General features: G+C 40.9%; 1 protein-coding gene across 2 annotated transcripts; it reads right to left on the minus strand.

The window, feature by feature from the left end:
- Window positions 1-26,567: 26,567 nt before the first annotated feature.
- On the minus strand, window positions 26,568-105,050 carry LOC147894161 (cytochrome c biogenesis protein family). 2 transcript variants are annotated; one of them, XM_087384772.1, is made up of 8 exons: window positions 104,523-105,050; window positions 104,156-104,375; window positions 98,302-98,413; window positions 67,571-67,843; window positions 50,893-51,155; window positions 50,608-50,764; window positions 27,124-27,207; window positions 26,568-26,994 (listed from the first exon to the last, which is right to left on the minus strand). In XM_087384772.1, exons 1-8 carry the CDS (start codon window positions 104,989-104,991, stop codon window positions 26,770-26,772), a joined length of 1,803 nt encoding a protein of 600 aa, XP_087240898.1. In that variant the 5' UTR covers window positions 104,992-105,050; the 3' UTR covers window positions 26,568-26,769. The 2 variants fall into 2 exon arrangements, with proteins under 2 accessions (XP_087240898.1, XP_087240899.1); XM_087384773.1 differs by lacking the exon at window positions 27,124-27,207.
- Between the last annotated feature and the right edge of the window lie 39,129 nt (window positions 105,051-144,179).

Below are 144,179 nucleotides of genomic sequence, written 5' to 3' on the forward strand. Positions count from 1 at the left end.
AGTTTTGGGATGGCAGTAAATGTAAAAGTGTTAAAGAGTTTTGTGATCCAAAATCAAAGTTTGAGTTGCCATTGGTATGTGAGAAGGGGTATTGCAAACAAGCTTATACAGCATGGCCATCTTCACTTAAATCGGAAGCACTTTTGGAGGGTTGGAAAGAACGTGAGAAAATTTACAAATTTGTTTGCAAGGCTTGTCGAGCTTTGATACAAGGTCCCCAAAGACTCTATAAGGTAAATTTTTTACATATATAATATATGTGGTCTCTAATTAATTTATGTTCGAGGATTCCACATAATGTTGTACTCTAAATGTGTCTTTGTTTACATATATAGGGAGATCCATGCAATTTTTCTCTCCCATTACACAGGGATGGGTTCAAGACATCAAGAACAACCCAAAAGAATTGTGGCGTCATCGAGATAAAGGTTCTCAATTGTGGAAAGAAGTCCATAATTGGAGCAATACTAGTCTTGTTTATTCCATTTAGTTGCAAAAAAATTATAGGAAGCTCAAGCAAACTCTTTCATGTTTTTATGAAACCTTTGATAGATGAATTAGAAAGTTTGTTCATACATGAAATTGATATAGATTTCAATTATCCAATGCCTGTAATTTGTGGGCGTGATAGCTCTTTTTCCCAGACCTTCAAAGCATGTGCTATGCTTATGATGGTGACTGGTGACCATCCAGCTCAATGTAAGATTGGAGCTTTTAAAGATGGTGGCCAAGCTTTTTGTCATAGAGACAAACCTATAGCTACTTTAGAATGTGAAGGATCAAGTTGATACCTTTATGACCAAAATAGATTCCAATTCAGATATGCTCCAGCCAAGAGGTCCACAAAAGATATGTTGAGAGACTTCCTTCTTGTAAAGCGATCAAGCACTCTCAAACTCAACGTGAAGACATTCTCAAAGAGGCTGGTCTTTCAGGTAGATCATGCCTATGGAGATTATATGATCTTTATGGGTTCGACTTATCTCTTGATCTTGTGTACGATTGTATGCACATACTAGCATTGAATATGTTTTCAAAGCACATGAGCTCCAATATGGCCGATGGCCAAGGTTTCCTAGCAAGTATTTTGAGAGTTACAAGGCAGAGGAAACTCAAAAGTTTGTACAATGGTGTCTTCCTTATGTCCTGAGTGAAGTCCAAGGTATTCCTAAGAAATTCTATGATTTGGGCCTTTTGACCATAGATATTGCTCATGCCTTTTATAACTATACTAGAAGTAACGGTTGGTCTCAAGAAGACATAAACACTATGAGGGTATTGCTTGCTTCTTGGAGAGTAAGATTAGAAGAGTGGATTGGAAGAAACTCAGCTCCATTAGAGCATGTTGTAGGTTTTGGAGAAATTCTTGATGATATTTTGTGACATGGCAGCCACGATGGGTTTTAGTGCTACATATATGAGCGTATGGTCTCAACATATGCTAGCATCAAAACAAATAATAAGGACAATGAGATTTCATATGCAAACTATCATCGAAGGAGATTTTTCACATGGGTCTTTCTACATATTCAAGAAGATACTGATAGGTTGTTTCCTCATCAAAGGATGTTGAAAGAGTTTCATGGAGTTGTTTCAGTCCCAGATGGATATTTAGTGGACAAACATGGATGTTATGACTGTCCTCAATGGCATTCATTAGGATTGATACATGTATCATCCATTGAAAAAGCAAATCATTTATGGAGTTTAGCTACACTGCATGCGAAAGACTATCCTTGCCAAAGAGTCATTGGCGAAAAGGGTATTGTAATATTCAGAAAGAAGCCAAAAGTTAGATACGCAACAAGTGAGGAAAGAAGGTATGTCGAGCAAAATCTTCAATTCGGGATTGAGAGAGTAACAAAATACAAGAAAATTATGTTTAAGGGTGAGGTTTATAAGATTGAAGATAAGGTTATCGTAAAGTCTGAAGAGGATGCAACATTAGTCTCTAGTGTGGGACATTGGAAAGCGTGTATAGCATCATTTTTTTCCTTTCAGCATAATGGTGACATGCAACTATTCTTTGGAGCACACTACTATAGGCAACACATTGTTGTTGAAAGAGGTGGTTTTGTGTGTCTATCAACGATGGAAGACAACGAATGGAGGGATTGGTGGTTTTGTGTGTCTGTCAACGAAATATGGAAAGTTATCAAGAAAAAGAACATGGTAGTTCAGGGCAAAGCTAAGATAGCTCCTATCATGTGGCAATCTTAGGCATGTAGCTAGGATACATGAAGTTAACATCATTCAAGGAATTAGAAAATGGATTTGGTACGTATTTGTATTTGATTTCCTTTTACATCTATTTCTCTTTTGTGTGTTTTTGTTGATACTAACAATAACTATACTCTTTTATGCTTATGTTGTGCATGATCAAGATGGCTAGCAACAACATGGACATGGCGGTGCTACTAAAGAAAATGATGAGTGAAGATGCAAGTTTCCTTGGACTCATGGATTCCATGGTTAGTTCAATTAAAGATATGTCATTTTTTGTTGGATTTATGTTATGCATTTGGAGAAAGAAGGGGTCGAACATATAGAGAAGGTGCTACGTGGTTGATGAATGCATGGCATGTATTCACTGCATTTAGAGAAAGAACGGGCTGATTTTGTAAGCACGTATGTTATGCATTTGGAGAAAAAAGGTGGCTAAATTTATAGCATGTATGTTTTTGCCTTTGGATGTAAGGGAGGGGGTTGAATATATGGGAGAATGGGGCTTAATATATGGGCGAAGGGGGCTGAATTTACGGCACGTATGTTTATGCTTTTGGATGTAAGGGAGGGGGCTGAATTTATGCATTTGGATTTAAGGGAGAAGGTTGAATTTACACATTTGGATTTAAGGGAGAAGGCTGAATTTTTGGGTGAAGAGAACTGGTTTATGAATTTATGGCATGTATTCATTGCATTTAGAGAAAGAAGGGGCTGATTTGTAAGCATGTATGTTATGCACTTGGAGAATCTAGGTGGTTGAATTTATATCATGTATGTTTTTGCCTTTGGATGTAAGGGAGGGGGCTGAATTTATGGGAGCAAGAGGTTGAATTTATGGCATGTATGTTTATGCATTTGGATGTAAGGGAGGGTGCTAAATTTATGGGAGAAGGGGGTTTAATTTATGGCATGTGTCTTTCCATTTGGAGAATGCATGTGGCTGACTTTATGGCACGTATGTTATGCACTTAGAGAAAGAAGGTGGCTGAATTTCTGGCATTTATGTTTTTGCATTTGGATGTAAGAGGGGGGGCTGAATTTATGGCATGTATGTTTTTGCATTTGGATATCAGAGAGGGGGCTGAATTTATGGCATGTATGTTTTTTATATCGGGAAAATGCCTATGGGAGATGCATCAAAGGATGTGTCCTTCAAAGCGAACAAGGAGCGTCTCTCTTTGCAAGATAAATCTCAAGTTTCTGTTCCTTCAATCTCAGGGGCAAGTTTTACACCTACATATGATGAGATGTTTAAACCACCCAAAATGAATAGTAGGGATAAGAACAAGCTATATGGGAAAGAGCTCCTAGAAAAGTGTTTTAGAGACTAGCATTCTCTATTGTTAGAAAACTACCATTGTGTACGAAGGTGGTTCGATGAAATAGAGACTGTTATAGATCTACAGCATAAAAAGAAAGAACAACATCATATTAAAGGCGTCATCCATGAGCGTCATCATGAGATAGTGCCTCTAAAGTTTAGTGGAGTTGAATATAGCTAGAGAGAGGAAGATATATACAGGTGGTGGATCTCCTCAAAGCAGTCTAGCAGGAAATACTCGAAGAAGAGGACCCTTGTAAATAATATGAGTTGGACTTTTAATTATGTGATATTTTATAAAACTGTATATTTGTAATATAGATATGATCTAGTCAATGTATTCTATTGTGTTTCAAAGGACGAAATGAGCAAAGTTCAGAGAAATCTGGAGCTTGAAGCAACTAGTCATTGTATTGACAAGTCTCCACATAATTCAATTTCAAAGAAGGTATGTTCAATACATTTAATGGTTCTCTAACATGAAGTAAAAATTTGTATTTATTTGCATAATTTGTGTCACTTCTTACTTGGATTATTTAACTCTTTAGCAGTCTATTGGAGATTCTATTTCTATTAGAGGGGAATTTCATGAACAAGGATATTCAACATCTTAGGTTGTTGACGCATTTGAAAGATATGTTTTTTCAAGAAAAATTAAGAATATCGTAAACCAATTGAACTAAGTTCTCATTCCTTTGGATTTCAAAATGATATATAAGAGTTTAATAAAATTTTGTATGTCTATTTGAAACTTTTTAGAGAAATATGGACCCTCAATTAACTACTCCTTATATTGACGAGTCTCCACGTAATCCAATTTCAGAGAAGGTATGTTTATATTAATACCTTGAATGGTTCTCTACTTTTAGTAAAACATTATACTTATTCGTGTAATTTATGTGACATCTTACTTGGATAATTTAATTCATTGGCAGTCTATGGGAAATTCAGTTTCTATTGGAGGAGAATTTTATGGACAAGGATGTCCAACATCTGAGGTTATTGAAGCATTTCCAATAAAAGATATGTTTTTTATTTTATAAAGAATATAAAATGCTTTCTTTAATAAAATCATATGTTCTTTTTTGTAGATAGATAAGTTCATGGCGAAGAGATTCAAAGGGTTTGAGTATTATCACTCTGATCAGGTGTGTAAGTTTCAATCATGAGTTGTCTTCTATTTTGAAAACATATTATTAATTATTCAGTTATTCACAATTCATCTATCTTGAATATTTTATATCAGGATTTTTATGGTGAAGCGAATGCTGATATGAATGAGATGACATTTTCTAAGATGCTTCATGGTGACATCACTATAAATGAAGATAAGGTATGAATTGCCTTTATCTTTTAGATATGCTTATGATTGAAGCTATTTTCTTTGATTCAATTGTGTATTTATAATATCACATCTATCAGCATCTTCTTTTTAGTCAAGTTTTTTATTTAATTTTGTCATATTTTTAGGATCCAATATCAAATGTGATTGATTCTACGAATGAAATGTCTAGAAAAAGTGAACGAAAGAGAAAGGTAAAAGTTTTCATTTATGCAATACCCTTTAAAAGTAAAGCAAGTACTTTGTATGCTTGTATTCTTTACATAATTCTTTCCGATGGCATTAACACTACTTGTTGTTTATCATTCATAGGTGAGTGAAAAAATGAGAGATCACTTAGAACAGAAGACCGTGCAAAGAAGTGATAAATCCCAAGAAAAGAGATGCAAGATATTCTTATATTTAGAATTTATTTTCTATGATTTAAAGTCTTTATACCTTGATTTTAATCTCGATTTTTTATTTGAATTAGAACTTAAAAGATATTCAAGGTACAGACATGGAGGTGACTATGATTTCAAGCGAGTATAAAAGAGTATGTAACAGCCTTTTACATTAGGCTTGATTATTTAAATTATTTGCTTCGAATTTGTTAATATATTGTCACTTGTTTTGTTATTATGCCCTCAGGTGGATGACATTTCAAAAGAAAATATGGAGATGATACTTTTGAAATACATGGGAGTCCACACAATTCATGATATGTACTTTTCGTTAAAAAGTACATATGTGAAGCTTAAAAAGATAAAGAGTAGCTTCAAACAATACTCTACAGACATCAAGAAACCAGCCAATAACATTATGATAAGGGACATTGTGCATTGGCTTATTGAAAGTCAAAAAGTTAGATTCATGGAAAAATCTGATGTGCTTAGTTTAGAAGATATAGAGATTTTGATATGACATTTAGCTTGATTCAAATAAGTCTTCAAAGATGTTATGTAGAGCTCTTTTAGCTCTCTTTGGTTGTCTTATATTTCTTATAGTAGAAGTTTTTTGCTTTTTCTTTTGAATATTGTAATAACGAATAGACTTTTTACCTTCTTATAATTTGTAGAAATATTAAAGAGAACTCCATAATCTTTTTGATGGTTTTGTTGAATCTTAGTATAGATAATGTGAGTTAAGGTAATTATAGTAACAATTGCTTATTGCTCTAGGTACTTTAAAAGTTCAAATTGCTACATATAAAAATGTGATACATGAGTGCTTCATTTCTTAAATGATAGAACTTAGACAAAATCACTTATTTCGCGTTCTCTCTATATAGGGAAATAGAAGATTCTCAATATTGTTTACTAGTTCATAACCCAGAAGTTTGCAAACTATGAAAAATGGGGCATTTCCTAGTTTGTCTTACAAAGAAAAAGAGGATTCTCTATATCATTTACTAGACTATAACTAGGAAGTGTGCAAACTAGGGAAAATGGAACATTTCCTAGTTAGACTATGTAGGGAATTACTAATGAATTTCACTATCTAAGAAAATTTTTCTATATGGTGAAATTCTCTAATGATTCCCTTCATTGACTTGCATAGGGAATTTTTTGATTGATTCCCTAGATAAGGTAACTAGGAAGTGTTCCATTTTCTCTAGTTTGCACACTTACTACTTATGTTCATTTCAAACTAGTAAATGACATAGAGAATCCTCTTCTTTTCCTATACAAGAACGTCTCAAAGTTCCTTGTGAATTAATTGCATGCAGGCAGTCCCACAACCTATCTTGGTATTGCAACGTACCTCACTTTCGCAAGGGCATTCAATTTTATCGGCTCTGAGAACCTCATGGATCTCGTCTTCACAGCATGGTTTAAGCTCGGGCAGGCGGTTCAAAGCTTTATGCAGAGCTGAGCTGGGTGACGAGAAAGCGAAGGCAGGGACGCCGATTGGGAAGGTTTAGGCACACAAAACTTCAGGCGTCTGCTGGGGGTAGCCAGGTGCTCGTAAACTTCAGGTTCGCAGCTTGAGAAACGTGAAGTATCGACATGACAGTAGTTTCATGACTCGTGAGATAGTCGTGAATTCAGACGGTTCCATGTCTTCAAAGGTCTTCTTGAAGATTTGTAACCGCTGTAGAATAAAAGAAAGGCCCACCAGCCAGGAACGAAGTCCAGAAATATGTTGAGGGCCATCACTTGAAGCAAGAAAGGCGATCCATCTTTCGAAGGCTACGTTGAGAAAGCTCCAGTTGAAGACGGCTGTTCTTGACGTGGAGGCTCGATTTTCTATATAGGTAGCAGAGAGCTTTGTTCCTTTATTTCAGTAGTTGCTGGAGAAAGATTTGAAATTCTGTGTAAGGAGTGGGCATGCTTATCGAAGGGTTGAAAATTGCATAACTGATTGCGTACGTAGTATAATATGGACACAGGCTGGCCAATGTTTGGCGATCAAATTTACTGATTGCTGACGATGTAAGAGTAAATCCACGATTCAGAGTGGTGCTGGAGCACAAGCTACGCCCTTCCCTTTGATGAAAAGAAGAAAGCATTGAGCTGATGTAGCGATCGGACATAGAAAGAAGAACTAATGGAAGTGGGAAGCGAGGAAAGCTTTTGCGGATCGTTCCCTAATTTCTTGAAATGGAGGCGAATCTGTCAGACGTGAGAGTGGGGGGTTGCTTGCCGTCGCACCAATTGACTGGCCAAGCTCTGGAATCGCAATCTGGTAAAGGTATGGAGGAGGAGGGCAACGGGGGTACCAGAGAGGAGCAATCCATGATGCTGATTTTCCTGTCACACAGTATGGGGAGTGTCGCACTGTTGAGGAATGCAGATAAGGTGGGCAAGTAAAGGCAAGCTCGGTAATGCAGGGAGTAATGGCGAGCAGCAGGAAGCTGTTTGTCGTGCTCCTGTTTGTCGTGAGCACGACAAAGCAGCAGGAAGCTGTGGAGAGTTCTGTTAGGGGACGGAGGCGGGGGCGATGGCGATGGAGGTGGGATGGAAGATGGAAGATGGAGATTGCGATGGAGATGGAGATGAGGATTGGAGCGATGGAAGCTTTGTGGCTATGGCAATTGGAGAGAGCTTGGCTATGGTGGCGATGGAACCTTGTGGCTAACAAGAGAGCTATAGTAGCAAAACTATGTGGGGGAGCAGCGAAACTATGTGGGAGGCCAGCGAAAGGTAATAGCGAGCAGCAAAAGGTAACGGCGAAACTATGTGGGCGAGTAGCAAAAGGTAACAACAACGAAACTATAGTTTCGCTCTAGCGAAACTATGTGGGAGAGCAGCAAAAGGTAACAAACGACACTATAGTTTCACCAGCAAAACTACATTGGAGGCCATAAGATAATTAGAATTCAGGTTATCAATTCACTCAAGTAAACGATAAATAAAAGATTCGGATTCGGATCTCGATCTATGTGCTAAGAGATCCCTATAATAGAGATCCCCACGAGTAGAGTTCGTCGCGATGGTTTCGCATGAAATGTAATGCTTTTTGGGTGTTATGGATTTGCAAATGCGTAAAGTTGCCTCCTAATTTGCAGATCCAATGTGTATGGGAGCAGATTCAAGCATCAAGGAGTATTAACAATAGAACACAAGCCTGCTGAAGGAATTCCCCTTTATTGATCCAATGTTCAACTCGCCCAGTTGCTTTATTTTCTACATATTAAGGACTGTACTGAAGACTCCTTGAAAAGGATTAGGATTGTATTACGAAGAAAATGCAAAATTAGACGGTCATCGACAAGAAGGACGTCTCAAATTCGTCCGAGAATCCCATCCACGAAATGCTCCAGGTTGTTGACAAACACCTGCATCTGGCGGTGATGGCTCTCGCTCATGCAATGGCATTTGAATCCATTCTCATCGTGGCACATCTAGCAGTACCATCGGAGTTACTAGAAGTAGTAAAACTATAGTTTCATTCGCGAAACTACACCAGAGGCCATTTGAACTTGAATTTGCAAGGTCCCCAAAAGCAGAGAAACTATAGTTTCGCTAGCGAAACTATATGAGGAGGGCAGTTTGCAAGGTAACAAGAAGCACTGGAACTATAGTTTCACTAGCAAAACTATATGGGGAGGACATTTCACATGCAGTCCTGCAAGATAGCAAATTAGAGAAAAACTCTAGTTTCGTTGGCGAAACTATATCGGGAAGATCACAAATTGAGAAATGAGAAAGCTTTGGAAGATCACAATTGAGAAATGCAACTATTGGGATCGAACAGAAAGCTTCTAAGCTCGTCGTCTCATTTAGCTAATTAAGAGAAATGCAATTGTTGAGTTGGAACAGAGGTCATCATCTCTCAAATTGAAAGATTCCTAGCTCGCCATCTTCGTATAGAGACCGTTGTGTGCATTTACGACCCAGAGAGGTGGACAATGGACTGTGGCAGTTAGAGAGAGAGCTGACACAAAGATTTAAAGGCTAGCAGCACAATAGCCACCCGTATTTAAAGGCTGGCAGCACTGACAAGGAAGCCGAAGGAGGCATGGTTTTTTGGTGTGATCTCGTCCATAGACATGAAACAACATGACTCGTCTTCTTTATAACAAAGCCTGTGCGTGATGATAACTCCCTTGCTCACCACCGTATCGACTTGTCAACTCCATCGGAAGCTTTTGGCATCCAGCAACTCTGTGAGAGAAATGCAAGGCGCAATCTCCGCCACTGCCACGACTTCCATAAGGATCTCTTCAACTATGCCATGTGGTCGGAGATGTGGTCAAGGAGCATCGGAGTTAGTGATTTTACGTGGCAATTTTGGAGGGGCAGTTGAGGGAATGAAATGGCCTCCGATAGTGTTTCACCAGCGAAACTATAATGTTTCTACTTTTTGCTACCACCTTCAATCCTTGATTAAATCCTTCTTGAGCTCGATTAATTATTTAGATCTACTGATGGCATCATATCCATCATTTTTCTCTCCCTACTATTCCATCCTTTGGTATGATTGTTTTTTGGAGTAAAAGTTATACTAAGAATGCACACCCATTTAAGGCCTCTTCAGCATAGGTATCATAATGATTATGTTTTCCATTGTTTAAAGTAAAGTACTCACATTGTGATATTTTTCATTCCTTAAAACATTGGGCATTTCAAAATATTATTTTGTGGAGAGCCCTAATTTGGCCCCTATTCCTTTGGACATTGGATACTAGTCTGTGTATCTAGTACTTGGTGTCAATCTCAAAGTGTCATTAGCCTTAGCATGATTTGGAATTGTTTAAGCTACAACACTAATGATTGTTTTCTACATGATCTATTAACGTAATTGATTACAACACACATAACATACATCCCTTTAGTGCTATTCCAAATGATAACCAAAAATGCCCATAGCGTGCTACTAAAATTTTGTCATCAAAACTGTAAGAAATATAAGCAACAGCTCCCATCTATTCTTGGAACTTGCTAGTGTAGTGAAACTGCCAAACCGTCCATCTGAGCTAGTTGCACCTGCTAATATAGTTTCACCAGCAAAACTAATTTGGAGTGGTACTTTTTTGTGTGCATTAGTCTTGGAAAGTTCAACCTTGAGTAACATGACTCTTTTATGACTCCCCATTCTCTAGGATGAATGAATGATCCATGGGGTGCCAACTTGAGTGCTCAGCAACGAGTGAATGTTGTGAACTTATTATATGAGTAGATTCTTGTGAATTGGCAGTTACAAGGACTTGTGTGCTTGGGATGTGGCGGTTGCAATGAATCTGGTTATATTATGAGTTTGATCTTCTAGTTGATTTAGTATCAAAGAACAATGATGGCCTCTTTCTATGCTTTTGCACTACAAGTGTAGAGTTGGTCAGTATAGAGTTTGAAAAAAGAGAAGTGTGTGAACTATTGTTGCTCACATGCTCGGCAAGTTATTTTGTTATTCTACTCCTACTTACACACAGAATCTTCAAACTCGGCTACTCACTTGTGCCTCCTTTGCTGGTAGTACATCTCAACACTTGTAATGACCAATTTCCCTTTCACTTGAAGAAAGAGAGATTTTGTTTCACAAGTTCCATAGATTTTGCAATTATGTCCAATGACAATCGGTCGAAGACACTACAGGTTGCAACAACTAATGGTGTTGCACGCATTAGTAGGGAATACCTTCACTTAGCATTTGGACTTTCACTGAGCTCAATCTCTTTGCATCAACTACTTGATAGCAAGTGTGATGACTTGTCCTTCGAGGTTCCCTTTGTAGGTGAGTAGTCCTTGTTTGATCTCGACACCCAGTTTGGAACCACCTTCATTGTCAGAGGTGTAAAGATTTTGATAGGAATCAGTAAGGAAGTGTCGAATATAAAACAAGTTGATGAAGAATCTGATAAGATCATGAGTTTGGTTCCTCTCTTGAAAAACCTTCCTTCAAGTAGTGCACTCAAAAAAGCTATGGACATTGTAATAACAATACAAGAAGTTGATGCACTTCCAGTAAAGTATGATGGCAAAATTTTGTTTGAGCTTCCCACTTTGGACTTCCCTAACCGTGCTGAGGGGACAGAAAGAAAATACAATAGCCATGTTTGGACGGATGATATAACAAGTAATATGATAGGATTTGATCGTTTAGTTAGAATTCAAAGATGTGGTGGGCATTTGCAATGCAAAAGCATATTTTTTCCTCACTTGGAGAGAACCAAAGAGGCCAATGAGAAGCATTGACAAGGGAGACTTTCACGCGTGTGTCCTCAAAGATCATATGTTGGCAAAAATAGTACTCTTAAGTGTTTGCATCGTGGATCTCATCCGTTTTGCGAGCAAGAGTGCCCATGTAGGCTATTCTTATGTTACCCACACCCCAAGGGTGATACACAATTTAAGAGGTGTGTTATACACTCATGGTATCATTTGCATCTAATTGGTGAAGGAAGTTCCAGAGGTGCTGTGAAGGAAGTTAAGGCTAGGTTGACTGAGCTCATACAAAGAGATGGAATGGAAAACCTAAAGCCTTGCACCATCAAATTGCATTTAAGGAAAACCACCTGAGGTGCCGAGGGAGTGGCCTATTGAGAAGGGGACAAGCTTGGATGAGGAAGAAATGAGGTTATTAGTGGCTAGAGGATTTAGATTAAAAAAGCAATGCACTAGGGCCAAATCTACTGATTTAATAGGTAGACCAAGCACAAGGGATGGCATGGTTGTGAAATGGGTAAATGAGGTGACATGTGAAATGAGAACAAGGATAGCTAAGTCTATTTCCTTGGAATTTGTTGTTCATAATGTTAATATGGTTGCCCTAGAGAGCATGTGGAGTACCAAGCCCAGAGGATTCACTCTTCGTTAAAGGGGGACATCACCTGCGTGCATGAACTTCAAGAAAACCCCCTATTTAAGATCCACGTAGGATGATTAAACACCCCTATTTAAGATTATAAGATACCACCAAATTCTATTATGTCCCCCCCTTTTCCTTAAATCTATGTTCTTTCTCAAGTATTTAGATTACACAATAAGAAAATTTAGATCAGTTTCCCTATGACTATTTAAAACCATACACAAAATCAAACTTGTTTGGACTAGTTACCCAAGGTAGCCTATACTATGTTCCCCCCTCTTAAATATGGCATGTTCCACCTAACTTAAATTCAATATCGGGAAAAAATAAAAAGGGCCCTAATATATAAGCTTATATCTCATTTCAAAAAACCCCCCTATTATATACTCACATGATATCATAAGTTTCCCCCTTTGAATCCCCCAAGGTACCTAGTTTCCACTTTAGGATCATGTAGAAAAGGGAAAAAGTACAATGTTGTGGTTTCATTGTTTCGTTCATGCACATGTCTAGACTTTGTGGGCCATTCTCAAGGGAAAAAAGGATATATCCCATGCAAACATCTGTATTACATTTATATGCAATACTTGGGTCTAGATGAGAAGATACACAATCATGTTCATTCACCAATCTGTGCTAAGTAGGCAAGAACTCTACCAAGCTCTACCTGCTTGCTGAGAAGGGCGTTTATCTCTACATGTGGTTATATCAAAGGAACTTGCATAGGTGCAAACAAATATTGTATGACCACAGTAGCTTGTGTTGACTTTTTGGGTGCATTTTGATAGTCATTTGCTTGACTCAATATAGCTATATGTATGTAAATAATATTTTGTTGGCCACAACTTCTTTGTGAGTTGTATATGAACAATGTATTACTCACCACAATAAAGGTTTTGGTGACCTTTTGGTGTGTTTGAATGGTCCTTTTATAGAAATATACCAATCTAAGAAATGTATATTGGTGGCAGCTACTACTACAAGATCTTTTCATAGTTTTGGAAAATTTTTATAGATTTATAGTGGTATTTTTTTGGTTTTGTTTTCTTACTGAAATGATGATTAAAATATGCAAGAATTCTGACTACAACTACTCCATACATGCACCATCCATGTCTCTCAATTCAATCTTCCTTAGATTCCAGACCATTTGACTATGAATTGTTTGGAAGAAATATTAATTTTGCTTTATTTTTTTGCACATGATGTTTATTAAAAATATATATATACTGAAGGTATCAAATTAGACTTGACTAAAGGTCCACTCCTCAGATCGCTCGTACGTTTTTGCTCAGAAAATGCTCGTCCCCCATGAGCTTAAACCAAGCATACATACTTCGGCAAGCCATTCAGTCTCATCAGTAGATGTCGACTCAACCCTCTCTAATGAGTCATGTGATTAGTCCCCATGGCAAGACACCTCATGGTGGCCAAGAGATGCTAGCTTAGAGTTAGCCATCATCAGTATCTCATGAGAGTTAATGACATTGTCATCATCCTAGATCAAGGTCATGTTATGAAAGTGGTGCGGACAATCTAGTAGAGTCCACACATACAATCCCATCTCAGCAACCTACCTCCATGCCACCTAGTACCATGAGTCATGCTATTAGATATAGGAGCTATGTAGACACCATCTGGTACTATATCCCCACCCACACGCTTATTACATCCATTAGCCGAACTATTAAAATATGATGATGAGGATGAATGATCTAGGTGATGAGATCATGTCTCGCATGAGGAAAATAATGAGCATAGTCTTTGATCAAGATATCATGCTATTAGATATAGAAGCTATGTAGACACCATCTGGTGCCACAACCCCACCCACACCCTTATAACATCCATTAGGAAAACTATTAAAATATGATGATGAGGATGCATAAAAAGAGCTCATTATGGATGAGCTAGGTGACAAGATCATGTCTCACATGAGGAAAATGAGCGGTCTTTGATCAATATATCATGGATCCTTGGCAAAAGCAACCTACCCATAAGAAATAATATGTCATAGAAATGCTTGAGAGGGAGTACCTTGTGTGTCCTCATTCATGAGTTCTATAGCATTGGTGGATGAAACATCACATGGACAAAGCTTTAAAACATCGTTGATTAGATGTACATTGTGCATTGAGTAAAGGAAAGCCAGATCCCAACATGTATAGCCAAATGATTGGGAGCAAGCTATCCATCAGATGGAAGATGAATTTTAAAAAGTGGAAAATTTAGGAAAAAGCAGCACCAGCAAAAGAGAGGTGAAATAAATATTGTGTCATATTTTCTAAATTATTGCATGCAACATTCTTAGGGCATGAGTGGACCAAGCAACAACATAGCTGAGGGAATAAGATTTAAGTTGCAGGTGAGGGTTTCATCAAGGGAGGTGGTGATGGTGGTAGAGATCCAAAGAACGATGAGGATGATTGGTAGATTTTTTGACTTATTATATCTATGATCTTGTACATAGCCATAGTTTGGACATTTTGCCATTTTGTACATAGCCATCATTTGGCCACCTTGTATTCATTTTTTTACTACATGACATGAGACTTATGTAGTACTTTTGCCATTGTGTGGCTCTTTTTTGACATTACGTATTCATTTTTGTAATACCCTCTTTAGAAAGAAACTATGATGTGATAATTTTCAATTGTAGTAGCACAAAAGCCCTATTTTGCTCCATGAAAATATATATATATAAAAAGATAGTGTTGGCATTTATCGACTGACATACTAATGATGATACCAATGATCAACCCTATTCTCCTCCACACAAAAAATATTAAAAAAGAAACCATCGATATTTACCAGTAGGCGAACATACCGACGATCAACAATTATAGGATATCATGAGATGGATATATCAATGCACATATTGATGAGCAAACCGACACACATATTGATGTACATACCAATGTGCTTGTTGTGTTAGACATTCTAACTAATGTATCGATCTTTTCAATGTTAGGAAAAAAAATCTAATTTATTTTATGTTGGTATGTATGATGGAAAGCAGCCATATCCTTATACTGAGTGCAATTGTTTTTTTAATAACCTCTTATGTTGAACCCACATTCTTGCATTCCACCCCCTCCCACTCCCCTCCTTCGCCCCATGATCATTACAATAGTGAACACACACAAAACATATCATGTCTAAAAGTTTATTATTATAAAGCTTAAATTGACTAGTGGCCACTTCTCCTTCCAGATTTATACATGTCGCAATGATTGGATTGAGATCATTATTTGTTATTATTGTATTATGTACATGCTATTGGCATGCTCATATAAGTGTAAAAATTCAACTTTGTATTCAAAAAATACAAACAACTCAATTGAAAATTTCAATGGGGGAAAAAAAGGGGCAAAAGGTCTTTATCTGCATCACTTTCTTTTAGAAATCACCATGTTAATAGTTATTATGTGTACTAATATACTTTTTATTAGTATGAATATATTAGTATTGATATTTTTATTAGTACATGAAATAATCTTTATAAGTATGGATAACCTTTCCTAAGCATTCCTAAAGTCCATGGTGGTGGCTAGCTTATCTCATGCTTGGCTCTCTAGTTGAGCAAATAACATTAAAGAAGAAAAATCAAAGAAGGAAGAGCTTTTAGATTGCCTCAGCAATCTTGAAGGTCTAAAATAATATGGAATTTTGTGTATTTGTTTTTTTGGGTTCTTAGGGGCTCTTATGTCCCGGGGGATTCACTCTTCATGAAAGGGGGACGTCATGTGCATGCATGAACTTCAAGAAAACCCCCTATTTAAGATCCATGTAGGATGATAAAACACCCCTATTTAAGCTTATAAGATACCACCAAAATTCTATTATGTCCCCCCTTTCCTTAAATCTACGTTCTTTCTCAAGCATTTAGATCACACAATAAGCAAATTTAGATTACTTTCCCTATGACGATTTAAAACCATACACAAAACCAAACTTGTTTGGACTAGTCACCCAAGGTAGCCTACACTATGTCCCCCCCTCTTAAATATGGCATGGCCCCCCTAACTTAAATTCAATATTGGGAAAAAATAAAAGGCCCCCCACCCCTAATGTATAAGCTTATGCCTCATTAAAAAAAAACCCCCTATTGTACACTCACGTGATATCATAAGTTTTCTCTTGTGAATCCCTCGGGTCTTATGTGTTCTAAAATCTAAGTGCTTTTTTGCTATTATTTTAAAATTCAAACAATCTTCTTTTATGAGGGAATACAATGTGAAATGTATTACGATTTTCTTGAGAAATATTTATTCTTACACTATACATGTAGATAAATGAAACTTATATTATTCACATGTGCATATGCATGAATATTTTAAATAATATCATTCCTACAATTATGCTTGTGAATTAAGGAACCTTATGCTCTCAATTGTGCATGTGAAACAAAATTATTCTTATACTTGTGCTTGTGAAAGAATGTGATTGTGCCAAGTTTTATGTGGTATTTCCATTTCTTTTCACTTGAGCTCAAGAGCTAGATTTCAAGATTGAGTGTAATGGGTGTATTTGAATTATGTCTTTTGGTGTATTTCTAAGCCCTTGTGTGTGACAAGGTAAGTTGTAGTTTGTTTGCATGTATCATCATGTGCATGAATAAGTGTTTTATGGTATTTGGAAAGTCACTTGAAGCAATTATGGCTACTTCTATTGAAAAGGATGTAGCTCAAGTTCAGAAGCATGTGACTCAAGCTCTAGAGGTAGTACCACTACTACAATATAGAACCTTTTTTTATACTTTGTATTGATGAATTTTTAACAAAATGGATGGGCAACATCAACAAAGGCATCAAAATACCCCTTGGTATCTCATAAGAATCAAAATAAGTTTCGATAGTGATTAATACATAAACTATAAAATTGCAACCTGGCAAAATTTTCCATCTCACTTTAATAGGATACATTATGATTTTTCATTGTCTATTGGATACCCATTGCATAAAATTGTATGTGAACCTTTAGAATACAAGAACCTAGACTTAAACCATAATATAATCCATGAATACTATATAAGACAAGTATTGCATAATAAATTTGTGTTGTATAACCAATTTTCTACATCATACAATCAATCTTCTGTAGTTTCTCTAATAACACATTGGCACCATCATGTTCATCATATATGCTAAATCTTTTATAGTTCCCACATCAAAAGAATAGATCCCCACATCTAGGTATAAGTAATCATTCAAAGGGCTTGAATTATAATTATCTTTTAAAGATTGTACAGCCATTAGATCATGGTCATTGGAAATGCTTGCATCCATGTCATCCACTTTGATAGAAGGCATGTCTTTATCAACATCAACATGTTTCAAAGACACAAAGCTTGCTACAACTTGATTCAAATACCACCATCTGTGTACAAGTGATCCGATTCAAAAATCTTGAGAAAATCTATTATGTGCATCAAAATTCAAAATACCTATGGTCCAAACTATTAGAATTGCATAGAAATATACATGTTCACATTAATGAGGTAGCACAAATGTATTTGCATTGCCATCCCATATTTTGGTTCAGTCAATGGTAAGAAGACCATTCAAATAATTTCTCATAGTTGCTTGAGTCTGCCTACACATAACTTTGAGGCATTTCACATCCAATATAAGCATGTTGATGTTGTGTTGTAACAAGCTCACTTCCATGATAGCTTGTATTGTTCCAATATAATCTAGCACACTTTCCATTGTTTCGGTATCCCTTGTACAACTTGACTCTCTTGGGAGAAGTCTTCTATGACTACATGATCAAATGTGTTATGCTTCACACCAACCTTCTCTACATGAAAGTGATGCCCATGTGATCACATTGCATTTTAAACAAACTATAATGAACATAAAATCAAAAGAAAATTTATTTGAAAGAAATCAATAAATCAAAATAAAAATTAATATTTCAAATAAATCACCAATGCTACTTCTTGCGTCTCATCATGATAATCAACTACTTACTTGAAGATCACATCCCTTTGTAATTTCTTGTTCCCTACTTCCCACAAGCTCTCTCCTCTGATAGACCTCTACCATTGCATCTTGATTACATTTATTTTTACATTTGCTTAGTGGTAGACATAAATCATTAGATACCTATGAGCCCCTCTACTTCTTCTTTTAAAAACTCTTCTATATTCCTGTCATTTTATCTTTGCCTCTTGAAATCTTTCAGTCCATTTCTCTATTGACTTGCAGTAACATGTGCTTTCAATGCTCATCTTTCTTTTCCTACCTTTCCTTTTTTCTATGTTTCCATCAACTCTTGGGTCATCTCTACCATCCCAAAGTCAAGAAATTGAGGGATTCTAGTGCACAAGAAACTTTGTGACATAAGACATTGATTCTTGTACCAAGAAACCCTCTATCATGTTGTGTCTTGGCCATGACATTTGCCTCACAAACCCTTTGAACATTTCATGAAAACTTTGAAGAGGAACATCCATTGACTATCCAATTGATCCACTAGATTGACAACTAGATGTAATCTTTCAATATGTAGAATGCTTGTTGGAAATGGTTTTGAAATCAAACATACAACTTTGATGACCTGAATTCTCATTGGCTCAATTGATGACTTTGCAATCTCCTTTGAGGATATCCAGTGAAAATATCCCTGAGATATTAAGGATTATGTATATGAAAGAAAATGGATATCCTTGAATTGTGGGTCATGATTTGAGATGCACACCTCACAAAAGAGCATAGCATGTTGATGGCACCCCTAGCCTCCTTTGTTAAGAAACCTCTATTGCTATTGAAAGCACATACTATTGCAAAGAGATTGTATTGATATATGTATAATGCATATTGTTTAGATGTACTTGTGGCATGAAAATATGAAATGCACCAAATAGATTTTAATTACTGTAACATATTGTGCCAATTGTGTGACTTGAGACCATTTAAAATAATCCTTAAAAGAGTGCATGTATAGGGCATGTACCTTCTCATTTTCAAACTTGCAATCTCACTTTTCACATACCTTTCTTCTATTGGAGTAAGAGTCCATGATGGGTTTGGCCACTTCACCTCCACATGCTTCCCTTTATCCCCCATTCCCTCAAGTCCTCTAGGTGATTTCAATTTTCTTTATCTCCTATTATATGCTTCCAAGGCCTCTTAGAAACATTTTTTAATATGTTTATTAGATCCAAAAGATAGGTGACTTTAATTGTTTCCAATAAGGTTGTTAAAAATAGAAATTATTTCCCTACCATGTGGAGGTGTTGGCTTCTTTGGATCATGCCATTCCACCAATGAATCCCTTACCTTTGTCATTGGAGGTGATTCTCTCATATTAGGCTCACCAAAAGAAGCATGGATGCAATAGGGATGATCCATATGAAGATATTGTGGTGGCTTTCCAAGATGCACAGAGTGGAAACTTGCCATAGGCTAGGAGCATGTTAGCATGCACTAAACATGTGGTCAAGGATGGTGCTAACTAGTAATGCTTGTTAGCTATCTTCTATTCATAATTCAAACTTCCCACCCTTTCAAAGTTTAATATATTAGCTTCCAGTTACGTAAGAACATGGGCACATGAGTGACCTCTCTCTCTCTCTCTCTCTCTCTCTCTCTCTCTCTCTCTCTCTCTCTCACACACACACACACACACACATAGAGAGGTCTCCATGACCCCCTCGTACTTGTAGGAAATTAAGTTTTCTTCTTCTAAGGAGCCTCGTAAAGCAACTCTTTAAGTCTCCTCCTCCTCCTTCTCTTATGCCCCCCATCTTGCCCTCTCTATCTCTCTCTCAGCATTGATTGACCCTCCTTTTCTTCCTTTGAAATCCTCTCCCTAATCTCCCACTTTCTCCTTCTCCGTAGATTTTTGGAGAGCCGTGCATTGGTATTATATCATGAAAATGTCATTGTGACATAAGGAATGTGTCCAATGGAGGTGAATACCTATAATCACTATTTGCATGAAGTTATTCTTTATATCTTGGCTATTTTCATGACTAATTATAGAGTATGTACATTTGTTGATAGTGAGATTGAATATTGTATAAGGGATCCATTACATGTGATAGATCCCAACTCACAAGACCCCATATGATCTTACTATCATTAGGCAATATGAGAGAGACATGAATAGGAAGCATTGTGAGAAGCATATGCAGTAAGATGGTGGAGTTTGGGCAGCTCTAATGACAAAGAAAATATGAAAATCTTTGCTACTGCAGTTGTCAAAGTTTTCAAGGAGAGGAATAATGATACTATTTGAAGAAGAGCAACGTGAAATCTAGAATCAAATTAATCAACACCATGTTGTGGAAGCAATCTAGGAACAATCTACACTAAAGGAGGTGACTATTCAAACTGCTATTGTTTCCAATGTGCACAACACATTAGCTCTTGTTAAGCAGCTAGATTGTAAGGAGGCATTGTCCTTTAAGAATATAGCATGTCCATGATGCTCAAATCGAAGGAAAATGTGCCTATTGTAAAAATCTCAAGGGTCCTTGGAATCCACCATCGCTACTTGAACAAGGCCAAAAAATGGGTGGAAATTGATGCCGATAAACTATTCTCATTGGTTGCATGTCAAAAGCAAAAAAAGACACCAAGAAATCACAAAAAAAATAAAAGAATTGGTATTCACATTTTGGAAATATGAGATGCATGTATCCCCTAGCAAGGAGGATGTTTATCAAAATTGAATGGGGAAAAAAGTTCTCATAAAACACCCAATGCAACTTCTTGATGAGCCTCAAGTAATTAATCTTGCTAAACTAACTTAACTTGCATGTGATGTGATTAGCTAATACCCATTGTTGCATGTGATGTGATTAGCTAATACCCATTGATGTGAGTTAGCACATGTTATGTTATGCACATATGATTCTGTCACTATATACATGTATGCCTCTACATGTTCAACTACTCTGAACTCTATGCTATTTAGTAGGAGTAACTCATGCTACTTAGTCCTTCATGTTGTAAAATTATAGCTTTTTATGATAAATAGAAAAATATATTGTGATATCTAGTATCACAATTGAGAACTAGCATAATCCAATAGCTTGATAATGCCAAGTTGCATGGCCTACTAACAGGCATTTCTTAGTGGAAGGTTGCATAATTCCCACGCATTGTTTTTGTACAAAGTTTCCATTTCTTCATTCATAGTAGTTTTCCATTCTATTTTGTCATTCTCTTTTGTCAACTATGTCTTAGAAGTACATTGGATCTTTTGTAGCCATGATGATGTTCTGATCGTAATTGGTAGTCTCAATCTAAATTGTTTTGCCTTTTGGATCATATGTCAACTTTGTTGGGGGTCTGCTTTCCATAGTAAACCGTTAGAGGTGCTGCTCTTCTTGGGGTGTCTCTGGCAATTCTTGCTCTTCTTTCTCAACCTTTTCTGTAGGTGACTGAGTAATCAGTGTATCCATGTCTTGTGTATTTTATGTTTTCCATTTTATCTCCTCATCAAATATTACATCTCTCAATATTATTACCTTTCAGCTGATGAGATTATATCTTTATCAACCTTTTTTGTAGGTGACTGAGTAATCGATATATCTATCTTTTGTGTATTTGATGTTTTCCATTTTGATTCCTCATCAAATATTATATCTTCAAAGATTATTACCTTTCAGCTGATGGGATCATACAACTTGTATTCTTTGCTTTCTTCACTGTAGCCAACCATGATGCATATATGTGACTTCACATCCAAATTTTATGTGATGATCATCATGTATATGGGCATATGCTATGCAACCAAATATGCAAAGATTCCCAATGCATGGCCTATAACCAGTGAATTCTTCATAAGGAGTCATACCCTAAATCGGTTTAGTGGGAAGCCAATTAAGCAAGTAGTTTGCAGTGGCAATTGCTTCTTCCCAATATTGATTCGGAAAATGCTTCTCACTGAGCATTGCTCTAGCATTATCTACTAAAGTATCATTCTTCATCTTAGCTCTTGCATTCTGCTAAGTAGTATCTTCACAATTGGACTGTCTTTGAATGCCATTACTACTACAAAAGTTCATGAATGCTGAAGACATTTATTCACCTCCTCTATCTGATCTCATGACCTTGATCTTTTTGCCTATCCGATTCTAGACCATCACTTTGAATTCTTGAAATCTAGAGAAAACTTCAGATTTCTCTTTCAAAAAGTAGACCCAACAATATCTACTATAGTCATTGACAATGAAAGTCAAGTATTAAAGTGAACCATTGATGTTGTGAGTTTATACATAACCCCATACATCTGTATGAATGAAATCAGGAATACCTCTTGCTCAGGAGATGCTTCTACCAAAATTGGCTCTCTTTTGTTTACTAAAGCAACATGCTTTGCAAACTTTTCCAAGAAACTGAATTTTAGAAATTCCAATTGCCATATTTTGGTTTCTTAGCTACATCAAGCTTTTAAAATTGACATGTCCATATCTCTTGTGCCATACTACAGAAAGTGGCATTGGTTGCTGTTGAGCTAACATGGCATGCTAATTTGGTACTGAAGCTAGCATCTTGAATCAAAATCTTTCCTTGACTACTTTTCGTAATAGCTGATATCCTTTTGATTTGTCTCTGATCATGCATTCATCTCCATCAAAGATGACTCTATAATTGTGTTTTGTCATTTTCCCGACTAACTTGAGCTTTGGAACATAGAGTACATCTTTCACCAATCTTTTTGTACCAATGAAATGATCATAGAACACATATTTCATTAATTTTGGACTTGTCAATGTACAAATTCATTTTTATAGGTACTTTTGGACTAGTTTTTGGATAAAATTCAAGAAAAAACTTCACTATTCAAAACACGGATAAAAACATTAGAACAAGTAGTTTTTCAAAGCTTTTTTAAGGAAATGAAATCAAAATTACAAAATTCAACATGACACAGTTAAGTTACACAAAAAGATCAGAAGTATTTGTAAACTCTCATAATATTTACAATGGTGCTAGTAAACAATAAGCATCCAGATTATTGTCACTGGAAGGCATTAGCATTCACTATTTCTATCCAAGATTCAACCCATTCCTGTGCTGCCACCATCTCATCCATGGTGAATGTAATTATAACTATAGAAGAGAAATAAGAAATTATTAATTTTTTCCTCGATAGCACTTTCTCGGTTCCGTATGGCTTGCACTTCATGTGGTAGAAATCTCCCATAACGAGTGCTACGAGTAGTAACCTCACTTAGAAAGTTCGAGCTTGATGTTTGTTAGACCCAAAAACCCTTGTGAGCTAGGGGTAATTGGACCTTATCTTTGCGATACACATATTTAGTGCTTATGTTCGAGAGAACTCAGCGTGATACTTGCAAGATTACATGGAAATTATGCAAGTTGGCCGGTAGTGACTGTTATGGTAGCATAGATGAAGCTATTCATGTCACCCCCCAAGGCATTCTATCTAGGGTCACAAAAGCATGGTATAACTGAAATTCCATCTGTCTGGATTTCATTTCAGTTGCAGCAGACATAAAGAGCCTTTTCTAAGCAAGTGGATGGTTTGATACTGAATATGCATGTACACTGTATGGATGTTTTCAAAAGCTGCAATTTATATTTCTTCTTTTGGGGACAAGAGCTGAAATTGCATGACAGAACAGCACATAGAAAGCTAGCTCCTTAATAATGAGCAGCTTGCATAATTCCTTATTCAAAGCTGGATTTAGATTGCAAAAAACAAGCATACAATACACCATTCTTAAAAAATGGGGCATTACATAGGCGGCAGATGCTTGCTAAATAGTAAATGATTTTGAAAGATCAATAAAAAATCTTGACAAAGATGAATAGAGACCAATCTAAAGGTTAAAAAGCTTAGAGCAAAGCTATTAACACTGTTTTTACACGTCCATTTCAGAAAGAGACCTGCATGCAACAGCTCAATGATATGAATTGCTTGCTCATTTGGATCTAACCTTCCATCATGATACATATAACAAACTATCTATGCATTACATATCAAAAGATACCTCAAGCAAGAGCTTGCCAGCTAGCAAGGCAGAGAGTGGTGTCTGCTCGGCTGTCTTCAAGACAACCGTGTTACCACAAGCGAGAGCAGGACCTACTTTCCATGCAAACATTAGCAATGGAAAGTTCCAAGGAATTATTTGTCCAGCCACTCCAATGGGTTCATGCAAAGTGTGAACAGCATAGGGTCCATCCGCAGGGACAGTCAGCCCATGTATCTTATCCGCCCATCCTACATGGCAAAATACCAACTGAAAAGACATCAGAAACAGACGGATCTAAAGAGCAAACTCCTCTCTTTCATCCTAGGTTAGTGGAGCTCATTGTCTCTTTCTTTGCTCTCTATTTTCCTCATTCTCAGCGATCCAATCTTTATTACTGCTAATGGGGGCAACCTCCATGGAGGAGATGACTTCGAAAAGATCCCAGAAGTTTTGAGCTAAGAGAAGATGGAATGTCATAATGTGAGATGAAAGACTTAGAATAAAGAATAGGGAGAGGCTGAGATGTCACTATGATGATGGTTGGAGAATGCTAGAGTACCAGATTGTGTGAAATAATAGATGCAAAATCATGTTGTGAGACATATGAGATGATAGATTTTGAATACATTGAAATCTATAAAATAAAGTGATCAAAGATAAGAATGATATAATTATCAGATTCTTATCATGAGATATTTATTTTATATAATAAATTAGACTTTGAATAAAGTGAAACCAATTAAATAAATTGAGAGAGGATGAGTTGTCGATGGGTTGGAGAATGAGACATATAAGATGATAGATTTTAAATACATTGAAATCTATGAAATAAAGTGATCGAAGAAAAGAATGATATAATTATCAGATTCTTATCATGAGATATTTATCATATGTAATAAATTAGACTTTGAATAAAGTGAAACCAATTAAATAAATTGAGAGAGTATGAGTTGTCGATGGGTTGGAGAATGCTAGAGTACTAGATTGTGTGAATGCATTGAAATATATAAAATAAAGTGATCAATTTATTACATTCTTATCATGAGAGATCATTTAATGTATATAATAGATTGGACTAAAATATGCTTTTATTTCCATCATCACACATTTACTATGTATCCAGCATTTAATATGTATCCAGGATAAATTTCCCTTATGTATCCATGAGTAAATGGCCCTTAAGTATTCACACATTCAATAAAATCAACCAAAATAACATTATGATCTAATGAAAACAAGCCACACATCTAATGTGTATCCATGATAAATGTCCATTATGTATCTATGAGTAAATGCCCCTTATGTATTCACACATTTAATAAAATCAGCCAAAATAACATCATGCCCCGCAACTCGAGAGTGAGCTACCTCGAGAAATGCTCCATCTACCCTCAGTGCAGTCAATCATGGAATGCCTTCCCGCACTTGCATGTAGCCTAGTTAGCAGTGTGCCAACTCTATTTGAAACCATCCAGCCATCAGGCCACACATGGCTCCCATCTTGTATCCAAACCAGGACCTACCGGATAACCGAGCTACTCAAAATGCCTTCTCCTCATATGGGGGGCTTACAAGTAGAGTTAGCTGATTCCCGCGTAGTTACACGAGAGTGGAGCATTGATATCTAACACTTTTGAGGCAGCCTACTTGCCTCTGCACTCAAAAATTTACTCCATTCATCCATGAGATCCTCTAATGGAGCTCGTAATTCTGTAAAGTTTGATGGTGGAGGAGATGGCATTGCAAACTTGTTTAGAGCTCTTGATAAAATAGAATGATAGCCCCCAAAATGAGGTTGTGGACACTTCACAAAAATATCTAAGTATACTTTTTGTGGCTCCATTGTGATTCCCACAACCATGCTAGAAGTTATATCTTTCTTAAAGAAGCTTGCATTCCATGGCTCCTCATTTTTCTCAATATCTTTCAATACAATTGACATTGTTGATAGATTCGATGTCCTTGATTATGCAATTACGAAGGGTTGCTTAAATGCTCCTTCCAAATGCTAGCATTAAGCATGCTTACAATACTAAATAGATGTAAAAATAAGGCTTGAGTTCTTTGCTACCACAGTAGCTAACAAATGAGTTCGCATACTCTCTATAAATAATTGGTCTATGCATGCCCCTGCCCCCGGACACCTGCCTCCAATATTGCATCTGAAATATGCACCGAGAATCCAAATGGCACTTTGAAATGCATCCCCATGACAATGCAAATTGCATTCATTACAAATCTCAGACTACAAAAGCTATTCACATTCTTGAAAACTTAACATTACTCACGTAGTTATAAATTAAATATGATTAGAGAACAGAATCCAGTATTTTCAGACACAAAAATTGTAGAGCCTAGATGCTATAATATCTGGATCATTTGCTTCTAGGAGATTTGTAAATTATATGCATCTCACTTACCTTCAAGCGAATGAAGAGAAGCATCCACATCATTGGTATGAATTCGTTTCTTCTTTGAAAGATTTTTCAAAATTTGAATTAAAAATATGAATGGTGATGTTGTTTTGGTAACTGATACAGCTATACAGCTTAGCACTAATCTTCTTCTTTGTTATACAATGACCTTGGCCCCTTCATCTTCAAGCACATTTTAAGCAGAAAAGTAAAGCTTTGAAGAAAACCATCTCCTACCTTTCAATCGGCAAGTTAGAAACTGAGCTCAAGGTAATGTTCAAGATATCAATATCTCTTCTTTGTTGCTCAGAATTTCTTTTGTTACAGAGACTTCTGATTTTACAGTAGACATAGAGATGGGGATATTCTCCTCCAGATTGTTGCGCTTTACTATCTCAGGAACCAGATCCAGTACCTCGTCAAGTTCTCTTTCAAACTCAAGTTTACGCCTGTTAGTTTTTCCTCCCACAATAATTGAAGTTCCTTCTTGCAAAGCCCACACCTAACAAAGACATCAATATAAAATAAGCCAGTCAAGCCAAAATTCAAGGATGAAATTAATGAGGATAAATTAACATCTTGTTGAAAAGATAAGTTTATATGCTGCAATCTCTTGGAGTCTGAATTTTGCCTGTGAATGGGAAAGATAACTTATGACTGTGGTGAGCATCAGCGCACCGAATCCTGCATAGACCACTGGTACACCTGGATCCAACTGGAGATGCTACATACAGTGAGGAAACCAACAGCGAGAACCACCCACTTCCTAAACTCTCTCTCTCTCTCTCTCTCTCTCTCTCTCACACACACACACACACACAAGGAGATGGCTTAGCCTATCATGTACAAGTGTGTCCAAAACAAAGGAGAGCGATCAAAACTGTCTCACACCAGCTGAGATGTGAAACATGAATATGGCAGAACATTTCCGAGAAAAAGGACTGTACTAGCAATCAGAATAGGAAGGCCAGCCGGGCTGCATCTAGGTATTTTATTATTGCAAGCTGTGATGTACTAAATAATGATAGTCTTTAGAAATTGGAGGTGATGAAGAGGACATAGATGTAAGATGACCAAATCATGTAACTAATCATGTAACTAAATCTTACAAGTTTGTAAACTTGCAAGCTGGTGTAGTAATCCAGTGTAAACCTGCAAGCTGGTGTAGTCAGGGGGAGGAAAACAGTTTTTGCAGAGGGGCCTGCCCACTTATTGGTCCCTCTACATACATGAAGCAGAGACCATATTTTCCTAGAATATTATGCTCGGTTGGGTATTCTTCCAAAGCTTGTGCTACTCAAGCGCAAGAGTATACTGGTTGTACACATTTTTTTAGCGCTGCTTTTATCTATGTATGTATGTATGTATGATTGTAAATCTTTACACAGCAAGCACCTTCAAGAGAAGGTTCAAGGGCTTCTCTTTACCAAACAAACTAGGTTAGCCTACACAAGGCTGGTCCACTACAAAAAGGGGATCTTAATTGCCAAGAACTACCAAGAACTGATTCACTTCAATTGAGCAACAACTTCAAATTCTGGCTGAAAATTCTTAGAGAAAGAGCCATCTTCACCCTTCTCTGGTTTCCCTCTACTTTCGACAAATTCCATCAAAAACATCCTCAAGGGGAGGGACACATGGATCGAGAAGAGAAAACTGCCACATGAGCATGATGTCCAAGATGCACAACACAGTACTCGAGTGTATTTTCACTCTCAAAGCAATTATAGAGGAGCAGAAGGCAAAACATAAAGCAGCATATTGTTGCTTTTTGGATTTCATGAACGCACAATACTCATCGCGCTCCCTTGAGCGAGACATCACCAAAGCTACAGATTAAGCTGTGGTGGCACTCCATAGGAGAGAGTCAAGCTGGATTGGTACAGCAAGATTATAGACGATAGACAACTAGCGATTTGGGGTCAAGAGTTTTCCTTTATCACCAACCTTGTTTGGCATACTCTTGGTGGAGAATTGTCACGTTTAGCCCAGACAGTGGTGCCAATTTTGCTTAACATGGGTGACGAAGTCCTCACAATATCTTCTACTTATGGCCTTAGATAGCACCTACATGCCTTACATGATTTCAATAACCAAAAAGATTTAAAGACTAAACTTGGTAAAACCAAGGTCATGGTTTTCAATATCTCTAGGCCAGCCGAGCATAGGGATATCTTCCTACACCACAAAAAGCTAGTCAAGACAGTCTTGTCGTACACATATCTAGGTACCAACTTTTCAAGCCCTACCTTATTCATGAAGAGAGCACCTAGCACTCAAGGATATACTTGCCAATGGATACGTCTCCCTTGGAAGACTAGAGCATCACCACTTCTAGAAATACTTCCACGGATGAAATCACACCCACTGATTTAACCACTATATTGAAAGCCCAATTATTTATCTATGTACTGCACGTGCTTCATGCTGGGATGAAAGCAAGGGTGAAGAAGGAAGAGCAAGCAATTTTCAAAAGCTGCATATCTGTACATCCAAAAAAAAACTGTACATAAGCACCACCACGTCCAGCCTCCTTGATCAACCTGCTCTCTCTAGAGAAATCTCTCACCAACACTCATCGTCCAGAATCCAGATACTTCTCAAGGTCCTATTTACGCTGAGTCTCACACTCCTCAATTAGACCACTCTACCCCCCTCCCCCCATGCGTGCATGACCCCTAGACTAACTTATTTGATTGTACATCTCAGGTTATGGTGACCCGATTGACTTGAAACAGACCCCATCTGAAAACCCTTTCGACACCCCACCTTCCTCTAGACTCCATTGCGGAGGTGGATTTACGATACACACCCAACACAGCCTTTTATACAATAACACTAGAACCTGCTAAGCACCTCTAATACCAGCAAACCCCCCCCCCCCCCCGCCCCCCCCCCCCCGGCTGCCAAGAATGTGGACATGCTTGGCAGACAGGAAAGAAACAAACTGACACAAGCTGTTTGTTTTTTTTTTTGAAACCTGGCTGTACATAACTCAACATCCTTGCACACATCCTGTTTTGCTTTGAACCATTGGAAGCGAAATCCATTCACTCTTTCAATGGGCATGTGCTGTCCACGCTCTTGCAGATCATATGTCCCGTTTGTATAAGCCTTCAAAATGATAAACAGAACTTCCCTCCATACCAAAAGTTTCTTATCCAAACGGTGATCAAGTCTATTATCATATTTCAGAACTAGATCTCCTTCCTTGAAAACTCCTGATTTTATCTGATCATCCATTCTGGCCTTCATAATTCTCTGTTGTAACTCATCGGTAAGCATTGCTTCCTGTCGTTGCTCATCTAACCTCTCCAAAGAAAATAACCTAGCAGCACATGTCTCTGTTTCATCCAAATTATGTTCCACTACTATTCTCAAGGTTGGCAACTCTAGTTCGATTGGTAAGATTGCCTCTGTTCCGTACACCAAATGAAAGGGGGTGAAACCTGTAGCTACTTTGTGAGTAACCCGATATGCCCATAAGGCTGTGGGCAACCACTTCTCCCATTCCCTCTGCTCTTTTCGATTAGTTTAGCAATGATATCACACAATAAACCATTAGTTTTCTCCACACATGATCTGTTACTATTTCCAGAGGGCAAACAAAGCGTGTACAAATATTCTCGATCAAAAAGTTGGCCATTGTCTTAGCACTGGCATTTGTTACAGCTTTTGCTTCAGGACGTGTAACATAATCTGTAGCTACTATTGTATAATACTTTCCATGGCGGGAGCATGGCAATGGCCCTATAAAATCCAACCCACATTTTTCAAAAGGCCCTAACACCTGGATGGGGTGAAGGGGCCCCTCTTCAGCTCCCTTCTCCCAAATGCTTGACAACTATGACAAGAGGCACACCACTCCTGGATGTCTTTATGCATAGTGGGCCACCAATACCCTGCTGTCAAAACTTTTCTGGCAGTACTTTCGTGCGCAAAGTGACCCCCGCATACATCCTCGTGGCAAGCTTCCAGCACACGCTGTGCTTCTGCAGTCACAATCACCCCCCGCAAAATCATATCCTTGCCCGTCCTATATAAAGTATTCCCCAACAGTATGTAGGGCCTAGATTTCACCAACCACCTCTTTTGCTCCTGTTTTGACATATCTTCAGGGAACACCCCTTGCTGCAAATAGTTATACACATCCTGTAAATTCTCCAGCCCTGTTTCCAAGAATGAGGCACCCACCATATGCTTAAGTGCTTCTTGAGCCAATGCATCAGCCCGTGCATTTTGCTGCCTAGTTATATGCAGGAATGACTTAATAAGTCCCTCCAAAGTTCATGGACACTAGGCAACATGGCTTTGAAGCAGTAGCTTAGCCATTTAGAGACATCGGTCAAAGTAGTCTCATAAGCAGCTGCAATAAATCTTGTCTTCTTTGGAGTTTTGTGGAGCTTCCAAGCAGCACAAAGAAAAGGGATACTTGGATTGCAAACAAACCCAGAAGACTTGCAAAAACTCTGGTGTTTTGAGATAAATCCTTTTGAAAAACTAAGGCAGGGGCGTAAGTTTTGGCAGGCGAGTTCACTTCTCTCAAAAGACATTCTAAGTAAAACTTTTTGCAAATAAAAACAAAGTTATTGGAATATTTGTCCATATAAAGACAAAGAATTACTTCCTTTGCATCCCAATTCCTCTCCTCAATTTTTCCTATAGCCTTCTTGCAAGACTCAAAATGACCTTGCATTTTGATTATTTCAGCTTGATACTCACATCTCAAATCCCTCAGGTGGTATTCAGGGTCAATGTATCCTTCATTTTCATGCTAATCCTCAGCATTGGACTATTCTGTGGATCACCAGGGGAGATTGGACAGTGGAGTCCCTCTAGGAATCCAACCTAAAAGAGAGTCTATTACTTTGGTGGAGAATGTGACTCTCTCTCTTCTCGAGCTGGAGGGGACGATGGGGCTTCTAGCTATTCAACTATAAGAGTGGAGGATGTGCTCCTATGGGATGTCCTCCTTTAATTGAGACGTGTGCATTGCTTTTGGAGGGCCTCCTCCATGTACTCTAGATAAATTATCTTCTCCTCCTTTTCTTTTACTGTCCTTAATGACTCCTATTGTCATTCTCCAATCTGTTGGACTATGAAACTCTGTGGCCTTTGCATCCACCAGTGCTCATGAAAGAATTCCTTAGTTTGCTCCAAGAATTTGAGTATCATTACCAAATCAATCATATGAAGATACCTAACACTGCATCGAGATAAGATCATGTTAAGATATGATTGGCCTTCGCCATCCTAATCAGATGCAACTCTACACACCACCTTTTTGCTATGGCAGTGTGCACTTTTCTGACTTGTTGCTGCACCTCAACCAAGAAGGCCACCTATATTATCTCAGCACTGACATATGCCACCTTGCTGGCTGAACATCTTATAGTAGCTGACGAAGCAAGGTCACAATGAAACACATCCAAGACTGTGGACTAATTCAACTACCGCATCCTATTGGCTACACCATACCTCCTCGACTATCAATGTCTTCAACAAGCCGCAGATACTTGAAAATAGCTCGTTGAGGCCTTGTTGAGGAAGGACATTATTATTCTTGCTTGTCAATCCCAAGAATGCATGTTACAAAGATGCTTGAGATTGAATATTGTGATCCTCTCCACATCATTTTCTCCAGCCACATATACAGGTCGGCCGAGTGACCTATCCACACATTTGCTCACGATGTGATCGAGGTTCAAACCCTGCAAACATCCTTCAATTTCCTTAGTGAGGTGAGGAAAACTTTCCCACCATCTTGATGCAAGTAAGAGCTAAGGAGAAATGAAGAAGGCTTCAAAAAAGCTCAAGAGGGTAGTGAGAGCTAAAGAAATTATGGCAAAGTTTGGATAGCTTCAAGTGAAGCAAGTGCAAAGTTTATGAAACCCAAAATTCTTATATTATCTCTCAACTTAGATTTAAGTGCAGTGATTAGCAGTGGCCTAGCCACTATCTCTTGCATTCATCCACTCTCAATACTCATTTTTGGCTCAACATTCCCCTGGGGCTAGGAGCGCTTAAATGAGGCCACATTGTCCTCGTGAATCTCCCATAGCTAGCATTCTCATTGATCGATCACATGGGTTCTACCGCCTGTTTACCAATGTTTGGAGGCTAGGTGTGGCATTCTTCATGTTTGAAGGACACTTCCATGAAAAAGGTGTTTGAAGCATAGTTTTGAGATGTCAAAACATTTTCAATATCAAGTCCTATGATGCTTGTCAAAGGGTTATAGTTTAGAAGACAAAAAGATTTGACTACTAATTCCTATACTAAATCTACGTCCTTTGAGAAAAGAGTATTGACTTTGTCGGACCCATTTCACCTCCCTCTTCATCAAGAAGAGATATACATAATGGTAGCTAATTACTACTTTACGAAATGGTAAAAAGCAGTAGCTACAACCAAAAATGATATTGCATGTGTGGCAAAGCTCTTTGTCCATCAGTCGTTTGCTAATCTAGGCAACAAAAAATGGAAACATGATGCTCCTTATTCCAAAATATGTAAGGCAGCTAATAAAAGATATTCAATAGATCAAGAAGGTTTTTAAGGAGTCATGTGGACATGGTGACACACGAAAGCTCAATGAAGGAATTAAAATATAAACACTGAAGATGATCATCTACTCGATGATAGTGGATTATGTATACTAGATTAAAATGACACAAGGTGCCAATTTCCTTATGAGATCATGAATCTTAAAGAGCAAGAAGATACCCGTGAATTCAAAGACACTTCTGAAAATATACTTTTTATGGCTTGGGATAAATAGGGCATCCAAGGGAACATATTTTGAAGTGCCTAGTATTCTAGGATAATAAGGTTAAATGTATCAAGATGGATTTTTACATTCTTCAAAGATCCCATCAGGCAAATGGGTGAATGTCAGTAAGGGATTTATTGTAGGATCTTTAGAACGCACACAACTTAGTGTCAACAATTATGGATTAAATGTCAACATGAAAAAAGCAAAGGTCAAACATCGAAGTCAGCTAGTCTATTTGTGAAGCATATTTATGAACCATATAGATTAACTTCTAGTATTGTTGGTGACTAGGAGAAGTAAATTCAACAATCATTTTGAAGCTTTTCTTTTAAGAGATTCGTACCTCCTCTACATAGGAGTACTAGGACCATCCACGCAGTGATGGTTAAACTGAAAGGATCAATCAAGCCATAGAAAATATGCTGCAAGCATTTGTAAGTAAAAATCAAATTACTTGGGATGTGTATCCACCCACATTGGATTTAGCACATAAGAGTGCCAAACATTCTACAATAGATTTTAAGTCCATTCATTGTAAGTGTGTATTTCAACAAGAACACCAATCGCAATGGGGCTTGAAAAGGAGGTTTGATAGAGCATTTTGTCGATTTTGTAAAAGTCCATTGATGGTAAGCATGGATTTCAACTAGAACACCAATTGCAATGGGGCTCAAAAAGGAGGTTTGCACAACTAAAGACTTTCTCAACAATATGAACCAAATGTTTTTTTTTGGAAACTCGATGCTTGAGTTAGAAAAGATACCATTGAAGGAATCAAGACCTCAAGCAAGAAGTTATGATCATCCTCACCATAGAAAGTGAACATAGCAAAAGTTAAGAAAGTTTAGCTTAAAGAGTCAAATTTGCAAAACTAATTTAGAATCTTTCAAAAAACCTTCACAAGTTTTAGTTGAACGCATAGAACCATCTACTTCACCACATGAATCAAAGAGGCCCTTAAATAATAATAAAAACGAACATAGCATCAAAAACATCTTCTCGAGTAAAAAGATAGATAATCAAAACTTTAACTTGGAAAAAGGTGAAAGAGATTTATTGATTCCCCCCAAAAAAAAGCAAGAGAGGGGCCGGGGGGATCTTAAAAAGAAGGCAATGTTATGTATACCTTTGTAAGACTAGAATAAGTCCAATCATACAAATTTAGAATTTTTTGTTGTTCTAAAGATCAAAAATCTACAAAGAAAATAAAAGAGAAAATGAAAGAGAAGAAAAAAGAGGTAAACAAAAACTTTTATGAAAAGCAAAAGGAAGACATACTTAGCAAGCAAAGCAACACTTATGTCGTCATCAGTGCCCAAGCATAAGCAGCTATACTGGGTTTCTAAAGACCCGCGGAGTCTCTTGGGCAAACCCAGTGCTTGCTAAAATACGTCAAATAAACAAAAGAGAATGAAAACAAGAAATAAAGAAGAAACGAAGCAGGTGACTTAAGCAAAAATAAACAAGCAAGTCAAGAAACAAAAACTTCCAAAAAACTAGAATCTCTCTCTCTCTCTCTCTCTCTCTCTCTCTCTCTCTCTTATTTAAAACATAAAAAGTTAAAAGGCACTTTACACTTATGTCTCGTTTCTGCAAAGAGGCAAAAATACATTTCTAACTTAGAAAGCACAAGTACTCAAACAAACTCTCTTTTGAAACTAAAAGAAACACGGGCTATTCAGCTCCCCGCTTTTTGTTTTCAGCTTAAGTTCAATCATTCTAAACAAACCTAAGGCCGAAACACCATAGATAAAAGACTTCATATCTAAGAATGTGCGAACTTTTTTCATTATTTTCCTTGGATTATACCTCTTGTGTAATAGTAAAGTGATCAAATTACTACAATGAGTGATAAAAGACTCCTTAGAGGCGGGAAAATCTATGGAATTGGGAAGAAATGACTCCATATTTTGCCAAATCAGAAATGTTTGAGTCAATGTGAGGCATTTTTATAATGTGTAAACCACTATATTCAGGTTGTTCACGTTTATCGTATATATCAACCTCTAATCCTATGGTAGATTGAGAAAGTCTAAGATCTAAGAAAACACAAGAATCCCCTTTTGAAGTGCAGTTCAGTTCACAAGAGTCACGAGGATAGATTCCTTCTCCAAAAGCTCTAGCGTCTTTGTACATAAAGTCTTGAAAGTTAGGAACATCTGGTACAAATAAATCATCTATAAAACGCCTAACTTGACTAAGCTTATGTAAAATGATAGGGCAGGTATTGATAGAAATAAGACGTTGCATAAACTCAAATTCATAAGTGAAAAGATAAAAGTTTGCTAAAAAGACGGCACAATTAGTGCCCATGGGGATTCCTATAACTTGTTGAAACAAAGAATCACCTATTGTGATGTAAAGATTATCTAAAAGAAAATCTATCCAAGAGCAAACATCTTCTACACTTACTACCTTTGTGTATCTTTTCTTTTTAGAACCTATTGTTGGGGTAAAGGCACATTGCCAACCCTTCATTAAAAGATAGGACACCTATGACTGTCTTAAGACAGTCATAGGGTAAACCTAATCCTAATAAAACATAAGTGAGTTTGTGGTGTGGCTCATCATTCTTCACACCCGCACTAGAGTGTCACTCTCTCTCACTCTCACTCTCTTGCTCTCTTCCACTACTCTCCCCCTCTCAACTGGTATCAAAGCCTACCTAGCTCCCCCTTTTCCCTACCCAGCCTTCTCCCTTGCCTACCCTCTCTTCCGTACGGACAGATCCGTACGGCCGTACGTCGTCCGTACGACCGTACGGACGGGCTCGACCTGCGCAGGAAGCGGCGGCGCATTTTCGCAGGACGACGGTATAGGGCGGCGCATTTGCGCGGGCTGCAGGGTGAAGGCGCGGGCGCGGGCTGCAGGGTTTTGCGCGGGCTGCAGGGCGTCGTCGGATTTTTTTGTTGCAGCTGTACAGCAGCTGCTGTACGCAGCATTTTCGACGCTGCATCAGGCAGCTGCATAGCTGCTGTGCGCAGCAAGTTATACGGCAGCCGTACGGACTTTCCGTACAGTCGTATGGACTGCCGTACAACTGTGTACGGGCGTCTTCTTCTGGTATCTCACCTGCAGGTACAATTTTTGCTGCAAGACTCGATTTTTGGGGGAAGCGTGCCTGCTACAGGCACCGATAGTACACAGGTACTCTGCAAGGACAGAAGTACAGCAGGTACTTTGCAGGTACTGAAAAGTACAGCAGACTTTTTTGTTGGAAGAGGAATAGTGCTGAAGCACTCTTTTTTGTGCATGTGCGCGCAGTACATGAAGCATTTCTGATACATTCCTGACGCATTTCAGCTGTATACTGTGCATTTGTTGAGGTACAGTAGGTACTCTCGTGTCACTCACGCTTGAGGTGACTTGTGCCACAGTGGTGGTGTTTGCGCAGTTACTTGTCTTTCAGGAAGGTCAGATGCTTGTTTTGCAAAAGCTTCTATGCATTTACTGAGTGCAATTCTCAGTTTTGGGTGACCATTTCAAAGGGCTTTTGCCTGGATGTGTTTGCAGTATATGCCTTGAGGCAGTGTGTAGCCAGGGAGCACACATTTGCTTTATTTGCGCAGTGCATTTGGTGACATTTGTTGCAGGTCACATTCTTTGTACGCACTTTGAAAATCTCAGTTGAGCCACGCTTGGTCAGGGCGCATCGAGTTTACTCGGTCCCTAACTGCCCATCGTTGACAGTGCTCAAAAGATTTTCTTCTTGGTGTTTGTACTTTGTGATTTGTGTTGTTACTGAGTACACAGGGGCAGTCTATGCATTGCACATTGTCAGGTACAAGTGTCAGAGAGATTTCATATTGCATGCTACCTCAGTGTTGAGGTGTTCTCCACTTGATTCAGGTGTCAGATCAAGGGGCTTTTGCCCAGACCTTGTTTGATAGCACTTGGGTTACCGACAAAGATCTTCAAATGCATTTTCTCCCCTTGGTATAAGGGTGATTGCTTGGGATTTATCCCATTTACTGTTGCAGGTTTTGTGACAGGCTGAAGGATCATTTACTGTTTTTGGGGTGTTTGTCAAGTGGTTTCTGCAATTTAACTCAGTGCAATACCTCATCTGAGGTGGGAGAAGTGATCAGTACATTCAGTACAGCAGTGTTTACAGCAGTGTTGGTGGTTTTGTCAGATGATTATGCACTGTTAAGCACTTGTTGAGCAGCAGCAGCAGTCTGAAATTCCTGTTTTTATGCCTCTTTGAGCTCAGAACAGTTTGTCAGAAGGTACAGTATTTGCAGGGTCATTTACTGTTTTCCTGCAGATTTTACTGACAGTAAAAACAGCACCATTGAAAGTGCTTCTGGCTCTTGAATAGAGCAGGTTTTTTCTGAGAAATCAGAATTTTTATTCAGTCTTTTTACTTCCAGGGAGTCAAGTACTTTCCTCATCTGATATGGCATCAGGGGGAGGTGATTCTTCAATTCTGAACATAAAGAAACTGGAAGGAGCACACAACTATGCTTTATGGGCAGAACAGTGCTTGAATGTACTTCTGTTAAAGAAGATTGCTAAGCCCATAAGGGTGAAGGGTGTCAAGCCATCTGATATGGCAGCTGATGACTGGGAAGAGCTTGATTTGTCCGCGAGGGCAGCTATCATGCTCACTATTTCAGACACTCTTGTGTTCAATGTACAGGCTGAAAAGACCTCTTATGGTCTATGGCAAAGACTAGAAGAATTGTATGCCCAAAAGAGCTCAGCCAGTAAGGTTTATTGGCTGAAGAAGCTGGTCGATCTTCGCATGAAGGAAGGTACAGCTATGACCTCACACTTGAGTGAGTTCAATGCTATCTTTACACAGCTGATTGCACAGGGGTTGAACCTTGATGAGGAGTTCAAGGCTACTTTCTTGCTGTGTACCCTCCCCGAGAGTTGGGACACTTTCAAGACCACCCTGTCAAACTCGAATGCCACTCTTATTTATGCTGATGTAGAGAGCTCTCTTCTTATGGAGGAGATGAGCAGGAAGAATAATGCGGGCAGCAAGTCTTCAAATGCTTTGCAGGTACAGGACAGAGGCAGGACTCAGCAGAAGGGGAGATCTGCTAGTAAGTCCAAATCCCGCAGTCAGTCCCGTGGCAAAAAGGACATTGAATGCTTTTATTGTGGCAAGAAGGGACATGTGAAGTCGAAGTGCTTCAAGTTCATACGGGATCAGAAAGCCAAGAAGGCTGAAACAAAGGATGCAGGAAATGCAAGCAAAGGCAAAGGCAAGGCCAAGGCAGATGACTTGGATGCAGTGAATGTTGCAGCAGAGGACAGTGACAGTGACATACATGATGTTTTATGCTCTTCTGCTGTAATAGCACATGCTTTGGTTATTGATGGCCATGACATGCACACCTGGCTCTTGGATTCAGGTGCCTCTTTTCATGTTACTCCTCATAGGGAGTGGTTTACTTCCTACACAGGTACTCATGGAGTTGTTCATCTTGGGAACAACTATGCATGTCAGATTGCAGGGATTGGCAGTATACAGATAGTATTTCCTGATGGACAGTCATTTATGCTTGATGGTGTTCGCCATGTGCCGCAAATCAAGAAAAATCTGATTAGCACTGGCTTATTGGATGACAGTGGTTACCACACCACATTTGGGGATTCCAAATGGGTGATTACTGATGGCCAGACTGTAGTGGCTGAGGGTTTTAAGAGTGATACCTTGTACCCTCTTTACGTTTCCAGTGTGGGTAATCATGTTATTGCCATAACCGAGCTGCCAAAGGTTTCATTGTGGCATAGCCGGTTGGGACACATGTCTGTTAAAGGAATGCAAGAACTGTCACGTTTGGGTTATCTGCCGCTTCTCTCTTTTTCAGATTTGCCTACTTGTGATCATTGTATTTTTGGCAAGCATTCTGTAACTCCTCATAAGAGGAGAACTCCCCAGAATAGAGCACCACTTGATCTAGTGCACACTGATTTGTGTGAGATGCCACAGTTATCACTAGGGGGTGCAAAATATTTTATTACTTTCATTGATGATGCCACACGTAAGGTGTGGGTCTATTTCTTGAAGCATAAGGGAGATGCCTTAGATGCTTTCAAGAAGTTTGTCGCTCAGGTTGAGAATCGGACAGGTCGTAGGCTGAAATGCCTCAAATCCGATAATGGGGGTGAGTATGTGTCACATGCTTTTGTGCAGTTTTGCCAAGCTAAGGGCATCAAACAGGAACTCACAGCCCCTCATAATGCATCTCAAAATGGTGCAAGTGAGCGGATGAATCGAACTGTTCAGGAGAAGGTTCGATGTATGTTGTCTTATGCTGCATTACCTCATGGCTTTTGGGCAGAAGCCGTGCAAACAGCAGTTCACATTATTAACAGGTCACCAAATAAGGCTTTGGAGTTGAAAGTGCCAGAGGAGGTGTGGTCTGGCAAGCCACCCTCATATAAGCACTTACGTGTATTTGGCTGCGAGTGCTTTGCTCATGTACGCAAAGATCTACGCACCAAACTGGATCCAAAGTCTATCAGATGCATCTTTATGGGTTATGGTGACGAAGGTGAAATGGGGTACAGGTTATGGGATCCCGTTAAACGGAAGATTATACGCAGCAATGATGTCATCTTTAAAGAAGATAGTGTACACAAGGAACCCGTGCAACCTGTGGAATACAGGAGGGTTATTTATGATGATGTTGGACAGCAAAGAATGCCCATTTATATGCAGCAGCAGGCTGCTGCAGATCACCCTGTTCAAGAGGGTATACAGGCTGAAAATCAGCCAGATAATTTTGCCAATGATGCACCACTGGATGTGCCAACAGATGGGGCTGTAGTACAGCCAGATATGGTGGTACAGCCACCCGTCATGCATGAAGAACAGGCTGGACAGCAGCCTAATCCGGAACATTTTGTTAGGAGGAGCACCCGTGCACAACGGCCTCCTGCCAGGTTTGTTCCGGGAGCCAATAATGTGGCTGATTTTATCATGCTGACAGATTGTGGTGAGCCCTCCAGCTTCAAGGAAGCTATGGGAAGAACAGAGAAAAAGAAGTGGGAGAAAGCCATGCAGTCAGAAATGGACTCCCTACTTCAGAATGATACATGGGACTTGGTGCAGTTACCTGCAGGCAGAAAGGTTTTGCCATGCAAGTGGGTTTACAAAGTCAAAGTGGATTCAAATGCTTTACCTCGGTATAAGGCCAGATTGGTTGCCAAGGGATTTAAGCAGGAAAAGGGCATTGACTTTGATGAGATTTTTTCCCCTGTAGTCAAGATGACTACTTTGAGAGCAGTGTTAGCTCTTGTTGCTCATGATGACATGGATTTATGTCAGATGGATGTGAAGACAGCTTTTCTTCACGGAGATCTTCATGATGAGATCTATATGAGTCAGCCAGAGGGATATGCTGTTAAAGGGAAAGAACAGCTTGTGTGTAAGCTCAAGAGGAGCTTGTATGGGCTCAAGCAGGCGCCAAGGGAATGGTACAGGAAGTTTGATGCCTTCATGCAGTCCCAAGGGTATCATCGGTGTGAGACCGATCATTGCTTATACACCAAACGGGCAAAGGATGGCAGTTTGATGCTACTCATTCTATATGTGGATGACATGCTTATTGCCAGTAAATCTCAGCATGAGATTAGTGCTTTGAAGAAACAACTGCATAAGTCTTTTGACATGAAAGACTTGGGTGATGCAAATCATATTCTTGGCATGCGTATTACCCGTGACAGGTCCAAGGGACTTTTGTTTCTGTCACAGAAAGAGTACATTGACAAAGTACTGCAGAGGTTTAAAATGGAGGGGGGGAAGTCCATTAGTACCCCGTTGCCTCCACATTTAAAACTCAGCAGTAAGGACAGCCCCAGATCAGATGATGATAAGGCTGAAATGGCCAAGGTTCCGTATGCATCTGCAGTTGGATCTTTGATGTATGCCATGGTTGCCACTCGTCCGGATATTGCTTTTGCGGTGGGAGTCATCAGCAGGTATATGGCAAATCCAGGCAAGCGGCATTGGGAAGCAGTGAAAGGTGTCTTAAGGTATCTCAAGGGTACCAAAGACTTGTGCATATGCTATGGTAGGCAGGATGCATTGGTGCATGGTTTTACAGATTCAGACTATGCAGGGAATGCGGATAATCGGAAGTCTACTACCGGTTATATTTTCACATTTGCAGGAGGTGCTATATCATGGGTGTCTCGGTTGCAGAAATGCGTTGCACTGTCAACCACAGAAGCTGAATATGTTGCAGCCACTGAGGCTTGCAAGGAAGCAATATGGCTTACTCGGCTGGTGGGAGATTTGGGCATTACAGGAGATATGCCAGTTTTGCATTGTGATAGTCAGAGTGCTATCATGTTGGCAAAGAATCCGGTCTTTCATCAGAAGACCAAGCACATAGAAGTGAAATATCATTTCATCAGGGAGGTACTGGAAGACAAGCGACTTGAGCTTGTGAAAGTACATACTGATGATAATCCTGCAGATTTGCTCACTAAGAGCTTGCCTACAGAGCGGTTTGCACATTGCCGCCACATCATGGGATTAGGATGAGACCATTCTTATTTTATGGTCTTGTATACAGTAAGTGTATATTGCTGTAATTTTTATTCTTTTCTCCCCTTTAGGCACATTGGCCTTTAGGTGGGAGGTTGTTGGGGTAAAGACACATTGCCAACCCTTCATTAAAAGATAGGACACCTATGACTGTCTTAAGACAGTCATAGGGTAAACCTAATCCTAATAAAACATAAGTGAGTTTGTGGTGTGGCTCATCATTCTTCACACCCGCACTAGAGTGTCACTCTCTCTCACTCTCACTCTCTTGCTCTCTTCCACTACTCTCCCCCTCTCACCTATGTCATGATCTTTATTTTTTAGCCACAAAAAGTCAAAGCATAAGGCTGTTTTCTCAACTTTTAGCACTTTGCATCTATCTTTGTCAAATCTCAGCTTGAAAACTTCAGCCACTAGCTTTTTAATTCTAAACTTCAGGTCTTCCAGCTCAATCTTTGTGTAAAGCGTCGTAAAATCATAGGTTTGAAGGAGAATAGGAGACTCTTTTTCCTGAATGCTTCGAGAGGAATTAAAAAATTTTACAACAGGAATCACTCCTACAGAGTCATTTAAAATCCAGCTTGAGTTCGAGGGGACATCTGCCTCTTTTAATAAGTCCCTCCAAAGTTCATGGACACTAGGCAACATGGCTTTGAAGCAGTAGCTTAGCCATTTAGAGATATTCGTCAAAGTAGTCTCACAATGTTATGTAAACTACAATGACACAACCTAAGTTATGGCATAGAAGAACGAAGCCACGAGGGCTTGGCAATGTCTAAGAAGTGGAATGGTAAAGGGCAAGACCATAAGGAAGGATAGTAAGGCAATAATCTCTTGTCAAACCCAAAAGCACTACATCCTAGGATATACCTAGGCCAAAGCATTAATTGGGGGTTTCAAACGTTGGGATACAAAAGAGTGACATCCTCTAAACCTAATCATCAATTAGAGGTTTTAAAGGTTGGGACCAAAAGAGTGACATCCTCTGTGGGATACACGGCATCCAACAACCATTCCACATGTAGGCACTAGGCATGGGGTGGATTCCACACCCAAGGCAAGAAGAGGATCCAAGCAACAATGTAAAGATGGTCCAAGGACACTAGGGTCCATGGATTACTTTGGTAGGGTAGTACATGCAAGAAAAGCCCTCAATGGTCGTGGCATTTACAATGACCTTCTCCAAACCAAAATTTTAACGCTATCAATATACTAGGCATAGCATAACTACAGAAACTAGGACCACGGCCATGCTTCGGAGGCATAAACATGAAAAAGGCCCTCACTTATTCTGGAAATGCTACACACTCTGATCATCGACATACACACAAAGATGCAACAAGGGACCGATCACTTAGATGCCCTATGCTAGCCCACTAAAGTTGCATGGCATACACTGGCCCACTAGAGAGACCGATCACTTAGATGGCGCACACAAAGCCCACATAAGTTATATTGCACCAATGTGGTGACTTTCCTCCTCAAGGCCAAGCGACATAGAGACTGAATCCTATGAGCACAAAGGAGAGACCAAGAGGGCCTGTCGCAGTCCAACCAGAGGGCAATCACAGACTTCTTTCTATTGACTCGAGCCAGGGGCAGCAAGCGATGGAATGTAGCTCGGACACAAAGAGCATGACACGACAAGCACGCCTTGGGAAGTTGTAGACATCTAGTCTTTACAATTTGATTTGGGAAGACATACCAGTAGAGTGACAGTAGCGCTTGTCAGACTATGAGCTACCTCTTGGAGGATACTAGACGAGCAGATAGGGGCCCAAACCATATGATCAAGCTGAGTACCAGAAACGCTCTATTTTTTATTTCCTTCCTTGATTGCACCACCCCTCACTAGATCAAAATCCACTGTCAGCCGAGATCATTTCTCTATCCTAAACCAACTGGCATAGTTGGTCCCATAGACGCCATACATGGTCCCATCACTCAGATATTCAGCTGATCGAACTGCCGATTGACTGAGATCTCTCTTCTGTTATTTGCATTTGTGTACTCTCCGAAAACGACAAAGCGGGGTATCCTTCCATTTATTCTCTCGTCTCAGACATCATCCTTGAGTGTGCATGCGGCTTTAGTGGCCCACCCCTTAGCTTGTATTGTATCTGATTTTTTTCAGTCTCATAGACCCTTGTTAGTCTTTTGAAGACGTTGATAAACTCTTTCTTTCTTTCTTTCTCTCTCAGTTACACAAACATATGAGGAAGGTGAAGCGGCAGCAAGAGGGAAGTGGGAACGCTAAAGAATGGGAAGATGATCATCTAGCAGAAAGAGCCAGCAGAGAAAGCCACCCCTCAACACATAGGGATGCATGCAATGCATGGGATGTTATGGTCCAGCCATGTACCTTTACTGAGACCTTCCGAAGGAAGTTTTATATTCAGAAGACAATCCAAAAGTACATGGGTAAACATTCAAATCTACATATCAAGAGGAGACTCAATGATACATACGGGTTTGCATTAGGCAAGCTTTGACCACCAATTTTCACCTTGCAGTGTCTTACACCTGACCTATGAGAGATTCACTCATGCAACACTAAAAAAGTAATGAAAACACCCTTTATGGTACTATGCCCAATCATAGAATGGTTCTCAAGAAAAGTTTTTGTAGTTGAGGACTTTAATGCCCAAATATTGGTTGTACAAGAGATAATTGATATTCAAATTATATTATGCTGCTACATGTAGATCCCACATGTGTGAAAGCAAATATGTAATAGGAGCTATTGATCAATGAGTATGGCACCATGAGAAAGAAAGAAAGAAAGATGTATTAACGTCTTCAGGAGACCTCGCAGGTCTATGAGACAAAATACAAAATATATGTAACCCATACAAGCCATTGTGGGCTGAAGCAAAAGGCTCACTAAGGCCCTTGCTAAGTGTTAACTGCTAAAAATGCAAAAAGCTAGTGCAAAATATAGTAGGAAAAAGAGCAATCAAGTACTGCTCAAAACCAAAGCTCCAAGTACATGTGCAAGCTCTATATAACCCGGCTCCCTGATGGCCCTCTGATGTGATGCAAAGAGCTCACGTATTTGTGTTTGCGGGTTGTCTCTCGCGGTGGCGGGGGGCGCGCTCTCCTCGATCTCTGTATCCAATAGGCTACATCGAGGGTAATGCCTCAGCTCTACTGGTCCCTATAAAGAAAGTTCTTGGAGACAAATAAAACAATACTGAAGACTAATGATAGCTGAAGAAGAAATATATATATCACCAACGGAACTCAATACAAGAGAAGTTATGAGAGAGAAGCTTTGGAGGGAGCAAACATCAATCCTCCAGGGAAGGCAACTGTAGTGGACTTCTGCACTAGCTCCACAAGTGGGAACTGAACCAGATCTGAGACAGCAAACTGATGCAAGGGTTGCTGCTGATCCGGAATAAAAAGAACAGTATCTGGAGCAGAAGTTGGGGGCAGATCTGGAGCAGAAGTTGGGGGCAGATCTGGAGCTGGAAGGAGGGACAGATCTGGAGCTGGAAGGAGGCAGATCTGGAGCTGGAAGGAGGGACAGATCTGGTGCAGGAAGAAGGCAGATCTGGAGCTGGAAGAGGAGGCAGCCAGGAGGCAGAAGAGGAGGCAGAAGAGGAGGCAGCCTCAGGAGCACAAGATGTAATGGAGCACCTAGGCCCCCCCCTTTAAATAGGGAAGGGCCAGTCGGTCAACCAGCTGGTCGGCCCAGATCTGGCCGACCTGGCCAGTCTGGTCGGCCAGATTTTGACCGACCAGGTCAGTCTGGTCAGCCAGTTTTTGGTCGGCCAGAATGTGGCCAGTTGTGGCCTCCGATCCTGGGCTCTTCAGGGGCCTGTTTTTGACAGGGTTTTGGTTTTGATTTTTGTCCTGACGGAGATTCACCTGTGGTGTTTTTTTACCTGTAATTTATCGGACCTTTGCGCCAGTTTGGCCTTTGATTATCCTGTCCTCTAGAGTTGGAGATTGCCTGGCTTAACACCCCCTCTCAATGTCCAATGTAGAAGGGAGAAGCAAAGAGTTGTTCCAGGAGTGATCTATCTTCTTCATCAGCCTCTTTTTTTTTTTTTTTTTTGGTGGTCTATCTCCTTAATCGTTGCCCTACTCAGCCCATCCCGAACATGACACCTTTTGAGGCCTCGCAACCCTTGCATCAGTTTTCTGTCTCAGAGCTGGTTCAGTTCCAACTTGTGGAGCTAGTGCAGAAGTCCACTACAGTTGCCTTCCCTAGAGGATTGATGTTTGCTCCCTCCAAAGCTTCTCTCTCATATCTTCTCTTGTATTGAGTTCCGTTGGTGATATATATTTCTTCTTCAGCTATCATTAGTCTTCAGTATTGTTTTATTTGTCTCCAAGAACTTTCTTTATATGGTATCAGAGCTGGAAGGAGGGACAGATCTGGTGCAGGAAGAAGGCAGATCTGGAGCTGGAAGAGGAGGCAGCCAGGAGGCAGAAGAGGAGGCAGAAGAGGAGGCAGCTAGGAGGCAGAAGAGGAGGCAGCAGCTCAGGGTGTGCAGGGACCTCAGGAGCACAAGATGTAATGGAGCACCTAGGCCCCCCCCCCTTTAAATAGGGAAGGGCCAATCGGTCAACCAGCTGGTCGGCCCAGATCTGGCCGACCTGGCCAGTCTGGTTGGCTAGATTTTGACCGACCAGGTCAGTCTGGTCGGCCAATTTTTGGTTGGCCAGAATGTGGCCAGTTGTGGCCTCCGATCCTGGGCTCTTCAGGGGCCTGTTTTTTATAGGGTTTTGGTTTTGATTTTTGTCCTGACGGAGATTCACCTGTGGCGTTTTTTTACCTGTAATTTATCGGACCTTTGCGCCAGTTTGGCCTTTGATTATCCTGTCCTCTAGAGTTGGAGATTGCCTGGCGTAACAATCCCCTCTGAGGAGGGCTAAGATAGGTCAGACCTCAATCGTGCGTGCTCTGGTCGCCCCACGTGTCGTGTGTGGTCTCCGCGTCTCTTGTCCAACCACATTCTGGTGACGGGTCTCACTGCTGATCCATTGTGCTCTCGTCTCCTCGAGCTCCTCCCCCTCAATCTCATCTGGTGCTAGCTCAGATGCGTAAAAACTAGTGACGCGTGTCTGTGCTCGGTCTAGCTCGGTGTCCTGAGAAATCAACTATAGCTGATCTCTCGCCTGCTACACAAGGGAATCTCTGCGTCTCCACATCTCAATCAAGTAGAGCCTAATGCAAACCTGGTCGAGGAAATGTATCAGTCGTGTGAGTGGTCCGAAGCTGAGCCCCTCCTGAAAGAGACAGTGGTATCGCCCTCAGATCTCATAGTAGGCCGGACAGACACAGAGAAAATGCTCCTCTGTCTGGACCTCCCCCATCGTGCATAGTCTACAGACCTGCTACTCTCTAGGTATGCCGGCCGCTCTCCCACAACCTCAATCCGCAACTGGTGGAACGAGACTCGTATCTGTTCGATAGCAATCCGCAAGGCATGTGAGACTCTCCTATCCTCGAGGTACTGAGGCCTAATGATGAAACCATGCTCCGATATCCTCAGAAAGTGGTCATGACATAACTAAGTCTTCGTGGGGAACTCCTGATCCCCCCCAAGCTCGAGATGTGTGAGGCTGGAGCAGGTCTAAGCGTATGATACGGTTAATCTCATCATGTCGAATGAGCTCCGGCAATGCATCAATGTTGTACTAAAAGGGAGGGAGCCTATCCATCTGGATACCATGGCTATCAAACCATGTGGACACCCATGCTGTATCAAAACCTCTCTCTGCCAGTCGTCAGGATGACTCCAATGCCAGTCTCGGTAATCTCCAATGAGGTAAGGCCTAAACTCTATGGAGAAAAGTCACGGTCTGGAAGAGAGCGTCCACCTGGAGAGGTGTCATGGCAAACTCTACTTGTATGATCTGATGGGGAACTGAAGGCTTAATCCGAATCATCCTAGATCCCATGATCACCTGTAGCCTCTCAAATCCCTTCCAGTCGGTAGCTGAAAGGTCACTACCCCAAAAAGGTGCTGCATACATGACAGTCAGTCTCACAAGTGTCAAAAAGCCAGCCCTTCGTCGGTGGATACTGGAAATGCGCTTGGAAGCATTGTCTCACTAGTCGGGGAGGTGTCATGGCAAACTCTACCTGTATGATCTGATGGGGAACTGAAGGCTTAATCCGAATCATCCTAGATCCCATGATCACCTGTAGCCTCTCAAATCCCTTCCAGTCGGTAGCTGAAAGGTCACTACCCCAAAAAGGTGCTGCATACATGACAGTCGGTCTCACGAGTGTCAAAAAGCCAACCCTTCGTCGGTGGATATTGGAAATGCGCTTGGAAGCATTGTGTCACTAGTCGGGCTAGAGCACCCTTCCTTGGTGTGAGTCGTGCTCTGACGGCATGGGTCATCGTAAGCCTAGGTCGTGTAGGACTGCACTATCTCCATTGGCTCCCCTCGGTAAGTGGAACTATGTCGACGTCGATGATGTCAATGAAGCACTGCTTGGGATGTGTTGAAGATCATAACCTTGGTTTTCCCAAGGTTGACTGTCAGGTTCCTCTCTCTACATAACATCTCCAAGGCCTCCAAGTGTTTCTGCAATTTCTTGGCTAAGGATAAAATGAGGACTATGTCATCTGCATATAGTAGTATTTGTACCATCAAATCAGCCAATAGGGAGCCCTCTTCTCCAAGGCGATCAACAAAGGATGTGATCTCATCAATGTATAGCCTAAAGAGAGTCAGTGAGAGAGGGCAACCCTGCTTCACCCCTATGGTGCTCTCAACCCAATCTGATAGCCCCCCAGGAGCGTGGACTCGCCCTCTGACGGACTCGTATAGACTCATCACTCCCCAGATCATGCCCTTTGGGAGATGGAGCTCCTGTAGTCGCCTGATCAGGCAAGAGTGAGGGATTGTGTCAAAAGCCTTCCAAAAGTCCACGAAGCAAGTGTAGACCTTTTGGCGCCTCGACTACGCCTCCTCGATGATGGCTCTCAAGGTAAAAATATAGTCCAGTGTGGAGTGTTGTCTCCGGAAGCCTGCCTGCCCAAGAGCCCGCTGTCCATGGTCCTCTGTATAACTACTGATCGCCCTCTCCAGTACCGATCCATAAATCTTAGCCAAAGTGTGGCCAATCATGAGAGTGCGGTAGTTCCCACTATTCATGGCGTCCCTCGCCTTATGTATAGGTACAATGGTGGTAGTGCTCCAAGTAGGTGGGAAATCGTGGCATACTGCATGGTTGATCAATTGCGCTAGAAAACGGGAAAAGACCTCCTGTCCATGTGCAAAGTGCTCTGCACGTAGCCCCTCATGGTCTGGTGCTCTCTGGTTATGCAGACGAAGGAGGGCATTCCTCACATTCTACGCAGTGAACAATTGACAAGTAGTGGGTCTAGGCATAAAGGACATATCTGGTGGCATCTGACCTAGGATGCGGTATAAGGAGCATGCATATCTATGCCAAATCTCTGGGTCCGTGATGGGAATGGGCCGTTTCCCCCCTAATAGGAGTCCCCAGCCGATAGTCGGGTCTCCCCCTCGAAAAGATCCAACTACCTCATCAATCCTAGGAGTGAGAAAAATCCGCTTCTTACGTCGTGTCATCCGACATGAGATGTGATGAGCCTCAAATGAGGTCAGGTGTCCCACCGCCTGCCCACGTGTGAGGTGAGCTCTCATCTCCTTACATTCACCATCGTGCCAAGGGTTCTGAGGCATCTTTCCAGCCGGGGCATGTGTGGGTCGAGTCGTAGGGAAAGATATGATGGCAACCTTGTGTACCACTGAAGCCAAAGTGGCTGAAACCTGAGCAAGATCTTACCTCTACTCCATGTAGGATCAGAAGCTCTCGAGCTAAGTGACTCACATAAACTGGATCGAGAGTCCGGACAGAGTGAACATGGGTCCGAGTGCAAAGAGCCAAACAGTCTCGTCTCTCCTTTCAACTAACCCTACCATAGCCTATGCAAGCCAATCACACCATTGCTTCCACTTACTACCACTTAGTCTAGTAGTATTGACCATACTTTCTACACCATAAATGGCACCACTCACAACATTGCTTCCACTTAATACCACCTAGTCTAGAAGTACTGACCATACCTTGTATACCATAAATGGTACTTACCTTCAGAAACACTTCAAGAATATGGACAGCCAACCTTCCTTTGATGTGAACCCTGGTGCAGTCTCCCTTGGTGATTCACTCCTTAATTCTGTAGGTGTTTTTCAGATATCCAAGCAAATTCATATGCGTGCAGTATACTATATAGGTACATTTTATATAGGGGAGCCTCTTATTACAAGGGAGGTTTTTTTTAAGGTTCCAACATGCACGTGAGAGGGGTCCCTATAGTACGAGTGAATCCCCCAAGATTTTTTTAATGGTGTCATCCAAGTGCTCAATCTCTTACATCATCATATCCACAAAAAAGTAACCCAGAGCCTCCATTACTCAAAAAAGTTGGTACAGCGACAACAGTAAGGCCACACTCCAAGGTTATCATGGGCACCAAACAAGGAGCGTTGTGCAAGACAGTACCAAAGCTTAGTATAATGCAAGAAACAATAGAACCTTGCACATCATGAGCAGAAACTCTTATGCATCCTTTACACTTGCCCGCATGCGTAGACAGACACATGAATATTAGGTGTGAATGCTCCTCCCAATCAAAACAAAAAAATAGATCAATAAAATAAAGTGCATGGATATATCCATACGTAACATACACAATCATGTACTTGTGCACTTAAAAGACACACATCAGCATACATAAGCATTCACAGGACACACACGCGGGATGCCATTTGGTCCCTCTCCACATGAACCTATGACTTAATGTAAATGAAGTGAAAAAGGATCCTACCTTCAAATCAAGCCCAGTGCTTCCAATGACATCATCAACCACAATTTGGACACCATCCACCATGATTGGATGATCCGACCCAGGCCTTCGCACTCCCACGAAAGCCCCACTTGAGTCATATATTACTACAGACTGCAGGTCACGAGCAAGCATAGAGCTGGTATCACACAAAAGGGACAATAAGACTCTTATTTAAGATTTTGAGAAGAACAGGCTGAAGAGGAGCAATTTAGACAACACAAAGATATGCATCATGAAGAGAGATCACGGCATTTTTCTACTCACATTCCTTTTGCATCAGTCAATCCTTTGTCTCCCAATGGCAAGAACGTCCCAAAAAGCTTATTATCACCACCTTGAAGGGTTGCAGTAACTAAGTTGAAAGGACCATCTCCATCAACATGTACTTGAATAACTGAGATGCCCCAGTCTGTTTGGTACATGGTAAACCCTCCATACCTTAATGGATCGTTGACACTTATTATCTTTCTGCATACTTCATTCCCTCGTGTATCAAAAAGGGATAGATCTGAGCGAAATTGGGACACCTGAAAACAACTATTTTCCCATGCCGTTTGTCTCTCTCTCTCTTTCTTTCTCTCTCTCTCATACACAGACACACACCCAAGAAAAAAAGACAAGAACAATTGATAAAGGCGTACCAACTCACATTGGAAAAACGGAAAGAATCAGTGAAACCTCATGAGGGTGTAAATTACTACACATAGTATAGACTGGTAGCTCAACGATGCAAATGAGAGAAAAGATGTATTGGATAAAAAGATACAGGCTGTCAACTAAGCACTATTTGTTTTCCCATAGTTAAACCGTCCAAAGTTGCTAGTCTAGTTTCCAAATTCATTTTGTGAAATTATTAACCAAAACAAATGTCCGCAGAAGTGAGATAAAACATAGAATAGCAAGATTTTGTCCGCAGAAGTGAAAACAACTATTTTCCCATGCCGTTTGTCTCTCTCTCTCTTTCTTTCTCTCTCTCTCATACACAGACACACACCCAAGAAAAAAAGACAAGAACAATTGATAAAGGCATACCAACTCACATTGGAAAAACGGAAAGAATCAGTGAAACCTCATGAGGGTGTAAATTACTACACATAGTATAGACTGGTAGCTCAACGATGCAAATGAGAGAAAAGATGTATTGGATAAAAAGATACAGGCTGTCAATTCATTTTGTGAAATTATTAACCAAAAGAATTGTCCGCAGAAGTGAAAACAACTATTTTCCCATGCCGTTTGTCTCTCTCTCTCTTTCTTTCTCTCTCTCTCATACACAGACACACACCCAAGAAAAAAAGACAAGAACAATTGATAAAGGCGTACCAACTCACATTGGAAAAACGGAAAGAATCAGTGAAACCTCATGAGGGTGTAAATTACTACACATAGTATAGACTGGTAGCTCAACGATGCAAATGAGAGAAAAGATGTATTGGATAAAAAGATACATATATACCTTTGTAAGACTAGAATAAGTCCAATCATACAAATTTAGAATTTAGAATTGGATAAAAAGATACAGGCTGTCAACTAAGCACTATTTGTTTTCCCATAGTTAAACCGTCCAAAGTTGCTAGTCTAGTTTCCAAATTCATTTTGTGAAATTATTAACCAAAAGAATTGTCCGCAGATGTGAGATAAAACATAGAATAGCAAGATTTTGAGAGTTCATCTGTGGGGACCTTTCTGTTTAAGAGGAGTAGAATGTTACATGCCCCATGAATGAAACCTAGGTCTAGCCAAAGCATAGATTGATACCCTAGATTTGAGACCTGAGCTACCATACCCTAGCGTGCGGCCACATCCAATGTGGCTATCATAGCAATGGCAATAAGGCACTATGGAATGCAGGGCAGATGGGACAGCCATAAGCTCACACTATCTTAGTGTGAACCCTTTTCCCACACCATTAAATACACCTAGAAACCTCACAAAGCTCCTTCGAGACAGCGCTCGACGCAAAAGCGCGTTTGAGACAATGCTCAAGGCTTCCTTTCTACTCGACAAACAAGAATAGCTTACCAACATGAAAGAGAAAAGTCATCCTTCCTCCGTAAGAGACCCAAATACACAGATTGAGCATGCTTGCATATCATATGATGTCTCTAATTAGCTAGCTTCAGACCTACTAGACCCACTTCAGCCCATACTCCTAACACGGTGAATGTTCATGATGCCATACTAAATTTTCATAATATGAAAGCCACACACCATGAAGGATTCCAAATAGATTATGTGAAAGAGAATGTAGGTGAAGGCTCACTAGAGTATGTTGCCCTCCACACAACACATACATAGGTAGAATCAAATGTTGAATTACTAAAGTATGAAAGTGCCAATCACTAGCTACAATGCTCTCTTGGGAGATGGAGAAATGCACACATTGAAAATCCAGCAACTAACTTGAACTCATGCATCCACACCCTGACCACAAACCCTAGCTCGAGGAGTGAAAAGGTGTGAGGGAGAAGCCACTACATGGTTTTCACACAGAATTTAGGGGCCAACCCCTTACGAAGTGTTGGCTTTATCTGTGTCACCTCCCCACCTGTGGGCCCCCAAATGAGAAGGATATGGGAGAGGTGTACGGGAGCAGACCTGAAGGCATATGTGGGGCTGCCACATGGGCAGCATGCAAGCTGCCATGTGGACAGCATGGACAGCATAGAAATCCATTAGACGACTGCGACTGAGTCAGCACCAGCCTGATCAGAGGATCCACTGCAAGGACAGGAAGGAGGGGCTGTCAGGGCCACCTCAGATGGCTGGAGAATGCCTGCAAGCAGTAGATATTAGCACAAGAGAATATGCAGAACTTGTGTATTTTGGAACCTGGCAGGTCAGAAAAGTGCAGCGGACAGGGACAGCATGGAGCACTAACACATTGTATCAAGGCGAGCATCTGACAAGGTTATGTCTGCAAGACTGGTCGGACCAGTCTACAGATTGATCAGCCAGTCTACAGACTGGGTCGGGCATGTTTCCAGCCCTATATAAAGGGCCCCAGGGGGGCACATTCCACATTCACTCTACAGGGACTTTGGTGCCTCACATTGGGCTGCCTAAACAGCAGCAGGGAGGTCCAGAACACCTAGAAGGTCCTCAGATGGGGCTACCTACACAGCAACAATGGGGACAGGAATCATGGGAGACTTGTTCCTCACCATTGGCTGCAGACGGAAGCAGCAAGGAGTTCAAGGATCAAGCAGCAAACAGCGCATCACCAGTTGGTGCTCCATTGGAGCTGCAAGGAGACATGTTTGCAGGGATCACTATGCAGCCCACTGAGGCTAGCCCACTGAGGCTCTAGGGGCACGCGCAGGCTTAGTGTTTTGGAGGTGCCACGAGGAGGTAGGAGAACAGTCTTGGAGTGATAGGGGTCCATATCTAGGCAGCACCCTACTACTATCTGGTGGCACACTGTGCACTCTTTTTGTACATGTTTTTGGTCCATCTTTGGGACAATACATATTTATTTTTTCTACTCTCTTGAGCATTATTCAATTACAGTCTACATCTCCCCTCTATGCACCTGTACAAATCAAGGAAGGAACTGTGATTTGAATTAGCACTATGTGGTTCCTGGGCATATTCTTTGATTATCTTCCGCTGAGGGGAGCATTGACTGTAGCAAGCAGCCTCCACCTCTGTTTTCTAAAACAAAGCACTAATGCAATGTACCCCATTAGAACACATCTAATCACATCAAAAGGTGAAAAGATTTCACCTACCTGGATGCCCTAAAGTGAGTCAAGTGATGGTATGTGTGATATGTGGCAGAGCCAATTGGTACAAACTAGTAGAATGCTGTGGCCACCCATCCAATTCATCCATGGTGGGGTTGCACTACCTTAGGTGGCCCCTGAAAAATCTCAAAACTTGTCAATGGCAAAGTCATGGCTTGCTCTATTTTTTGGGGACAAAGCATAGAGTTGAAGCAAATTCGTTGAAAACTCAATTTGATTGACAGTGTATTTGGTTTTTCCCCTGTTTCTTTCTTTTAGTTTTGTATGAATAAAATCATGTCTTTGTGTGATCAATGATTGTGGCAATGTGGAAATGCTGAAGGATCCACACGATTACACAATTCTTTTAGTATTGATGCAATATGATGATGTCCTCTCTTTCCATGGAGCATCTTGGGTATCAAGGAGCGAAGGAGCCATAGAGGTAGTCCTCTTAACTGGTCAAGGGAACACAATAGCAGGAGTATATCTAGGTTTCCACTACACAAACAACATGAGTGAATGGCAAGCGGAACTTATGTCAGCGATAAAGGTTGGCATGACTCAAATTAAGATTGTCGGAGACTCTATGCTAGCGAGTCGGCAATTCAAGGGCGAGTACCAGGTACTACGTTGCAATATGTGATGTTACTAGTGGCAAGCTTCTAAGCTTATAATGAAATTCCATTATGAAGAGATCACTTAACGTCAGCAATGAAGGTTGGCATGACTCAAATTAAGATTGTCGGAGACTCTATGCTAGTGATTCGGCAACTCAAGGGCGAGTACCATGTACGACATTGCCACATGTGATGTTACTAGCAACAAGCTTTTATGAAATTCCATTAGACGAGATCACTTAATGTCAATAGAGATAGAAATGCTATGGCGGATCTTTTGCCCTCCCAGGCTTTCATTGATCTTGTTGCCCCAGGGAAGGCTCTCTTAAGTTGTCGGATGTGGCGATCAGGGAGTACATGCATCCCATTCATGACATTGATAGTCAAGGGGGATACAGCAGCCAGTGGGTGGATGGAAGCTCAACGAAATGACAATCATTGACCCGTTCGGCATCAAGTGTTCAAGCATCAAAGCCTACAATATTTAAGTTCGAAGATAGTTCGATCTCTTTCTTGGTTGAAGAACACCATTTAGCTATCAATATCCATACCCCTACAGCAGAGAATTGTTGCCTAAAGCTTCACCATCTGAAGATGGTTAAGCTGAAGAATATTCCCACTAGATCGTGCCTCCCAACTACTGTGAGGTTTGGAAAAGTCATTAATCCACTTATGTATCATACCCTCTGAGAGGAGACAATTCATTCGTTGGAAAAGTCTGAGAGGCTCCTTAGTTAGTAGATCTCCAAGAAAAATACTAGGTCCCGGACCCCTAGTCACAATAGGAGCCCTAGACCAGGCCAACGAAAGAGCCCAAAAGGAAGGTAGACGAAATGTTCATTAATATACCTTCATAAGACTAGAATATATCAAATCTAACAAATTAATTTTTTTATAAAACAAGCAAAAGAACCAAGGAAAGAAGGGAGTTTGTAAGCAACTTTAAGCAAAATTACGAGTAAATAAGGAAAACAAATATAAATATAAATTAGTAAGCAAAGCTATGCTTATGCCCAAGCATAAGCTGGAACCTAGGTTTCGAAACATTTTGGAATCCCTTGCCACTGATTTTATGAGGGGCCCTCTCTATTGAAGTAGAAAGGCTCAGAAAAGGAAGCCATTGAGGCCAATCCGACAGCTCCACCCCTTCCCAAAATACCAATTTACGAATCCACGTAGAAACTTGAGGTGCCTTTGAGCAGGAGGTGCACTTCTATTAAATATGAAAGAAACCCCAAAAGTGAAGCTCATGCTAGAAATACATCATTCAAGCCATGAGAAACCAAACACCCTAAAAGGGCTAAAAGTGTGCTTATCAAAAAGAGCTAGAAAAGCACCAAGCTTGAGGCTGAAAGTGACACCTCAACCTTATAGTGGACTCCAGGAAAAAGGGAGAGCCACTCCACTCCATGAGGAAAATTGTCCTCCTGGCAGAAGCCAATTGGGAAGACCCCTCCATGCTCACCCAAATGGACATGAAATTGTGTATAGTCTGTCCGAATACTATCCAATGTGTGGGAAGGGTGGACATGGGAGCCATCCAAAGCCTCCGTGTATTTGGATCTCCACATATGCCACACTGAAATGCTCGCCAGAATCTCCCAAAAAGTATCTACCGTGACATGTGCAGGTCTAGGAAAGCTATCCACAGAGCATAACTCAACTAACTATTGTCAAACCAAAAGAGCCCAACAAGAGTCAAGCCTCTCATAAAAGACCTGAGGCCCCGAAAGAGAGAGCCAAGCCACCGAACCCCAGGTCATGAAGAAGGAAGAAAAAACAAAAGTGCTCAAAAGGCTAGCAATCCTCTTCTAGAGGATCCTCATCTATCTGCAATCCCATACACAATGCTACATAGACTCCTCAGCAAAAGGGCCACGAGGGCAAGTAGAGGCTGCCCTAAACATGGACCTCAATTGGTTCGCAGCAATCTCAGTGAATAGAAAACCAAAAGAAAAGAGTGATTTTTACATTCTTAAGGGATTTCTCGAGTTCCAAAAGGCTTTCTGCACAGTAGTAGAAGATCTCAAAATTCTCTGAATGAGGAGCTTTGGTGGGCTTCTATCCTCTAAGTCTAAGCTGAAATTTCTTAGGGGTTATTGACTGTGTAGAGAAAGAAGGGAAGGCACTCATTCACTCCCACTCCTCCATAGAGCCAAATCCTTATGAATCGAAGGGAATCTTATCTTGATTAGGGTCTACATACTATCCTCAAGCCAAGAAACACTACTCACGTGACCTAAAATCCTGACAAACTCAAAAGCAACATCCATAAGGATATCATCTCTAGAACTGGCCAGCCTACCCCCAAAGTGAACATGAAAAACCAAAGGCATCTCCCTCTAAAACTGTCGTACTTCTATGACCTGAAGTGGGACACCTAACTTGGTAAAAGGCTCAAGCCAAGTAGAGCAAATGTGAGACCTATCATCAATATCAACCCAATCCAAGGGTATGGCTTCATCAATCTATTGAATCCTCTGAGTGACTTACTAATTAGAATTTACAATCATCTGGAAGGTTTTTGAAATGCTTCCAAGAGCCACAAAGGAAGCAAGACCTCTCTCCCATCTGCTTGGTCTCAGGAATATATTTTCCAAACCATTCTATTTAGGTTTCGATCTTGTAGAGGAGGACAGGTAGGTTACTTCCCTTTTAATCAGATTCCCAGATCTGCCTCAGGCTTACCATTGACTCCTAGCCTTGATTGGAGCTTCTTTTGGGCTGGCCACAAAAGAGATCCCACCCCCCTCTTCTGTATTAGAGGCGATTAGAATGGATGGGGCTCTGAGAGTTAGGATCATTATGTTGGACCCTAATATCTCCGATGAACACATCATGCTCCAACTTTTTGATGCCGTTTTTGTTAGAGTTGAGATGCGGGCACGTAGGATCAGTGTTGGATATGCAGGTAGAATCAGTGTTGGATACGCAGGACCTTTGGGCATTTCGCTTGGGATTGCCAGAAACAAGAGTAAGGCCCAAGAAGTCTTATCCTGCAGCCCCTTCTTGTCCTCACTAGGGTGCTCCTTCGGCACCTCCATGTCTAACACCAGTTGTGCGTCCCACACCGGTTTGGGGCTCTTTCACCACTGCTTGGACCTTGCCTAGTTGGGGCTGGTGATATTCTAGTTTTGGTCATGGCTAGTGACGCTCTTGACCTAGTCGAGGTCATGGTTGGTGATGTTCCAGATCTTGCCTTAGACAAGGCTAGTGATGATGCTCCTTCAAATTTTTGCCAGACCGTGGCCTCTCATCCCTTCTGTGTTAGTTCTCTAGACACGCTTCGTTGACCTGGATCTAGGAGAGTTAAAAGCCTCTAAAAGAAATCTCATCCTAGTAATTGAATATCAGAAAGGTGGGGAATGAGGTCTGAAAGAAAGGCAGCAAGCATCCAATCCCTAGCATGTGACCTGGAAGGGTGGGACCCATGGACACGTGCAAAGTGGGTAGTGGAGCTCTTGAACTCCACATCGTTTGAATTTAAGAACTCATCTTTTGAGAAAGTGCACGTTCTCGTTGCTAGTGAAGTGGACGAGGATTGACTAAATGGGTGACCACTCATCAATGCAGAGTGGAAGGCCGATTCACAATTTGAAGATTTGTTGATCACTTGGAGAAGGTTTAAGGGTGAGGCTGACAGAGCGAGAGGGAGGGAGAGGCTCAAGGGGCACGCTAAGGGAGGGGCACGCTGAGAGCGAGAAAGAGAGAAGAGGATCGGCTGAGAGAGGGGAGGGCTGAGAGGAGGAGGGACTGACAAAGGGAAGAGGCAGATGGGGGAAAATAGGGGCGGAAGAGGAAGGGGTTGGGGGGCGGGTTAGCAGTCAGTCAGTACGCAATGGGGGAGAGAGAGTCACGCAGAGCACAGTGGGGAGCAGAGAGGCGGATTAGCATGCAATGGGGAAAGGAGAGTGAAGCCGAAGAGAGAGAGAGAGAGAGAGAGAGAGAGAGAGAAACATATATTAACGTCCGCGGGAGGCCTCGCAGGCCTATGGGACAAAGTGCGAAAAACACCAAAAAGGAAAAAAACTCATACAAGCCACAAAACGCTGGAGCAAAGGGCGCGCTAAGGCCCTTGCTGAGTACTATACTATGCTGAAATAAAAGAGCTCAATAGCTCAAGCAAAATCGAAAACAAAACATGTCATATCATATCATGTCATGTCATGTCATATCATGTGCTATCTAAAGTGGGAAGAAGAGAGCTGGAATTAGAACTGGAACTCGGAATCCAAAACCCGACACTGTGGTGGCTCGTCTATGAGCGGCGAAGATATCTCGAATTTGCGTCTGTCTGACCGTCTCACACTCTGGTATCAAATAAGGGCGTGGTCTCCTCGATCTCTGAACCTTCTGAGCTATGTTCAGAGTGACCCCTCGTCTCGGGAGATCTCCTCTGAGGAAAGCTGTGATTGGTCGGACCTCAATCAAGTGTGCTCTCGTCGCTCTCCGTGTACGGCACCCCTTGTTGAGGGCCGGATCTCTCAAACACAGAGTGGGCTCGAGTAGAGCAACTACAGATCCTCTTGCTATCACGGATGATTCGAGGCAAGCCATCAGTGCCACATCATATCATTCGGCGCGTCTCCACTGTAGCTAGATGCGGCATTCCAAACCATTACCTATCTCCACCGCGTAAGACAGTACGGGTCCAGTACAACGAAGCGACGTAGGTTGCCATGGCTGGCTCTGTCTTCGTCCATGGACCTCGCAGACAGTGGGGATGAGAGAGGTTGGTATGCCGTGACACTTAGCTAGTTCGAGAGATTCGGGCTTCACATAGATAGACTGCCTCCACTCCAATACAGCTTAGACGATCCATCTATCCCGCTAGGATACCATGAGGTCAACCAGGTCATTCGAGAGACTCTACTATAGTTGCACACATTCAAGACTAGGTTGGAGCCGAGGGAGCTTCCAATGAAGCTCAATTTCTACAGAGACCACTGCCTTCACATCTTTGAGGAGGGCTTCACTGTCCCACCAGAGTACACTCGGATCCACTTGCCACACTCACTGGGGATCTCTATCGGACAGTTTTGAGTCTCATCACAACGACTCTACATCGAGAGCGGATGAGCTGAGGGGAAACCCAAGGAGAGAAGCCTATCTACATTATGTGATCATGAGGTGGAGTCAGAGCAGCACTTCGCGTTCAGATGCCCTGTATACTATGAGATCCGCGGTCAATACCATTGCCTTTTTAGGGCCGGTTTTGGGCCACTATCTAGACTTCTCTCATACCCAGACCAGGAATGCCTTGCTGCCTTCATCCATGAGGCGGTCCACCACAAGGAGCACTTACTCAAGACATGTAGGATCGATAGGCAAAAGAGAGAATACAAAGAGTCGATGATAATCAACCGTCACGTCAACCAGAATAATGAAAATAGAGAGTACAAGGTACTTGTACCTAGACCTAGGACTAAGTGTCCTAGGTGTCACATAGGACTAAGCATCCTATGTGGCCTAAAAGGCACTAACACTACAAGTGCCTATATTTATGCCTACAAGGCACATACCATGGCTTATAGGGCATCACTAGAACCACCAAGAGATGGCCTACAAACCCCCCTCCATGGGATGGGCTGAAGTACTTTGGAAACGTCTCAGAATACCTCGTATTTTATAGTCATGGTGGCACATGTTCATCCAAAAGGATATAGCCACCTATGAATGTACAAGGGATGTCAGATCATGTAACAAAGGGAACCAAGTGTAAAGCCTGTCGGAAGACTTCGAACTTGGGACAAGGAAGTGCCTTTGTAAACATATCTGCTATGTTGTCCTCTGTGGGAAGATAGGACAACTCTATGTCTCCTGTTGACAACCGCTCCCAAACATAGTGATAGTGAACTTCAATATGCTTGGTACGCGCATGAAACACTGGGTTACGCACAATGGCCAAAGCACTCTGGCTATCAATGTAGACAATAGTGGAGGATGTCTGGCGAATACCAAGATCTGTAAGTAACTGTCGAAGCCAAACACACTCTACCATAGCAGTGAAAGCTGCCCTGTACTCAGCCTCACAGCTAGATGTGGCAACTGTTGGTTGCTTCTTGCTGAGCCAAGAGATACATGAATTGCCAAGCAAAAAACAATTGCCAATATGTGACACTCTGGTGTCAGAACATCCTGCCCGGTCACTATCTATGTAAGCATGCATGATAAGTGAACCCTGATCAACATAGAAGAGAGCTAAATCTTGAGTGCCTCTGAGATATCTGAAGACTCTCTTCACTGCTTGCCAATGCTATGAACTGGGCATGTGCATGAATCTGCTGAGCTGAGATACTGCATACTGTAAGTCAGGTCTGGTGTGACATAAATAAATAAGGCATCCAACAGCCTGCTGATAAAGAGTGAGATCACATGGTGGGCTCCCATCATGAGCTGAAAATTTGAAGCCAGGGTCCACTGGAGTAGAGATTGGCTTGCAATCCTCAAACTGAAAACGATCAAGGAGCTATCGAATATACTTGGACTGAGGCATCATGATACCCCCCTCAACATGAGCAAACTGAATGCCCAAATAATAATGGAGCTGTCCCATGTCTGACATGTCAAAAATCTGCTGCAAATCGGCCTTGAAAGCTGCAATTCGCTGAGTATCTGGGCCCGTGATGAGCATATCATCCACATATAAAATCAGCACTAAAAAATCAGATCCACTCCCACGGACATAAAGAGTGGGTTCTGTGGGACTATTCTGAAAACCAAGGGATAGTAAGTGTGCATGAATTTTGGCATACCATGCCCTGGGTGCCTGCTTCAAACCATAAAGGGCTTTTCTACGCCGGCATACCTTATTTTCAGAATTAACAACCTCAAAGCTAGGAGGTTGTGTGACATAGACTTCTTCCTGCAGATCCCCATGAAGAAAAGCAGTCTTGATGTCAAGTTGGTGCACTTGCCAATGATGATGGGCTGCAATGGCAATGACACATCTAATGGTAGTAATCCTGGATGTGGGAGCAAATGTTTCTTCAAAGTCAATGCCTTGTTGTTGGGCATACCCTTTTGCAACAAGACGGGCTTTGTGTTGATCTATACTGCCATCAGATTTCCTTTTTAATTTGTAGACCCACCAGGTACCAATGGCATGCTTGCCAAGAGGGAGATCTACCAATTTCCATGTGTCAATGGATTGTAACTGCAAAGGCTGTACTAAATCCTGGAGCAAATATAATGCAAGTCCAACGCACGGTGAGCTGTATAATTGTACGGATGTAGAGTATGCTAGCTGTACGAAATGTACGACGAAGGTACGAAAAAGCAATACGGAGCACTGTACGGTGACGTATGGAACATGTATGTTGTACGGACATCTACTGTGTACGGTTGTACGGATCATATCCAATGTACGGTGCACATCGTATGTACGATGTACGGAATAGTACGAAAGATATACGCGCAATTATGACGTACTGAACTCAGGTACGAAAGTACTGAAGCAGTTACAATACCTTCTGTACGGCTGTATAGAAGGTGTATGGCACAGTACTTCTATTGTACGGACGCCTGGTGTACGGAATCACTGGCATGGAGAAGAGCGTACGGCTGTAGCAGGCTTGTTTGTACGTGGGTCCATAAGTCGTACCGACTGTATGGATGGAGTAGGTAGGCTGTAGGGAGCTTGTGCAAGTCAAGGAGCAGGAAACGAGTCAAAACATGACTCTGATACCACTGTAGGATCGATAGGCAAAAGAGAGAATACAAAGAGTCGATGATAATCAGCCGTCACATCAACTAGGATAATGAAAATAGAGAGTACAAGGTACTTATACCTAGACCTAGGACTAAGTGTCCTAGGTGTCACATAGGACTAAGTGTCCTATGTGGCCTAAAAGGCAGTAACACTACAAGTGCATATATTTATGCCTACAAGGCACATACCATGGCTTATAGGGCATCACTAGAACCACCAGGAGATGGCCTACAAGACACAAAGACAGTCTTCAGGGACATGGCCCGACCCTTCTCAAAGCAAGATCACGGAGTTCTTCCAGTCAAATCACACGAGCCTCGCGGCCACTGATAGCAGGCGCAAGAGAGATCCAGATCCTGAGGCACACCGCACTCGACAGTGGAGGATATGCAGATCACATTGAGTGACCTCCCATCCATGTTCAGGCCTGGGACACAACCCACAGGGGTTACGATAGCCTTGGTCAAGAGCAGAGTCATTGCCAGGAGACCGAGACGGGCAGCACCCACAAACAGTTGCCAGCGCTCCATCACTGGCTACACATCAGTGCCTCTCTGACACACATATACCCTTGTGGGGGCGCATTGCATTGAAGAGAGCCAACCAACCTTGATGGTGATTGATGGTGATTGACTCGATGATGATGATGATGATGATGATGATGACGACGATGACGATGATGCCATTACTGATGATATGACTATGTACTACTTAGCACTTAGCATTCAGCATGAGTGATGATGCTCGTTTAGTAGCTCCACCCTTTCTGCTTGTTGTATCAGCTTTCTATCAATCTCATAGACCCATCGGTCTTCCGAAGACTTTAATAAACTTTCTTTCTTTCTTTCTTTCTCACAGATGCAAATCCACACCCCCACAAATACTTGCATTATACAAAGGTCTTCATACGAAGTTTCTATCAGCAATGCGGAGGTGAAGGGCTGACTAAGCCGTGACAAAAGGCTAGCACTAAAGGAGAAGCCTAATCAAAAAGTACTCCACATTCTCTTCATTCAAGCTACAACTACTTGTGAAGACTATACACATGTAGTCTCTCCCAAACGAGCATCTAAGCAAAAAAATGCTTAGATAATCTAGCTAATAGGGCAACCCACCACTTCAAATGGAAAGAATTTATCACAAGATCGACAAGCCGCAACATGGACAAAAACTTCAAAAGGTGATATTTGCATGTCCTCTAATACAACGAGAACATATATCTAGATGAATCCGAGATCATGCCCAAACTCATCCTCTAAAGACACAACATATAGTGCGATTTCAATCATGATAACCACTCACCGTAGCCCTAGTCCAACACAGAGCCTCTTCCAGGAGATCACACCGAGCAACACCCACAAATAGTCAACAGCACTCTATCTCTATTTTCTACTAGCATGTAGCATGTAGCATGGATGTTGATGCTCGTTAGTAGCTTCACCCTTTCATCTTGTTTGTATCAAGTTTTTCATAGTCTCATACACCCATCGGTCTTCCGAAGACTTTAATAAACTTTCTTTCAGTCTTTCTTTCTTTCTTTCACAAGATTAAAACCACAAACTCCATCACGCCTCACAGGGATTAGCTACTATGACATCCCCACCGACATCAGCAGCGCCCAACGATGGGTGTAGACCATAGTATGAATATATACAAATCCACACACGCACACAGACTTGAGCATCCGTTTATTCAAAGGTCTTCATATTGCGTTTCTAACAGCACTCAAGAAGTGAAGGCCAAACTCAGCCGTGACAAAGGCTAGCACTAAAGGAGAAGGCTAATCAAAAAGTACTCCACATTCTCCTCATTCAAACTACAACTTGTGAAGACTACGAACATGTGGCAAGGCCAGTCACGGCACAGGGCACCACTTGTCATCCCTTGGACCCAGTCTGCATGCAGCGCACCAAGATTTAGGGGAAACCTCCGCCACCTTCGAGATGGGAAAGTAAAGTAGCCCACCAAAAACTAAATCTACCTTCTCTCTGGAGGATTCCCATTCCCTACATTCCCCTTGGGAAGATCTCTCCCAGCTTCTGGGAAAGACTTGGCTTATCCTTGGGGCTATAAAAGGAGGGCCCCGCTCATTGGCAGTAGTTCCCTCCTATGTGTTGAAGATAAGTGCACACTAAGTGTACTATTTCCTAGTCTAAGTCTAAGTCTAGTCTTTATGTCTTGAGTGTGTGCCATGTGGCACTTCTACAATTATCCCATAAACACTCTTGCATTATGTCTTGTACTTTGGCCCATATATTCAATGGGTCACATCATTCTAATCTATCAGTCTAGCTTATGTCTTGTCTACACTCTTCTCAAGGTATTTCTTGTCTTTTAGTCTTGTCATTTCATTTCCATTTCCAGTTTCTAGTTCTAGTTCTTTTTCCATATTCCAACATGGTATCAGAGCAAGATTGACTCCTCTTCTCCCTCTTCTCTCTTCTCAAATCTGCCTCCCCCCCCTCAGATCTGCCTCTTCTCTCTCCTCTCTCCCCTGCTGCAGATCTGCCCTGCCACGCTCCAGATCTGCGTGACTCTGCTGCATTTTTTTTCTTTTCCTGCTCTAAATTTCTGCGCCCACTCCAAAGATCTGCGCCAGATCTGCACTTCAGACCTGCGCAGCTCAGCCAGATCTGAGCGCCAGATCTGCTGTCACCGACAAATCTGCGCAGCATCCATCTCTGCTCTTCCGTACGACCGCCGTACGCCGCCGTACGCCGTCGTACTTCGTCCGTCCGTACGTCGTCGTACCTCGTCCGTACTCCGCCGTCAGTACTCTGCGCCATCGTCCGTACATCCGTACAGTCCGTACGACTGTACGGAATCCGTACCTGCACAGGCTGAAGACTTCTTCGACTTCATCTGCACGAAGATCTGCTTTCCTTTTTCATCTCTATCTCTGCCCGGGATTGAGGTACTAAGCTTTGCCTCTTTCAGTTTGCTGAACAGTCTCCTTTTTTGCTGGTTCCTCCTACTTCGATGGGCTGTCATATGCTATGGCCCTGACCAAGTGGTGAGAGAACCGGCTTCTGGGATTTCTTCCTCTCATTTATTTTCTGCAATATTGTAAGGGAATAGACACTGCCCTTGCATCCTAGCAAGAGGTAAGACCTTCCCACATGGCATCTTCCTCTCATTCTCTCATATCTATCGACAAATTCAATGGGTCCAACTTTCATACTTGGCAGATCAAAATCAAGTGCCATCTTATGAAAGAAGGCCTTTGGGACATTGTTCACCGTGATGCTCCCGAAGGTCCATCTGAGCAAGTTGTTGCTGCCAAGAACGACAAAGCCTATGCTATCATATTGCTCGGCCTTGGAGATGATTACATTCATCACATCTCCGACATACAGTCTGCTCCTCAAGCATGGATCACTTTGGACACTCTTTTTGGAGCCCGATCTAAAAACTCTAAGATTGCACTTATGATCTCATTCTTTGATCTACATATGCAGGAAGGAGCTACTATAGCCTCTCATGTCAATTATCTTCGCAGTCTTATGGTTCAGCTTGCGTCAGTCAAGTCTCCCATCTCCAAAGATATTGCTATTGTTGTGCTTCTCAAAAGCTTACCTGACTCCTATGCTACTCTTGTCACTACCTTCAAGTATCATAATAATCCTTCTCTTGAGGGTATCATCAATGCTCTCCAAGAGGAAGAAAGAACTCAACAACGCAAGGTAACTGACACTGCATTTTTAGCAAAGAAAGGCAGTTCTAAGGTAAGAAAGCCTTGCACCCATTGTGGCAAGACTAATCATGTGGAGAAGGACTGTTTCAAGGCTCATCCATGCACCATTTGTGGCCGTGATAATCACCGGGAGAGGGACTGCTACTCCAAAACCTCTACATCAGCTCCTGCATCTACCTCAGCCCATGTTGCTGCAACATCTCCATCAGCTGATCCTGCTATTCCTTCCTTACATGATGAAAAGTGGGCTTTCTGATTACTTCTATGTTTTGTCTACCACCTTGACCACCGATGATGTAGGTCAAGGGGTTCTAGTGTCTTGGTCTTTCTATTTGTCTACAGTCAGTCTTCTGTCTATCTAGTCTTGTCTGTCTGTCTATTTGTCTATCAATCTGACTATGTTTTAGATCCATCTTGTCCCTACCCTTGTAGACCCATATGAGGATATCACTTGAGGAGGGGTGTCTCAGGATCTTTTGTCTGTCATGTCTTCTATCTTGTCTCTCAGTCTATCAGTCTTTATGTCTGTCCTCTAGTCTTGTCTTTCTGTCTTACTCCTAGTGTCCACTTAAGGAGGGTGTTGGAGATAAGTGCACACTAAGTGTACTATTTCCTAGTCTAAGTCTAAGTCTAGTCTTTATGTCTTGAGTGTGTGCCATGTGGCACTTCTACAATTATCCCATAAACACTCTTGCATTATGTCTTGTACTTTGGCCCATATATTCAATGGGTCACATCATTCTAATCTATCAGTCTAGCTTATGTCTTGTCTACACTCTTCTCAAGGTATTTCTTGTCTTTTAGTCTTGTCATTTCATTTCCATTTCCAGTTTCTAGTTCTAGTTCTTTTTCCATATTCCAACACTATGCTTTTTGGAGCAGTTCCTCCTCCTTGGAGCCCATGCATGCCCCCTCTCTTCTTCATGGAGCTACCTAGTGCTCTCCGTTCTCTCACATCTCCTGGAGCTGCATGCTGTCATGTTTTCCTGAATTAGATAAGATTATGTACACAACGCAAATCCATAAGCCAAATGACATTGAAGGTTATGAGAATCCTTAAGGCCATTGATAATATCCATCCAGATTCCCATCCTTACTCATTTACTATCAAACCACCCAGAAATGCCAAGTTTGCATGTTAGCTGGGGCCCCAGTTAGGATCTCTGGAATTATAATGAAGACAAGATCACACCTGTCCATTTGGATACGTGTCAATGGAGAAATTGTTGACATGAACCTCCGTGCTGAATGCAGGAGTAGGTCGAGATAGAATTCCATTAGGATACAATACATCTCCAACAGTGAAGCTTAGACCCTGTGGTACTGTTATAGACCTATGATAGCCTCCCATGGCACTACATGTTGCTCCTCCCATGATCAATAAAAGAGCAGCATGAACACCAATCGGAGCAAACCGACCAGCAAGGCCTTTGAAAGCGTAAAGTACAGGTCCTTGAACAAATACCTGCACCAAAAATAATGTCAACCTTTTGGATGACAAGAACATGTGTGTCTGTAAAAAACCAATGACAAATAATTATGTGATACATAACAATCACGTGAATATCCTCTAGAATTCTTTCATGGCCGAATCCACTAAGATATTTCTAAAAGTAGTATATTAATTACTTTAGAACAATGGCAAGATATTCTCCTCATGCAAGTATGCAACTTCATGAATTATGCCACAATTGACTAATGTCCATCGAGTCAACATATACCAACCAACACAAATTCATTTTCCTGTAGTTATGATTTGGTATTCAAGACAACACCTCATCTGCTCTCAAAAAGCCTCAGGCTCTTCACGTCGAGGATAGCATCTAGACACAATACAATGTTTTGAACACAGATCTTGGTCATCTGAGGACAAGCTGAAAATCATTGTGTAAGTTTTAATTCCTGAAAGAATTAAAGACAATCACTGTCATAATTTAGAGAACTGGTTACTATAACATCCACACCAATAACTACCAATGGTGGGTGCACAGCATTACATAGACATTCTCTCACACACTCACTCACAAATGCACGTCCTAGCAAGCTTGGGATAAACTGCCGTTCTAGGCCTAATGTTTAATAAAATGTGTGCAAAGGTAGATGTTTTTAATAAATATGACTTACTAATTAACTAAATTCCTATTATTTATTTCTCATTTATTCAATCCTATATAGGTAAATCAAGTCCAGGTTTCTATCATGGTCCCAGTCCAGGTTGCCTATCCCCACCAGCTTCATTGAGAAGTCTGGATCCAGCCTATTCTATCACCTTTCTCTTCGTCCGCCTCATATGGGGGGCTCAATGTGAGGTAGTGATCAACAACAATATGATCCCATCTATATTAGACACATTCAAAATAGCTTGAATATTATCAGTCATTTTTACCAATAATAGCAACTCCAGCAGCAAAAGCTATGTCCACCCTTCCAAAGGCTGGCCTTGAGATGTGCCATGTACTAACTAGCACAAAGCAAGCCGTATGCAATGAGCATCGCACGTACGGTATGAGGGGGTTCACGTCTATACATAGAGTGTGGATGGGGGGCCCACACCGCACTGGCAGCATAAGAAATATCTTGCACGGTGGTCATCAAATAAATTAGGCTGCCCACAAGCTGCCTATAAAGCGTGGCATCCACATCTAGCTAGTTCAAACGCACATCCAACTTCAGTCCTGTGTAGCAATTGGCTTGCTGTCCTGCATATAAAACTTTTCCAGAAAGCCCTTATACCATCCTTCTGGTGCCATACTTCTATGGTCAACAAATAGTGCAAATGCCTAAAATCTGTCCTCTCAGACTGCCTACAGAGTGCAGCCTTGAGCTGCTTGATCAGAATGTCAACATTGCCTGAAATGATAAGATCATACAGTATGACAACGATCAAGCTATCATTTTCTATAATGCATAAAGATTGCAGTCTGATATAGCATTTTGCATGTTATTGTCTGGAAGAAGGCATCAATCTTTGTGTACCATGACCTGGGTGCTATACATGGGTGGCACTTTTGTATGAAGCACATTAATTAAAAGAGGACCATATTTGATTGCGGCTAACTTCATATATCAAAGTCAAGCGAGTATTTTAGATGTCAACCTTCTTACCTCGTAGTGAGATTATTCTGGGCCCATATAAGAAGTCGGATTTAGAAATTTTAGTATTTTTGTTTTACTGTATAAGTTTTTAGTTATCTATGATGGTCCCGATGAATAGATGATATTTGTGTTCTTCAAACCAGAGAGCAGATATGATAAAATGAATTAAGCTAATCATGACCTTGATTTGAAGCATTTCTTGCATGTTTATTAATAATGGCATTTTCATAATTGATCTTTCATTTGGCTTGTTCTGGTGGTATGTGGTCCAAGTTGCTCTGAGCTAAATTATCTTTTGAAGATAGAGATGTTGATATAGAGATGTTAATGTTTCCAATTGATTCATCTATTTTTAGAGAAGAAGTCCTAGAAGACAATTCATTGTCTTTTAAGGTATCCATGGAAATTACATCTTCTACTACTTCTATCACATCATCATCACCATTAGAGGATCCAATTTTAGCTACTATAGCTCCCAATGATATTATAGGTGACTTAGGGATAGAACTAGAAATTGATTTATTTGGAATGCAAGACTTGGTTGATGTTAATGTAAATACTACTTCTTGAGGTGAGCCAAGCTGTCCCACACAGCCTTTGATGTTTTGCAAGACCGAATGTGAGGAATGATATGTCTCTTGACTGAAAAAGCAATGATCGAATGTGCTTGGGCATCTCTACCATCCCATCTGGCATGTTCCAGTGTAGGAGGTGTGGTTGGAGTAGTAGTAGATCTAGAGGTGGCTATAACGGCTGCACCAGTGGTGGTAGTAGATCCAGAAGTGGCTGTAGCAGCTGCACCAGCTGTAGCTGTAGCAAAAGTGGATGCCACAGAGGAAGGTCGAAGATCCAATCCTAAGACAATACCCCTAAATTTTTTTAGCAACCAGCAAATGTTTCACCATGTATGACCACATGGGATAATTGGGTCCATTGAGCTTGTCCTCAACTGAGAACATACCCATCCAATCGTTGCATCCCATGGCAAAAATAAATCCTAAAGAAAAAAATGTGCGCTCAAGAGTGGCCTTAAGGCTTTCACTGCAAAATGAGCTGGCTGTCCAAAACTGACAGCAAATGTTAGGCAGTGACAAACCAAAAATTGGCTGCTTAAACAATGAGCTAAATGCACGTGCTATCCCCCAAAATATGACCTGAAAAACAATCTCTCTCCGGTCAAAGGACCCCCCTGCCAAAGATAGCTGTCTTGCAAAAATATCAGCCCAAAACAAGGGGCAAATGTCTGCAAATGTATCCAATGATCAATTGAGCTGTAAATGTCCCAGATGGAGGCTGCGCCTCTCAAATCTGACAAGACAACAAGCCCAAATCAAGGGGCAAATGCATAATATACCCAAATTGAGGTGAATAAAGCAAATGTCACTGCAATGGGCAGCAAATATGGCAAAAGTGATTCAATGTGCTGTAATTCCAAGACAATGTCAATGTTCCTGCATGCCAATGTCTACCAAATGCCCAAAATTGGCTGTACCAAGCCAATGTCACTGCAAATTTCAACAAAATTGACAAAATCCCCAATTTTTGGAAGGGCAAAACGGTCAAATTTGGGGCAAATGACCAAAAGCCCCAAATTTTGCTGAAATAAAGCAAATGTGACAAAATAACCTGCAAATCTAAAAATATCCCGCAATCTGTCAGCAATAGATCCACAATCCCCAGTGTTGGAGTGGAAATGAAGTCAAAATAGGGTAAATAGTTGCCAAAAAAGAGAGCCTGAGAGCTAATGTAATACTGCAAGTTTTTTATTTTTGTAACACACGGCTTCCACACTGAACTCTCTGTGTATTCAAATCCTTCAAGTAATAAAAAAACCTTCGGAGGGGTCCAACCCGATGATTGTCCTAGGCCCTAGTGTGTTTGCAAAGAGAGAGAGAGAGAGAGAGAGAGAGAGAGAGAGAGAGCATAGAAGAGAAAGTGTCCGTTGTTAGGTGATGGTTCCAAAGAAAAGATGAAGAGAGTTGTCGTACTGACGAAGCGGGCTGATTTCATTGCTCACAATGAGTGGGCTTTTACGGTGACATGCCAGTACCATCCAGAGAAGCATGCTACAGCCGTGTCTGTGGTGCTTCTAAGCACATCACTTCTTGCTGATCACTCTTTCAGACATTGGGGCCTGCTCCACATGGTGGCACAGTGACATGTGCCAACAATGCATCATATCCTGTGAAAGGGATTGGCCAAGTCAAGGTCACTTCAGTTTCACGTGATCGTATCACGCTCATGGACGTTTTGTTTGTCCCAAGCATCAAAAAGGACCTCATCTCCATTGCAACCATATCCTTGAATGGCTTTTGGGTTCTCTTTGATGGTTATCGATGTGCCGTGTATGACAACCAGTACGATGACATCATAGTACTTATTGGGTCATTTTCTTTTGGGCTATATCATCTTGATGTTTATGACAAACAGCTTGCTATAGAGGCAAATTTGGTGGCTGAATCTGTAATTTCAGATTCCCACTTATGGCATGCGAGGTTGGGTCACATCAACTACACAAGCTTGGTTAAAATGCATTCACAAAACATGGTGGTTGCTCTCCCACCCATGCATGCACCAGTTAAACATGTTTGTGAGGGATGCTTGTTGGGCAAAATGCACCGTTTCTCATTTCCAAAGGATGGGATAGTTGGTGCATCCAAGAAGCTTCACCATGTGCATAGTGATGTGTGGGCCGATGCAGACAGCATCTCTTGGGGGCTACATTTACTTTTCTACCTTTGTGGATGACTACACCAGATTTGCTTGGATATATGGCATGAAGGCCAAATCTGATGTGTTCCCATGCTTCAGACATTGGCTTGCCATGGCTGAAAATGAATCAGGGAACAAGCTCCTTACTCTACACACTGACAAGGGGGGGGGGGGGGGGGGGGGGGGGAGTACATGTCCCGTGAATTCTCTGATTCTTTGGCAGCTCGGGGTATTATTCATCAATGTACAGTGTCTTATACTCCGCAACAAAACAGGCAGGCAGAGAGGAAAAATCGGTCACAGATGGAAATGGGCACATGCATGCTCAAAGGAAAGTCTTTGCCAAAAAAGTTTTGGTTGGATTCTGTCATGTTCTCCAACTATGTGCTCAATCAGGCACCCACAAAGGCATTGAAGACTATCACACCTTATGAGGCATGGCACGGTTGCAAACCTGAAATTTCTCATGTGCCATCTCAGCTGAGGCACAAGCTTGAAGACAAAGCTGTAAAATGCATATTCATTGGTTATAGCACAGAGCGCAAGGGATACAGGTTGTATCAAACCAGCACGGGCAAGGTCATTGTCAATAGGGATGTTGTATTCACTGAAAATGTGCCTTCACCTTGGCTGGAATGCAAAAAAAAAATTTGTTGATTCCTCAGATGTCCTTGATACATTGTTGCCTCTCTTTCACTGGCCTGCAGATCCAGAGCAGCCAGTGCACAGTGTTGTGCCATACACTTCTACCAGTGCAGTTCCTGCTCAGCCTAATATGCCTTTAATTGATGATCATGCTATTGAGCAAGCAGTTGCACATGAGAGTGGTGTCATTAAACAGCAAAAATCAGTCCCTAGATGGCTTTTGGACACACTCAGGGACAGCAAACAAGCTGAGCCTTTGCCAGCTCACACTAGAGGAGCTTATAAACAGATGCATGGCAACTATTTGGCTGTAGCTTTGGTTAAATCTGCTTGCAATGAGGAACCTTTATGTCACAAGGATGCCTTTGAGAGCAAGGAATGGATGGATGCCATGAAGGCTGAGCTTGAATCCATTCATGCCAACAACACTTGGGAGTTCTGTTATGTGCCAACAAGCAAGCGTGCGATTGGTACAAAGTGGGTCTACAAGGTGAAAAGGAAAGCTGATGGCAGTGTTGACCGCCTCAAAGCCTGCTTGGTTGCAAAGGGATATGCACAGCAGCACGGCATTGACTTTGAGGAGACCTTTGCTCCCACCTCACGCATTACTACTATCAGGTGTGTTATTGCTATGGCACCTCATCGGCATTGGGAGGTTCATCAGCTGGACATCAAGACTGCCTCCCTTCATGGTGATCTTCAAGAAGAAGTCTATGTCACTCAGCCACCTGGTTTTGAACAATTAGGTTCTTAAAATATGGTTTGCCGGCTCAAAAAAGCCCTCTATGGCTTGAAGCAGGCACCCCGGGCATGGTATGCGAAGATACATGCATTTTTGACAGCCCGTGGCTTTCAAAATAGCCCAACCGAGGCCACTCTTTATGTTATGCTCTAGCCGGGATAGCATGACCTCGGATAGATTGGTGGGCATTTTCTCTTAGATGACCAACTTTTGTAATAGTTAAAGTGGGTAATTGAAATGGTCAAGAGAAGTAACTGCCAAGGTCCTAGGTGAGGGCGGAATGGCATTGAATAGATAGTTCTGAGTGCTAAGGCCTAGGTGCACCTAAATGTGCAATAATGCCAAGGGGCAAGTGGTTTTTAATGTGCCCCAAGAAAGGGGTAAAAAGGTGCACCAAGTGGAGAGGCTAGATTGATGACATTTGGCAAGGAGAACTATCTAGGGAATTGAGGGTCTCATGGATAGGTATGAATGAAATAACGTATGGATCTGATGATTAACTATCCTTTGAGAAAAGGCTGGGTGGAATTACTGAAAAGCCATCGCCCGTGATTATTTCAACGACGAATGAGAGATTTAGGCTAAGGAAAGGACGAGGATAGATGAAGTCTCTTACATTTTGGTATCAGAGCGAGGCTAGAGGATGGAAGGGGGATTCGTGAAGAGATGAAGCGATGGAGCGCAAGGTTCCCGAAAGGTGACGGGAGGCTACGAGGAGATCGACGGAAAGTTGACGTTCTGAATGAGAGAATGGCCACCGTGGCCTACGAAGGCTGTTTGCGTGAGAAGAAAACCAGTCGCAGGTGACGGGTAAACGAAGCTGTCGAATTCGAGCGGTCGTCGATACCTTTTGGAAGAGGGTCGTTGACGTGGATATTCGTCGGTGAAGGCGTAGGTGCATAATTTGACGTTTGCTTGGAAATCGACGTAAGGCAGCGCAGAGATTTAGGAGGTGGACGAGACTAGCGCAAAGTGGCCGTTGACGAAACTAGGCTATGCAGCTGGAAAAAAAAACTGATTTTTGGAGCACGATGGTAGTTCACGTAACGTGAAGGCGTCACGTCGATCAACAGCAGCATATTTGGTTTCATCTTGCTTGCTGTTCTACAGAAGCATCGGCTGCGAGGCATTCTAAGACCTTTGCACAGTCTAATTGGAAGGGAAATTGTACGTCTGGGAAAGAGTAGCTGGCATCGTCGCAAAGATCAGGGAGCTCTTTCTTTCCGTGCAGTTTTTTTTTTTGTTTTCATATGGTCCTGTGATTTCTGCACTGTAGAAGAGAAAAAAAAAAAAAAGGAAAACGGAACAGAAGTGAAGGGTGTATATATTGGTTATTTGGGTTAATTATTTTTTTTTATTTTTTTTTTAAAGAAAAAAAAAAAAAAACCCATCTTCCACTGTGAACCTATGGAAGCAGTAGGGCAGAATTCAAGAGTGAATCCTAGTGAGTCTAGAGTACAGTCTACACAACAGATGTCACATCAGGCAGCACCTACTTTGATTGGTAGGATTTCGATATTAGAGGATGCTTTACAACAGATTATGAACCAGCAGCTTCAAGTGAATGCTGGTCAAAATGAGATCAAGGAGATGGTGCAAGCCTTGTCGGCTAGGCCGTCTAGAATTGATAAGGGCAAAGCTCCAGCAGAGCCAGAGCCCAGTGTACATTCCCTAGAGCGCGCAAGGGTCAAAGTGCCTAATATCGCTAATTATAGACCAGAAAAGTACGCTGGTCGGATGACCGAGCGCAGCTCTGATGTGATCGAGGTTTGGTTACACAAGTGGGAAGAAGCCTTCGCCATTTGTGAGATTAGATCCGATCTAAAGAAAATCCGCGAGGCCACACACCTGTTTATCGAGGCAGCGGACAGATGGTGGATAAAGCAACAGAAGGATCAAGTTGCTCCAACCACCTGGGAAGGGTTTAAAGCTGAATTCAAGAAACACTTTCTCCCACCTGATGAAGAATCCCGAGCTTGGGATGCTTATAGAAATCTTCGTCAGAGGAGTCTGTCAGTGGCAGAGTACACTGACAAATTCAGGGAATGTGTCATGAAATTAACAGACCCTCTCCCTATGTCGGTTCAGTTAAAGCACTATATCTATGGACTGAACGACAAGATCAAAATGGAAGTTCGGGCTAAATATGTGACTACACTAGATGAATCTATTGCAGTAGCCTTGAACTATGAGGATGCCAGAGGCAGATCTGGTGGATTTGTGCAGGCAGGGACTCAGTATGAGTACCCGAAAAAAGGAGGATTTCCGAGGAAATGGGTTTCAAAGACAAGTGTCTCGCAGCCAAGTGGCCAAACCAAGCAGGTGAAGCCGGTTGAGGGACCAGTAAAAACAAGTACCACCATTGGGGTGAAAAGGAAAATAACTCCAATGGCAGCCCAGGCTTGGTCAAAGTCCTCGTTGACCCCGGAACAAAAAGAGAAAGCTAGAAAAGAAGGATTGTGCTTCGGCTGCCTTCAGCGACATCAGTGGAAGGATTGTCCACTGAATAAAGACCGTCGCACGGCTAATATGATAATATCTGAATGCGACATAGAAATGCAGGAGAGTCCCAATGCGGAACACATGCAGATGCAACTGGCGGGACCTTCTCAGAGGTTAGTACCTTGTTTGTTATGTGTGTCTGTTGCTAAGTTAGTGACGAGTGCTGTCATCCTGCTTCAACATGCATCCACTTGCTTGGTACTATTTCTTTTTGTTTTTCAATAGTATGCTTATTAAGAAATGAAATGTTTTCCTTCTGTTCAGTTACGGACAATGGGGACTAGGTCTAGCATTTGAGGGTGGACCCCCTTGCTTGGGGTTATGGGCATTAGTGACCCACAAGAGTGATGGCCTCTCTTTGAGAGGGACATCTAGAAACCACACCCCACCTGAGTACCCAAACATGGGACCAATCAAATGCACAGATTGCATACCGACCTAGGAACCATTCAAGAGAATGTTCCCTGAGCTTTGGGTGTGGGCCTGGCAGCATGCCAAGAGTAATGGAGATACAAGATAAGACGACAAACAAATGAGCTCAGTATGGCTCAATTATGACCTTAGAGTACGTCAATAGATAGTCTACGCTGTTAGGAACCCGTGTGTGCGATCAGAATTAAATTCTGACAACTTTGAAATTTTAGGGTTTTTGGGAGTGACGTGGCAGCTGACACGTGGCAGACTGCCACTTGGAATCTGAGCTGGCAGGTCAGTCCACCTGTCCCACACATGTGGCAGCATGCATGGCAAGTGGCAGGGCATGCAGGCCAAGTGTTTGGCCCCAAATCTGGTAGATTTAGGGCAAGTGGTGGGCTGTCCTCTTTGGGACTGCAGCCCACCAAAAATCTGGGACAAGTGTCCACCTTCCACTCTAGGCCTAGGAGGGGGGCTGAGCCTATAAAAGAAGACCTCTCCCCTTCATTCCACACATGAAAATTTCGTCACTTTTCTTCTCCCTCCTTTTAGATGATGCAGCAGAACCTCTCCAGCTCCTTGGGTGCAGCCAGCTTCTCCCCAGGCCATTCTCTCACCTCAGCAGCACTTTCTCTCTCTACAACAGCACATTCTCTCTCTACAGTTCCAGCCCCTACTCTCCAGAAATCTGCCCCCTCTCAGCTCTTCTGGAACAGCAGCAGCATCCTCTCTCCTTCACCTAGCCTGGAGCAGCCACAGCCCCTTTCTCTCTCCTGCTGCAGTCTTTCTCTCTCTACTGCAGAATTTCTCTCTCTACTGTTCCAGCCCATTTCCCTTGCAGAAATCTGCCTTTCTGTGCACCTCTGGAACAGCAGCAGCTCCTCTCTTACATCTCCTCCCTTGGGATCAGCATAGGCACTCTCTCTCTACAGCTATCACTCCATAAAAGCTTTCTCTCTCTAGCCTACAGGCTGTTTTTCTAAGCTGTTCTCATTCCAACCCCATTTCCACACTCTCCTCACCCAAGGTAGCTTCAGAGGCATCAAGGACTTCATCTACAAAAGGGCCAAGTCACGAAGGGAGCCTGTACTGTCAAGTTTATCTCATTTACAGCACTATTTCATGTTGTTTCTACTATCTTTCTAGAAACTAGTGTTTGTCTCTAATGTTGGATGTAAGTGGTGATTGTTGCAGGCTTCTTCCTTGTGGATTGGGCAAGCCAAGAGCTGAAACCTGAGCTTGGAGTCCTCCTTTTTGTTGTCTACCTTGTACATATGCTCTTGAGTCTTGTATCTAGGTCCTAGGTTTTCACTGAGTTCATCAGTTTGGAAGGTGCATTGCACCTTGGTCTTGTATCTCCATTTTCAAGAATAAAGTGAGCCTGGAGAAGGGGGGGGGGCCGTCTTGGCCCCTCAATCATATTGCATTCTCCAATGATGTCACTTTGTGTTTAAGCTGTATAAGTCTTAATTCCAGCTTAATTGCAAACTCTTAAGTTCAAGTATATGTGTTTGGCAACTCGCAATCAACTCATTCAAATGCCTCTGCAAAATCCGTTGTTTGAATTGATAGAAAGCACCGAGTAGTTTACATTGGTATCAGAGCTTAGGCAGTGGTCCTGTACTCTGTGCTTTCTCTTGTTGAGTCTCTCCTTCATTGAGTTATCTTGTCATCATGGCAGCCAATGGACCTGACCCTCCTCCTAACCTGCATGAGTTGAGTGCTCTCTTGGCAAACATTGCTCAACAGGTTCAAGTGCTGGAAAGCAGCCAAGCAGGAACTCATGACATAGGGCCCCAATCCCAAGGAAGAGGCCGTGCGGACAACACCAACTCCAACAAGGAGGGAAGATCATCCTCTTCGTCCCCTCCTCGAGGTAGACGGCGTCATCGGAGTCCATCTCCTTCGAGACGTCCACGGAGACATATGAAATGGTCTACCTTTCTGCAATCATTTCATTTTCAGATACAATATACTCCTGGAAAAGAGAATGTAGTGGCTGATGCCCTTTCTCGTAGACCACGGCTTCACCATATTTCAGTTCCCTATCATGATGAGCTAACAGCCCTCAAAGAATTCTATGAGGGAGATGCTGATTTTGCTCAGCCATGGGCACATTTGAAAGATGGAGGCACCCATCATGCCTACCACATCAGGGATGGCTATTTATTCATGGAGAACAAACTATGTATCACAAAGCAGCTTAGATCTAAAGTGATGGAGGAAAGCCATAACCCACCCTATGCTGGTCATAGGGGTATTGTGGCCACCTTTTCAGCCATGGATAAATTTTTCTACTGGCCTAACATGAAAAAGGACACTGCTGCCTACATTTTAGCTTGTCTCGCATGTCAAAAAGCTAAGTATGAGAGAGGAAAACCCAAGGGTTTACTTCAGCCCCTACCCATTCCTGAGAGACCATGGGAACACATCACCATGGACTTCATTACAGGAATTCCCAGGACCAATCAAAATCATGACATGATTTGGGTGATAGTAGATCGATTCAGCAAGCAAGCCCACTTCATTCCTTGCAGAAAGAATCTCAAGGCACCTGAAGCTGCCAATTTATTTATTAGACACATCTTTAGACACCACGGCATGCCCAAGTCTATAGTATCAGATAGAGACTCAAAGTTCACTAGTAACTTTTGGCAGGCTTTGTTTGAGAACCTTGGAACTCTTCTAAGTTTCTCCTCAGCTTTTCATCCTCAAACGGATGGCCAAACTGAAGTTACGAATAGTACACTCTTGGATTTGCTGAAATTTTATGTGCATGACCAGCAAACCTTTTGGGAGAAATTCCTTCCTCTTGTGGAGTTTGCTTATAACAACACAATTCATTCCTCCACTGGAAAAGCTCCTTTCGAAATTGTATATGGTAGATCTTTACCAACTCCACTCATGCAAACAAAAGAGAAAATATTTGCCGCTGATCAATTCATGGAGGATTATGACTCTGCTTATGCCACGGTTCGAGCAGCCATTCAAAAGGCACAGGAGAAACAAAGAGCAGCTGCAAATAAAAGACGGAGGGCGTTTGCAGTGAAAGAAGGCCAATGGGTCTTATTGAAATTTGAGAAAGCCCGGTTAAAAAACAAAGTGGGCAAAAAGCGCATCTACTTCAAGCTATCCTTTCGATATTATGGTCCTTTTCAGGTGTTGCAGGTAATAAATGATGTCTCGGTCCGATTGAGACTTCCAGAGCATTGGAAGATCCACAATGTCTTCCATGTAAGCTTGGTGAAACCCTTCATTGGGGAACCACCTCAAGAGCCCACACTGGACGATGCACCTGAAGTAGAGGACACTGAGATCTTGTTGATCCCAGAGCAAATTATTTTGCATAACTTCACTACGGGACGTCGAGGCACGACTCGCAAAATGTACCTTTTGAAGTTCAGAGGGCTCCCATCCACCGATGCCCAATGGGTGGACAGAGCTACATTTCAGGAGTGTCCTGAAATCCTAGATGCTTATGAGGAAGCATTTCAGTTGCGGACAACCGAATGAAAGACGGAGGGAATGTCATCCTGCTTCAACATGTATCCACTTGCTTGGTACTATTTCTTTTTGTTTTTCAATAGTATGCTTATTAAGAAATGAAATGTTTTCCTTCTGTTCAGTTACGGACAATGGGGACTAGGTCTAGCATTTGAGGGTGGACCCCCTTGCTTGGGGTTATGGGCATTAGTGACCCACAAGAGTGATGGCCTCTCTTTGAGAGGGACATCTAGAAACCACACCCCACCTGAGTACCCAAACATGGGACCAATCAAATGCACAGATTGCATACCGACCTAGGAACCATTCAAGAGAATGTTCCCTGAGCTTTGGGTGTGGGCCTGGCAGCATGCCAAGAGTAATGGAGATACAAGATAAGACGACAAACAAATGAGCTCAGTATGGCTCAATTATGACCTTAGAGTACGTCAATAGATAGTCTAAGCTGTTAGGAACCCGTGTGTGCGATCAGAATTAAATTCTGACAACTTTGAAATTTTAGGGTTTTTGGGAGTGACGTGGCAGCTGACACGTGGCAGACTGCCACTTGGAATCTGAGCTGGCAGGTCAGTCCACCTGTCCCACACATGTGGCAGCATGCATGGCAAGTGGCAGGGCATGCAGGCCAAGTGTTTGGCCCCAAATCTGGTAGATTTAGGGCAAGTGGTGGGCTGTCCTCTTTGGGACTGCAGCCCACCAAAAATCTGGGACAAGTGTCCACCTTCCACTCTAGGCCTAGGAGGGGGGCTGAGCCTATAAAAGAAGACCTCTCCCCTTCATTCCACACATGAAAATTTCGTCACTTTTCTTCTCCCTCCTTTTAGATGATGCAGCAGAACCTCTCCAGCTCCTTGGGTGCAGCCAGCTTCTCCCCAGGCCATTCTCTCACCTCAGCAGCACTTTCTCTCTCTACAACAGCACATTCTCTCTCTACAGTTCCAGCCCCTACTCTCCAGAAAATCTGCCCCCTCTCAGCTCTTCTGGAACAGCAGCAGCATCCTCTCTCCTTCACCTAGCCTGGAGCAGCCACAGCCCCTTTCTCTCTCCTGCTGCAGTCTTTCTCTCTCTACTGCAGAATTTCTCTCTCTACTGTTCCAGCCCATTTCCCTTGCAGAAATCTGCCTTTCTGTGCACCTCTGGAACAGCAGCAGCTCCTCTCTTACATCTCCTCCCTTGGGATCAGCATAGGCACTCTCTCTCTACAGCTATCACTCCATAAAAGCTTTCTCTCTCTAGCCTACAGGCTGTTTTTCTAAGCTGTTCTCATTCCAGCCCCATTTCCACACTCTCCTCACCCAAGGTAGCTTCAGAGGCATCAAGGACTTCATCTACAAAAGGGCCAAGTCACGAAGGGAGCCTGTACTGTCAAGTTTATCTCATTTACAGCACTATTTCATGTTGTTTCTACTATCTTTCTAGAAACTAGTGTTTGTCTCTAATGTTGGATGTAAGTGGTGATTGTTGCAGGCTTCTTCCTTGTGGATTGGGCAAGCCAAGAGCTGAAACCTGAGCTTGGAGTCCTCCTTTTTGTTGTCTACCTTGTACATATGCTCTTGAGTCTTGTATCTAGGTCCTAGGTTTTCACTGAGTTCATCAGTTTGGAAGGTGCATTGCACCTTGGTCTTGTATCTCCATTTTCAAGAATAAAGTGAGCCTGGAGAAAGGGGGGGCCCCGTCTTGGCCCCTCAATCATATTGCATTCTCCAATGATGTCACTTTGTGTTTAAGCTGTATAAGTCTTAATTCCAGCTTAATTGCAAACTCTTAAGTTCAAGTATATGTGTTTGGCAACTCGCAATCAACTCATTCAAATGCCTCTGCAAAATCCGTTGTTTGAATTGATAGAAAGCACCGAGTAGTTTACAAGTGCACCTGATAACATCCTATCTAAGCCCGCAGCAACGGGGTATACGGCCTTTAATGATACGGAGTTAATTAAAATGAAAGGGCAAGTGGCCAGTCATGATGTCATTGTGTTGTTTGACTCGGCGTCAACTCACAATGTGATTAACTCCAAGCTCGTGGAGAGGCTGAAATTAAAGACAAGTCCATCTGACTATGCGTATACAGTCAGGATGGCAGATGGAAGTTCAACTGAAGTATGGGACCAAAGGGTTACCCAGTTGGAGCTTCGGATTCAAGACTATGCTGAGAAGCTTGATTTTGAAATGACCAAGCTTGCTCATGCAGATATAGCCCTGGGTATGGCGTGGCATTCTAGGAAGAATCCAGCCATTGATTGGAAAAGGCACGTATATCAATTCAAGATGAATGATGTGCTTTATGTCTTGCGAGGTGTAAAAGATATACCTCAGGGACCGTTGGTTTCCGTGATGGAAATCAGAAAGGCTCAAGTAGAGTTTTTATTCCTTTGCACAGCATCGGTAGAGCCAGTGGATAATTCTTTGGCTAGCACTGATGTCACGCAAAGTGGTGAGATGGCCAAGCTGGCTAATCTTATAACAGAGGAGTTCTCTGAATGTTTTAGGGATGAACTACCTTATGGGTTACCTCCAGAGCGGAAAGTTCAACATAAGATTGAACTGATCCCGGGGGCAGAACCCGTGAATAGACCTCCCTATAGAATGAGTTTTGCTGAAGAAGCGGAGGTGCGTAGACAACTGGAAGAATACCTCAAGTTGGGGCAGATTCAACCAAGTTTCTCACCTTTTGCTTCGCCAGTGATATTAAAGAGGAAAAAGGATGATACGTTTCGCCTCTGTATAGATTATAGAGCATTGAATAATATCACTGTTAAGCACAGGTATCCGATGGCTCGGATTGATGATTTGCTAGATGCATTACATGGAGCCGTGATTTTCAGTAAGATAGATCTTAAGTATGGCTACCATCAGATCCGGATTAGAGCCAAGGATGTGCATAAAACCGCTTTTAGAAGCAGGTTTGGTCATTATGAGTTTTTGGTAATGCCCTTCGGACTTACCAATGCTCCAGCGACCTTCGTCATGCTTATGAACGATTTACTACGTCCATATATCGGAAAGTTCGTAGTACATTTTATTGACGATATCTTGATATTCAGTAAAAGTGTTACTGAGCATCGTGAACACTTAAGAATAGTGTTCAGTACGTTGAGGAAAGCCAGTCTTTACGTGAATAAAAAGAAAACTATACTGTGTATGGTTAGGCTTGAGTACTTAGGGTTCATAATTACTCCACAGGGGGTAGAGATGGATCCGAAGAAAGTGGATGCGATACTAACTTGGCCAATCCCTCAGAGTCTGACCACGTTGCGATCATTCTTGGGATTTGTCCAGTTTTATAGAAGGCATATCAAAGGATATTCCGGAATAGTATCGCCATTGACTGATCTGACCTCAGATAAAGTACCTTTTATTTGGGGACAGAATCAACAGGAAAGTTTTAACACCATAAAACAAGCTGTGGTCTCAGGACCGGTGTTAAAAATAGCTGATCCCCAGAAACCGTTGTTCCTAGAAACCGATGCAAGTGGCATTGCGGTAGGAGCAGTTCTCCTTCAAAAGGGAAGGCCAGTAGCCTTTGAAAGCAAGAAGCTTTCTCCCTCTCAGAGGAATTGGCCAACTCATGAATTGGAGTTGTATGCTGTTATCCATGCTTTGAAAACATGGAGGCATTATCTGTATGGTTCAGAGTTTTATGTGGATGTAGATCATGATACTCTGAAACATTTTTGTAAACAGCTTGACTTGAGGGGCCGCCAAGCTAGGTGGGCAGAGCTCATGCAGGAGTTTAATCTGACGATTCGGTACCGAAGAGGAAAAGACAATAAGGTGGCTGATGCGTTGTCTCGCATTATGCATAACCTGAGTTTCACGGTATTAGAGAGTGCTCTAATGACCGAGATCAGAGAAACTCAAAAGGTGGACGAGTTTGTCCAGAGCTTATGGCCTAAAGCTCATGTGTTAACACCCGGGGAAAGTGAAAAGGATGACCTAGCATCCAGAAAAGGCCAAACTTATGCAAGATATACCATAAGGGATGGTATGCTAGTTAGAAATGGCAAGGTTGTAGTACCTGGTCAGAATGATCTCAGGCAGAGAGTCATTCGACAATGCCGTGATAGCCCGTGTGCGGGACATCCAGGTGTCGAGAAGACATATGATCTCGTGAAGCGACATTTCTTTTGGCCAAAGATGAAAAAGCATATTCATGAATATGTGACACGGTGTTTCTCGTGTCAGGTAAGTAAGGCCGAGCGGGTGAAGCCACCCGGACTTTTACAACCCTTGGAGATACCACTAAGTAAGTGGGAGAGTATTTCCATGGACTTTATTGTAGGACTACCTGCAACACAAGGAGGATATAATTCTATCCTTGTGGTGGTTAATCGTCTAACCAAGATGGCTCACTTCATTCCAACTAGAGAGTCTGTTAGTGCCCCGCAAGTGGCGGATTTGTTCATTAGACATATATTTCGTCTGCATGGATTGCCTAGATCCATAGTGTCAGACAAAGATGTCAGATTTACCGGTCACTTTTGGACAGCGGTATTTGACACACTGAGGACTGAGTTAGGAATGAGTAGTGGGGATCACATCCTGAGACGGATGGTCAGACGGAGAGAGTCAACCAAACTTTAGAAGATATGCTGAGGGCATATGTGTCATTGAGGCAACATACATGGGACAAGTGGTTGCCATTGTTGGAGTTTGCCTACAATGATAGAAAACATTCATCTACCGGGTTCAGTCCGTTTGAGCTAAACTATGGTTATAGACCAGCCAATCCGACTATAGTTGGAGTGTGCCGCGAACTTTGTAGTTCAGATGCGAGAGATGCTAGCACTTGCGAGAGCTAATATCCGCCAGGCTATGGATAGAGCCAAGGTGTATGCGGATGAAAATCGGTCTATAAGAGTATTTGAAGAAGGAGAAAAAGTTTTTCTCAGAATTCCTTCGCACTCGAAGTCGTTGACTTCAGGAGAGTGTAAGTCGTTGACTTCAGGAGAGTGTGCTAAGTTATCACCTCGATACTGTGGGCCGTGGTTAATTCTAAAGAGAATAGGCAGTATAGCCTATAAATTAGAATTGCCACAGGGGTGTAAGGTGCACCCGGTTTTTCATGTTTCGCGCTTAAAGAAATTTTTGCATACAGGTGACTCACTAATCGAAGGTGTGGTTTTGTTTCAGGAGATAGAGGATATTGCAAGGCGCAAGCCAACAAGAATCCTGGACCGAGGAACAATGCAAATACGAAATCGGAAGATACCCACGGTGTTGGTTGCATGGCATGGTCAGCCTCTATCGGAAGCTACCTGGGAATCCGTATACCAGTTACGGAGAGCTTTCCCAGATTTCATCATCGAGGACGCTGATGCTTGAAGAGGGAAGGAATGTTATGCTCTAGCCGGGATAGCATGACCTCGGATAGATCGGTGGGCATTTTCTCTTAGATGACCAACTTTTGTAATAGTTAAAGTGCGTAATTGAAATGGTCAAGAGAAGTAACTGCCAAGGTCCTAGGTGAGGGTGGAATGGCATTGACTAGATAGTTCTGAGTGCTAAGGCCTAGGTGCACCTAAATGTGCAATAATGCCAAGGGGCAAGTGGATTTTAATGTGCCCCAAGAAAGGGGTAAAAAGGTGCACCAAGTGGAGAGGCTAGATTGATGACATTTGGCAAGGAGAACTATCTAGGGAATTGAGGGTCTCATGGATAGGTATGAATGAAATAACGTATGGATCTGATGATTAACTATCCTTTGAGAAAAGGCTGGGTGGAATTACTGAAAAGCCATCGCCCGTGATTATTTCAACGATGAATGAGAGATTTAGGCTAAGGAAAGGACGAGGATAGATGAAGTCTCTTACACTTTATGTCCGAAAGAGTGCATCAGAATTTTTAATTCTGATTTTATATGTGGATGACATGCTTATCACTGGGCCAAATATGGAACAAATTGCAGATCTCAAGGCTGATTTACTCGAGTCTTTTGCCATGACACATATGGGCCGGTTGCACTATTATTTGGGCATACAGATTGCATATGTTGAGGGGGGTATAATGATGAGTCAGTCCAAGTATATTGAACAGCTCCTTGCTCGCTTCCAGTTCAAGGATTGCAAGCCAGTTTCTACTCCATTGGAGCCTGGCTTTCGTTACTCCTTCGAGGATGGAAGTCCACCATTTGATGCATCCCTTTATCAGCAGGCTGTTGGTTACCTCATATACCTTTGTCATACCCGGCCTGATCTTCATTATGCCATTTCCCAGCTCAGCACGTACATGCACAAGCCTAGTACGCAGCATTGGCAAGCAATGAAGCGGGTCTTTTGATACTTGAAGGCCACGCAGCATTTGGGTTTACTCTATGGTTCAGAGGCCCCACTTGTTTTGCATGCATTCACAGACAGCAACTGGGAGGATGTTACAACACTAGGGTGTCACACAGCGGCAACTGTTTTATGCTTGGAGCTTCATGCATCTCTCGGTTCAACAAGAAGCAGCCTGCAGTTGCCACATCCAGTTGTGAGGCTTAGTACAGAGCAGCTTTCACAACTAGAATAGAGTGTGTTTGGCTTCGCAAGTTACTTGCAGATCTTGATATCATTCAGCCCAACTCTACTACGATCTACACCGACAGCCAGACTGCTTTGGCGGTTGCTAGAAACCCACTGTTTCATGCGCACACAAAGCATATTGAAGTCCACTATCACTATGTTTGAGAGCGACTGTCTAGTGGAGACATCCACTTGTCCTATGGTCCCACCGAGGACAACTTGGCAGATCTTTTCACGAAAGCTTTACCGCGTCCCAAGTTTGAGGCATTTCAACATGCTTTACACTTGGCTCCTTTTGTTACGTGAGGGATCACTTTGTACATATCATAGGTTGATATATCCCTCTGGGACAAATATGTGCAACCATGTCCCAAGTTTGAGGCATTTCAACATGCTTTATGCTTGGCTTCTTTTGTTACGTGAGGGATCACTCTGTACATATCATAAGTTGATATATCCCTCTTGGACGAATATGTGCAACCATGATGTAGTTTCTAGGTATTCCTGAAATATTTCCAGGATACTTCAACTATACCATGGAGCGGGGTTTGTAAGCACTTAGCCCTTGTAGGTCAGGTCAACTCTATGAGTTGACTTCTCTGGTCAACCATATCATTAACTTGGGGGCCATATAGGCCACCCTTTGTATTTTTCTCTTATCCATTTGAGCAGTACTACGTCTTCCTCCAGCTTATTGTTTGCTTTCCCGCACTCCACTCCCGTTCCATTGCTTCCTACACCCAACAGCTGTCAAGGGCGCCTAGAGCTTCAAAAGATCGCGAATGGAGGCGGCTATGAAGGCAGGCTGTGGAGAGGCTCTAAGCTGATGCAAATGGCTATAGGAAGGAGGTGGCTAGAGGCGAAATGAACCGGCTGAGAAGAGGAGACAGCATAAGCGGAATTAGGATTAGGGCTAGAAGAGGTGATGACATGGCAAGGTAGATTAAGGCAGGGCTGACCTGCTTTGATACCATGAAGGAAATATGGTGAGTGTGAGAGAGAGAGAAAGATAGGATAGGGTGAGAGGAAATGATACTCAAATGAAGACATGATAGAAAGGCTTTAATTTTTTCATGGAGTATTAAGTGACAAGTGAAGTACAAGATTTTATAGGCTAGACACACACACACTCTAGTACCAAGTGCATATGGGGATAACTCCCAAGGTGACACATGGCACTCACACATGAACCACTAATAGAACTCTAGTACAACATATCCTACACACACTCTTTGGCTATGATTTCTCCAATAGCCTTGTACTTATCAATAGGCCTATTAACAATATTTCCAAAAGTATCCCTTCCGGCAACCAACCTTGCCTTGTATTTATCATTAGATCCATCTGCTTTAGCTTTCATTTAGTAAACCCATTCGCATCCAACCACACTCTTCTTAGATGAAAGATAACTAGATTCCAAGTGTGCTTCTTGATGATAGAATCCCCCATTGAGCCAGCATTTTTTTTTCATGGTATTCTTCCAATGCACATGCAAATGTTTGAGCTTCATCCATGTGTTTTCCATGGGATTATTGCAAGGACCCTGGCTGGTCAAATATGCATCTATTTTAGCATGCCAAGCTCGAGGAGCCTGCTTTAAGCGATACAAGGATTTCTCTAGCATGCATATCTTGTGCTCATGACCACGGCATCACAAAGCCTATGGGTCATATAGACCTCTTTTGTCACATGCACCCTTGCACTTGGGTGCAAATTGACACACTAGCTACATCGACAAGTACATAATACTTCCCTAAAAGGAGATTTTGTCGTATGCTATGACCCCTTCGTGAGCCCTTGTCCAGGGACAGTCACGCACAAGCAACATAAGTCAGTCTCTCAGCCTTACGTCAAGTCAGCCAAATCAGTCCTTGTTCACTGGCACCCTACTAAAGAACAGTAGGGTAGTGTTTCCATCTTAGGTTTAGAGATAGGTTTTGGTCAAGCCTAGGATAGGAGCCCTTTTGGGCCCCCTTAGGGCTGGAACAAGTGAAGGGAAATGGTAGGGGAAGAGCTGCCTTTATAGGCTACCCTACACCCCTCCCTATGCCACCTTTTATGGGGCCAAGGGCTGCCTTTATGGGGCCAAGGGACCAGCCAACCAGCCCCAAACAGCTGACTGAAAAGTCGGCCAGTTTGGGCAGGTTGGCTCAGCCCTTCAGCCCTATAAATAGGGGGCCTCCAGGCCCTCATTTCCCACCCAGCCTTCAGCAGTCCAAAACAGCTCCCCTCCAGCCCTTCTTGTGCAGCCTTGAACACCTCCAGACTTGGCCTCTGATCAGCCTCAACTTTTGCCCTCAGTTCAGCCCTCCTGGAAGGTGTCTACGCAGCACAAAAGTCGGGGATTCGGACCAGCAAACGGAGTAAGGTTAGGGTACTGATTCAGCAGCTCTTTACAGTTTTCTTTACATTTTTGCACAGCTCACTTTTCAGCTCTATTTTTCAGTTATCTCTCGGCTCTCTTTAGAATCTATTACTCCTAGGTTTCACTCTCTCACTCACACAGTCACCCTGCATCCCGGTGGACAGAAAAAGCCTCTTCCTTGCCTTGGAAAAGTGTCCTATATTGTCAGTGTGGACAGCATCAAGGTCTCAGTATTGGTCCGTGTTGCCTCTTAGATCTTTTGGTTTGCAATGCGTGTGCACAGTGTACTCTTTAGAAGCACGTTTCCATGCTCTCTCGAAGAGTGTTATTTGTATCTTTCAGTTCTCCAAGTATAAAGCAAATTCTCCCCTGATTGGGGGAGGGGGCCCTAAGTAGATAGAGGTAGAGGGACCCAATCAGTTGTCGGCTCTCTTCTCTCTACCCTCATCTCCTTTCTCTCTCTATGGTGCACAACACTAATTCATCGCTAAAGGTTTAAAGAAGGTCTAACTGTGATTACACGATCAGATTACCGTTGCATGTTACATTGGTATCAGAGCTTCGGTCTATATCCAGCTTGACTACCGCGAGTCTATGGTTGTGTTGAGACCCAGAAAGGACACACAATCAAGCGCCATGGAAGGGTCGGGAAAAGAGGTCAACTTTGAAGACTATGAAGAGGAGAAAGACTACCAAAAAAGATACACTTCCGTCAAGTGCTCAAGAAATGATGGCGAATCTTATGGAGCAAAATCGGGTCCTCCTACAGCAATTCGAAGAACATTCATCCCAGCTAGAAGAAAGCAGAAGACCGCTGGACCAAACAAACTTCTAGAACAGAGTTGGGTCCTCCTACAACAATTCGAAGAACATTCATCCCAGCTAGAAGAAAGCAGAAGACAACTGGAGCAGAAAAACCAACTTTTGGAAGAAAAAGAAGCAAACAAGCAACAAAAGCTAGATCGAGAGACAATGCTTCTCCAACACATACAGATATTAGCCACTATGTAGGCAAGTTTGAGCGCGACAGCAGTCACCGCCATAGCTTCGTCATCGCCAAAGGTAACACCATTCACCCAGTCCACACCAAATTTTGTTGAGTATGATGGTAAGTGTTACCATTCAGCTATTCTTTAATACATTCAGTTCGTAGCTCATTTTCCGTTAGTGCAGATTCAAGATGAGCAAGACAAAGTCCACCTAGCAACCCCTCATCTTACCGGTAAGGCGGTTACCTGCGGCAACATTAGGCTAGTAAGCATACAAACCCAACAACTTTTAAGACAAATTTCGTTTATCCACCTAGCAACCCCTCATCTTTACCGGTAAGGCGGTTACCTGCGGCAACATTAGGCTAGTAAGCATACCCAACAACTTTTAAGATAAATTTCATTTAGGCAACGTTTGTTACCGATCTCAAAGTCCGTTTTCTACCGCCGCAGTATATGCTTGACCTAGAGGATGAGTTTTCTCGTCTCTCCCAAAATGGTTTTCCTGTGTTGACTTATAGTAACAGGGTCATCACTCTGGCACAGCAGTTGGACGTGTCTAAGAGCGATAAGATGAAGCAACTCACTCAAGGATACTAACATCTGCTTTACCATCCAAAACTTTGACCTGCCTGATTAAGAGCGGGCGCTCAAGAAATGATGCTGAATAGGGGAAAGCCCAAGCAGGTCCAGAAGGATTCCAAAGCCCTGCAGCAGTCAAACAACACAGCAGGTCAGGATCAGAAGAAAGACAACCAGTACCAAAAGGAGGAGTCCAAATAGCCAAAGATGACTCCATATGAGAAGGCTAAAGCCGGCATTACAGGAGGCTATCTACAGCCCGACGAACAGAAGCAGTACCACCAAGAACATCATTGCTTTCATTGCCATCACATCGCTAGGCACGGCAAGACGGAAACGGCAAATTCAAATCAAGAAAAAGCAGCAGAAGTAATCCTACCAACAAATGCAATACTGAAAAGACAAAGAAGGACAAGGGAAGAGTTATCATCATGCTTTAAGTTCACCCGGGACAGCAAATATGTGATAAATCTCTTCATTTCTGCTCTCTTGTGCTTCCCATTAGTCTCAGCTACAAATGGTGTCTTCCCTGGTTTGAACGATGTTCTCACGGTGGCCTTTCAAGGTAAGAAGGAGGGCGACCTCTCAAACCAAAAGAAGGCGCTCATTCGAGCGTATGGCACAACTAATGGGCAGCGGTTCATATTCTTATTTGATATGGGGAGTTCAGAAGATGCCATCTCCCCTTAGCTTGCTAAGACAGTGGGGTGCACTTTGGTGCCTCACGAGCTTGCAGTGGACAGGTTCATACCCAACTTGCACACACACATCACGCATAAGGCCATCCATTTTACTTTTTCAATTCAAAAGATCATTTTTAGATGGGATTTTATATTGACACCTTTCATGGGCTGCGACAATGATCCTTGGGATTCAGTGGTTCCATGCTTGTATTGACGCCTGATTGGCATCAAGACACCTTCACTATTGTGGAAGGTTTACCTAAGCCCGCCATGATATGCAGTGATTGGAGCATACCAACGATTCCGTTAATATCTCATATCCAAGCAGGTCGTGTCGACCGCAAGGGTGCAATGTGTGCACCAATTGTTTATGTCCCGTGCCAAATCATGTTAGTTCAAGCCGCTCCTCCAACAAGCAATGATGGATCTACTCCAAGATTTCCAAGACATTATGCTTCGGAATGATCTGCCACCCTAGCTACCTCCACACAGACCGGAAGACAATCACATCAATTTGACTCCGGACTCCACACCTCCAAGTTTCCTTACTGACTTTCCAAGTCTACGGAGGGGGAGTTAGAGCAGCAGTTGTCTTAGTTACTGCGTGCAGAGTTTATTAGACCGTCATCTTTGCCATTTGCTGCACCCATCCGATTTGTGACAGAGAAGGATAAGTCCACAATTATGTGTAGACTACAGAGCACTCAGCAAGCGTACAGTTAGTAACAAGTTCCCTATGCCCTGCATCGAGTATATCTTGGAAAGACTCAATGGTGCAAAATTTTTCTCAAAAATCGATCTCAAGAGTGGCTACCACTAAGTCCGAATTTTTGAAGCTAACATCCCAAAGACAGCTTTCCGGACAGAGCGAGTTCGACGTCATGCCATTTGGTCTGAAGAATGCACTGCCCACGTTCAACAAGATGATGTCTCGGCTATTTGCAAATTATCCTTATCTTTTCTGCTACAGCAGAGCAACATATTAAGGATATGCGATTTGCCCTGCAGTTATTGTGTGATAACCAGCTATACCTCAACGCAAAGAAAAGTGAGTTTGGGTTGCTGGAAATCTAGTATCTGGGATACATCATTAGTGCTCAAGGGATTCGATTAGATCCAGAGAAGATTCAAGCTATCACCAGGAAGTACCAACGACGGCTCAAGAGATCCGATCCTTTGTGGATTTTGTCAAGCCTACAACTCGCATACGGATGGATTCTCAACATACATAGCCCCTCTTACAGATTTACTCAAGGGGGTAAAGACTGCAGACAAAAGATTCAAGTTACAGGCAAAGCTTTGCAAGCCTTCCATGATTTGCAAAGGCTGGCCACAACTACACCAATCATGAAGATCACCTCTTGGGATGATACATTTTGTATAATCACAGAACCAAGCAATGTCGCCATTGGGACAATTTTACAGCAAGAGGATAGGCCCGTGGCATATTACAACAGAAAGCTCGACAATACCAAAAAAAACTATTCAGTTTACAATAGAGAGCTACTCAGTGCCATCCAAGTGTTAAAACATTGGAAGCCTTTACTCTACAGAGGGACTTTCACAGTCACTTTCTTGAGCTTGCACTCCTTGCTACAGCTTGCAATGAAGAGCCTTTGTGCCATAAAGATGCTTTTGACAGCAAAGAGTGGATGGATGCAATGAGAGCTGAGCTACAATCTATTGCCAAAAATGACATGGGAATTAGTAGATCTCCCTCCCGGCAAGCATCCAGTGGGTCTACAGCTTAAAAAGGAAATCTGATGGCAGCATAGATCGACACAAAGCCCATCTTGTTGCAAAAGGGTATGCCCAACAACAAGGCATTGACTTTGAGGAGACCTTTGCTCCCACTTCCAGGCTTACTACTATTAGATGTGTCATTGCCATTGCAGCCCATCACCATTGGCAAGTGCACCAGCTTGACATCAAGACTGCCTTTCTTCATGGGGATTTGCAAGACGAAGTTTATGTGACACAACCTCCTGGCTTTGAGGTTGTTGGCTCTGAAAACAAGATATGCCGCATGAGAAAAGCCCTTCATGGTTTGAGAATGAGGGACTTTCACAGTCAAGATAGATCACCAAGCCCTTAAGTGGCTTCAAACAATGCCTAGTTCACAGAGAGTTTTTGGGTCTCTTGCATATGTCCATCTACCATCTCAGCCGAGACATAGGCTTGATGATAAGGCAATCAAATGCATATTTATTGGTTACAGCCAGGAGAGCAAAGGGTATCGGTTGCATCAACCAAATACTGGGAAGATTATTGTCAGTAGAGATGTAATCTTTGCTATACATTCGGCCTCTCCTCTTGTGGACTGCAAAGCTAAGCCAGAAGTTGACATGTTTGATGCCTTTGACTCTTGGTTACCTCTGCTTCCCTCACAGGGGGACTTTGACCAACAACATGAGCCTCCTGCAGGCCCTCCAACAAGCAATGATCAGCCAGCGCCCCATGCTGATTTGCAGGTTCCTCTTCCAGCACAAAATGATCCCACTATTCATGATGCAGTGATTGAAGAAAGAGCTGTCAATAGAGAGCAAAGGCAAGTTCCCAGATGGCTTCTTGACACATTGAGGGACAGCAAACAAGATCAACCTCTTGCTGCCCGGACAAGATCAGGAAATAGACAAATGCATGGTCACTTTCTTGAGTTTGCACTCCTTGCTACAGCTTGCAATGAAGAGCCTTTGTGCCATAAAGATGCTTTTGACAGCAAAGAGTGGATGGATGCAATGAGAGCTGAGCTACAATCTATTGCCAAAAATGACACATGGGAATTGGTAGATCTTCCTCCTGGCAAGAATGCCATTGGTACACGGTGGGTCTACAAATTGAAAAGGAAATCTAACGGCAGCATAGATCGGTTCAAAGCCTGTCTTGTTGCAAAAGGATATGCTCAAAAACAAGGCATTGATTTTGAGGAGACCTTTGCTCCCACTTCCAGGATTACCACCATCAGATGTGTCATTGCCATCACAACCCACAGACATTGGCAGGTGCATCCTGACATCAAAACTGCCTTTCTTTATGGGGATTTGCAGGAAGAGGTATGTCACAACCTCCTGGCTTTGAGGTTGTTGGATATGAAAACAAGGTATGCTGGCTGCGTAAAGCCCTTTTATGGATTGAAGCAGGCACCCAGGGCATGGTATGCCAAAATTCATGCACACTTACTGTCCCTTGGTTTTCAGAACACTTCTTCAGAGCCCACTCTTTATGCCCGTGGGAGTGGCCCGTGGGAGTGGTTCTGATTTTTTGATGCTGATTGTGTATGTGGATGACATGCTGATTACTGGCCCCGATACTCAGCATATTTCACATTTTAAGGCTGATTTGCAGCAGTCATTTTGAATGCCACATTTGGGACCGCTGCACTATTACTTGGGCATTCAGTTTGCTCATGTTGAGGGGGGTATTATGATGTCACAGTCCAAGTATATTGGACAGCTCCTTGATCGTTTTCAGTTTGAGGATTGCAAGCCAATCTCTACTCCAGTGGACCCTGGCTTCAAATTTTCAGCTCATGATGGGAGCCCACCATGTGATATCACTCTTTACCAACAGGCTGTTGGATGTCTCATTTACTTATGCCACACCAGACCTGATTTACAGTATGCTGTATCCCAGCTCAGCCAGTTCATGCACATGCCTAGTTCACAGCATTGGCAGGCAGTGAAAAGAGTCTTCAGATATCTCAGAGGTACTCAGGATTTAGCTCTCTTCTATGGTGATCAGGGTTCACTTGTCATGCATGCCCACACGGACAGTGACTGGGCAGGTTGTTCTGACACTAGAGTGTCCCACACTGGTAACTGTTTTTTTCTTGGCAACTCATGCATCTCTTGGCTCAGCAAAAAGCAACCTACAGTTGCCACTTCCAGCTATGAGGCTGAGTAAAGGGCAGCCTTCACTGCTACAATTGAATGTGTCTGGCTTCAACAGTTACTTGCAGATCTTGATATATGTCAGCCATCCTCCACTACTCTCTACACTGACAGCCAAAGTGCTTTGGCTATCACGCGTAATCCAGTCTTTCATGCGCATACCAAGCACATTGAGGTTCATTATCATTATGTTCGAGAGCGCTTGTTAATGGGAGATATAGAGTTGTCCTACATTCCGACTAAGAACAACTTAGCAGATCTGTTTACAAAGTCACTTCCTCATCCCAAGTTTGAAGCTTTTCATCAGGCTTTACACTTGGTTCCCTTTGTTACATGAGCTGCCTTGCCTTGTACATCCATAGGTGGCTATATCCCTTGGGATGAATATGTGCCACCATGACCAGAAAATACCAGGTATTCTGCAACCTTTCCAGGATACTTCAGCTCATACCATGGAGGGGGGTTTGTAAGCCATCTTCTTCCAGTCGTATCGATGCCTTATGGGCCCTGGTATGTGCCTTGTAGGCATAGTTATAGGCACTTCAGTGTTCTAGTGCCTTTTATGCCACATAGGACACTTAGTCCTATGTGACACCTAGGACACTTAGTCCTAGGGTCTCTTTCATGTACTTTGTACTTGCTTTCTTTTCATCATTCTAGTGAGACAGCTTTTGCTTGCAGTGTCCTTGTACTTTGTTTCTCTCCGCACTTTGAATCTACATGTACAGTCCTAAAGTTTTGATTGACCCATATACCTAGATGAATCCAAGAACATTCCCAAACTCATCCTCTAAAAACACAACATTGTGCAGTTTCAATCTCACGATAGTCACTCATAAGATTGAAAACCATAAACTCCATCACGCATAGCAGGGACTAGCTACTAAGGAATCCCCTCTGACGTCATCAGCACCCAACAGTGGGTGTAGACCATAGTATAAAAATGTGCTCTCACACATACAAATCCACACACCCACACATACTTGAGCATCCATTTATACAAAGTCTCCGTACTAAGTTTCTGTCCGCACTCCGGAGGTGAAGGACAGACTCAGCAATGACGAAGGCTAGCACTAAATAAGCTAGAGGACCCTAGATACCTCATCTTAACTAACATCACATTCTAAATCACACACCTCGACCTAGAGCTACAAAAGCCTAAACACCGATTACACAAGTCTCGGGCCTTGTGACTAAAGTAACCTATGTTTGACATTCAAATATAATTAAAACAATTACAGCCAACAAGGATATTATCCCAATAGTTATTAGCATCATTCGTACTCTTTTTTACGCTGCCTCCAATAGCCTATACAAGTTGGCATACTTAATAGTTTGAGAATCCTCCACTCTCACATTTGCTAGACACATGCTCATGCCATTGTTGGCTCATCACCAATACACGTAAACTCATCTCCTGACCTCTCAGTCCCCTTTAGTGGCATGATGTCTCACCAAGAACAAAGTAAAGTCAAGAGAAGGACCCGTTGGATAAGTCCCCAATTAAGACAACATAGCTGCCCCCCAATTGAGGTGCCAATGCAAACAATAGATGCATATTGGATGGTAAATCAAAGTACAAAGATCAATCATCTACATGCTCCTAGTACTTTTGTGTGATTAAATCCCTAGATGGTTAAAGAAGCAGCTCAATGGCCCCCAAAAAAGTTATATCAATAAGAGCTCTCAAGCAAATAAAAATAATGATAGAGACGACGTAGGTTGGTGCCACAATGGCTGTAAGACTCTTGCAAACTGCTGAATATTTAATGCTTTTATGGCAGGTAGGGCAAAAAGATGCATAAGACACGTATTTCAAACAGGACACCAAGGATACTTAAGGCACCTAGAATACTGGGATAGGACTAGTTAATTGAACCAAAATCTACAAAGGTTACCTTGGCAAACCAAAGATAATCAAGGCAAAAGGATAATTAGGATTTAAAAGGTTAGTTAGGGCACCCAGGACACGAAAGGCACCTACTAGACTTAGGATAGGACTAGTTAATTGAACCCAGATCTACAATGACAGCCTTAGCAAACCAAAGGAAAAATTTAAGATAATAATGGAATGGGCAGTGTAAGGAAGAGAAGACACATTGATGAGCAGAAGAACTCACTGCCTGATAAGCAAAAAGATGGGCTGAGCGGCATACCACTGATCACAATGTATGAATGGCCACACATGGTGTATGACAGCATAATCCCCCAAGCAGATAGCTGGATGTATAGTTGACATACATGTATAAAAGAATCACGTGTATCAAAAACATGCTAGGGGAAATGAGATAACTCTTTTGCCTTCCCAGTAAATGCAAAAATATCTCACATCTAGAGTTAGGAGACGGGGAAAAACCCCATACACTAAGCCAGTACAGACAGTGATTCTTTTGGGTGCCAAGCTTGGCTCAAAGACTCACCACAAAATATAGTACCTGTGGAAGTGCAAAAAAACGTTGTCACTATTGTAATGGAAACAGATAAAACTCCTTTGTTGAGCAATGGGAGCAATCAAACATAAGGTTTGGAGCAGGGCACAGATTGAATGGATGTTTATCAAGGGCTAGATGCATTAAACCTTCTTGAAAAAGATATTGCGATCCAAGAGCTCATAATGCCTGGAAATTTGGAATGGATTAAAGGATAGCATGGTTATGCAATCTGAGTGCTCATAATGCAGAAATTCCTGGAAATTGGGAATGGATTAAAGGAGAACATTACGATTTTCTTGACAAGATATTGCAATCCGACTCCCAAGAACTCAAAATTCCTGGAAATTTCGAATGGATTCATGGAGAACATGGCCTTCTATTCAAAAGGTTAGCCCAATCCTGATTTATGTAAGACATGAATATCTTGATGAGAACCTCTCTCTCTTCAATAAAAAAGTGATACGCTAACGAAGTATTAAAGGAACACATTGGAAGATGTACAAAGCAAGCATAGAGCTTGCAAGATATGCCTAATTAGGAGACTTTGAAAATCAGCACAATACAATTCTAGTACACTGTACATATCAGTGTACATATTGTACGGATTGTCTCAACAGAGCCTCTTTAGGCAGCCAAGAGGAATGGCCCATAGCTTATGAATCAAGAACTTTGAGAGGAGGGAGGAATTATCCCACTCACGATCTTGAATTGCTTGCATTTGTGCATGCCCTAATGCTCATGTCAATCTAAAAGTCTAGAGACACTATGTTTGCTTTTTTTTTTTAGATTTGAAACTAGATAGCCTGTTTTCAGCGATCAATTTTGGCCTGCTTATCTGAATGAGCGTTTTTAATAGCATTCTTACTTGGTATCTCTCAGCCATCAAAAGAGTGCCCAGATCATCCAAAGAGGCCCTTGGTAAAGTTTCGCAAACATCCAGCTTGGATAGGGCAACCTTTGACTTATTAAATGACCACCTGCCACATACCAAAACCTGTTAGAAGTAGAATTCGGGCTGCTTTCCGTATAGAATCTTTGGTGAATAAAGATAGGCTTTCACATTAGGATATTCATATGGTACTGAACTCTTAAAATAAAGAAAACAACTTTATAAATGCAGCAAAGTTTATGAGATACCATTTTTACATGAAAATTCAATTTCATAATTCCTCCAAACTCAAAATCCCTTCAAAAAACCTTACTCCTCTTTATCCCTTCCTTGTCACACACAATTTCAGTAGCACTTGAATACTGAGAGTCTTCAATCATGTTTTAGTACAAAATCTCTACAAAATAGAGATAAAAAAGGGTATCCACACATTTACCAAATTTTTGAAATCGAGACAAAGACACATACCTGCAAAGAGCTTTAAGACACAATTTAACTTGCAAATGCGATTTCATGTGGCACTCAAATTTGAATCACTCGAATCCAACGTCTTCCTTAATATCTACATTAATAGTTTCAGTTGAAGCAGGCCACAATTTTAAGGATCTTACCCTTCAAAAAAAAAGGCCTTTGATTTAGATCAGCCAGCAATCATTTCATACTCAATACATGCAATGATCATAGGTCTCTTCTCTCCTTAAGGTCAAGGTGAGTCTTAACTCAGCATCTAAAGAATCCGCCATGTAAAACCAATACCAATGTGATACCAAAGCAAACTAAGAGGGCTGCCAGAAATCTAATACCAATGTAATACCAAAGCAAATTAAGAGGACTGCTGGCAATATTGAAGAATAGGAGGGAATGAATCACTCAAACCTCCACCCAAGATCTCTCCCACTCTTCCAACACACTCAACTCAGATAACTGATCATAGATGCAATAAACACTCACTCAGAGATAACTTAAACGGAGAGAGAGAAAGAGTATATTCATCCACCAGATGGTGGGCAGAAACTGGCTCCAAGGGAGCCATACAAAACTCAGCCAAGTGCTGAGGAAAACTGATGGAACTCTCTCTGTCAAACTGAACCAGCTCTAAGTGCACAGCACAGCCTAGGAAGGAGGCTTTCTGTCCTGCACTGGATGCTGGAATGTCTGAAGGAGTGGGCCTTTTATAGGCACTGCCCAGGCCCTTTAGGTTGGCCGACCAGCAGGGTCGGTACCCTGTCTCGTGGCCGACCAGAATGCCCTGGAAATCCGACCAGGGTTGGCCCTGGTCGGTGGCCCTAGTTGGGCTGACTGGGCCTGCCACAGGCCAGATGGCACCAGATGCAAGTAAGAAACAATAGCCTGTTGTCGACCTTCTGGTGTCAGCATCACCCGCCCAATCACTGTCACAGAACCCGCCTAGTTCGATGCCTTTGGTGTAGGTGATCCCATAGGTGCAAGTACCCTTTAGATACCTCAGCACCCGTAAACCTACATCCCAATGACTCTTCCTGGGAGAAGCAGAGAACTGGCATAATAGCCCAACTGCATAACAAATATCAGGTCGAGTATTGGTAAGGTAAAGCAAACTTCCTACCAATCGTCAATACAATGGAGTATCGACCGGGTGAGTTGTGTCGTGAACACTTAGCTTGAGCCCGACCTCCATGGGAGTTAATGCTGTCCTACAATCCTCCATCTGAAATCTCTTCAGAAGTTCTCTGCAATATTTCTCCTGTGAAAAGAAGATCCTGTCTTTGGCCTGCTTTACTTCAATCCCAAGGAAGTAATGTAATAACCCAAGGTCAGTCATCTCAAACTCAAACATGAGTAGCTCCTTGACCTGTGAAATCTTCTTGACATGATCACTTGTCAAGATAAGATCATCAACATAGAGGATGAGTACCAGTCGCAATCCCTTCTCAATGAACAAGTAAAGGATTGCCTTAGAAGGACTCCGACTTAGCCCTATCTTCTGAAAGAATACATCTATCCTTTGGTACCAAGCTCTGGGGACCTATTTCAGCCCGTATAACGCCTTCTTCAACCTGCAGACCTGTAATGGGGACCCTGGATCTTGAAAGCCCGGTGGCTGCTCCACATATACCTCCTCCTCCAGGGTTCCATTAGGGAATGCGGACTTCACATCCATTTGAAAAATAGGCCACTGGAATTGGGCAGCAAGGGTAATCACTGTCCGGATAGTAACCATGCGGGCTGTGGGAGGGGGGGGGAGCAAAACTTTCATCAAAATCCAAGCCCTCAGTTTGAGCAAAACCTTTGACCACTAACCTTGCTTTATACTTATCCAAGCTGCCGTCTGATTTGTATTTAAGTTTGTATACCCACTTAGTGCCGATGACTTTCCGTCGCAGGGGCCTGGCCACTAAGTCCCAGGTATTGTTCTTCAGGATAGCATCCATCTCTGCCTTCATGGCAACCTGTCATTCTGGATTGTCCTTCGCCTCCTCGAAGGTCCTTGGCTCGTCAAGTTGAGCCACCAACGCAAAATTCACAGATGGGGTCTTTTGAAGACGTTGAGACCATTGCAATCCGGAACTGCTACTCTCAAGTAATCCGGTGACCCAAGACTCTTCCAATGTCCGGAGGAACCATTGGGGCAACTTTTTTTGCTTCTCTATGGAAGGAGGAACTGCAACTTCTTCTGGAACATCCTGCTCTTCCTGAGTATCTTGTGGAACATCAGCTTCTGATTTTGCCACCTCTTGGATGGTCAACCTGGGGCGGGGTGGGTTCGGGGGTTGAACAATCTCCTCCTCCTCAATCTGCGGCTCCTCCTGGGGTTCAGGTTCCTTTTCCTTGAAGACAACATCCCGACTGATAAGGATTTGCTTCTTTACTGGGTCGAAGAGTCGATAGGCCTTTGATTCTTCGCTATACCCAACAAAGATACATTTTCTGCTCCGGGAATCAAGCTTGGTCATGTCTTCCTTGTGCACATGCACCCATGCGTTAGAACCAAAAATGCGAAGATGAGTGATAGAGGGCTTCTTACCATAAAATGCCTCATATGGAGTCTTGTCCTTGACAGCCTTCGTCTTGGTCCTGTTGAGAATGTGTACGGCTGTATTGATAGCTTCACTCCAATAGGCTTTAGAAAGGTTCCTCCCTCGGAGCATAGCAAGCCCTGTCTCTGTGGTGGTTCTATGCTTCCTCTCAGCTACCCCATTTTGCTGAGAAGTATGTGCGGTGGTGAGTTGTCGCTTGATCCCTTGCTTGCGACAAAATGTATTGAACTCATTTGAGGTGAACTCTCCCCCCTGTCTGTGCGGAATGTCTTGACATCCTCCCCTGTCTCCTTTTCAACTCTGGCCTTCCAGTCCTTGAACTTCTCGAAAGCCTGAGACTTTTTAGCCAAACAATATACCCAGGTCATTCTACTAAAATCATCCACAAAGAGAAGTGAGTACCTAGATCCTGCCCACGATGCTGTAGACATTGGACCACAAATGTCGGCATGAACCAACTCAAGTGGTTTACTGGCCCGAAACGAGGCCTCTTGTGGGAACTTATCCTTGTGTTGCTTGCCTTCTAGACAAGCCCTACAGACATCATCCTTGCCTGTAATTGGTGGAAATCCATCCACCATCTTTGACTTTGACATTTCAGCCAAGATTCCATAGCTAACATGACCGAAGCACTCATGCCAAAGTTTGGACTTTCCGTTGTCTTCTTGAACCAACATTGCACTGAGACGGTACAGTCTGTTCTCTTCAACGCCTTGAGCCAGCATCTGTCCATTTGCTTTGGATGTCACGGTGACCTTGCCATCTTGAAAGAGAACTGCCATGTTGTTTTTGTCCATCTGACTTGCAATCTGACTTGCAGACAGTAAATTCTTGCAAAGGTTGGGTACATAAAGTACTCCACAGATATCCTTCTCCTCACCCGCCGTTGTAATGAAAGGAATGCTACCGATGCCCTTCACAGGACACGTCCGGCTATCCCCGACAGAAACTTTGCAATCCATGGTTTTGCAATCCGGGTGTGTACTTTCCATGGTTTTGAACCAAGTCCTTCTATCGGACATGTGCTTGGAAGCACCGGTGTCAACATACCAACCCTCTTTACCTTCACTGACTGCATATGCTGAACAATGTTCACTAATTAAAAACAATTGTCCAGTCGTTACATTGGCAGAATCATTCTTAGACTCTTCTTTGTTCTTGGCTTCTCTCTTCCGCTTCTGATCTGCTTTCTTCTTTGGGCATTCTTTGGCGGAGTGGCCAAGCTTTTCACAGTAATAGCAGTTCATTTTCTTCTTACGGTCAGCGTCCTCTGACTTCTTGATATCCTTTGGCTTGCCTTTTCCAAGCTTGTCTTTGGCCACCAATGCCTTCTCGTCGCTTTGCGTAAAGAGTTTCTCTCGAGCCTCCTCCTGAAGCAGGAGTGGGCCAAGCTCCTCAAAGGTGATTGGCTTAGTCCGTTGATCCGCAATGGCCGTAGTCACAAAACTTTTGAAATTCCGTGGCAACTTGTGGAGTGTGAGCAATGCCAATAGACTTGTGTCCACCTTCTGACCAGCTGCTGCGAGCTGGTCCTGCACAACTTTCACCTTTGTCAGATGATCATGCACACTATCACCCTCATTCATATCAAGATTATAGAGCTGATGCTGAAGAGGTTTCATACAACTCCTTCAGTATGGCCCACACCTCTGAAGACGTCTCTGCCAACTGAATATGAGGAATCACAGCATCTGTTGTCATGCCAATAAGCATTGCTAAGGCTTGAGCATCCCTCTCCTCCCATGCACAGAGTTCATCCGCATCTGCTTCAACTAGAACTTCACCTCTTTTGTCCACAATGTCCTCCGGCTTCCAAGTAAGGAATGTTGTATATATGTGTGTACGAGTGCTAGAGGGTGGTGTCACTAATAGGAGAATCTGTCACTCAAGAAACTTCCACCAGGAGTCTTTCCAGTTGCTGCTAAACAAGATGTTTAGTGACTCATCCTGGCAGATGAATGCCTGCTGCTTTTGTCTTGGGACCAATCAAGTAAAGTCTCAGTTGTGCCCGAAAGACGTGCTTGGTTTAGCATCTCGGTTGGAGTCATCATCGTACCAGCTATTGCAAGGGGCTGAGCCAATAGGTGGCGGATGGGTGGAGCATCTGGTGTAGGAGAGGAATCCCTAGGAAGACCCTGATGATAAGCTTAATCCAAATGTGTTAATGACGAATAACTTCCCGCATCAACCGATGACTCTAATCCTCTCTCATTGAGGGGTGTCCGTCCCTAAACCTAGTAGATAAGAGAGCCTAACGTCAGCTGCTGTTATGCGCCTTGTCCCCCTCTCACTCAATTCCCTCATTATAATTCTATATTTATTGTGCTTTGTGTGGAGGTCTATCTGGCTACCTTTTAGTGATCGCATGGAGAATACGCATGGCCAGGAGATGGTCGCTAAGGTTGATAAGATTGGCAAGTCATGGTGGGAACGTGGCTGTTGTAGTCAAGTTTGTGTACGCCAAGCCCATTCCACAGCAACACGCAAGTGATATGGACCTTTGTCAACTGACTTTCTTGGAACAACTCCTACTGAGACACCTAATCTAAGGTAAACGCTATTCATGGCTTTCAATCACTGTCACGAAAGCCTAACCATCTCTTGACTAGAATTTAAATGCCGCTTACATGGGCAATGTAAAGTTGAAAAAAGAGTGCGCATTTGTCGGGTTATATAATCTTCATGTCGAATGGAACACGTAGTTCCCTTTCTCTGGAAAGGGAGAGTGTGTATAACAAATGAGTGTGTGTGAGAGAGAGAGAGAGAAAGACAGAGAGATGCATCATTCAATGAGAGTGTGTACTTTTCCCAACCTGCGAGCAATTTTGACCATAGGCAATTGTCGAGTAGATGTGCAAGCTATTAAAGATGCCGCCAAAAGTATAAGTAGACCGTAAAAGTATGGAGATGTATACACATGATCCACGCAAAGCCTTAAAACCCATTCACCATTCAAAATACCGAAAGCACGATGGTCCCCAGAATACGTCCGAATGTAGAATTCCTCGCTTTGCCACTGCTCTATCAATGTGCCTGCGCACGATTTGTTTAACCATTACCATTTGATTGACACGATTTCCCCTACGTAAAAAGATTTGGTTTAAGAAGAGTACTGCGATATACTTCATGTATAGAGGAATCAAAAAGAGACTCCTGAATGATCAATCGAAAGAAGCTGACCTACAGCACAGAGGATTGCAATGACAGCCAGTTCTCCGAAAGCAAGGCGGAAAGACGCCAGAAACCTCACGGTTTTTCGGCTCAACTGCCTTAAAACGCGAAGTGCTACCGGAGAGCGATTAGCACCAGAAGTGCTTTCAGCGATACGCTCCTGACGTCTGACGGCATCCTTTTCTTCCGCATTGAGCTCGGGTTGATCCAGAAGAGGAGGCGCAGAAAGGGAGTCGTGGGATAAATCGATGTGCAAAGATTCGAGAGGGTGGGATGGTGGTGTCGGTGGGTTGAGTGGCTCTCTGCGCAAATGTGCCAGGACCAATCGACTAAGCAAGCGGCGACGGCGAGGAGAGATGGGGGAAGAAGGGGGGAGGCGAATGAGGACGGAAAAAGGAGCGAGGTTACAATGACGATGGGAAGCAAAGAGGCGAGAATGGCCATGTGAGAGAGAGAGGAAGCTGCGGGGAGAAGCCATGAAGGAAATGGAGCAGAATTGTTGAGGAAAGTTAGCTAATAAGAAATGGTTTGGAAGCTTGCACAACTCCATGGAAGCTGGATATCCTCTTCAACCACCTCCATTCCTTTTTGGCCATCTATCTATTTACACACCCCCATACTAGTGACCTTTCCCCTTTGAGAAACCAAAAATCATTTGCATTTTCTAGATGTGTTTTTTTTGCAAATTCTTTGATTGGTCTGTGTGTTGACTTTAGATCATGTCTTTCAAATTTGGGTGTGCTTTTTTTAAAAGTGCATTCATTCCCTCTCTCTCTCCTCTTCCATCTCTCTCTCTCTCTCTCTCTCTCTCTCTCTCTCACTCACTGTAGGCCACATGAATGAAATTCATCTTGTTTTTTTTTTTTTCATTAACAAGAGCGCATGTATGCACAAAAGCATTGGCTTTGGCTTATGCGGCTCTATCAATTAAGGCATCTATGAAAAAGAAATTTAAGAAAAATTTTGTTGTTTTGAAAGTCCAATCTCCTCCACCAACAAATTGTCTATGAAAATTGCAATAGAGCATCCACAAATGTTCATCTTCCCATGCAAATTACATAAGGAATTTGATAAGCGAAAAATATGGAGTGTCAAAATGGAGGATTCCTTGAGAGCAATTTTGTTTGATGATAAGAAGAGAACAATAAAGGAAATGATAAATACCATGCTCTCTACCCAACAACAAATATATCTCTATCCTCAATCAAAAGAAAAATATCCAAATTGAAAAATACAACTACTACCATGCCAATTGAAAACACAATGGAAGCATCAAACACAAGGAACTTTGAAGACATTAATAACATTTTAAGACAAAATTTTGTTGTTTTGAAAGTCCAATCTCCTCTACCAACAAATTGTCTATGAAAATTGCAATAGAGCATCCACAAATGTCCATCTTCCCATGCAAATTACATAAGGAATTTGATAAGCGAAAAATATGGAGTGTCAAAATGGAGGATTCCTTGAGAGCAATTTTGTTTGATGATAAGAAGAGAACAATAAAGGAAATGATAAATACCATGCTCTCTACCCAACAACAAATATATCTCTATCCTCAATCAAAAGAAAAATATCCAAATTGAAAAATACAACTACTACCATGCCAATTGAAAACACAATGGAAGCATCAAACACAAGGAACTTTGAAGACATTAATAACATTTTAAGACAAAATTTTGTTGTTTTGAAAGTCCAATCTCCTCTACCAACAAATTGTCTATGAAAATTGCAATAGAGCATCCACAAATGTCCATCTTCCCATGCAAATTACATAAGGAATTTGATAAGCGAAAAATATGGAGTGTCAAAATGGAGGATTCCTTGAGAGCAATTTTGTTTGATGATAAGAAGAGAACAATAAAGGAAATGATAAATACCATGCTCTCTACCCAACAACAAATATATCTCTATCCTCAATCAAAAGAAAAATATCCAAATTGAAAAATACAACTACTACCATGCCAATTGAAAACACAGTGGAAGCATCAAACAAAAGGAACTTTGAAGACATTAATAACATTTTAAGACAAAATTTTGTTGTTTTGAAAGTCCAATCTCCTCCACCAACAAATTGTCTATGAAAATTGCAATAGAGCATCCACAAATGTCCATCTTCCCATGCAAATTACATAAGGAATTTGATAAGTGAAAAATATGGAGTGTCAAAATGGAGGATTCCTTGAGAGCAATTTTGTTTGATGATAAGAAGAGAACAATAAAGGAAATGATAAATACCATGCTCTCTACCCAACAACAAGTATATCTCTATCCTCAATCAAAAGAAAAATATCCAAATTGAAAAATACAACTACTACCATGCCAATTGAAAACACAATGGAAGCATCAAACAAAAGGAACTTTAAAGACATTAATAACATTTTAAGAGATGTCTGTGTTGCAAAAGAATAATTCAATTTTCAATGCAAGTGTTTCAACCAATGCATACCAAAAAATATTGTTATGTGGGGAGAAGAGAAATGCTTCATTTTGCACTTCGTTAAGATAAGCATTAGTACTTGTTATTCCATTGTAAATATTTCCAAAGGAAAATACTTCGAAGATCATATCCCCCAAAACAATTGCTTCTTCATTATTTGAATGTATGATGCTTGCAATTTTGCAAGCAACCATTTTTTTCATTACTTCAATAGAAATATGAAAGTTCAGCATGTAAGAAATACAAAACAAGATACACTTATTGTGTGGATATTGGGAAACAAATTGAATGTCTCTGTCATAAAGATTTTTTCTACCTCATTTTTACAATGAAAGTTGAAGCGCAATTGCAACAAATGGAGAAGCTGTTTTTTAATTTATCAAGGAATTACAAAAGTAAAAGCAAGAGTAATAAAATATAGGACTAATGATAGAATGCAAAGCTTGTGAATTGTTAATAAGAAATGAAGAGCAAAATAGTAGCAAAGTTTATAGCACAACACAATGATTTCATTTCTTAAGAGAAATTGATACAATAAACAATAATGATTGCAAATCAATCATCAATTGTTGCAAATACCACAAACAGACTCATACAAAGCAGAGTTGACACCATTAACAGAAAGAACACTAGCAACCTGCTTGACAAAATAATTAATGATTAGTTCAATGGGTATGAATTAGCATATATGACCTACAAGAAAGCTTTAAATACTGTGTGTTTTGAAGGGGCCTGGTTTCCATGACCAATTTGCTATATGTACGTGCTAAAAACCCTCGCATGATAAACAATAAGATTTGGATCCTTCAAGGGAATAGTGATGTCTAGCATATTCAAAGCGATAGGCTGCATGTTTTTCTTGCGCCCGACATTGTGAAGAACAAATTGTGCCTCTCCAAATGTCTTGAACCTTTCTGCTAACAAAATCTGAGCACCTGTTGCTCCAAAATGTGAGCTTCCAAATTTGTACAAACAGTGGGGAATATCAATACTATATTGATGGTGAAATTGCAGACTATTAGAGGGCATAAAGTATTACAAATCCAATGAAGATGTATCACCGTAATGAGGTCTTCAGGGTATTCTCCATCTTCAACTATCAACTCATCGCATTGCTTGTAAGACGTCCCCAGCTTCATAACAGTTACAGCTAAGGTGGCTAGTGGTAGTTGGTTGCTCTCTCCTTTATTGTGATCAAATTCTTACACTTTTCTTTGTATACAGCAATAGTTCCTTCAGGATAAATCTCAAAAACAACACCGTAGGGAGGGATGCGCTCAATACGAGTGGATGGATCAAAGGCAATACTATAATCGGTGGTGCCACCATCATTCCTAGGGTTCTTTTTGCATATTGAAAAGTTTGTCACTCGAATGCAATCACCTATATTTATAAACATTATGAAATCACTATAGTACAACTCATCTATGTGCAAAGTTATACATCCTATGCCTTTCCTATCTACAAGATCCACTTTCAAGCACTTGGGATAACTGACATTTGCCAGCATGTATGTGCCATACTTGTTTAGGACCTTTCCATCAAACACACAGTTTTTCAATGAGATCAATGTTAGGAACCAGGTTAGCCTTAACTATAGGTCCATTCCTCTCCTCTTCAACCCAATTCTCTACTTCATAAAATGCTGGGAAAGGAACATTATCAACAGATGGAGTGAAGGGTATGTTTTCTTCTTTTATGGTAACAACTCTAGGTTTCTTCTCCTCAGAGTCGGGGGACTGAAACAAAGAACTTTTTACTGGAGACTTGATGGAAATGGGAGGAGGGGAAGAAAGTAGGACAAATGCAACACCACTAACAAAAGAGGGACTTGCAACATTTAATGATGTAGGAGAGATTTCTTGAGGAAGGACATTTTTGCCCTTTGACCCAGCAATACCAATAAAACAGGGAAATAGTACGACATTAACAAAATGCAGTTTCTATACTTAATCAAAATAAAAATATCTACAAAACATAGATTAGCAGTTCTAATGTTCAATCGCAAAAAGAATCAACACAAATTGTAGAAAGAAAACTTGAATCAAACATTTACTTGATGCTCTTTGTGGCACATTTCAACAAAGTCTAGCAGCATTTTAAAATATACCATTGTGGAAGCAAGATCCATTAAATATTTCTATCCTCACATTTGCAAAACAACGTTCATTAATCATTCATTTTTTAAGTGTGGATTGAAGAACCTTACAGTTAACATAAATCTAATTTTGTTTAATTTCATCCCTAGAGAAAGGAGGAACTTAGAGAGAGTTTAATTAACAACATTGTGGTTGGATTTTTCTCAAATATAAAAAGGAGAAGAATAATAAAACTCATACAATATAGTCCTATCTTATCATTTCAAAGCCTCTGCATACATTGGATTACTAACTATTTATGCTCTAACTATACTTATTGTTTTAACTTAAATCAAGACATTATTCAATTTATTTTTCTCAAAGTTATTTCTAACAAAGTGGATCCACTGTAACTGGTGAAAAGACTTTAATATATTTCAAATAATTCATTGTTTAGAAAATGTACTTTACAAAGGTTTTCATTAATCTAAAACATCATAAAAGAATAGCAAAAATTAAAATAAAACAACATAATTGAACATCAGTATATTCCGATAATAATTTTGTATTTCAAAAAAATCCCATGAGTACAAAGGTTTAATAACCAATTCTTCTGTTCATAAGAGACAAGACAGAACTGTTACAAAAGTGTAAACAGATACTGTTTCAAAATGAAATGTTAGGGGTGCTTATGTATACCTACCCAATACACCGAAAGCATAAAGATAAAAACAGACACAGAAAAAGAAATTATTTATTGCTTTTCTTCGCTTCGACGGTTGGTTTAGCATAGATTAGATTGCCTTAGAGGAGAGACAATTCTCCAAGTTGCCAATCGAAGCAATGCTCAAATTTTTCTAACTAGTTCCTAATCATTGTTAGTCCCTTCGCTCACATGCGGTTTCACACTCATAACATGCTATTAAATAAGACCTTTTACCATTTACCAAGAAGTTTATCAGTGGGCAGATTGCATGAGCAGATAGCAGATATCAGTGGACATATTACATATATCAGTGGACAGATTACATGTCATGGGGCATATTGGAGCTTGATGATTATAGTGGTCATTTTATTTCATTGTAAATCTTTATTGGTTATTTTTATTGCATTTGTACGAATATTTAAGCTCATTTATTGTCATAAAAAACCTTGTAAAGCCTTCTAGGCTATTTTTCACATTTATTGCCATATGAAGCGCCTTGTAATAAACTCGATGATTCACTATTTAACGAGTATCAGTGGACTGCATAAGTGGATATCAGTGGAACAGTTTTTAGTGGGTAGATTGCATTAGTTGGGTATCAGTGCATAGATATCAATGGATGGACAGATTACATGTCATCACGAAGATTGAAGCTTTATTACTAGAGGGCCAATCAATGGATGGATAGATTACATGCCATCACGAAGATTGAAGCTTTATCACTAGAGGGCATTTTATTTCATTGTAAAGCTTTATTGGCTAATTTTCTTACATTTGTACAAATATTTAAGCCTTGTAAAGCCTTCTAGGCTATTTCCCACATTTATTGCTATAAAATACTTTGTAAAGCCCTACACACTGTCACAAACATGCAGAACATGAGCGCAAACTTCTAGAGCAAGAAATGGTGGATGTCACTAAGGATGATGAAACACAAGCCTTGAGTGCACGGGAATTAAAAAAATTGAAGAAGATGAAGGTCGATCCACTAAAGTTATGCTAGAAGCTCTTGCTAGCAAACCACGATGTGAAATGCAAAAGGCTAGTACTACAAGAGCCACGGTTCCAAGCAGTAGAAAAAGGCATCGTCCCACTGTAAAGAAAGATCATATGGATGAAAACCGGTTAAAAGAAGAGAAAGATGAAGAAGACTCAGAACCCGAAGCTGAAGATGATCAGGATGAACTCACCTCAATCAAAAATCTCAATTTGCGTCTTAATGAAGCAGTAATGGATGGTGATGTGGGATATATCTGGGGGACATGGTTTGTGAATGCCAAAGATGTGGAAGCTGCAGTTGTCTTTACTAATAGTCGAAACCTTGATATATCCTATGCACTGCAAATATACGAGGCTTTGAGAGATGGAAAGAAACCTGTGGCAAGCAACATGGTCCTGCGTCCAATAATGTTTTGTCCAATCAAAAATAGCTTTTTGGATCAAATTACATTTACAGGGCCTACACATTTTGAGGAAACCTTCACTTGATTCTTTAAAGACACTCTTAAAAATATTCCACATGGACAAGGCCAAGAGGCACAAGGTGAGAATATGTTAAAGGAAGCAAAGAAGGAATTCCTCCTTAATTGCAGATTCCAACCCATTGATCATCAACATTGGGCTTATGCTTGTAATCAGATCACCAAAGAAGCAAAGGAGGTCAAAAGGCTCACTTCAGAACAATTTGCAAAGATAACTTCATTCCATTGTTATCCTGCAACCATCTGTATATTCAAGCATGAGATCAAGTATTTGATTGAGTCTGAAAGACTTAATCATTTTGTCCATGGAAGCATAAGATATCCTCAACATCATAGGTCTTACAGAAGGCAAGGGTTGTATGGACAACATTTGGTTCTCCAAATCCTGATTTGAAGAGAAATGTCATAAAAGCAGATGCTGACACACTCACAAACTTCTATACTTCTTTGAGTGTAGTTGTGCCTAGGGGAACTCAAGAGCAAGAAGAAAATATGACAAGCCTCAAGGTGGTGAGGGACAGATATGCCGACTACACTTCCATCATATTTTGTCCTGTTGAAGCGTTCAATGAGATGCTTGAAGCGTGCATTGCATGTGAGTGTGGAGAGTTGACTTATGAAGCTCCTTTGTTTGTCTCCGAAAAGTCAAACGTAATGGATAAGGAGGAGTTGACAGCAAGGATGTGGAGGCCTATAAAGTACTTACCTGATAAGTATGCATCCATGGCAGCACAAAAACTTTTAAAGAAAGAATGGTTTTTTGGAAAGAAAGACAAAGACCACTGCTTGGAAGAATGCATCAATGTATAGGTGAGGCGTGATGCAGTGCATAGTGCCATTAAGTATTTGTTGTCAGAGAAACAAATCCCACTTAGTCATTGTAACATTGACTATAATGTGGTCAAGCATATAGCTTCTTTGTCAACACCCAAGGTTAAGCTATGGGCAAACAGGTGGATTAAAAAGGATGAAGATGGGTCAGAAATAGTAACCTCTTACATGAGAAAAGAAATCCCACAACAGGTGGTTGCATATGTGGAAAGATTTATCAACGAGATAAGGATGCCAACAAATATGCACCAAAGCTTTCAATTCAATGTAGAGGTTACATCAGAGTTTGGAAAGCTTGTGAACTTTAAGGGAGTTTCAGAAGATGACTTCATTAAGAATGAATCAGCATGGGACAAGCCATAACTATTCTTCATCAATGAAGTTTCTAGCGATGATATCCATAACTTCATTGATAGAATAGTATATACCGCCATTAGCAAAGTGGAAATTCACAACATTGTCATTTTTGTTGATAAACAAGATAAAGAAGCCATGCAGGTTACTCTAGAGCGAGCATATTCATTAGATTTGAAGATCCATAGTGGTATTTATGCAGCAAAGAGAGGCAAGAGAGAATGTGGCATAGCGATTCAATCTCTTGAATCATTCTTCTTGTGTATGCGGAGTCCCAACCCTGATCACTCCTTACAAAAGAACATAAGAGGGAATTCAAATAATTTGAGATTGATGCTAGAAGAGCAAGATATTCCCAGGTCCATACATTATCAAAAAAACAACTATAGAAGTTCGGCAAAAAGTGGGAGTCTCTTGCTTACCATGGTGGAGAATTTGCTACCGGCAGGTTGGGAGGTCACCTTGTGCAGGATGGGATATTTATTTGAGGATCTCCTCAGAAAAGGGAACTCCACAAATATTATTGAAAACAACCATTTCATGGCCTATTTTTAGCTTCAAGCAGATCTAACCACAGGCTATAAAAAAGAGGTAGAGCACAAGGAGACTGATGACATGGATGATGACCTTGAAGATCATAATGTCCCAGTTGATGATGATGAAAAGATGGACTTACATGACCTGTTCAGAGAGAGGTTGGTGGATGAAGAGAAAGATGATGATGCCTTCTTTGATAATTATGGCTCGCAGGGTTATGTAAAAAGGTCACTACAACAATACTTAGCGGTATGAACTCTCTATTTCTCAACTAAATACCATTTTTTAAATAAGATTTAAATTTAAATATAATGAATCTAATCTCTCATATTTGTTTACAGGCAATAGAGGGAGAAGAAATGAATGAAGTCAATATGGAGGCACTCCCTTCTACTTCAGCAATGCAACCACCTCTGAACTTGGTTGAAGAATCCCATGAGCACAAGAGCTTTAAAGACACCATGGAAAAGCAGAGTGACCGCAAACATAGAATACAAGCTATGACAGAGACCCATTCTGCAAATTTAGCTGCATTGGATGAAATGGAAAGCTCATTTGAAATTAGGATCATTTTGAAACGAGAACCTCAGTATTTGAGCTTTGGTAGAGAGGAGGTTTCAATTCTCTCCAATCCTTTAAAAGAGGTTAATGACAATGTTATCCTGGCCATTCTCAGGTAACGTTTGTTTATTTGTTGCTACTTTAATGAGCTAACATTTGTTTATTTGTTTACAGTGTAGTTATATCAGTTTCCTAGTGCAGAATGCAAATCAATTCTATGAGCTAACGTTTGTTTATTTCTTGGTGCAGTGTAGTTATTTCTCAGCTTCCTAGTGCAGTGTAGAATCGTGTCTACATGATCGATGCTCTCCTTTGTTCTATTCTTAGTTCTCCTCAAAAGACTATAGAAGATGTTTGTACCTGGTTAAGCCCTTTGAATTTAGATGGGGTGCGAGTCATCTTTATGCCTTATCATGAGGAGTAAGTATCAACTCCAACCTTATTTTTACTATTTCTTTGGCAAGTTTGTGTAAAACAATAATCATTTTTAATCTGGTCATGTAGCTCACATTGGAGTCTGATCGCTTGGGACCTTGAAATCAACTGTTTATGGTTTGTGAATTCAATGGAAGGCTATCATGCCAACTCCCCAAGGTAATTATTCTCTTAATATTTTTGTTACTTTTTTATTTTGTATCTTATGATCATGACATATTAATATATTTCATATGTCATGATGGACAGTGCTGCATATCGGCTAGTATCTACTGTTAGAACAACCAGGGAGCAATAAGACCAAGTAGAATTCAAACAACATCTACCAGTGGAGTAAAAAGATGGGCACAACTATAGGTGGAGAGTTGCCTACAACTGCATGTTGTTTCTTAGAGAGATTTTTGATTTGGAGTTACCAATCAAAATGGAATCATATACGGAGGCCGATCTACTAGTGTTTCGGGCTAAGAGTATTCAGCGTCTAATTGCTACCATTGGGAAACGACCTAAAAATATGACTACATTGTAGCATGTATAAAACCTTATCTTTATACTTGTATGCTTGTTCAAGCCTTTAATTGGGATGTGTAAATCTCATAACTTTTTTATATTTTCCTCCAAGAGGAGAAGAGACTAAGTCTAATGAAAGCATGCTATCTTTATACTTCTATGATTATTTAAACATTTATTTTTATGTGGGATGTGTAAATCTCATAACTTTTTAAAATTTTCCTCCAAGAGGAGGAGAGACTCACTCTAATGAAAGCATGTATGAAACCTTACTTTTTAAATTTTTGCTCCAAGAGGAGGAGAGACTCACTCTAATAAAAGCATGTATGAAACCTTATCTATATACTTCTATGTAGTCTAATGAAAAAACCATTATTAATGTTGGGGAACAACCTAAAAATATGACTACATTGCAGCATGTATGAAATCTTATCTTTATATTTCTATGCTTGTTTAAGCCTTTATTTGGGATGTGTACATCTCATAACTTTTTTATATTTTTATAGCAGGAGGATGTAGAAGACATAGCAAGTGAAAAAGAATACGATGTAGACTACTCTCTCAATAAGATGAGTCATGAAAATATGACTCTATTGCAGCAGATTGGAAGTTCATTCATCGCTATGTTGTTAATTCGACAACAACCTCATTTTTTTGAATTTGGTAAAGAAGAGATTTTAATCCTTTTGAATTCTAAGAAAGAGGTTAATGTCAAAGTCATTACAAGCATCCTCAGGTTTGATGCAGCCTTTTCCTTAGCTTTATACTTTGCTTATTTTGATTAAACCCAAGAAGCTAATACTTTTTTTTAAAAATATAGTAATGTTATAGCAGATTTTCCTCAAAATATACAAAGAGTTTCATATATGCTCGATCCTCTTATTTCTGAAGTGCTTAGCAACAAAAAAGAAACCATAGAGGATGTTTGCAAGTGGTTGAAGCATGTTCCTATGAATGAGGCACGAGTTATCTTTACAACATATTATGAGAAGTAAGCATCAAACCCTACTTGTTTTTTCTATTGCGTTGCTAGAATTGTCTCAAACATAGTAATTATTCTTTATCGATAATGCAGCTCACATTGGAGTTTGGTGGTCGTGGACATCTTTGCTAAGAAGTGCTTCTTTGCCAACTCAATGACATCCGTCCATGGCACTATGTTAGGGTAAGTATAGACTACACTTGTTGTCACTTCTTGACATGTAGATTGATATGCAATGCACATATTCACTGTTGTTATATGTTTTGATGTGCAGATCAGCTTGAAAGTTGGTAGGTGCTATCGACACAGTAATGCGACAACGTGACTTGGCACAACAAATAGAGTATATAACATGTCAGGTATCACATCAAGAGGATAGCCACATCTATAATTGTGGATGGAGGGTGGGCTACAATTGCTTTTTGGTACTTGGTCAAATTTTTGAGATACAAAATGACACCACATTGTCAACATATATGGACTTGCATCTCTATGCATTTATAACATGTACCATTCGAGCAATCATTAAGGGCAACATTATGGACCCTCCCACAAGTCAAATAGATAATGGCTCAGAGGAGTGCGAAATGAATGCTGTCAAAGAGTCAAAAGGGATAGAAGACCTCAACTCTACAAACATGGCTTCATTGGAAGAATTGGGAAGCTCTTTTAATGTTAGGGTTATGATTCAACATAGATCTCAGTATCTTGAATTTGGTGGAGAGGAGATTTCAATCCTCTCTAAAGCTTCAAATGAGGTCAATAACAACGTTATGATGGCCATTCTCAGGTTTGATACAAACTTTTTCTTTGCTTGATAATTCAATATTTTGATTAAATCTAATAAGCTAATATTCATTTATTTGTTGGTGCAGTATAGTTATCTCACGATTTTGTAGAGCCATACAAAACTATGTGTATATGTTGGATTCCCTCCTTTCTCCTATACTTAGTGATAGCAGAAAGACGATAGCCGATGTTTGTAAATGGTTACAGCCTTTACATTTACATGGTGTGCGAGTCCTATTTATGGCATATCACGAGATGTAAGTATCATCTTATACTGGCAACATTGTGTTAAATAATAATGGTTCTTATTTATTCATGTAGGAAACATTGGAGTCTAGTGGTTTGGGACCTTAAAGACAACTATTGTTGGTCTGTCAACTCGATTGCAGGCTTTCATGGCTCAGTGCAAGCGTAAGTATTCTATTAATCTATTGTTACTTCTATATTATGTACCTTATGTAATAGACACACTAAGTTTTTTTAATATGTCATGATGAGCACGTCAGTTGAGAAGTTGGTATCTGCTATCAGAGAAACAGGATAGTACAAAGACTCGCTAGACTTCCCAAAGCGTTTAGTAGTAGAGTAGGAAGATGGGCATAGTTGTGGGTGGAGAGTTGCCTATAACTGCATGTTGATTTTCAAAGAAATTTTCTCACTTAAGCCACAGGTCTCATCGGAAGACTCTTTGGAGCTCAAATATTCAGAGGAGGATATACAATTGTTTAGGGCTGAAATCATTCGAGACCTAATTGCTACCATAGAATACAACATGCAATTGAAGCAATATCAAAGCTTGCATTTAAGGAAGAGGAGATTGAGTCTACTGTGAAAGCATTGCATACTACAAAAGTAGAGACTCAGTGTACACCTACAACACCACAGCCTCCACTGGAAGATTAGAAGAGTTGCCATAGCCTCCGCTTGCATTTAAGGAAGAGGATACTGATTCTACTCCAAAAGCACTACATATTATAGAAGAAGTAGAGACTGAGTGTTCATCTAGAGCACCACAGCTTCCATTGGAAGCATCAGAAGAGTTGCCACAGTCTCCACTAGAAGTATCAGAAGAGTTGTGATGCATGTATGATGTTGTGTTTGTATATATGCATGAGGAGCATATTCTCATGATGTTGTTTATTCCATGAATATTATGGTTGACATTTATTTGTTGTAATGTATGAATCATGATGTAGTTTTTGTTGGTTATCCACCAATTTGTGACTTATTACTTAAGTGGCGTTTAGTCATGATATTTATATATTTATTTCATGCACACAATTTTATGATATGAATGTGTGATGATGTGATTATTTGGAAATATAGCCTTGTGTGATGAGAATTTTGATATGAATATGTGATGATGTAATATTTGTAATATATTTCACTCCAAAGTATCAATCCCCAATGCTCCACTCACTTAAAGTACAACATTCCCAATGCTCTGTAAAATTTTATTCAGTTGGACAGTCTCCACTCACTTAAAGTAGATCATTCCCAATGCTTCTCTCACTTTATTCCAACCCTTATCCTTATCATAGCGAACACATCGTGCCTTAGTGCACTTGTATTCTTCCATCCTAGTCCTTCCACAGACACTCTCTTATTTCTTACATCCTAGTCCTTCTGATTAACTTGTATTCGTCTTTCACTTTACGTCTTCCCTCACTTTCTATCACTCTTGAAGGAGGGGTGGCTCACTATGCATCCCTCGCTATCGCTCCCTCACTCTCCTTCTCACACTTTCCTTCTAAGACAATGACTAGTTACTACCCGACTTCATTTACTAAACTCAAATTCTGTCTTAGATCCCTTTTGTATGGACCAATGAAGGGAAAATCATTCGAGGAGGATATGTTACTTACAAGTCGGCGAAAGATTCGAAATAGGTTGTGAGGAGAGTCTGTGAGGAGATTTGCGATGCCAGCCCTGGTCACGCATGGCCTGCAGGTTTAAAGTCTGCTTGTTTTCATGAAGCCAATGCCATAGTAGGCACTTTTGAGGACATATGCTCTCTCTAATGACTTAATAGTCAAGTGATGGAAATTTAATTCCATATAAATTTAATTCCATAGAAATTCAATTCCATAGAGACTTATGTGTTTTCTAAAGTAACTGCAATAGACAAGAAATGAAACTACAGTTCCACAAAGACTTTTTATTCTCTAATGTAAAGTTGTAATAGACAAGAGAGACAAAGATGAGATCTTCTAGGCTGAGCTAATGGAAGGTGTTTTTTAACACCATATGGCTTTGAGTTATATGATCTACTTCTTGTATAAATGTGTCATGCTTTTTTTTAAATGTACTCTAGTTTTAATGACATGTCACGACATTTTTTCTAATTTGATTTTTTAAAATCTTACTTTTTGTCTCTTTTAACAATGTGATGTCCTCTTTTTTTAATGTACTCTAGTTTAAATAACATGTCATGTCATTTTTTCTAATTTGATTTTTTTAAATCTTACTTTTTGTCTCAAAGTTTTGTTTTCTAAGAGCCTCTTTTTTTTAAATTCTTTATCCAAAATTATCTCACAAAATGAATTTGGATAGTGCACTCGTCCAAAATTAATAAAATAGGTGTTTTATGGCTTTTGAATCAAGTAATTTTAATATTCTTTAACCTAATAATATAAACATGTCATAGTTGTTTTGGAAATGTAGTGCAAGTTGTAATTTTTAGGTTTGAATTTACAGTTTGGAAATTTTAAATTTGCAATTCGAATACCCTAATGTAGAAACAAAATTGTAGTTTGTGAACTCTAAATTTAGAGTTTGCAGTTTGCAAATTCTGAATTCATAGTTTACATCTTTGATTGTTAAAAATATAACCCTCATTTTAGAGAACATTATCTATATATGAACAAATAGTGAACACTTTAGAAACTCCTATAAATACCTCCCTACCGTACTCTCTTTTGAGGATTATGGTAATTCAATAAATTTAAAAGAGTTTCCCTAATCTTTAGTAATCCCATATTTGAATCTCTCATGTAACAATATACAATATTCCTTGGATAAGTAGGAAAAAGATATTGGAAACCTCATACTTGAAGCCATTATAATCGATCATAGATTTATATTTAATATATATTGTCTACATTATATCACTCTCTCTCTATATCCTTTAGAAATCTTGACATGTATGTCACTAGATACTAGATGCTACCTTTTTATATTAAGAATAATGTTGGCAAAGTCTATATGTTGAATTGAAAGTATGAATGGATTACATATATTTCTTTTATTCTAGTTGTTATTTGTTGATGAAGTATTATTTAGTCTTTTCAAGATCATACATTCTCATAGACATATGTATCCCATTAAAATAACAAAATATAATAATTCACTAAACAAACATCCAAACTTGCATCATCTCTTTCCTACATATTGAATATCTATCAAGCAAGCATGTATTGTTCATACTTGCAAGTTCTATAACTCATTCAAAAGACTTGCCTTGTTATAGTTCTTAGAAGAACTAAATCATTGAGTGTTTCTTGAAATACAAGAATGCATAAGAAGTTAAGCTTCATTCTCATAATCATCACTTGGCTACTTTGAATAAAATTTTATTACACTAAGTTGAAGAAACTTGGGATTTTCCTTTGGTATATTTCCAACGTGGACCAATGTTCAATATTTCCATATACAAATGTCATTCTTATTGGTATGTTGGTTGTCCTACAAACATATTATTTAATGAGTACTATAGTTGAATATCTAGACAAAGTCTAAAATGAGATCAAGAACCAAGCCTATGGATTAAAGGGACATGGTACTGTGAAGATCTTCCTTAACATGAAATGAATGGTTTGATAGATATAAAAATGTTGAGATGACTAATGAGAACTTGGAAGTTTGCATACTCTCATTGAACCCTTCAATAGTTGGACCTAATCAATACACGGTAGTTTTAGAAAAGTTAACACAATTGGGCTTCATATATAGGCTTCACTTGCTATTCTATGCTTTGATACTATTAAGGTTTGGAATGATCTTGAACCTAAACATTGATTCATTGCACAACAGACAATGCTACATCTCCATAGAACAAGTAGATTTGCACTTTCATTTGATGGATTTATTATGAGTATAGAAGGACATAGTCATCTTTCATTGATACGAGCAAGGTTTGGACATATGTCTAAATCAAAATAGTGATTCGTTGCACAACAATCAATGCTACATCTCTATAAATAGAATTGGACTTTCACATGATGGATCTATTATGAGCATGAAGGACATATTAGTGTTTCATGGTTAGGAGATCCACTCTCATTTTCATCATTATATGAATATTGCTATAATGATGATGGCACATTTTATTAGATATCAGGTTTACAAGCAAAAATAATAGATAAGAAGATTAACAGAAGGTATCCTTATGGCTTTAAAAAGATATTGACTGGTCCAGGACCACTAAGACATTGGTCTTTATGGGAATATAACAAATACAAATTTTGAATTAATAAGTGTTGAATGGGAATTTGTTAAAGGAAACTTTCAAAATGAACGATATCAATTTATGGGCCCATTATCAATTTGTTCATAGCAAGACAAATACAACTAGAAAAGGGTATCAAGAACTACATACTTGGACACTATCCTTTGTAACGATAATGATGATGAAACATGCATTGAACTATGTAAAAATCTTGGTTTATGGAATTTTTAGAGCTAATGATACTTTTTTTAGATATTCACAATATAACTTTATATTAACATGCACTCTTTTGAAATGAGAATTATTTTCAAATATAACTCATATTGAGTTTCATTTGCAACCTTGATTTGTGATTAAATTTTAAATATCTAAATCTTTTTCATTCACTTAATTAACATTTCATGTATTTATGACAGTTTCTCCTTTCTTTCTTTGCATCTATGTAAATACAATCTCTATTGGTGGTTTTAAATTTGTATTTCAATATATTTAAAAAAGTGGAACCTTTTATGGATATTTTACAAATAGGGTAGATAATGAAAATAACATTAGTACTTGATTACTGCAAGGAAGGCTTATTTCCAAGAAAAGCATCATGTTTGGGGTCAAGAAAGAAAACAACTTTGTATTGAACCAAAATATATATGAAATGAATTATATCATAAGTACAAGTGACATATATAAAAAGAACTTATACCAAACATGAAGGAGTAGTATCGAAGGGGATGATTTTCCATATAGTACTTATGACAAGAGCAAGAATACTCCATCATATCATAAGATGAGAGATCTTTCACATACAGATGCCTATGAAAATAATCACTTTACAATTGGATAACAACTAATAAACACATATTAGAAGCCAATCAACATCAAAGACCCTTGGATATCTCCTTTATTTTGAATAGCTATTCTAGTCAAAGAGTTCTTGCACAAACAAGAAAATGAGTTTTCTAAAAAAATTAGCCTAGTCCAAATTGATGGCAATTTTAACTTGACATTGAAGCTAAATCTAGAATTAGTAAGAGATTGAAGTTTGAATTGATGTAAGAAGAATTGTTGAAGGTCGAATTGATGCTAGAAGTTGATGCTATAGAATGAAGTGCAAGGCTAGGTAATACATGGGACACTATGTTTGCTACAAAGCGATAGTAAAATGGATGGAATATTGTGGTGTAGGTCCATGGATCTTCAAGAGAAAGGGATGTGACCATTCGGTACGTGGGCAACACACACAATTTTGAAAAACAGTGGGAAAGAGACAAAAGAAAGTTAGAATTCTAAAGTGAGGACCGAAGCTGATGTATGAGTCACATGGATACCTTAGTCAGACGTCTTATATTTTCAAAAGACACCTTATATGCAAGGGTACTTTATTTTAGATATGCACAAAGATATTCACACTATGATACTTTTTTTAGATATGGACAAAGATATTTAATGCACAAGATATTCACAATATGATTTTATATGTATATGATCTCTTATGAAATGAGTACTATTTTCAAATATCACTCATGTTTAGATTCATTTGCAACCTTGGTTTGTGATTGGATTTTAAATATCTACAATTTTTTACTATATCTAATTAAAATATAATGTATTTATGACAGTCCTTTCTTTCTTTCTTTGTATTAATGTCTATGCATCATGTATTTATGATAATATTTTCTTTCTTTCTGTCTTTGCATCAATGTCCTTTCTTTCTTTCTTCATATCACGTTTGTTATGCAAATCAATGTCTACTGTTGCTTTTGTAGTAGGAAAATTTTTATTCCAATATGTTTTAAAAAGTGGATCCTTATATGGATATTTTATTCCAATATGTTTAAAAAAGTGGATCCTTATATGTTTAGAAATAGGCTAGAAAAAAACATTACATTAGTACTTGATGTATTGCAACTAAGGCATATTCCTAGAAAAACATCATGCTTGGGATCTAGAGAAAGAAAAAACTTGTGTACCAAATCAAAATAAGTCATGAAAATGAGATATTTCATAAGTATGTGACACATCTTAAAAACATTATACCAAACATGCAAGGGTTGCATTCAAGGGAATGCGTTTAAAACAATATACTACATATGACAAGAAAAGAATACGACGAGGACTACAATACTACAAATGAATTTTTTTTCTTTGATTTTGAATTAATATGGTACATATGACAAGAATAAGAATACTACATCATGTTATAATATGAGAGATCTTTGATAGATAGATGCCTATGACAATAATCACTTTACAATTGGATACCAAACTAATCAATAAATATGAGAAGCCAATCAACATCAAAGACCCTTGTATATCTCCTATACTTGGAATAACTAGTCTAGTCAATTCTTTCACAAAGAAGAAAAGGAGTGTCCACAAAAGAATAGTGAGGTCCAAGTTGACATTTGCCAAATATTGAAGGTAGAGCTAGAACTAGTAATAGATTTAAGATTGAACTAATGCTTGAAGGTTAAAGGTTGAATTGATGTTGAAGGTTGAACTAATGCTTGAAGTTGATGCTATCGGATGAAGTGCAAGGCTAGGTAATAAATGGGACAACATATTTGGTACAAAGCAATAGGAAAATGAATGGAATATTGTGGAATAGGTCCATTAATATTCCAAAGCTAGGGATGTAACCATTGGTAACACAATTTTTGTGTGGAAAAAAAACAAAAGAAAGCAGGTATCTTGCGGGTATTCTACAAGTGAGGACCCAAGCTGATTTATGAGACACATGGATACCTTAGTGGGACATCTCTAGTTTCAAAAGACACCTAATATGCAAGATGAGGGCTAGCCATGAAAGTTGACCGAGACAAAAACAAAGAGAATCTAACACATAGGAGAAGCACAACTATAGGCTCAAACATCTAAGGACTAGCACACCCTCTTCAAATAGCTAGCCAAACAAGTAAGCCTAGACACAAACACATAGAATTAGGTAGTTTTGTTAGCTAAGCATAGAGGTGCAACCTATAACAATTGATAGCTACATTTACCTTTCTTCTCTCATAAATACTAGCGGGTCTCCAATGAACATTACAATTGTATACTATATTCTCTCTCTCTCTCTCTCTCTCTCTCTCTCTCTCTCTCTCTCTCTCTCTCTCTCTCTCTCTCTCACATGCGCGCGCGCGCACACACACACACACACACACACTCACACACACACACTTACTATCCCTTTCCCACTTTACATTCAATTTACTTTTTATCCCTTCACCCTATTTATTTCCATGTTTAATCCCCCCCCCCTCCATGTTTAATCCCCCCCCCTTCCTTTTTTCCTTCCTTCTCCCCACCCCCTCTCTAATTTTTCCCTAGTTTTCTCCTTTATTTCCCCCTAATTTTGCTTAAATTTCCCTTAAATTTTTCTTATATATTTTTTCTAATTTTCCTAACCCCCCCTCTCTAATTTTTCCCTAGTTTTCTCCTTTATTTCCCCCTAAATTTGCTTAAATTTCCCTTAAAATTTTCTTGTTTATTTTTTATTTATTTCCTATTTATTTTTTCCTAAATTTCCCTATTTATTTCCTTATTTCCTTATTATTTCCTAATTATTTATAAAACTTTTCCTAATTATTCCCCTAATTTTTTCTAAACTATCGGTTCCTCTTATTAAGTGGTTAATTCTATCTAAACTACCTTTTCCTAATAGTAGAGTGGTTAATTTTTTCTAAAAACTACCTTTTCCTAGTCTTTTCTCTAAACTACCTAGGCATCTAAACTACCTTTTCTTGGGCCTCATGCCTCTCCCCAACCTAATCCTCTCGACTACCCCCTGTCTCCTCCTACTTAAGCCCCTCACACTCCCTATTTACTCCTCTACCCATACCCCTTCTGCCCACAATCTACTATCTACACTATCCTCTACCCATGGAGTCCCTTAGTCCCTCGCTCGTTGTACTACTGGTTGCCTCTCCAATCGCTCCTCGTACTACTGACTACCTGCCTCTACTATTCGATGTATGATGGATTGCCCCTAATCCCATAGCTCCTCGCCTCTAAGCCTCCCGGAGTCCAAATCAAAACTGCAACAGTGTAGCCTATGCTCTCTAGTACTAGGCTAGCTCTATGATGCCCTTGCTAACCCCCCGCACCTTGCTTGATGCTCACTGTTATGTAGTAACCTTGCTGCATGCCACACAGGTCTCCAGACTATCGACGTACAAACACCACGTATTGATTCCCACAACCATCTATTCCATGCGGATTCTTAGGTTCCAAATTTGCCCCCCATTTTTTCACTCTGGTTTGTCGTAATTCTCTTGTATTGTATTTAATTACAAACCCCCCCTCCTTAGTTCCAAAGTACTCTTAGCTTTTTTCCTCAAGCCCCCTAGCTCCAAAATATTCTTAGCCCTTTTTTCCCTCTAATTTTTTCCTTCCCTCCTTACCCTTAAATTTCTTCTTTTTTGGCATTTTCCCACTTTAATTGTTTTAATCCTAACTTATCTTTCTTTGTTCTAATGTGCCCCTCCCAAAATTTTTTTAAAGTTTTTTCAACAAGCGTCCTTACCCCATTTTCTTTCCCTCCCTTAATTTTTCTGCTATACTTCCCCTCTGATTTATTTATAATACCTATACCCATCCCCCAATTTTCTCCTTATCTCTCTATTTGCCTTCACCCAACCCCCACACTATTTCTTTATGCTTTAAATGATCTCTTTTCAATTTCTTCCCCTTCCTTTCCTTTTTTAACTCCTTACAAAAAACCCCTGGTCTTTCCCACCTATCACACTTTCACCTAGCCCCTCCATTTCACTATCCCTCCCCTTATCTTTATCCAAAGGATTTCTACTAACATTTTTTTTCTCATATCTATAATTTTGTTCATAAAACTTAAATTGCTCTTCAGTTTGCAAAAATGCCTCACTTTTCATACCACTACTTATTCGCTCATATTTTCACAACTTGCTTTGTAAGTCCATTGCTAAGTGGTTATTTTTATTGTGACTCCGATAACAAGGGAGGGGTGTTTATGACACCTGTCTTCCCAAGTAAGCTTTAACTGGTTCTTCCACGTTTTTATTGTTGGATGGTGGCAAGTATGCAGACTCCCCTCTTCAATAAAAGTGATGCTTGCTATGACTTATCAAAGCACACCTTTTGAACAATTGTGCATTCTATAAAAAATAACCACCTCTTATCGACCTTTTGACAAAACATTAATGTTCAATATTTTTCATTAATGACAATTGTTCTCTCTTTTGAGCTACATTGTTTTCATTTCACTATGGAAAGGGGTCTTGTCGAGTCTAAAACACACACACACACACACGCATGTGCGCACGCACACATGCATGCACACACACACACACACACACACACACACACACACACATATACCTTCCTAACAGCAGTTAGGTTCAAGAATGGTTGTACTTTATAGCTAGTTCTAATGAAATGATTTTTTACAAGGCACTAATGAGTCAAATAGCTCTGGAGCTACTTTGTGAATTGAGCAAATGGAGTAAAAGCATAACCCCTTGCTTCTAGAAGGAGAAAAGGATTTTGCATTATAAATGCTAATGTTTTGGGCATAATATTAGCAAATGTCCCTTCAATTCTAAAAGGGCAACAAAAAGACCAAAGGACCCTTCATTTTCCAAAGTGACCCTTCATTTTATGAGGGATGCACTTCTATAAATACCACTTGCAGTTCAAGAGTGGTGCATCGTAAAGAGCTTGCATAGGATTGGCATCAAGAAAGGTTTATGGGAGGTGTGCCATGTGATAAGGTAAGTGACATAAGCACCTACCTTCTATTCATACAAGTACTCCTTAGGCAGTGAAGTGCTACCATTGAATTTAGTGGTCCATTCTAAGCGGCTAAAGGTCGCTGTATGCCACATGGAACCCAATGAATTAGAAGGGCACCTCCATAATTAATGTATTGGTCTACCATGGTAGCATGGGGCAACACAGTGCTGACATAGTCACAGAGCTATGTGACCTCGTGGCCATGTGGATGATTGCTCACATCGACTAAGACTACATACACAGTCGTGCCCACTGCCAATCAATGGCATGGCTATATTGGTGCATGGTGGCACTACAATGGCCGAGGTCATCTACACGTGGGCGCTTCACTAAAATTTGCACTACAAGGGAGTCCTTGGTACTAGGTGTCTTATGGCATCATGCCATGAGATCTACATTAGATACACATGGTGGCCTTAGGCCATGTATTAGAAATCCTTAAAGGCAAAAAAAAATAAAATATTATTATTATTTTGCTCCTTTTAATTGGACCTTTGAACCCTTTGACCTTAGGACCTTTTCATTTGTCTTTTGGACCTTAGGGCCTTTTAATTGGACCTTAGGAGCTTTGGATAGTTTGACTTTTTCAACCCCTTTATGCTCCCTTTATGCCTTAAGTACCTTGTGGCCCTTTGGGGGTTTTTCAAATTCTTTTTCCATTATGTTTTAGGCAAAACATGGGCCTTTTTTGGAAAAAAATCCTTTTGAAAAAGAAATGCCCTACCATGTCTGAGTGGAAAATTTAAAAGTATATGCCTATACTTTTCTACTAGCATTGGCCTATTCTTTATAAAGCTATTATTCTTTATACATGGATAATTAATTTTGTTTAGCATGTGTGGTGATATTTTATGTGTGCAAGAATTAAGAAAATTTCCAATCCATTCATTTTTTGGGGATTAAACCTTTGCTTTACTTTGGACATCGATAAGAAGTCTAGTAATAATATGACACTTATCTTCCCTTCCAGTTTAAGCTATCCTAACTTAAGCTTAAGCTTGTTGGATGGTTTTAGGTATCAGTGTTGTAGGTTGAAGTTTTGTGCAAAGGTTCTTCCATGAATTATTATTTTTCAGTCCTAAAAATATTTTCTTTTTGTGAGTCAAGTACATCTAATCTTTATAAATACCTTTTGTCATATAATAATCATTTTTATGCTAAGTGTTGTTCATATATTATCGGACCTTCTTGAGGGGTTCTAATCTAATCTTAAGGGACACACAAATATTGCCACCAAGGCTTGGTCACCTTCATTCCTTGAATATATGAGTAACACTTCATCTTATGACTATTCTTGAGATGGCTCTACAGTGGCACACTGATCTTTTAGACTTGGGATACTCTAATAATCTTCCCATTCTTAGTCCTATATGATATAAGCCACTCTTTCTTTTATCGATCATAAAGAGATTCACAAGAAGGCCATTGAGTATGGCTTGGAGGCTCATGAATTAATAATTGAGGCTCAGTACTAAAATTTAATGAATGTAAGTACTAAGAAACACAATAATTTCAACCATCAGATTGGTCAATAACTAATGTCTATTCAACCATGCTAGTTCACGACAATCACATAATTGGTGATTGAGTTGAAACAGCCACAGTTGCATGATGTTCCAACCAACGGGATGGTTTAGTAAAATAACAATATATTGCAAAATATAATGCTGTTAATTTTTGCTCAACCATGCCACCGAGTTGGACAACAACTAATGGGTATTCACCCACGTTGGTTCAGGATAGTCACATAACTCGTGATGATTGAGCTGAACCAGCCTCCTACGATCGCATCCTACGATCGCATGATATTCCAACTACCGGGCTGGTGTAGGACAATCACATTTAGTCCAAGCCTGGTTTAATAAATGAAACAAGTATCCCAAAGCTCAATCACAAAGAACCATCGGGCTGGTTTAGGCACCACCACTGACCTGCATTGTATCTAGCATGTGTATGATGTGCTCCTCAAAATCCTTGTGTCCCGTCTGCTTCTTACCGATGTCCTTTCTATTTGGAGAAACTCTCGTATTTTCATGCCAAAGCGTTGTCACTGTAGCAATGACTTCCGCACTTAGGTTGTCTCTCCTTTTCTTGTGTTCTGTTGAAGCCCATAGACCTCTCAGATCGGGATGATCATGCATTGCTTCTACTCTATGTTCAACTCTTGGAGCCACATTAGTCCTTCTAATCTTCAACATCTTCAACATTGTGTGCCCAAGCCGTTTCTCCTTTGTTTCAGGGGACACCAACATAGCTAATGTCGCCCTCTTTATAGCTAGTTGATCTAAGCTGTGCACCCCTTTCACTTTCTGTAGGCCATTTCTCAAGTTAGAGAGCATCGCCTCTTGGGCATGCATCTCTTGAGGTGTTGGTAGGACTGTTACTCTATGACCTATAGGGTGTAGGCTAAAGCTTATGAAGACTTGAGACTGGTAATAACCTGAATGGCTTGATGTTGCTGCCTCGAATGCTCCCACCAATCGTGACACCACAACTCATGTTCTTTGCTTCGATGGCAATGATCGAATGCGTGCATCTACAATTGCTTCTTACTGCTGCTTTGCAAGGAATCTTCTTTGTTCTCATTGTTTCTCCCTTCACAAATGTTGCAAAAGTGTATTTTGTTGTGATTCGATACCGTGCCAGTGCTTTCCTCGACCCACACTCTGTTCCTTGTGCCTTGACCTGGCTTTTCGGCTTTCTTATCTCACAACCTCTGTCTGCTTCTCTTGCAAGCCATGGCAAGATACATGTTGCCATTGATGCCATGGCCACGATCAGTCCAGAATAGACCCAGAGAAGCTAGTTGGTGAGGCAAGCAAAGAATAGAAGACAACTTACCCGAAAGAAGACAATGGCAAACCAAAGTCTGTGCAAGGTCACGTCGAGGTGTGTGCGGGTTGCAGGGCATTTGCAGTGCGGGGGCAGGTTGTTGGTACTTAATCTTCCAAGATTTGATGGGCGAGAGGTGTGAAAATCAAAATTCATGGGAGTAGTGAAATTTTAACCGTCAAAATTTCCCCCTCTGGTGATAGACGTCAGTAGAATTGGATATAACAAACAAGTGCAATGTGGCCTAAAATGCTTCAAAACACAAATAGGCAAAAGGGCATGCTATCGGATTTGATGCTGTGTATTTTTAAATGCAATGACCTTTGGCATGCTTATGAGCCATATAGCAAGCAAGTGCATGGAAAAATAAACAATTCAAAATTGTAAATAGTGTTGGATTTATTAAATTATCTTTGAAGATGCACAAATTGTACTTTTCCAACTTCTTCCATTTTAGGGTAAATCTAGATACCAATACTAGCAACTATCAATGTTTTAAGACCATCATGCACTAGTCCCAATAGTTTGGATTCCAAATTTTCAATCTGGTTTGGTTTTCAGCAAATTAAAAAAAAGTTATGGAGCGTGCCCTCAAATGAGTATACATCACTTTAGCACAACATTGGAGGCCTATTAACCCATTCATAATGATCTCATTTGGGTGTGTCCTTGTGTTGAGAAGAAGCTCACATAGTGTAGCTTTGAATGATTACTTGGTTGCATATATGTATAGGATAAAATTTTGATGTTTTTGAATAAATTGCTATATCCTATAGTCTTCAGGATGCATGCTTCACATGCATCATAGCACTTATAATGCTTTAACGGTCTTGTTCCAAATCCTTATTCCATAATGTCTACTAACTTGAAGACAAAGTTTGCCGAATTCCGTTGAGCAATGCATAAGTTATGGGCCATGCAAGATACCTATATACCAAAAAGTCCCTGAACCTTTGTTGAGATATCGAGCTCCACTCGTGATATGCCAGGGTGATTGTTGTGCATTTATGTCACCGACTTGTTAGCTGCAGATGAGCTTGGTACACCGCCCATGAATAATAGCTGGATGATAGCTATCTTTATGTACTCTAATTAGTGGCTCAGTTAGTATGCCACCTAGGTTAGCTGAGTTTGGTTTGAGACCCACATATAGGGTTCACTGTCCTTTTGTACTTAGAGAGAGAGTTCTTTTGGCTTTCACAACTAAGAAGAGGAAAACTATTTTCAGCCTTCACCTTTGTGTGTATTCCCCCATTGTGTATGTGAGAAAGCTGCAAGTGAGACTCCTTACTTCTCTCCCACTCTCCACATGGTATTAGAGCTCGGTTCATGGTAAGGAGCTCAAGAAAGCAAACCAAGTTCATGGTGTCTTGGTAAGAGCATCAGTGTTGCTTTCCTTTTTTGAGTTTGGGAGCAAATCTCTGTAGGTAGCATAGTCGAAAAGTGCAAGAGTGCACTGTCTTAGATGGGATGCCCTTCGCAGTGTGGTGACATTATTTTTTTGACTAGAGGCCATTTTGGGGCCCGTTTTAGTGGTGGAAGTTTTTCACAGGTACTTAGAAAAGTGCCCTATTTTTTGCTGTGTGACCACTATTCTGCAGGTTGGTGAAAAGTTGCTGCAGAAATTGCATCGTATGCCTTTGCACAGAGATAGTGGGAGTGACAGAATAATTCTTATTGCCTCTTGATGCAAAATCATCACTAGGAAGTGACTATGTGGTCAAATACCACTTTCGTCACTTTTGTAGATTTGCCCTTGTGAGATAGAAGTTGTGTTTTTTATAGTGACAGAATATTTTTGCAGCGTTTTGTAATGGCGTCTGATGCTCTTTCATAGATAGTCACACTGAAAAGTTTGACAAGAACAACTTCCAAGCATGGAAGTTTAGAATGACAAATTTCCTTAAGGGAAAAGGCTATTGGGAGTTCATTACTAGAGCTAAACAAGAATCAGTTATTCCTAATGTTCCCAATCAACAAGAGTTACAAAAGCATTTAAAGGCTGGCATGAGAGAGCCAAAAAAGTTATGTACTGGCAGTCTATCAGTATTTCAGATTCTATGATTGTGCATATTCAGGACGCAAGCATGCCAAAGGAGGCATGGGATATTTTGACAAAAATATATAGCACAAATATGCAAGCCAGGAAAATGCAGCTCAAGCAGGAGTTGCATAATGTGCAGAGAGAAAATATGAGCATCAATGACTACCACATGAAGGTGAAGAAGATTGCAGATACAGTTGCTTCTATTGGGTCGCCAGTGGAAGATGATGATTTAGTTTCTGTGACCTTGAATGGTCTAGGAAAGGATTATGCACAATTTCGTACATCCATTGCCGTCCGTGAGAATTTTCCTGATTTTGAGGAGTTGATTGGTCTTCTAATTTCTGAAGAGCAGAGAAATGGTGGTGCATCTTCTTCAAGAGGAACTTAAAAAGAAACTATCTTCTACTCAAATGTTGGAAGAGGTAGAGCAGGCTAATCTGGAGGCCATGGTAGAAATCAAAATATGCAGCAAATTCAAGAAAACTAGTCCTATGGAGAAGGACATGGTAACTTTAGAGGCAGGGGGAGCCAAAGAGGTCGTGGTGGATGGCAGAGAGCCCAAAATGCAAACAACAATGTTGAATGCTTCTACTATGGTAAAATGGGTCATATGGTTAAAGATTACTATAAAAAGCAGAATGACATCATGACTGGAAAATTGCATCAAGGCAATTATGCATCCTTTAGTAGACAGGGTGATGATAGAAATGAGCATTTGTTTATGGTGCAGCACATGACCAATTCTGTGACAAGTGTAGAAGAAAGCAATGATGTGTGGTATGTTGACTCAGGTGCATTAAACCACATGACATGTCATGCAGAATGGATGTAGGATGCAAGGAAAATGGAAAGACCAAGATTTGTGGAGACTGGTGATGATATTGCACATCCTATTGTGCAGATTGGTAAAATTCCTTTGTCTATGCAAGATGGGGAAAAGAAATACCTATCTGATGTATTTCATGTCCCAAATATCACCAAGAACTTGGTTTCTGTTGGTCAAATGGTTGAGCAAGGCTTGCAGGTCAGATTTAATCCTCATGGATACTTTGTTGAGGATATGAAAAATAAAGGTCGCTTGATAGCAAAAGGGAAGAAGAATGGCAGGATGTTTACGTTGGATGCAGACATGCCTAAATTAAGTGCAGTAATGTTTACACATGGGACCGGTGTAGTTGTAGATATTAATATATGGGATAAACGCATTGGTCATGTTAACGTACAATGACTTAAATTAATGCAGGCCCAAAATATTGTTGCAGGATTGCCTAAGTTCAAGGTTGCAGAAATGCATAAGTTATGTCAAGCCTGTCCATTTGAAAACAGGCAAGGAAACCATTTCCTAGACATGTTCAAGAGAGTAAGAGGCCATTGGAATTAATCCACTCTGATGTGTGGACTACTAAAGATGCATCTATTGGAGGCTGTCATTATTTTGTCACTTTTATTGATGACTACAACAGAAAAGTTTCGGTGTATTTTATGAAAAAGAAAAGTGAAGTGTTTGAACATTCCAGAGCTTTTAAAGATATGGTTGAGAAAGAAACACGCCTGCAAATAAAATGCCTAAGGCCAGATGGAGGGGGAGAGTGCCTCTCAAATGAGTTTGCAAGGTTCCTGCAAGAGCATGGCATAGAGTAGCAATATTCATGCAGTCATACCCCACAGCAAAATAGACTTGCAGAAAGGAAAAATAGGCATATTAGAGAGTTATCTCGTGCCATGCTTAACAAAAAAGATGTACCAGATTATTATTGGGCTGAAGCAGTTGCTATAGGAGTCTACATAATGAATAGGACTCCCACTGCAGCAATACATGGCATGATGCCAGAGGAGAGGTATATTGGTGCAAACCAATTATTTCTCATTTGAAAGTTTCTGGAAGCATTGCCTATGTTCATGTGCCAGATGAGTTGAGATCCAAGTTGGATCCAAAAGCTGAGAAGTGCATCTTTATTGGTTATTCTCTGCAGCAGAAAGGTATAGATGCTATAACCCTTATACTCGTAAGTTTACAGTAAGGAGAGATGTTTTTTTTGATGAGATGAGCAGCTAGTATAAGCCAATAAATGTGATTGATGATGTAGATGCACAAATTATGTGGATGGTGAATCTAGTGGCTCAGAACAAAGCCTTGATGATGAGTTGGGTATTCCTTCTATTGTTACACCTGGAGTAAGGAAGACAAGGGATGCTTTGAGAGCACCTAGTAGTGAGCCTATTTTGTATAGGTCTACCAGAGTTAAGTATCCTATGCCTATATGGTCAAAGTGATACATGAACTAGAACCCACTTCTTTTGAGCAAGCCATGGGAGAAGAAAAATGGCAGAAAGCCATGGATGAAGAAATGGACGCCTTGGAAGCAAATGCTACATGGGAATTGGTGCCTTTGCCTAAAGACAAGAATGCAATTGGCTGCAAGTGGGTTTATAAGGTGAAGCATAATGCAGATGGTTCTGTGAACAAATACAAGGCAATATTAGTTGTTAAGGGGTATGCACAAACATATGGCATTGATATGAAGAAACATTCAGTCCGGTTGCAAGAATGGCAACTGTAAGAGTAGTCATTGCTATGGCAGCATCAAAGGGATGGTCTTTACATCAGATGGATGTAAAGAATGCCTTCTTGCATGGTGATTTGCAAGAAGAGGTCTATATGGAGCAGCCACCAGGTTATGTGCATGCTGTTCATCCTGAGTTTGTTTGCAGGTTGAAGAAAGCCTTGTATGGCTTGAAGCAAGCACACAGAGCATGGTTTGACAAGATAGGATAGTATCTTGTCACTATTGGCTTTCAGATTTCCAAGGCAGATTTCTCACTTTATGTGAGAAAAACAGATAAAGGCATTATGATGCTTGTCATTTATGCTGATTATTTGATCATCACAGGTGACAGTGATGAAGATATCCTTCATGTGACAATGCTATTGAAGTAGAAGTTTGAGATGAAGGATTTGGGAGAGCTGCGTTACTTCTTGGGCATTGAGGTGATTAGATCCAGAAGTGGGATATGGCTCTTGTAGAGGCTGCAGAGGCAGTATGGATTGGACATGCTGTCCAAATATGGGATGATAGGCTATAAGCCTATTTCAGTTCCTTTGGAGAAGAATGTGAAGTTGAGCACAGATGCAGGTGAGCTTTTGGAAGACCCTACTATGTACATACGCATAGTAGGAAGTTTGATTTATATGACTATTACCAGGCCAGATTTGAGCTATGTTGTTGGGTTGGTAAGTCAGTTCATGCAGGCTCCAAGGAAATCACATTTTTATGTGGCTAGACACATATTGAGGTACGTGAAGTCCACATTGCAATATGGACTATTTTATGAGACTGGGGTTCAGATACAGTTGCATGGATACACTGATGCTGATTGGGCTGGTAGTATTTCTAATAGACAATCTACCAATGGATATGTGTTCTCTTTTGGGAGTGTTGCAGTCACTTGGAGCAGCAAGAAACAGCCTACAGTTGCCTTGTCGAGCACAGAGGCTGAGTACAGGGGTGCAACAATGGCTGCATGTGAGGTAGCTTGGTTGCGTAAGCTACTTTATGATATGCATTAGTCTACAGATGGGCCAGTTGTCATTTATTGTGACAACATGAGCAGTATACACTTGGCAAATAACCCAGTCTATCATGGTAGAACAAAGCACATTGAGGTGCATTATCACTATGTGTAGGAGAAGGTTCTAGTAGGTTTTATTGAATTAGTTTATGTCAGCATAGAGGATCAGGTAGCTGACATATTCACGAAGGCATTAGGCGCAGATAAGCTATGCAAGTTCAGAGACCTGCTTGGTGTGCAGGAATTGGGATTGAGCTCGAGGGGGAGTGTTGAGATATCGAGCTCCACTTGTGATATGCCAGCATGACCGTTATCCATTTATGTCACCGACTTGCTAGTTGCAGATGCAGTTGGTACACCGCCCATGAATAATAGCTGGATGACATCTATCTTTATGTACTCTAGTTAGTGGCTCAGTTAGTATGCCACCTAGGTTAGTTGAGTTTGGTTTGAGACCCACATATAGGGTTCACCTATTCCTTTTGTACTTAGAGAGAGAGTTCTTTTGGCTTTCACAACTAAGAAGAGGAAAACTATTTTTAACCTCTACCTTTGTGTGTATTCCCCCATTGTGTATGAGAGAAAGCTATATTGAGACTCCTTACTTCTCTCCCACTGTCTTCACCACCTCACCAAAAATGGCTACACCCAAGCAAACAATGACCCAACCTCTATGGTCCAAAACAAATAAGAATATAATAAAGTTGAACGAGTATGTCCCCCCATACATTGATGGCTCTACAACACACCACGATCATTTTATAATGGGTCTAGGTAGACACTACCTCCCTCAAGTAGATCTCAGAACGAATCTGTAAGAAAATCGTAGTAGTAATGAACCATCCACCATTCATATTCCCAGACAAAATCCCTTCCTTAAAATGGCACAGTATTGAATTGTTGCATGCGGTGTTCATATCTCCAGACAAAATCCTTTCCTTGAAATGGCACAATATTGAATTGTTTCATGCGGTGCTAACTAATTCATATCTCCAGACGAAACCTCTTGCTTGAAATGGTATAGTATTGAATTGTTGCATGTAGTGCTAAGTAATTCAAGCAAACATTACTTTAATAGCAAGTGGAGCCTTCTACAAACTCACCTTTAGAAATCAAGTTCACAATATCTTTGATGCCTTCACCTGAATATCTTCAATGCCTTCACACGGAGCTACGAAATAAATATTAGTAGAGATTTTGATTGTGTGACAAGATAAATTGATAGACGTGCAACTTGGGAGCCTTTATGTCTGCAAAGATGAATGACCACACGAAACACTCCACCTCATGAAGATTTCTATGCACATGCAAACAAAAGCCTGCATGCGCTAATACAATGCTACCACTTATTACTTTGAAGTTTGCATTGAGTTGTAGGACACGTACCAATCGAATACTTTGGGAGCATTAAAACAAAAAAGAAATGAGTTTTTCTTTCCTATCACGTTTGCTAACTAAGGCCTTTCTCATGGCAGGCCAAAAAACACCATTACAAAACTAGGTATGCTTCTCTCAATGAACTCAAGGTTCCTTGATTCTCTTCAAGTCATTAGGAGAGGGGTAGCTCTTTTACCTCTTTAAGTCATTGGCTACAAGTATGTCCCCCATACATTGAAAAATGGGAAATTCCCATTAATTAGTTGTTGGGATGAGAAAAGGGGTGAAAAGGAAGAGGGAAAGGGCATGATTAAACTAAGGGATAAAGGGGGGAAAGTGGAGTTTTAATTAAGAGGGACCACTTAAGAAGGGAACATTAGAGAAGAAGGCACTTGCTAAAGGGGGAGGGGGAATGGGGACCATTTGAAGGGGGCTTCAAAGAAGAAGGCATTACTAAAGGGGAAGGGGGAAGAGGGACCATTTATAATATTTTAGTTAGCACTAGATATACTCTTCCACACTATAGCTTAGTGGTAGGGCTCACATGTGGGAAATACAACATTGTGGGTTCCAATCCTACCCTCTTAAATAATGTGCACTCTTCTTAGACATATCTTCTATGGGTAAGGGTGGCTCTACAATACTGGTGAAGAATGCTCTTTCAGCCAAGGAGTTACTTTGTCATAATGAGGGATGCTACATAGATGTTGCAGTTATTGTAGAGGGTTTCTAGTTCAATGCTCTTAGTGTCTATGCACCCAACTTTACTGAATCATAAGCAAACTACTAGATGTCATTAAGCTCTATTATCTCCAATGATAATTAGCTATTTGGTGGCAATTGGAACTTCACAGAGGATTGTGAAGATCGTTCTCATCCATCCAAGGCCATTCACTCTAACGAGCATGAGAAGTGGGAGGAGCTATGCCTTCAACTTGGACTTGTTGACTGCTTGGAACTCAACCTGGCTGGGTTGGATGGATTTTCCTAGAACAACAGAAGAAAGGGGGAGGTAGGAAGACTGGACAAAATTTATGCATTATGTGAGGGATGGTCACGATGAGCCCACTCTGAAAGGTGAATATGTAACCAAGTCTTGTCTATCTAATCATATCCTGGTACTTTGGAATTTTTGTTTTCCTATAGCTATGGGTCAATCCCATGACATTTCGTTCAAGTTTAAAAAAAAGTATCTTGCATCATCTACGTTCTCTGCATGTATAAGACACACATGTTCCCAACTGAAGCTACTACACAGACCGAGGACCCTTGCTTGAAATGGGATTTGCCATAAGGGCTGTGGTACATGAATTGATGCTATGGGAGCGAAGGGATAAGGCCAAGATATGGAAGGTGCAAGACCGGGTTAAGATTAGGGAGGGAATCTCTTAGGGCCGCATTTAGTATGTCCCCTATAGATATGCATGTAGTTACATTGATTACAGAGATAGAACAAGAAATAGCCTCCAAAGAGATCGAGTAAGCAAGGAATGCATGTGTACATAGTGCAGGTAGCTTTGGTTGAAAGTAGGAGATTGCCCTTAAAAACTGCTCTTTCCATATAGCCAAGAGGAAAATACAGCGTGAAACTACCGATAGGATAATGGATAGTGAAGTTGAAGTGCAAATCGAATTTCGTCACATCGCACAAACCTTCCTTAAACATTTGAGGGATTTGGTGGGTGCCCATGATACACAAGATGAAGTCTTATAGAAGGCCCTAGATGGTACCATGAAAGAGCTACAGCCAAGGGTTTCCGAAGCACAGAGGAGGAGACTGGATGCCCCATTCACATGGGAGGAAATGTGGGAAGCACTCTCCATGATGAAGAAGGAGAAAGCTCTAGGTACAGATGGCCTTACAACTGAGTTTTATCTGAGTTTTTGGGATGTTTTGGGGAAGGACCTTGTGGCTATGGCTAATGCCTCAATGATGAAGGGCACCCTCTCCATGGATGTCAATACCCTGTCAATACAAGTCTCATAAAACTATTTCCTAAAAGACAAAGTCGTATGCAAGTGGGGGACTGGCATCCCATCACCATGCTAAACTCTTCATATAAGATAATTGCAAAGTCACTTGCCCTTAGTATCAGAGAGGTTTGTATGCAAGTCATTGACAGAAAACAAGATGGGTTTGTCAATATTTTGGAGATCTTTTTCAATATTTTGAATATCAATTCAATTCTAGATATGCAACAACGATAAGGAAAAGTTGCGTTTTGTTTGGGCTAGACCTCGATAAGGCATATGACTACATAAGATGGGACTTTATCCTCATGGTCCTAGATAAGTTAAGCTTTGGACCCACATTTATGAGAGTGCTCTCAATGGAAGCAGAACAAAAGAGGGAGAGTGAGAAACAAACAGCCACACAAGCTTTGGTGGGTATAGAACACCGTAATCTTCTTTTTCATTCATTTATATATGTGTTTGAGTATTGTACATAACCGAGGTAAAGGCACAGTGACCTTTAACCCCCACAACCTCCCACTTAAAGGACAATGTGCCTTTAAGGGAGAATAACAAGTGAGCATACTATCCAATGCCCATCAATACATGACAATACTCAAACCGGTGACTAGGTAGACTCTTCATCATCATATCTACAGGGTTATCATCTATATGAACCTTGACAAGCTCTATGCGCTTGTCCTCAACAAGTACCTCCCTGATGAAATGGTACTTGACCTCAATGTGTTTGGTCTTTTCATGAAGACCAGATTCCGTGCTAGCTAAATAGCACTCATGGAATCACTATGCAATGTTAGTACACCTGTATGAATCCCCAAATCTCCCACTAGCCAATCAAGCCATTTAGCCTCCTTGTAGCCCTCTGTGGCTACAACATACTCAGCCTCTGTGGTAGACAAAGCAACGCACTTCTGTGTGCGAGACATCCATGGCACTATACCACTTGCAAAGGTGAACACATAACTAGAAGTGGATCTCCTACTATCCACATGCCCTGCATAGTCTGAATCTGTGTACCTAAGTACACGCATGTCTCCGCTACCAAAGCAGATGCATATCTCCTTGGTACCCTTCATGAACCTCATGATGCACTTAATTGCCTCCAATGTCTCTTTCCTGGATTAGACCTATACCGGCTAACAACTCCCACTGCAAATGCAATGTCTGGTCTAGTAACTATCATAAACACCTATTTCATTAATTTTGGACTTTTTGTGTTGTTTTTGGACGAAGCCCAAAAATCCTTCCCAAATGAAAACTTTACTTTATGAAAATATCCTTTCCAAATCAAAATTTTACTTTCTAAAATGTTTCTTCCCAAATCAAAAGTTCACTTTGTGGCACTGTCATATTCACATAAAAATATTGTTTTTTCAATCTATACTTTTGCACCAACATGCAAGAATTTGAAATAATCCTATATTAGAAATTCTAGCTATATCTAAGTTATTTGTTAATTTAATTATTTTTAATATTTTTCCTTGACGTTTTTCCTTCCCAAATCAAAAGTTCACTTTGTGGCTCTATCATATTCACATACAAATATTGTTTTTTCAATCTATACTTTTACACCAACATGCAAGAATTTGAAATAATCCTATATTAGAAATTCTAGCTATATCTAAGTTATTTGTTAATTTAATTATTTTAAATATTTTTCCTTGACGTTTTTCATTGACGTGATAAATTTATAAATCCATGAAAGGAGACTTAAATATTTCATGAAAATAACATTGTCACTTGGCAATATGCATAAAATTTAACAAAACTTTTAATAAATAGAAAGAAGACATGATGCCATAAGACCAAAGAGGGATAATAGCAATTGTAGCTTTATGTATATGATTACATTGAGAGACGTTGCTCTTAGCTACAGTCTTTATATCCAAAATGATATAGATTGAACATATGTTTACAATTTAAATTGTTGCTCTTAAAGAGCCTCAATTCGTGCCATCTGCATAATTTGACACCCCATTGTCTTATTGCTCAATGTCACGACAGTCCCTTGCCAGTTGCCATCTGCATAATTTGACCTAGGCTTGTCTTGCCAAGCCTTGCCCCTTGGGTGCATTGACTCCCCATTGTCTTATTGCTCAATGCGATAGTCCCTTGCCAGGTGCCATCTGCATTAACTCCATGTTGTCTTGCCAAGCCTTGACCCTTGGGTGACATCCAGTGCAAAATACAGGTGCCATCTGCATTAACTCCCACAAGTTATCTTGCCAAGCCTTGCCCCTTGGGTGCATTGACTCCCCATTGTCTTATTGCTCTGTCTTATTGCTCAATGTGATAGTCCCTTGCCAGGTGCCATCTGCATTAACTCCCTATTGTCTTGGTAAGCCTTGACCCTTGGGTGACATCCAGTGCATATTTTGACTCTCATTTGACATACGAGGTGATGACTCTGATTATAATTGTCTTGGATTGGCTCCTTGCCTAGTACCCAAATAAAATCCTTCTGAATCAATGGACTTCAATACAAAGCTTTAATCATGGACATTCTTCATTTGCGCTATCTCCTTCTACTTCCTCCATGGCGAGCATCCTTAAAAATTCGTGTATATGCAAAATAGTTTGCTGTGGTATTTTTATTTTTCCTTCTACCTCATATCCCATGTGCTTCTTTGATTTCTTTGCCCTTGAATGCCAAGACACTATGATTGTCTCTGTCGAAACTTGAGAGACTGCTTCATCATTTGGGACCCACTCCTTCATTATAGTATATAATGTGTTGTTATCCATATTCTCCTTCCTGCCCTTTGGCTCATACCATACCGCTGTAAATGTTGTAGCTCTCCCTTGGTCATCTCTTTGCACGTCAACTACTTTTGCAACCCAAAACTTCACATTCTCATATTCATCATCCGATGGCCGAACCACAACAAAACAATCAACCTCTATATCTACTTGTGGCATAAACTCTCTCTTCTTCGGTCCACAATATGGACGTGGGAGTAATGATACAAAATCATTTTCAAAGACTGGAGCTGGGCGCAAATCGTTATGAACATTTGGCCAAAACATATTGCATTCTTCCTTGACATCCTTTGAGCCTCGCATTCTCTCAAGGTCCTTTATTAAATTTCGTGTCTTGTTAATTACAGTGGTAGTGTGTTCTCTCCAAGCAGGCTTCGAATCAGGATATCTCTGGAGCATTTCCTCTTTGTATGTAATAAATGCTTTTAATCCATCTATTTCACAATTAGACCTCTCATTAAATTCTTGTATAGGAGCCCATGTTGGATACCTTTCCTTGCTGGGAATTGAAGTTAAGAGACTGTAAGGTTCTTCAGGTTCCCATTTTGTATCATGAGAATACTGTTGCCATTGCATTACGGGTTTTTCATCTTAAAAAAAAAAACGAAAGTAGTGTGGATTGGTATGACCTGTCAATGCATCACCACCCGTTTGTATGAAAGGTAGAATGAAGCTCTTCCAATCATACATTCTTTCGAGCCTCTCACATACTGTACTTTCCTTACGACCACCAACTTGCCTGCCACATCTTCTTACCAAGTCATCTATTGTCTCCACATCCTTGCATTTAAGCTCCCTTGAGACTGTGCTAAAAACCTGATCGATATCCTCATGTGTATGCCCAACATACAAAAATCCACATTCGACCTCATTGAAGATTCGATGAGCAACTAGCATGGAGCAGAAGGCAAACATAAGTACATTCTTATTTTCTCGCCAGCAATTATCAGCTTGTATTCTCAAAGTCGGTGGCAGGCGACCTTTTTCTGCATGTACATTGCGAATTGCCTTCACAATAGATGTTACAACTTGATTGCTATCATGTAGATGCAAGGAATCAATCCATATATCTGCAAAGAACTTAATTCCATGCACTAACACTCCACATAGATGTGTCTTTAGAAAGTGCTTTCCTTGTAATTTAGGTGGAGTGGCAACAAAACGAGGCAATGTTGTTGTATTCTGATCCATGCCATCTACAATAAGACACATGTAGTCATCAGGATGCGAAATAGCTTGCTCCTTCCAAAATGCATATTTTTGTCTGGAATGTCGAATAAGGTCATGATGAGATTTTCGGTTTTTTTGTATAATTCCCTTTGATTTGGACATGTTGCACTCTCAATCGCTCGCTTTAAATCATCACAGACATTGCACTTTGACATTTTTTGCCTCCTTGGGATTTTAACATATCCAAAGTTCTTCTTCCAAAGAGTATACAAAGTATGAGAAGAAGCTACAGCATCCCCTCTTTGCCTTTGCTTTTCTGCAATAGAGTCAAATACTTCGAGCTTTGTCAAGCCCATTGGAAGGTGCATTTCAGTGATCGCGTCACCGTTAGGGAGTTTGGTAGATATATGGGGTTGAGGCAAAGCATTTTCATGTATCAAGTCTTGTAAAATTGCTGCTGCCCTGACAGTTGAGATTCTTGATTTGGACCTTCCTCTATTACCGTGAATGCTAAATTTGTTGCCGCCCTTTGCCTTGGTGACTAAATCCCAATATGTACCATGGGATAATCCAGTAATATTGCGATATGCCTTATTGCAAATCCTTTTTCCATTTACGAGAGGTTTTACCTTTTGTCTTGAACTTAGCCTTTTATTGCCATTCTGAAGAAAGCAAGAGAGACTTGTGAGAAGGTATTCATTTCTTTCGCTTCCCCTTCTTTGCCACACGTGTCCTCTACATTCCCTGATGTCTGCAAGATCAATGAAGCGCATACATCTTCGCTTGCAACATAGATATCCCAATGCATTTAACATGTTCTCCTCCTTCATTACTCTCTTCCTCTTTGGTTGCTTTTGTGGATCTGCCTGGATTCTCTTTCTCTTCATGCATATGTATGACCGTTTTCGTTCCTCGTACACATTGTTATCTGTATTTATGCACTTCTTCTCCTCACATTTGTTTGTAACCAAGCATCCATGATTGGTCGTTGCATCCTTGTTCATATCACAATCAAAGTTAAATACTGAATAATCCTCTGTTGATCTCATCCTCATTTTTAACATACTCTTAGGACCATTCAATGAATTCAAGATTCTACGAGAGTATTGAGAACCTTGAAACTCTTCCACTCCTGAGAGAACATCACTCATTGGGACATCTTGCATGGCTTTCACAAATCCACAACCTTGATTGACACCAGGTTTGTTAATATGCATGAACTCATCCACACTTGACAAGACATCGCTATTGAAACCTTTGCCCTTCTCACTGTGCAAGAATTCATCCACCCCAGATAAGGCTTCGCTTCTAAAATCATTTTGTTTCTTGGAACCAATGAACTCATCCACTCCAGATAAGATGTCACTTCTATAATTGAGTATATTGAAATCATCCACATTTGAAGTGATAGAGCCTGGCACATGGGCACGCTTTTTAGGTCCTTTGATATTGTAGTATGCGTTGTCTTTATCATTGAAAACCACGTGCCTCTTTCTCATGTTTAAAAATTGCATGCTCCATCTCATATTCTTGCCTACCTCATAGTAGGGATCACATAAGGATGTTATGTTATCAACCATACCATCATCAGTGACTTTTAGAATCCTCATCTGCGCAAATGACCATTGCTCCACTTGTTCAAATCCCAATACTTCACCTTCTGCTACAATCTTATTTGCAAATGATCTCATTTGTAAAATGTCCCCTATAGTAAAATCCAAGGTGGTGCACTTTGTATTCTTGATAATGTCTGTTGCATAAGTCTCATCTTTGTCCCATGCTATAAATGATTTGTTGGATGTATTGTAGGGCATAACATCTCCAAGTGTTTCCATATCTCCACATTTATACTTTAGCTCAACATGTGCGCTAAGAATCTTTGATACAGTAACTGCTACCTTATCTTCGCCAAGTCTTCGAAAGTGGCAAAGTGAATTGGGATCACTATCATGGATTGTAGCAAATGCAACTACTTCTCTTTTTCTACATAAAATCACATCCATCCCTGGAACAAAATCTATAGCC

The sequence above is a fragment of the Dipteris shenzhenensis genome, chromosome 14 (assembly GCF_047967505.1).
Source record: "Dipteris shenzhenensis isolate YYH24624 ecotype China chromosome 14, Dip_SZ_1.0, whole genome shotgun sequence".
NCBI classification, from domain to species: domain Eukaryota; kingdom Viridiplantae; phylum Streptophyta; class Polypodiopsida; order Gleicheniales; family Dipteridaceae; genus Dipteris; species Dipteris shenzhenensis.

Coding starts and splice junctions, on each gene's coding strand:
- LOC147894161 (XM_087384772.1), bottom strand. CDS start 104,991: ATGGCTTCTCCCCGCAGCTTCCTCTCTCTCTCACATGGCCATTCTCGC. Junction 67,844..98,301: donor TGATGGCTGAGAGATACCAA/GTAAGAATGCTA, acceptor TTTTTGGTGCAG/GTATTTGTTCAAGGACCTGT. Junction 27,208..50,607: donor GCACTGGGCTTGATTTGAAG/GTAGGATCCTTT, acceptor TAGCATCTCCAG/TTGGATCCAGGTGTACCAGT.